This window comes from Ambystoma mexicanum, chromosome 4q, assembly GCF_040938575.1.
Source record: "Ambystoma mexicanum isolate Mex_15411 chromosome 4q, UKY_AmexF1_1, whole genome shotgun sequence".
NCBI lineage: Eukaryota > Metazoa > Chordata > Amphibia > Caudata > Ambystomatidae > Ambystoma > Ambystoma mexicanum.
Window position 1 is genome coordinate 1,294,701,346 of NC_090928.1, and position 144,179 is coordinate 1,294,845,524.

The window sequence follows — 144,179 nt, forward strand, 5'->3', positions numbered from 1 at the left end:
TGAGCCATCCTGAGGGTTGCTATGCAACAAATCAGGAAGGGGCTCACTCTCATCCTCTTCTTGCGCAGAAGCTAGCAAGAGGTATGCGACTTCAGCTCGCGGCTCTAAAATGTAACACAAGGAATACCTACGCGTATTTACAATGAAGACCTATTGCCCCAACCAACATGGCCGACACGTGAGTGTACGTGCGGTCATATTGTTTATTTCACGTTGCTAAGGACAACCACACGAACCACGAGCAGCATACGCTGTTCGCAGTAGACACAGCAGGACGCTGAAGCTGCACTCCAGGTAAACCGTATAGATAGAACAGGCACACGCGATCCAAGATCGCAAGATACTCTAAGTGAATTAGTAAGATTAACAAGAGCAGGAGCTAATACAATTGCTCTCTTCATGCTAGGCAGCGTTCTCTTGAAGATAACAACACGCACACAGACCGCGTGCATTTCGAAACTTGGAAATCAGGTTAGTGACAAAAAGCACATCACTTTAAGCATAGGCAAAAGACTTTTGAATGCATTTAATGTCGTGAAGAATCATTTTTGGCACAATACGGGTGACATTGCGCATGAAAATAAGGTTATACTGCACTCAACTGAATGCAATGGTGCCATGCAGTTATTTATTGAAGCACATATGTGATTACGCAAATTAGAATTTATTTAAGTAAATATGCAATTAATCAAAGTAGAATGTCATGGCCTATAAGGTATAACCATTATCATCTTAAGTAAAGTATGGGTATGCTATGCTATGCCACGAACGCATGTAATGATGGAATCTTTTTCTCTTCTCTTTGTTATCGCATTTTTGTTAAATATCTGTTTGTCATTGTGGGCGCCCTGTTAGATTTGGCATAATTTGTGTTCTCTTGACGTACGGTGCACTGTTGAACTCTAACCTGATAATGTGGCGTGTTCTATTGAATGTTGATATTGCAATAATTACAATGTGTGCAACACAGTAATACCCTGGCTCTGAAGAAGGAAAACTCTGAAATGCATTAGCCATACGGGTTTCACATTTTGCCTCATCTTTCAGCAATAACTTCATTGGTGGAGTTTAAACCAATGAAGTACAAAACTTTCTTTTTTTTTTTTTTTACTTTAAGAAGCTCCAATTTTGAAAATTAAATCAAGAATATTTTTTTGACAAATCATCAAAGTGTGTCTTTCAGCTTATTGTAAATAGACAGAAATTGACTAAATCCCAAGTGGGAAACTGGGGTGTGCGGCCCACACCGAAGGCATACATGCCTAGGTCTTTTCTCTCCATGTAAACCCATTGGTGCCATTCATCCATCAGACCCCATTGGTCTTGTATATATTTGCATTGATAGGATTGTGTTGGTTTGATAGTATTGCTGTGATTCTTCTACTGTGTGTTGAAGTTACAAAGGCCTTGTAATAAATGTGTTTATATTTTTGATAAATATACACAACTGTCATGGAGTGATTAATAAGTGTCCTTTGCTGTGTGTGCTCATTGAGGTCTTTCAGTCACCCTCACCCCTCCTAAAACCTAGTCTTGACCGCCACCTTGGACGGTCTGGCTTGTCCAGAAGGTTACCCTGTTCCAAGAAACTAAGCTGGCCTTCTGAACCTCTGCCCACCAGGTCAGAGTTCAGAAATCCATCTTAACAATAGGCGACTACAGTACTAGGCCTGACAACAATTCTGGTAGAGCCGGAGAAATACACAAGGTGAGGGGGAGTGGAGGAGAAGGGGGAGAGGAACAAAACAAGCAACTATCCTACTAGGCCTGACAATATTTCTGATAGTGCTGCAAGGGGAGTGGGGACAAGTAAGGCGGAGGAAGAAGACAAACAAAAAGATAGAGCAAGTGCATTGAAAAAGTAAGGGAGGGAGAGAGAGAGAGAGAGAAAAGGGGCAGAGGGGAGGAAAATAAACCAGAGAAAAGAGCAGAGAAGCATAGGGGTGAGCGAAAACAGTTGCAGAGGTCAGTGAGGCACAGAATGCTGCAAGGGAACAGAAAAAATGTAGGCAAGGATTCACAAAGACAATGGCCACAGCATGATTCAGGGCCAACCTGAGTGGGAGATCCAGGGAAGGCCCTGCATGAGAGTTGAGTGGGTGAAGCACCAAGAGTCAATGTGTACGAAAAGTCAATCCAAGCATTGGCAAAAGTCATTGATGGGGAACCCTATGTGAATCAAGACACCTCCAGCAATGAAAAAGTGGAGGTGTGGGGGGCACCAGAGAACAGCAGGGGGGCAACAACAGGGGGTGGGGGGCACAAGGCAACAACAGGGGGACTGGAGGGGAGTGTGGGGGCACAAGGCAACAACATGGGGACTGGAGGGGGGCACATCACGGAGGACTGAAGGGGGGTGGGGGCACATGGGAACAACAGGGGGGACTGAAGGGGTGGGGGGGCACAGGGGAACAACACAGGGGAGTGAAGGGGTGGGGGGTACAAGGCAACAACATGGGGAATGGAAGGGGAGGGGGCACAGGGGAATATCATGGGGGACTGGAGGGGAGTGGGGGGCACAACACGTGGGACTGGAGGGGGTATCAAAGTCAGACATCACAGGGAACTGGAGGGGATGTGGGGGGCACAGGGGAACATCACAGGGGACAATCAAACACAATCTGAGGGAATCCCATACTGGCTCCCGACCATCTGCCTGTAAGACAACGTGCGACACTAAGAAACCTGCAACTACTAGAAAACATTGCATTAAGGCACCGCCAAAAGCATATGCCTTCTCTGTCTCCTGGAATACCTAAACCTCAACAAAGAACATCTTCATACATCAACCACAAATCTCACTAAAACACAACCGACCGCTTACAAGTACACAGAGATCAGGATCTGCAACCTCAACACAAAGCAATGCAATCGTGCCTATCCCTCTCCTTCCAACTAACCAAACCCACTCAGCTCGCAGAGGTGCAGGTCCTAAAACATTACATTTTTTATGAAAGAAGCTACACAACAAACTCAACAGTAGAAGAGCTAATACTTTTTTAACTTGAGTATACCACCCCCCAGCCCCCACAATTGGGAGGCCTGAGGGTAGCACCTAGAACTCCCGATGTCAACTGAGATCAGACAAAAAGATGAATATTCTGCACATGAGATGTAGGGTTATCCATAGAAACAGACACAAAACCCTTGGAAGAATATCAAGCTATAAGTCAACAGGCCACCCAGAAGCACTTTCCCCCTGACCCTTTCACAAGGCAACCACCCAAAGCTTCTGAGAGCCGCAAAGAACAAGTGACTCCAGTGTAGTGTGGCCTTAGGTCATGGCCAGTGGTGGCTGAATACCGACACTCCCTAGAAGCATAGTCAGGAGCAGCAAGCCTAGGAGATAATATCAATACTCACACCAAGCCTCCAATCTACCAGAATGGGAGACCAAGAGGACCCTTCTGGACCCAGCACCTAAGCCCCTGATCACCCTTACACCACTAAAATGGGTGTATTCGACCATTAGTCTACTTCACCGCAGACTCCAGCTATAAGGACCCAGAGCATGTAAGGGAGCGTCAAGGCCTCAGCCCCTAGTTCTACACTAGGGAGCCGTGTCAGTAGTTAAGCAAGCTGATCAGTACCAGGTGCAAATACATGGGCAGTAAGAATTCTTGCAACAGGTCTTTCAAATACAACAAAATGGTGAAATGCAGCATGCCAGGGACACTCGTGGATTTGGAAAATGTGTACCACCTGAGAGGAAAAGTGCCCTAAAGAACACAATTTCCACCACCAAACCAAAAAAAGAGGTTATGCAACATCCTGCAGTAACACGGGCAAGGTATCATCATAAGCCCAGGAGCCTTGAGCTAATCTGAACACAGCTATGCATATACCACTGTAGCATCCACTCCAGCAAATGGAGCTTGAAGCCTGCATCATGAGGTTCCCGCTAGTCCAGGTACACAAGAAGGAACCAGAGAAAATATTTAAAGAGGGGTAACCGAATAGGCAGAGCCCCCCTACAGTCAACAGGCAAGGCATGTCTGACTAAACCATTACATATTGACTAAGCCAGGGGTCTGCAACCTTCAGCTCTCCAGATGTTCTGGACTACGACTCCCATAATCCCTCACCATTCACTATGCTGGCAAGTAGTGGTGGAATTTGTAATCCAAAAAATCTGGATAGTCAACTATTGCAGACCTCTGGACTAAGCCATACCCAGGCAATCCGTGATGCCCCTGGGTCTGGAGCGCCTTATAAATAAAATAAACAAACAAACATGTATAAATTAAATTATATAATGTTGATTTAGAAATGCTCAGACCACTGATCGGGAATTGAGAATTAGCACGGCAGCTGATTGAGAAGGGCTTGAGAAACGTTAATCAAGCATTTCTCCTTAGCTATGGACGCAATTGACCAAACAAACTAACAGAAAATGGATGGCATCATAAAAGAAGTCACACCGTACAATGGTGCTGCCAGAACAGGGTCATAATAGGATTCACAGCACACACTGGTGCTGCCAGAGCAGGGTCATAATAGGAGTCAAGGCATATACTGGTGCTGCCAGAGCAACATCAGAATAGGAGTCACATCGAACACTGGTGCAGCCAGAGCAGGAGCATAATAGGAGTCAAACCATACACTGGTACAGCCAGAGCAGGGTCATAATAGGAGCCATAGCGTACAGTGGTGCTGCCAGAGCAGGGCCATAATAGGAGTCCCAGAGTACACCGGAGCTGCCAGTGCAGGATCATAATAGGTATCACAGCGTACACTAGTGCTGCCAGAGCAGGTTTATAAGAGGTGTTACAGCGTACACTGGAGCTGCCAGAGCAGGATCATAATAGGATTCCCCGCGTACACTGGTGTTGCCAGAGCAGGATCATAATATGATTCCCAGCGTACACTGGAGCTGCCAGAGCAGGATCATAATAGGATTCCCCGCGTACACTGGTGCTGCCAGAGCAGGATCATAATATGATTCCCAGCGTACACTGGAGCTGCCAGAGCAGGATCATAATAGGATTGCCAGCGTACACTGGAGCTGCCAGAGCAGGATCATAATAGTGAAGGTAACGGTGAGAGCACTGAAGGAAAAGTGGACCCATGCGCTGATCTTGCTATATATGCTGTTTACGTCCTGCTGCCATTAACTGGGTTCATGCGGGACAATGCAAGAGTCATGTGTTGTAAAGTAGAAAAGGTTGGTAAGAACCCCGTTTTTTGCGGTGCTACACTTTGTATATTATCACCAGTTAAGGTAGTACATTGTGGGCGAGTAAATTATAAGTCTTGCTACTTCAGTTTAGTTGAAGTGTTGCTTTATTGGCATATGGTTGCCAAGGAGGTAGAGCACTTCGGGTGCCTGTTCACATGAAGAGTGCAGACACGTGTTTCGACCAGAAGGTCTTTGTCAAGGCGAGTGATGGTGTTGCTTGGTACAAATTACCCATGTGAATGGATGCTGAATAGCCACTGTAAGGCCAGCGAGGCCTCTGGAAGGAAGATGAGCAGTCGCTGTGATCTTTCGATGTTGCCAGAGCAGCTTTGATTTATTTGGTACTGAAAAATAATAGCAAATGTTCATAGAATACAACTTCATGGTACACAGTGTATCAATCCCCAGAGGACAACCCTATGTACGTCAAGATCCCAGCAGCAGGAGTTTACGTCACTGAGCTCTGATATGATATGGCATTTATAACGCGCCTATACAAAGTGTTTCAAGGCGCGACGAGGCAAGGGAGGGGGAACAGAGGGAAGACAGACAACCATCATACTAGGCCAGGTGTCATTCAGATCGCGCAAGTGCATGGGAAGGGGGAAGGAGGAAAGTGCGGGGGTGAGGAGGGGTTTACAATGCGGTACATGGGATAATAGCATAAATAACAATAGGTAAAGTACAGCCAGCAGGTGGCAAGGGTGAGTACAGACATCAGATGTCAAGTGCTGGTAGTGGGAATGTAGGGGTACAGAACAGTCCCCGAGTGTGAGGGTTGCCAGGAAGGCAGTGCAAGTGTGCGACTGGGTGATGGGGGTGGTGGAGGGGGGTGTCCTGGACCAGAGATCAGAAGGTGGCCAGGTAACCAATACAGTTTCATTATCAGCCAGGAAGTCAGCAGGGGAGAGGAGGAGAAAAAGCAGAAGCAAAGAGGTTTTGAGGTGCTTCCGGAACCAGAGATGATTCTCCTCAAGTTTCAGGGAGGCTGTTCCAGAGGGAGGCACCAGCCGAAGAAAGAGATCTACCACCAACTCTCTGCAGAGGGTTTTGAACATAATCCTCGCAGCCACTGGGAGTCAGTGCAGAGATTTCAGTCCTGGAGAGATATGATCCCTGGGCTTGAGGCCAAGGACAAGTCTCACAGTCATGGTCTGGATGAGTTGGAGGGTGGAGAGTAGAAGCAGGCAGATTTAGAAAGAGGCTGTTGCAATAGTCCAGACTAGAGAGAACCAGAGCTCTGGAGACAGTGAGCTTCTGGGGGAAGGAGAGGAAAGGAAGAATACCTCTGAGGAGGTGCAGTTGGTAGTGTGACTTCTTAGAGACATCAGAGATGTGAGGAGAGAAGGAGAGTGTGGAGTTGAAGATGACCCCAAGGTTTTTAGCCTCACGGGTGGGTGCAGGAAGAGGGCCAAGAGAGGCTGGCCAGTGACGGGAAAGAAGGGAGCAGGTATGCCTATGATGAGAATCTCAGTCTTACTGGCATTAAGGCAGAGATCACTGGTGGCACACCACTCCTGGATGGCGGACAGACAGTCAGAGATGAGAGAGGGAGAAGAGGTGGCTGAGGGTAGCCTGCAAATGAGCCGATGGTCATCCGCATCACACTGGAAGTTGGGGCAGAGCGCGGCAATGCAGTGGGCAAGAATTGCCAGGTACTGGTTAAACAGCCAGGGAGAGAAGTTAGACCCCTGGAATTGGGGCAGAGCACAGCAATGCAGCGGGCATGGTATCTACCCCCCCAATACCACGAGGGCTGAACCCCCCGCCCTTCCTAGGAGTACCAACTTGCTTCACTCCTGCCACCATAGGTGCTGGTATAACCAGGCTCCTCTCTGGGAGTGCCCCGAGGCCAGTCCCTCAATTAGCCACCTGAAGAGAAATACTGCTGAGCTGAAAGAAGCAAGTGCTGCAGAAGCAGATGCCATTTTCCAGGAACTCCGATTGAGGAATCCTTTACCCATGCCCGCTTTCTCCAAGTTCACCAAGAGCAGGCAAAGATGGCACGGCCCAGCTGGGGAGTGGCAAGCCCACAGACAAGGACGGATATTCTTCTGATAATCTGTGGAAGTGTTAAGTGATGACCAATCGCACCTTAGCATGTATGTCACCTATCAGCAACTACACTCAGGGCGCAGGCTAAAAGTCATTAACATACGCCTAACTAGTGACGCCAGAGAAAGTGAACATAACATGCACATTTCATGTAAAAGGCTTCTAATGTTGCTGGCAAAGTATAATGGGTGCTTTCCTCCAACACCAAAAGGCCTGTATTGCAAGAGTGCCCAAAAAGCAAAAGGGTTAACACGACCCATTTGAGTCGACACGAGGTCAACGACCTGGCCTTCTCCGGCAGGATAAGGCGTGCGGCGGTGCGGACGAGCGTGTCCGTCATTCAAATGTCTTAGTCAAAAGGAGCGTGCGCATCTGGTCGTCGAAGGCATGGCGTCAATCGGTCCCCTCTTCTGGGCAACACGCTTCGACGGGCCTCCAGCGTTTATAGAAAACCTGCAAACCCAGTTCGACGACAGTGGACGGAATGTCAGGTGCTTATCTTCGTTCTCCTCGGCGGTCGGCAGCCTGTCGAGGGTCTGGTTCCACAGAGCTTCGGCAAAGGTCAGCAGTGCTTGATGGTCCCACGGAGCATGGGAAGAGGGCGCCTAACCAGGTCCTCTCTTGGATCAGTCTCGACGGCTTTCAGATTTCGGCGAAGGGAGACAGCAGTCAACCTTCTTCTTCAGGCTCGGTTGTCGAGATCAAGCGTCAGTTTCAACTTCAGCTTCTGAACGAATTCTAGCATTGAGAGGCCCCCAGATATACTAGTTGATCTCTCATTCATTCTGCTGGGTCACACTCAGGCAACCAATCACTCAGACGGGTATTCAGCAGTCAGTCAGTCAGTCAGCCAGCCAGCCAGCCAATCAGGCATACAGTGCATTCAGGCCATTCTCCTCCCACTCAGTGCCACGCGCTCCCCTTCTTGGCGTCTATGGAGCGTGTGGAAACTAGGACGCCATTGAATGTTCCGCCATTCTGTCTTTACTTCCTGGTGTGTGGATCTAGTTTATTTCTCCTTACGGCAGCTCTTTCCTTAAAGCCACGCCTCGCGCTTTCATCGGCGCGTTGCAGCCCTACGCTTGTCCCTGGGTTTCTGCGCTGTGCTTCGTTACCCTTCTGCTATCCTGGTTACTCTTTCTTCGGTCTACTTACCGCGGCTCGTATTCTTTCTGTGGCTCCCAAGTGAGTCACTGTAAAGACTGGAGGGGGGTGTCTGTACTCCTGCTCTCTATATGGTAGAGGAGAGGCACAGAGGACCCCAGCAAAGATTCTCTATTATGGTAGCAATGGACGAGCAATCAAGGCCCAGCTTCTCAGGAGGTGATGCAGGCTGGTTCTTAAGTACAGTGTAGTCCCCAAGCACCCACAAAGGAATGTCCACACACTGTATTAGTTAAAACACAGTCTTTAATTAAGGTTCAAGGTTATATACACAATAACTCACTTTGTGCTCAGTTAATCTACAATGGCAAATATATACAGTTCTAAGTGGTACCATACTTATTATCAGATTTCATTAAAGTGCATCAACTGTACTCTGGTCAAATGTCACACAAATCAATTAATAAAAGGTAGCCAACAATAGACATAGGAGGAAAGCAGTTGGTTAGAACAATTGGTAGAATACTGGCCCCTACCACTAGACACAATTCTGTGTAGCGATCCCCCCACCTGGGCAACCTGTAAAATAAAGATACACTTCAAGCCCAGTCCATATATTGTTCAGTAAGTCTTATTTCCTTCTACAATGTTTCTACCACCCCAATGTACCTGGAATAGCAGAGTTCGACGACGAGTCGTCGACGGATCCTTCTTGAGCGGCTCCCTTTAAAGCAGGAACCATGGATCGTCGAGATCCCTAGAAGAAAGTGAACTTGGCGTCGAGGCGGCAGCTTCGGTCCCAGTGGTGCTAGTCGACGACAGAGCAACAACATCCTGCTAGGAAGAGGCATGCGGGGCACCTCGATGTCGATAGATCAGGACCGCAAAGAGTTTGGGAAGAACTGTGGCACAGCAAGGGCGTCAAGTCGTCCGGCGTCTCTACGGTCTTTGGATGGCTGGAATCCCACCGGAGGATGCTCCTTGGCACGTCAACGACCTGGCCTTCTCCGGCAGGATAAGGCGTGCGGCGGTGCGGACGAGCGTGTCCGTCATTCAAATGTCTTAGTCAAAAGGAGCGTGCGCATCTGGTCGTCGAAGGCATGGCGTCAATCGGTCCCCTCTTCTGGGCAACACGCTTCGACGGGCCTCCAGCGTTTATAGAAAACCTGCAAACCCAGTTCGACGACAGTGGACGGAATGTCAGGTGCTTATCTTCGTTCTCCTCGGCGGTCGGCAGCCTGTCGAGGGTCTGGTTCCACAGAGCTTCGGCAAAGGTCAGCAGTGCTTGATGGTCCCACGGAGCATGGGAAGAGGGCGCCTAACCAGGTCCTCTCTTGGATCAGTCTCGACGGCTTTCAGATTTCGGCGAAGGGAGACAGCAGTCAACCTTCTTCTTCAGGCTCGGTTGTCGAGATCAAGCGTCAGTTTCAACTTCAGCTTCTGAACGAATTCTAGCATTGAGAGGCCCCCAGATATACTAGTTGATCTCTCATTCATTCTGCTGGGTCACACTCAGGCAACCAATCACTCAGACGGGTATTCAGCAGTCAGTCAGTCAGTCAGCCAGCCAGCCAATCAGGCATACAGTGCATTCAGGCCATTCTCCTCCCACTCAGTGCCACGCGCTCCCCTTCTTGGCGTCTATGGAGCGTGTGGAAACTAGGACGCCATTGAATGTTCCGCCATTCTGTCTTTACTTCCTGGTGTGTGGATCTAGTTTATTTCTCCTTACGGCAGCTCTTTCCTTAAAGCCACGCCTCGCGCTTTCATCGGCGCGTTGCAGCCCTACGCTTGTCCCTGGGTTTCTGCGCTGTGCTTCGTTACCCTTCTGCTATCCTGGTTACTCTTTCTTCGGTCTACTTACCGCGGCTCGTATTCTTTCTGTGGCTCCCAAGTGAGTCACTGTAAAGACTGGAGGGGGGTGTCTGTACTCCTGCTCTCTATATGGTAGAGGAGAGGCACAGAGGACCCCAGCAAAGATTCTCTATTATGGTAGCAATGGACGAGCAATCAAGGCCCAGCTTCTCAGGAGGTGATGCAGGCTGGTTCTTAAGTACAGTGTAGTCCCCAAGCACCCACAAAGGAATGTCCACACACTGTATTAGTTAAAACACAGTCTTTAATTAAGGTTCAAGGTTATATACACAATAACTCACTTTGTGCTCAGTTAATCTACAATGGCAAATATATACAGTTCTAAGTGGTACCATACTTATTATCAGATTTCATTAAAGTGCATCAACTGTACTCTGGTCAAATGTCACACAAATCAATTAATAAAAGGTAGCCAACAATAGACATAGGAGGAAAGCAGTTGGTTAGAACAATTGGTAGAATACTGGCCCCTACCACTAGACACAATTCTGTGTAGCGATCCCCCCACCTGGGCAACCTGTAAAATAAAGATACACTTCAAGCCCAGTCCATATATTGTTCAGTAAGTCTTATTTCCTTCTACAATGTTTCTACCACCCCAATGTACCTGGAATAGCAGAGTTCGACGACGAGTCGTCGACGGATCCTTCTTGAGCGGCTCCCTTTAAAGCAGGAACCATGGATCGTCGAGATCCCTAGAAGAAAGTGAACTTGGCGTCGAGGCGGCAGCTTCGGTCCCAGTGGTGCTAGTCGACGACAGAGCAACAACATCCTGCTAGGAAGAGGCATGCGGGGCACCTCGATGTCGATAGATCAGGACCGCAAAGAGTTTGGGAAGAACTGTGGCACAGCAAGGGCGTCAAGTCGTCCGGCGTCTCTACGGTCTTTGGATGGCTGGAATCCCACCGGAGGATGCTCCTTGGCACGTCAACGACCTGGCCTTCTCCGGCAGGATAAGGCGTGCGGCGGTGCGGACGAGCGTGTCCGTCATTCAAATGTCTTAGTCAAAAGGAGCGTGCGCATCTGGTCGTCGAAGGCATGGCGTCAATCGGTCCCCTCTTCTGGGCAACACGCTTCGACGGGCCTCCAGCGTTTATAGAAAACCTGCAAACCCAGTTCGACGACAGTGGACGGAATGTCAGGTGCTTATCTTCGTTCTCCTCGGCGGTCGGCAGCCTGTCGAGGGTCTGGTTCCACAGAGCTTCGGCAAAGGTCAGCAGTGCTTGATGGTCCCACGGAGCATGGGAAGAGGGCGCCTAACCAGGTCCTCTCTTGGATCAGTCTCGACGGCTTTCAGATTTCGGCGAAGGGAGACAGCAGTCAACCTTCTTCTTCAGGCTCGGTTGTCGAGATCAAGCGTCAGTTTCAACTTCAGCTTCTGAACGAATTCTAGCATTGAGAGGCCCCCAGATATACTAGTTGATCTCTCATTCATTCTGCTGGGTCACACTCAGGCAACCAATCACTCAGACGGGTATTCAGCAGTCAGTCAGTCAGTCAGCCAGCCAGCCAATCAGGCATACAGTGCATTCAGGCCATTCTCCTCCCACTCAGTGCCACGCGCTCCCCTTCTTGGCGTCTATGGAGCGTGTGGAAACTAGGACGCCATTGAATGTTCCGCCATTCTGTCTTTACTTCCTGGTGTGTGGATCTAGTTTATTTCTCCTTACGGCAGCTCTTTCCTTAAAGCCACGCCTCGCGCTTTCATCGGCGCGTTGCAGCCCTACGCTTGTCCCTGGGTTTCTGCGCTGTGCTTCGTTACCCTTCTGCTATCCTGGTTACTCTTTCTTCGGTCTACTTACCGCGGCTCGTATTCTTTCTGTGGCTCCCAAGTGATCTGCTGTCGCTTCAACGGCCGCAGAGCATTTATTGTTTACCTTTTTGGATTGCGTTCCCTCTTGGTGCCTGCCTCCCCTCTACTTTGGTGTCTCCTGGAACCGGGTCCCCCTGCTCCGGTGATTACCTCTCTCCTATTTCCAGGTCTCTTCCCGTCTCGATTTCTGCTTACCTATTCTCCGTGGCTCTCTTGCCATAGCCTGCGTTCTCCATTCTATCTCTCCACTTTTACCTTATTATCTTCCGTACTTATTCCTGTTACATTCTTTATATTCCTGCGAGATTCCTGCTTATCTGAGGGCTTGACACCCGCCCATTCTCCTCTGGCGCTTTTGGGAAAGCCTCTTACCTCCAGTATACCCCAATGCTCGTCCAGTCATTCATTCCAGTGACAGACGATATTTCAGCTGACTGGTCTCTACCTTTGGAAATGCATCAACAACATACCACGTCATCTCGCATCTTCAACCAGTCAAGTTCTACGATACACCTGAGAGGTTTTTTCTGCCTTGGGTTTTTTCCTCTCATTGGCTCTGGCGGGAAGGGGTCCCCTGCTGGTCTGCTCCAAAGAGACGGCAGGGTGGCGTCTACCCGAGGGAGACCATACCTCTACAAGAAAAAACATCTGATACGAAGGAGGAAGGGGAAACAATACACACTGTCCTCAGAAGATTCAGGTGAGGAGGAGGGAGAGAACAGAGTGTGTGATAATCAAGAGTCTACCAAACCTGCAAAACGAGATTTACTAAACCTACATAGCGTGATACTCAGACACTCACAACAAGGAATGTGTATTGGGACAAGTACCCAGCCATTCAACACTACACACTGCATTCATACCAGTTTCGGGCAGGGCTGTCTCAGTCATTGTGTCAAACACCAGATACCTCCAAAACAAGAAGTGCATATTGGTCACACATTCCATTCACCCAGGTCCCACCCACAGGGTGTACCCACAACATACAGTCACTGGGAAGGCTCCAGCCAGTCTGGCCTGGACTTCACAACAACACCATATATGGAACTTCCACCCAACAGCCAGTCAGGGGGAAGGGACAGAGGAAAACAAGGTAACAGGCAATAGAAAGCAAGAGGCCACAAGGGCTATCTTGTTTCCTATCAGGAATCAACCGATTCCAATGGCAGGGGCTGAGTATCCCAAAATGGAGGATACTCAGAGCACCTGTCAAATTCAGCATGGAGCTGCCATCAGCCCATACCCTGTTCTGTGGGCCACACACAGGTGCCCAAAAACATACACTACGGGCACAGGGTTGTACCCCCACCCATGGGTGCCATAAGGGTATGTCATGGGTCTGTACATCAAACCAAAAACAGGAAGAGCTGCACTGCCAGGAGTCCCACATGGACTCCTGGGCAGAAAACAATACAGAACACAAATGAAAAAGGACTACAGGACAAGGACAGGGAGGCCCTGTCCCTCCAATGCAGTTCCAGCATCACAGTCACTTAATAACGTGTTCATGTGGCCTTGCGGGATAAAGCGCAAGGTTTGATGATGTGACGGCCTGGGCTTGGAACCACAAGCACACACACTCAGCAACTTATGTTTGAGTGAGTCACCCCAGAACTGAAAACATGCAAAAGCGTCGACAGACGAAATGTGCCGTCATTGTTTGCAGCACATATAATAACCTCTAGCTACTAACCTCGCTCGTTTAGAGTCAAAAGTGTTATATGTTCCTATGTTGTGAATGACAATTTCAGTTCTATGTTTTGGTTATTGTTTTGTTTTTAATGTGGATACATTAATAATTTAGAATACATTATTGTGTTTTAACAGCACTCTAATTTGTCAGCTAGATCACAAATGGCTGAGGTAAACATACCCTTGCCGTGGTGGGCCACTAGCACTACCTGTGTTCTAAAGGGAGGGGTAGCCTTGATTAATTTGTTTTGTTTGTTCAATTGATCCAACTCTCAAGAGTCAGGCCCCCTCATCAACAAAAACGTGGGTACCTACCCATTCTTTTAATATCAAAAAAATTTAAATTAAGTAGCCATTGTTTCAGATACAAGTTCTTAGTGTTTCAGTGCTAAAACTGCAAAAGGGCATTTTTATGCTGAAAGCAGGGTGCACAATTTCAAGTTGCAAGCTACTAGCCAGCCATACAAAAGTCACCCGCCACCTCAATCCTACACATACACACAGCACACCATTTCTTACTCGCCAAGCGTCCAATATCACTAGCCAGTGGCAAGTGCAAATTCTGCACCCGGCTGAAAACACAAACCACCAATAAGACACCCAAATAATATGCCTTCTTCCAAGACAATTCAAATAGGTCACATACAATGTTTAAATTGTCTCCCTTATTTTCATGTGCTCTTATTTGATACATAAGCACATGTTCATTTTTTTAAAGGTCACATTTTCCTCACACGATATATGAAGCATGACTTTATGAAAAAGCACATTGTATTTTACTTTGCTGACCTTGTTAACATGTGTAGAGATACATAGGCTCTGCTTCTATAGTGCTATAAGGAAATCTTCCAGTCGAGGCACTATGTGTGGTGTGGCCCCTGGGGCACAATCCCTGCCATTCTTGGGACATGGGGGTCACAGCAGGAGACGTGCACATGTGGCAAACCCTATGGATTTATAATAATCACAGGAATTGCCGGGAAGTTTGTACCTTATGGATTAATAATAATCACAGGCATTGCCGGGAGGTTTGCACCTTTATGGATTTATAATGATAGCAGGCATTGCTGGGAGGTTTGCATTTTATGGATTTATAATAATCACAGGAATTGCCGGGAAGTTTGTACCTTATGGATTAATAATAATCACAGGCATTGCTGGGAGGTTTGCATTTTATGTATTTATAATAATCACATGCATTGCTGGGAGGTTTGCACCTTTATGGATTTATAATGATAGCAGGCATTGCTGGGAGGTTTGCATTTTATGGATTTATAATAATCACAGGAATTGCCGGGAAGTTTGTACCTTATGGATTAATAATAATCACAGGCATTGCTGGGAGGTTTGCACCTTTATGGATTTATAATGATAGCAGGCATTGCTGGGAGGTTTGCACCTTATGTATTTATAATAATCACAGGCATTGCTGGGAGGTTTGCATCTTATGGATTTATAATAATCACAGGCATTGCTGGGAGGTTTGCATTTTATGGATTTATAATAATCAGAGGCATTGTTGGGAGGTTTGCATCTTATGGATTTATAATAATCACGGGCATTGCTGGGAGGTTTGCACCTTATGGATTTATAATAATCACGGGCATTGCTGGGAGGTTTGTACCTTATGGATTTATAATAATCACAGGAATTGCCGGGAAGTTTGTACCTTATGGATTTATAATAATCGCAGGCATTGCTGGGAGGTTTGTATTTTATGGATTAATAATAATCACTGGCATTGCTGCGAGGTTTGCATCTTATGGATTTATAACAATCGCAGGCATTGCTGGGAGGTTTGTACCTTATGGATTTATAATAATCACAGGCATTGGTGGGAGGTTGTATCTTTTGACAGGAAATATAGCCCTCACCTGTAGCTTCTAAATTAAAAGCATGTTGATAGTTTGGACAAAGTGGCCAAATAAATACACTATAAAAATAAAAGCAATCTTGAAAGTGCAGCAAAAGCAGCGCCTCATGGGAATCGCCATCTCAGGGCGCTTTATTCCACCTAAAGTTGCAGAAAGAAGGAAAGGTCTCCAGCAAACAAAGCTCCTCCCCGTCCCCCTGTGATGGGGCATCCACTACTCTGTCCCCCCGCACCCCATCTTTCCAGCAGTGACCCCGATTCTTACCGGGGGTCTCTCGGTCCTCCTCGCTGCTGGGCCCCTGTCCCGGCTCTCGGCACCCTTTTATCCGAGGTGGGGGGGGGTTCGGCGTGCAGCCCTTTCCGGGGGTGGTGGGATTCGGGGTGCAGCCCTGTCCCCCTTTCTTGGCTGGGTTGTTGTGGTTCATCCACTTCCGGCGGCGCCTCCTGGCTGTTGGGCTAGAGGCGGAAACGCACGTGTAGCCCAATGGGGACTGGAAACCCGCCCAATTCTAGCCCAAAGGGGCTCTCCAGTCTCCACAGGGGCCTCAGAGGCGCCGCATGGGGGAGGGACCTCAAGAGCCAGGCAGGGGGCGCTCCACAGCCTTCACCCCCATCCCCTCTGGAATAAGTGGGCGCCGAGAAGCGGGACACACACGTGCCCTCCCCGGGCTCAGCCCACCCGGCAGAGAACAGCCAGGGGGCCCGAGCCACCGGACTCCCACCCCCCCCACCACGGAGCAGCAGCCCCCGGGAGTGGAGCGACCCCCGCAGACCCCCGGGGGGATTTGGACATTTTGCTTTTAATGCAGAAGCTGAGGGGGAGGGGGGCTGCTTCCCTCTCCAAAGAAATGGCCTCCCAGCAGTGTCTAGAGCAAGGTGAGCTACCCCTGCAGCCTGTGACACCCCCTCCCCGGGGTGCAAATGAAAAACATGTAAAGGGGGATGGGTGGAGGAGGCGGGGCTGGCAGTTTGAATCCACTCAAAGGAAATGTTCATAAAGATAGTTTTAAAGTGGAGCCATTTCTTTCATGCTGCTTCTTTCCAGACTCCAATCATTTCAATGGCAGTGCTGCATGAGTACATTAAGGGATCCATAGACCCTCTCTTCCTCAATTCTTCAAGCTGCTGCTGCTGTTGCTGCTGTTGCTGCTGCTACTGCTGCTGCTGCTGCTGCTGATAACCCATAGCTCTCAACCATTTGTGTCACAAAGGCGGGTGAAAACACCCGATTTTAATTTTGGCGGGTGAGAGGCCCATTGAAACGAATGGGCGTGCTGGAGGCTTGGCGGGTGAGTCAGCTCTTTACAAGGCGGGTGACACCCGCCAAAAGCGTGTGAGTTGAGAGCTATGGATAACCCACCACCCGGAGCCCTCCATCTGGCTTCCCCACATAATCCACTGACTAGGTAAGCTCATTGGGGCCAGTGGATCCTTGCGTGCACCATTGCGCATATTTCATTTAAATAACATTTTATGTGCGCATTTCTGCAGCGCTTTACCTAGCTACTCTGTGTGTGTGTTCATGGAGGTTAAGCTGCCTCACGAAAAGGTGTTTGGAAGCCTTTCTCACATCATCGCCCTTTGTGCTGGCCATTTTAAGATGGCCACCTTCGTCCATGCACTAGAGTGCCTTGGGCTCTTCCCTGCTGTGGCCTCTGATTGGCTGTAGCTGTTCTTTTCTCAGCCTATTGCAAGCCGGCAGGCTTGGCCAGCCCTCCTCATAAGGCCCCTGTCTGATCCCTTTCGGCTAACAGGCGCTCCAGGGTGGGACGCCGTACCTCCACTGTAAGCATGATTTCATTTGACTTTTTGACTCTGCTGCCCTGCAACGCGGTGTTAGGCTCCATGTAACTACCTACCATGACTTGTTATGCATTCTTGGTGTAACTCCCCATAACAAGAGGAGAGTTTTACCATGTCTGTATGTACCACCTACCCATGACCTATCTTGCATTCATGTGGTAGCTCCCCGCAGTAAGAGGCGAGCTTTCTCCAAGTTTGTATGTTTTCTTAGCACTTACTGTAACTGTATTCTTAATGTTAATGTTAAAGGACATTTGTACCATGCACTATCACCACCAGAGTGGTCCCGTGATGCTCTGGCAGTTCTGAAAAGGGAAGGGGGGTGAGTTAGTGAGAATAAGTGGGAAAAGTGCAAGAGAGCAGTGATGTGCCGTTGGTAGCCTCATCTTGGTTAACACCGTTCACTGGGCTTGGGGTGTTTTCTGATCGGTAGCCATTGCGTGCTGTTGTGCGAGTCTATGTGTGGTTTGGTTTGTTACTGCGGTGTAGTGAAGTTTGTGCGGTTTGTTGTGCTGTAGGGTTGTGGTTGTGTTTGGTTAGAGTTTGAGAGATGTATGCAGAGGATGAAATTGTTAGTGGATTGGTCATTGGCATTGCTGTCTGGAAGCAGTGTGCTACATTTCCACGTTCTTTCTAGGTGTGGCGTGTGAAGATCTCTGCATTTCTATCTAGATCAGGACCCGGACGATATTCACAATCCCTTACATATATGACGCCCACCAATATTCACAACTCTGTCTAAATTCAGGCCATGCTAATTTTGAAGCCTTTCGAAATGTGAGGCGGCAAGTGTTCACGATTCCATCCAAAATGACCTCGTTAGCATTCCCAGTGTAGACCAGAGGCGGCATCGGTCAGCAACCGCTACTCTATCCAGATTGGCAATGGTCGGCATTCACAATCGTATCCAGCAGCTCACGCCGCTACCGCTCACAACCCCATTCAAGCGTGGCACATGCCAACACTCGCAACTACTTCCAGGAGCGGCACCTGCCATCGTTCACAACTCTGTCTGGGCCCGGCGCATGCCAACGTCCACAACTCCGTCCAAATGTGGCAACTGCCAACATTCACCTTCTTAAGTAGAAGCGCCTAGATTCCTCAGGGTTTTGTGCACTCTATAAATGCCAAAATAAAATAAGGCTACCAGGGTAGCTCCACAGGTTTAGAGACTGTTGCTGAGATGTTTGTGGTATAAAATGTGTTTGGCCAGGGGATGGGTTGGGCTGGTCACTTGCTTATATTCAGGGCGGATGTGGGGGTATTTCTGCCCCTGTAGTGAAAATCAAAAGGTGCCACCCATGAACCCACAGTTTATTTTCCTAGTAACTGCTGTTGGCACAACAGAAGCATTTATTTGTGATTAACCAGTTTGAGAAGCATATACCATCTTTATAAACATAACCTGTAATAAAACACAAAGGAAGGGGCACACAAATTACAGAGTATTTATGTGATAGTTTGTCAACAAAAAACAAGAAATTCAAAGAAAACTAGCGAACTTGTAGCAGCATTTTTGAGTTTGGAATATTTTTTTCCTATGTAAGTGTAAAATGCACATTTGGAAAACAATAGTGTGCCCAGCATGTAGAAAGCCAGCGTTCAACAGTGATGACCCCCCACCCCAGTGATCTTCATGGCCCATTGATGCCCGTTTGTTCCCTTTCAGGCCAGAATAAAGAAAACGGGCTAAGCAAATAGATCCAGAGAATGCGCGAATGACCGATGGGGAAAAGGAGCACGGAACAGATTAGGTCACTGACCCCCCAGCTTCCCTCGGCAAAGCTGAGGGCTCAGGAAAGCCTGTCAGGGCTGAGGCAGGCTAGGTCCCGAGATCGGTATAGCCTGGTCAGGGCTGAGGCAGGCTAGATCCCGAGATCCAGGGAATGCGCGAATGACGGATGGGGAAAAGGAGCACCGAACAGATTAGGTCACTGACCCCCCAGCTTTCCTCGGCAAAGCTGGGGGCTCAGTAAAGCCTGTCAGGGCTGAGGCAGGCTAAGTCCCGAGATCATTATAGCCTGATCAGGGCTGAGGCAGGCTACATCCCGAGATCGGTATAGCCTGGTCAGGGCTGAGGCAGGCTAGATCCCGAGATCCAGGGAATGCGCGAATGACGGATGGGGAAAGGAGCACAGAGCAGATTAGGTCAATGACCCCCCCCACCCCCCCTAGCTTCCCTCGGCAAAGCTGGGGGCTCGGTATAGCCAGGCCGGGTTCAGGCAGGCTAGATTCCGAGATCCGGCCAGACATCTGATGCTAGATCTCAGACCCGGCAAGGGCCGGCCCATTGACCAGCGCTGCCCCCAGTTCCCAAGGGGCCACACCATGCACACAGTGCCTCTAGTGCAGGATTTCTTTATAGTGCTATAGTAGCTGATGGGAAGGGAGTGAGCCACAGCCTGGTAAGGGGACAGCTCTACAACCCCACACCCCTTGCAGAGGGGGCACCAAGAGCCACTGCCATTCCCAGTCCTCCTCACCCCCCAAAAGCTGTGCCCTGCAGTCCTGCAAGGAGTAGACCGGTAAGGGGCATGGTTACTACCACCCGGCTCCCCCCTGCAGAGATGGGGAGCAGCAGCCTATCTTCCCACAACCCTGGCAAATCATCATCACTCACTTGCCCTCCCCTCATAGGACCAGAGAGGTGGAGATGGCGCCAGAGGAAAAGATCCTCTATGGACATTTCAGGGAGTCTGAGAACTGAGAAACGGTGACATGTGGCGGACGCCTCCCCCTTCAGCTCTACTTCCCCTGAGAGGAGGAGATGGCGCCAGAGGAAAAGATCCTCAATGGACATTTCAGAGAGTCTGAGAACTGAGAAACGGTGACATGTGGTGGACGCCTCCCCCTTCAGCTCTACTTCCCCTGAGAGGAGGAGATGGCGCCAGAGGAAAAGATCCGCAATGGCCTGAACATAACCGTGGAGTGGAAACATTTTTGAGAGTAACCACCTATCCACCAGAGCAACTCAGAATACTGAGATACGCAATCCTCCTGCACTGGGTGTTACGTTCCGCCCTGCGTCCCGCTACGCAGTGACGCAGGGCGTTTCTAATAAAAGCCCCACCCCCGCGCTCGGGAGGCAGTTCCGGGGCAGACCATCTACACGTGTGCGTGTGCTTCATTGCCGCTCCCGCTGGAGCTGCGCCACAGGCCGTGCAGCCTAGTCCAGCAACGCCAGCCCCTGCGCGCGCACGCCGAGGGCTGGAACTTAACAACGGCGACGAGGTGGAGCGAAGATTAACACGCGCTCGGCGTTCACGGCGCTTAGATGGCCCGCAGCCATCGCGGCGAAATTTTTGGACACCCGGTGGGGGGGGGGGGGATCGCACACGTGACCCACCCCACCCCAAAAAAAACAATAAAAAATCATTTTTTTTTTTTTTTGCTTCTCATTTTCACTCGCCCTCTACTTGCCGGCTGGGCAGTGTGGAGCCATCTGGCATCTGGCCTCCCACACTAGAGGGCAGCAACACGAACTGGCATCAGAACCACGTGTGAGCACCAGTTCCTGAACTTTCCGTCACAGTGGTTGGAAACCGCAGCACTTCCAGGGAAGGCCCAACTTCACGGCGCTGGTGGTCGCTCAAAGATCTCACGCCAACACCGACCAGGTACACGTCGACATGGCAGCCGGTACGTCCACCCCTGGGCCCACCACGCCGTCCTGAATTGCGGCAAACCTATCGCTGACATCCCCACAGCCTCGCACACAAGGAGGTTCATCGACACTGGTCCAGCCTTTTGACCCCTTTACCGACCCATCAACGAGTGGACCCAGATGGCAGCTGTGGATCCAGAAATTCTAGATGGCGATGGAGTGCAAAGATGTAACGTCGGCCAGGAAGATGAAGGCGCACCTACTACTCAGTGTGGGTGACGAGGTACTGCGCATTTTCAACTCCTTGAATGTTGCCGATGGCCAAGATGCATACCAAAGCGCAAAAGATGCCCTCACGGCTCATTTTCTCCCTCAACTGAACCCAGACTATGAGACTTTCATTTTCTGCACCACCATACAGGCAGCGGACGAAACCCTGGATGCCTACCACACTCAGTGAGAAAATTTGCCATGTCCTGCGAGTTCACAAATGTTGAGAGGGAGATCAGGAGGCAGATTATTAACGGCATACAATCAGAAAAACTTAGACGCCTGATACTCAGCGAGAGAGGTATTCCCCTGCAACGGATCCTTGAACTTGGACGACAAAGGGAACTAGCTCACACCAGAGCAGCCAACATGGAGGCCACGCTACACAGATTGCAACCTGCTCTCAACACAGCCATGGTGGCCCAGATCACCAACAAACAATCCTCGAGGGATGAATACAGTGGGGGCTATGGTCAGAACAGGTGGCAACCGCGCATTCCTGGGCCCACAGAGTGTGGCTGGTGTGGTGGCCCACGACATGGCCGCCGCAACTGTCCTGCACAAGGCACCACATGTGGCGCCTGCGGCAGGAAGGATCATTATGCAAAGGTATGCAGATCATCGGGCACCTCCACGCAGCCCCCACAGAACCTTCCGGAGAAGAACGCGACCAAGAAAAAGAAGCAAGCCAGTGCAAGGAGGGTCGCAGTGGCCAACTCTTCCACGGAGGAAGAAGGGGATGATGTCTCGGCAGGGCAGCAGGATCCCGGTAAGGATAACGAGAGGAAAGGGAGAAAGGTACACCTGGTGTCTGCATTGAGCCAAGGTCAAGAAACACTGTCCGAAGGCGCAAGTGCATGGTCACCGTCCAAAACCAGCGCATTCTCGTGACCATTGACACAGGCGCCTCGGTGAATGTTATGCCCACAAGCATATTCCAGACTCTAATTCCTCAACCAGACCTGAAAAGCACAGACACGCTGTTGTATGCATACGGCAGCCGGAAGCCCCTACCAGTCATTGGCAGGTTCCGCACTACGCTGGAGCACGGCGAAAACAGAAAGTCTATGTCGTGAAGGCAGGAATTGAAAGCCTCCTGAGTGGGGACGCAGCAGAAGATCTGGGAGTGGTCAAATTCATCTGCCATGTCGATGAAGCCGAGGAGGTGGAGAAAATGTTGAGTCAATACCCCAAGTTGCAAGATGGAATAGGCTGCTTGAAGGGCAAAACCATCAGGCTGCACATTGACGAAACAGTACAGCCGAAAGCCGTAAGGCATCGGAGGACACCTTTCCACATGAGAGAACAAGTGGAGCAGGAACTCAAGGCTCTGGAAGAAGCCGGCATCATAGAGGCGGTCACAGGGCCCACACCATGGGTCTCCCCAATGGTTGTCACGCGAAAGCCTAAACAGCCCGGAAAAGTCCGGATTTGTATTGATATGCGTCTCCCTAACACTGCCATCAAATGAGAACGCCACATCACCCCAACAATCGACGAAATCGTGGCGGACCTCACAGGGTCTTGTGTATTCTCGAAAGTTGACTTGAAGGCGGGGTATCACCAACTCAAACTCCACAGAGACTCGCGCTACATCACAACATTCTCGACGCATTTGGGGTTGAGGAGATACAAACGCCTGAGTTTCGGGATTTCGTCCGCTGCTGAGGTATTCCAGCAAACTATCCAAGAGGTCATCAGGGGCATCCCTGGTGTCCTCAACGTGAGCGACGACATTCTGATTCACGCCCCCGACAAGAAGGAGCACATCAAGAGGCTTCATACCCTACTGGGCAGACTACAAGAAGCTGGGCTGACCATACACAGGGAGAAGTGTGAGTTCCTCAGATCGGAAATCACTTTCTTTGGTTACAAGTTTGGCAGCACGGCATCTCCCCTGATCCCCAGAAGGTCGCAGACATTCAGGCGGCAAGCCCACCAATGACCCCCACAGAGGTACGCAGTTTCCTAGGTATGGCTACCTACTGCGGGAGGTTCATCCGAAACCTGGCCACCCTATCTGAGCCACTACGGGAACTGACAAAAGCAAACATCAAGTGGGACTGGGTGCAGAAGTGCCAAGACTCGTTCAAAAGCATCAAAGAATCCCTGTCCGTCGACACCAAAATGGCGTATTACAACACCGAGCTGCCCACAGAACTGTTCGTGGATGCAAGCCCCGTTGGGCTCGGAGCCATCCTAATGCAGGTGACGAAGGAAGGGGAGAAAAGACCGATAGCCTACGCCTCGAGAGCCCTCACGGAAACCGAACAGAGGTACTCCCACATTGAGAAAGAGGCCATCGCCGTGCTGTGTGGGTGCAGGCACAGGCACTTTCATCTCTACTTATATGGGCGGCGGTTCACGGCAGTCACTGACCACAAACCCCTACTACCCATCTTCATGGGAACGTCGTCACACCCTCCGGCATGAATCACCAAATGGCTACTACATCTTCAGCAATACGACTTTGATCTCATCTACCAACCAGGCAGTGGAAACCCCGAGAATTTCTCTCGAGGCATCCGCGAGCGGCAACCCAACAAGAAATCCAAGTGGCCGAAGAGACTGAGGAACATATATGCCAAGTGGTACGCGCAATGAGACCAAAGGCGGTGAGCATCGAGGACATCGAGTCAGAAACTCACAAGGATCCTTGTTGCAACTTAGTGAAAGATGCCATTATCTCAGGGGACTGGAAAACCTTCATGAGACACACACACAACAGAACAGCGGAAGCGAAAGGGTTTCTGTCCGGCATGTTTGCCGTCCGGCAAGACTTGTCGATCACAGAAGGCGGATTGATACTAAGAGGAAACCGCATCGTAATCCCTCTCAGAATACAAGACAGGATAGTGGCCCTAGCGCATGAAGGACACCAAGGACTGGCCAGGACAAAAGCCCGCAAAAGGCACAGGGTATGGTTTCCCCAGATCGAGGAACGGGTCGAGACACTCATTAGCACGTGCCTAGCCTGTCAGATAACGGGGGCCCCGCCAGAACCGGAACCAATTCTATCGGCGGAACGCGGCCGCTCTCGGTGGGAGGCCATCAGCATTGACTTCTACAAGCTACGAGAAGGCCTCCACCTTTTGGTGGCCGTTGATGACCACTCCCGATATCCGGAAGTTGAAATAGTCAAATCCACAGCAGCGGAAGTGGTCATTCCAGCCATAGAGAAAATGTTCGCAACTCACGGACTACCTACCTCCATCAAAAGTGACAATGGGCCACCGTTCACCGGGGAGGAATTCAAAAACTATCTGCAGGGCCTTAATATAAAGTATCATCACATCATGCCGAGATGGCCCCAGGCCAATGGGGACGCAGAACGTTTCATGAGAACCATTAACAAGGTGCTAAGGGTATTCAAGGCGAATGCCAGCCCATGGAAGGTTGACCTCTACCGTTTCCTCCGGAACTATCGGGTCACCCCCCACAGCACAACCGGCATACCGCCGGCGGACCTCATGTTCGGCACCGTCATCAGATCCTCGATTCCGCACCATCCAAGCAGGACCCCGGACGAGGTCAACGAAGGACGCACGGAAATGAGGAGGAGTGCCAACGCCCACATGAGTGGCAAGAGGAGAGCGAGGCCGTCCAATCATCAGGTGGGGGACCAAGTCGTCATGCTACGCAACCCCACCAAGTCGAAACTCGACACCAGATACGAGGAACTGCCATGGACCGTCAGTGATCGGCACGGAACCATGGTGACTGTGACCCGAGGACACCGTCAAGTGACGAGGAACTCGTCGTGGTTCAAGGCGGTGCCTCGCAACCTGTGGACTGACAGTGAGTGCCACCTGGAAGACGAGGACGCTCAGCCCAGCGAAGAAGAGCCTAGGTCCATCCCGGATGAGATAGGAGCGATAGATGGAACTTGGGAACCGCTGGAGGCACCCGGCCTCGAGGACCTGACCAGTGAAGGTGAGCCAGATCAGTAGCCGGGGGGGTGTAGGCCCCGAGAAGGGCGATACGGTCTGAGATCTGCCACGAGACCGCCAGCCAAGTTAAATGACTATGTGTGGTAGTTTGATGCACCCGGACCACGAACATTAATGGCCGGGTAGCTATTGGTTAAAGGCGTGAACAGATGTCGAACTCACAGTTGATGCCAGTTATTGTTATGTTTGTTTGTTTTATAATAAAGGAGGAATGTTACGTTCCGCCCTGCGTCCCGCTACGCGGTGACGCAGGGCGTTCCTAATAAAAGCCCCGCCCCCGCGCTCGGGAGGTAGTTCCGGGGCAGACCATCTACACGTGTGCTTCATTGCCGCTCCCGCTGGAGCTGCGCCACAGGCCCTGCGGCCTAGTCCAGCAACGTCAGCCCCCGCGCGCGCACGCTGAGTGCTGGAACTTAACACTGGGAGACTACACCTTACTCCATGATTCAAGAACAAACAACTTCACATTGTGTCTACAAAACAGTAACTCATGTGCAACCACCACCCTTTTAACATTACCAGTGTGACCGTAACCCAGGGGATAGTTCTTTTGTTTTTTGTGCATTCTGGACTTATCACAGGCTTATCAGATATGTGGCAAAAACCCAATATACTCGGGTTCAATATGCTTATGGCTATCACTGTGCCGGTGCCGACATTGCACCTGGTTATAATCACGCAAATGTAGCGGTCCGGTTTAACCACGTATATGTATTACTGTATGCACCTCTTGCTGTGACGGGCCTTCTAGCCACACAAGTGACAATTGATCTATGCTAACAATTTGTATGTGCTTTATACGTGTCTGTGCTATGTTCTCCAGACACGAACTCTGATGCACACATCGACATGTTTTGTCACGTATTGTCCAGTCAATCTATGCGCCATGAGTGTACCCTCCCATTGTGCCCAGACACGCTCTGATTCAGTCCCATCTACCTTCCCTACGACTGCTCAGACCACTATTGAGTTACAATGAACACCACCCACACACAATAATTCTCACCTCTGATACGGTTCAGTGTAGGTGGGGTACAGGCACTGGACTACAAATCCCATGATGCCTACGACGTTGTGTAGTCCGTAACACCCTAGGTGTTTTCCTTGCTTTTTCAACGAGCCAGCCCGTGCCTGATTGGTTGACCTTACCAGATTGTGGTGATTGGCTGAGGCACTTGCCTCCACAATCAACCAGGCATCCCCATTGGCTCCCTAGCATCCGATGGTCATACTTAGCACCCGGAAGCAGGTCCTCAACCTACAGCAACCACTCCAAGCTGAGGACCCCGCGGTGATGCCCGCACCAGCCAGACTGCGGTAAGTTTCGCTTTGGGGACCGCCGCACAAACGTATTCTCGTGTGCAGCTTGCGTCTCGATTTTTGATGATTTCTTTATGCCCCGTTACCACGCAGCTCCTTGAGATAGGCAATTTGCACTTCTGAGCCATCCTGCCACCCCTTTGAGCCCTCTAGGCACCAGCAAGCCTCGGAGACCAGCCCACTCCAACTATAGGGCTTTTTGCAAACCCAGGTAGCGCCGCACCAACGTGCCTTCTCTCACAGATGCCACACTAACGTGCCAGTAGCACTTGTCTCGGATCAGCTAGTTGTCAACCGATCGACCACTATGTTCAGACTATAAAACACTGTCGGCATTACTACATCAGTGGTCATGCGCCCCCACTCACACCACCTTTGGAGATGGACTACGCACAGCCGAAGCATTCCGCTTCTAGTCGCGCATAGAGCACAGCACCTCCGGATGACTTGTCTTACGTCCGCACCACACGGAGCCTGATCTAGGTTAACTACCTCATCACCAGACTTGGTAAACACCACCCCTTGGGGTTTGCTCACTTCACGTGCCTCCATGGACACCACCACGGGCATTTGGAGCCCATTGAGATGGTGCTTCCCAACACAAGAAGCCTAATCTATGTAAACAACTTCCTCACCAGACCTGGTCAATACCACACTTTGGGGTCTGCTCAATTCACGTGCCTCCATGGACACCACCACGGGCATTTGGAGCCCATCGAGATGTTGCTTCCCAACACACACTACGTCAAGGCACGAGTCCATTTACTACAACAGTCACTAGAATGAGCACTCACCTACCAGTCCGCTCGTCCAATGGTTAAAATGACCCGGGATGGCATTCCTATCCCACCACGGAATCCGTCACCAATAGATCGCACAATCAAATTGGACCGCCATTACACCTCATGGTCCACCTTTGTTTCTCTCAGATTTGGGACCCACAAAGGCCCTTTCCGGCTCGCGGGACCCTGAGAGACTTCGGCCTTCAGGAACCTATGGCCGACTCCAAGTGCATTACGCACCCGCAATCCAGTAAACAATTGAGGATTGTCTACAGCATCCCAATGCTATTGCAGCAGCAGGTAAGCTGTACATAGATACACCACGTGATTTATCATCACGGCACCTCTCAGCCATTATTCAGTAATCTTTTGAATGAGTCAACAATTTCCCCGAGATCCTTACAGCCTTTATCTCACCCACAGATAGCACGGACAACACCGCAATCGGTGTCCATCCTGATGAAGGCCAACACACAGAAAGGCTCCAATCAAGCCCGATTTGGCCGAAACAGACCCGTGTCGATCCCCCGTAACACAACTGTGAAATCCCCCTTTCGTGTATGTTTTGTAGAAACTGTTGTGTACACCCTGTGTTAACCACGCCTTGGACTACTCTCTGTCCCGGGTGCACCCCTTCTAACTGTAGGTCCTTCCTACCTCATATTTGATTGTGCCCCCATGTGGAGTTTTTACCTCAATAGTACAGAGGTTGACACCGACCTCTGTTACCACCGTATATAATCACTTCTGTCCGTTGTCTTTAACTTTCGTGCTTATCGAAAGTACTGTAAAGTAATTGTAAAGTCACCAACAAAGTTCTGTGTTTTAAAAAAAATAAATTTGTATATTCAGAACCACACAACTGCTTATAGGATCTCTCATCCTGATTATTTTGATATTTATATATTATCTTATTAAGGTACTCGCAAGTACAATGGTTCTGAGATGCATTTCCGTGCTTGTTATTGTAAACCGAACAAAAAAATCTACCGGGGACTACAACACTTCCTGTGAAACTTGTAGCTGCCATGCGTTGTAGTCGGCAGCTGCCGAAAGTGGGAGAAAGGTGCATTAGCTGCATACGCCGTGCTCTAAATCTAAACCATCTTTTTACTTCCATAGAAAGGTGCTTTACATTGATACTGCGCCGGGGAGCTCAATAGGGTTTTGGGATGATCCAGGTCTAAATCACTTTTCGCTTCTGTTCAATATTAATCTAATAAGGGGAGTTGACAGTTAAAGCCCAGATAGTATATAAGGGAGGCTTTGGAAGGCAGGGCAGGAGCATAGCTGTGTGCGGACCAGACTGGAGTTTGCAGACGGAAGAGTGGAATGGAGAAGGACTGGGGCCATTAGCCTCTATGCAGAAGGGAGCGGCCAAGTCCCTCAATTTTCCTTGCCTACTTTTTGAGGATATTAAATTGGATTTCTGGCTTTTCTGTGGCATTTGGGTCCCCAAAGGACTCTGACCATTGGCTTTTGAGCAGAACTGTTCATGTTTAACTGAGCTGTATAGGGAATCATTTTACATTTTTCACCCAAGTCAAATCAGCTCACCACCTATGAACAGACCTTATTCACCATGGTTGATCCTAATTGACTTTGACTCTTTCTGAAGCATTGTCCTATTTTTCTGCTTTTGGATAAAGGCCATGGTGATCTGATAGGAGGCTCGATATGTTTTGGCATTTTTCTCGGATTGTACCCCGCTCCAGGCATCCAGTCTTCTCCAGCTCTCCTCTCCCTACATTCTACAGATAGGGAGAATGAGAGGTGTTACCCATCATTGATAACACGTTGAGAAAGGTATTGAGGTATTGAAAGGGCAGGTGCTCCTATGAATATTGCCTAGCAAGACCTGGTGGGGCAGGTAGCTGTTTCATGGGGACTATGATATCTTGGAGAAGGCTGCTCAGTCTTGGCCTTCAGTAGATATACAGGCAATACTGATTACTGCTTATTACGTAATAACTTCTTGCATTTAAGCATGTGTGCATAGTGACAATAATGATAGGAATGCTTCTTTATTACTTATTTCTCATAATTAAAAGATGTACTTTATACATGACGGTGTAAGAAGCATTCATTGAGTGTTCATTACTGAGAGGTTTGTCGGAAGTATTTGAACATGAAAATTAGTTTAGCGACAAGTGTTTGAAGTGCTGTGATTGGATGTGTTATATATGGTGCATGTCTTTAATATACGCATAAAGGGTTACTGGAAAGTATGAGCAGTGGACCATTGATACAAATATATGTGACATTAGTGAGCCCCTCCTGAGCAGATGAAGAGATTAGAGGCCTACTTTCTTTATTGATGCACAGTGACGGGTGTATGCTTTTCTCAATCTCTATTTCTACCACAATCCCTAGTGGGAGGTCTGTCTAGGACACTCCCCTAGGGGTGGACGAAAGTCTCTTGAAATAGAAGTGATAAAAAAAGCTCATCAGCAGGAGGGACTTTTGTGTCAGATGGCCATTACTTGCGAGGTTCTGGAGTCAGTGGGGCTCATCAGGAACACCGCAAAGTCTCACTTACAGCCATCTCAGGACCTCCAGTTTATTGGGACTCGGTTCTGGAAGGCCAGGGGCTTGGTGCTCTTACCGGAGGTCAGAGCGGTCAACATTCGGAGCATGGTACAGGCCTTGGCAAGGTTTTAATATTTGTGGATTCAGAGACATATGGCCTTTGTTGTGTTCTCAGTGGCCTGGGCCAGATTACACATGGCTTGTGGTGTTGCAGGAGTTTGAGAATCTCATCCCGGTCCCGGAGGCCCTGAAGGGTTGGCTCAAGTGGTGGTTGCAGCCTTGTTTCAGTGGGAGAACTCGCACATCGGGAGAAGTGGGGGTTCCAGGAGGCCTTCCACTGATCCACCTGAAGGGAACAGGCAGCTGCGGCCAGGGTCCTGCAGGTGGTTGGGTCAGTTATCCGGGGTAGGGCTGTAGTGTCAGCCATGGCATACATAAACGGACAGGGAGGGAATCCAGGTCAAGAGGTCTGGGACTGTTGGCAACTTCCCTGGGGTAGTGGGCCGAGCAGCACCTGTAGTTGTTGAAGGCTGTGCAGACAGTTTAGACACCTGCTGCTGGGCCTGTTTGCCTGCCCACTCGATGCAAAGGTGGTGACGTTTTGTTCCAGGTTCCCCTGTCCAGAGGCCTGAGGCATTGATGCTTTGAAAATTTCTGCTGTATGCCTTTCTTCCCTTCTCGTCTGTTGCTACCAAAGGTTTTGGTGAAGATCAGGGACTGCAGGGTGGAGGTGATTCTCCTAGTGCCCTTTTGGCTGAGGAGGACTTGGTTCTACTCGGTGGTGGAGATGGCTGTTGCTGCAGTGTTCCTTTTGCCGACGTTCCTATGTCCACTGATTCTGGGGTCGCGGTGTCAGTAGTCAAGGTGCCTCTTTGGGGGCGGGGGGGGGCAGGTGGGAGCTTGGAAAGATTAGGCCTGCATCAGTTGGATCGGACTCTTGCATTTGGCTCAGAGGGTACAGTGTGCAGCGGGTGCACTGTGCACAGCAACCAGCCACGTTGAAAGTGTATGATGGGCACTGGGGTATTTTCTTGTCCGACATCAAATCACACTATTTAAGGAGTAATAGTACATTTACTTGTAGGAAATAGGACTCATCCGTATATTTGAAATTAGATAACCTATGAGTTGTCGTCAAGATTTTGAGTATGAAGTAAGTATTCGTAGCACATGCCGAGTTATTGGGTTTCAGAATGGCAGCCGTGGAACTGATTTTTACAGTGACTGGACGATAGAGTGTATCGTTTGCATAATTCTTATGTGGATAACTTGAACACGAATTTCAATTATTTTTGTGGACTTGGAGGATAGTGTTGTGGACCAAGGTAATCGCACATTAATACGTTTACTATAGGACGATGTTTATATTTTTCTCCTACATTTGGTCTGCCTACACAATTTTATTTCACTACCTATCTTCTACTATGCATAACCAACAATTGGATTGTAGTGATATTACAAGCAACTGTATTTAAATGGTTGGCATTACCTTGATAAAGCCGTGGTAGGGCGAAACCCGTGGCCATGTAGATAGACTGCATGTTTCGTCTATTTGATGTTGTCAGCGTGTATTTGATGATGAATATGGTTGTCACTATAGTATCATATAAGCACATGTTCTTTATGGTATTACGATTTGAATGAACACATTCTGACGTAATATTAATTAATTCGGTGTAAGATTGATAAATGCAGTTTCTAAATGGTTAACCTGTAAGAGTTGATACTTAGTTTTTTCGAAAGAGCTCTTGTATTGGGGTTCTCCCTTTTTGGGGATTTTCTTGATGTAGTGCTCTAGGATGGGGTTGTCTACCCTGCATCTTGCCGTTTTTGAGTCATGGGTTTGATTTGGGTTGCACGGTTTCAACCCTCCAGTCCCAATGGGCGGCAATCAAGGCTGTGCTGGATCCTTGGGAAGGGGAGGGTGAGCATGAGATGCTTGTTCACAGATTGTTGAAGGGGTTCATGAATTTCCAGCCTTGTCTGATGTTTGGTTTGCCCAAATGGGACTTGATATTGGTTTTAAAGGCACTGCAGGACACTCCTTTTGAGCCTTTGCAGGATTTTGACCTGAAGTGTAAGGCTGTGTTCCCGGTGGTGATCGCATCAGCTAGGAGAGTGGATGAAATCGGAGCACTGTTGTGCAGGACCCCTTACTTGGGCATTCAGTCTGATGAATTGTATTTGCGATGTGATCCGACTTTTCAGCCTAAGGTGATCTCTCTGATTCATTTGGCGTAGGAGATTGTTCAGCCCTTTTTCTTCAGGATACGGGTTCGTCTGAGGAGGTTTAATGGCATGCTCTGGATGTGCGAATGGCCCTTCTGGTGTATTTAGACAGAACCGCTTCCAAGCATAGGTCGGGCGGCCTGTTTTTTTACATTTTGGAGGCCCACACCTGGAGATGAAGACTGCGGTTCCAACGATCAGTCGATGAATCCACACCGTGTTTCTGCAAGGGGTCTGGTCAGCCCCTTTCCAAGGGAGTGCAATGCCTTTCCACGAGGGGATGTCAGCGCTCTGGGCAGAGACACAGGGTGTGGACTTTCAGGACATTTGTAGGGCAGCTACGTGGATTGATCCCAACACTTTAACGAGGAACTACTGCGTGAACTTGCTTTTCAACCCTCTACAAGTTCCTGTTTGGTGTCTTGCACATAAGACTCCGCAGATGAAGTTGGAATTCTTATGAATCAGCATTCTGCTGTGTTGGACAGGAAACGAATGGCGTATGCATCTAGTACGAATCAGCCTCCCCCCTGCAGTGTGCTTAGAATATTGTGACAATGCAGCAGGTCTTGTCACTTCTCCCCAGGGTTTAGGCCATTCCTATGCGGCTAGGGAGGTGAGGCTACTACCACTGAATCCTCCTGGGGTGGTAAAATGCGGCAGGACATCATTGGAGGGCACTCCCCTCCTGGGGTTGAGGCTGCTCATCAGGGTTGTGGCCTGGTTGAAGAAGTCCTACCCCAAACACCCCCTAACCCACCTTCACTCCATGAACCTCCCCTTGACCATAAGTATATGTATTGCTGTACCTCTTTAGTGTTACCATCTATAAAAACTACAAAGAAGAAGAGCATGGGAAACATGAAGATTGCACAAAATTCCAAGACTGACATGAGGTGGCTCACAGGAGGAATAAGGAATGCCAGTGAGCCACAGGTCATAACGGTGTCCGGTCAAATGGTCGACAGACAAATGGTCGACAGGACAATTGGTCGACACCATTTGGTCGACAGGTCAAATGGTCGAATCTTTTTTAAATTTATATATATATATTTTTAGGTTTTCGTTTAGGGAAAAAAGGGGTTTTTAGCAAAAAAAAAGGGGGATGGGAGGGAACCCCCCCAAAAAAAAAATTGTGAAAAAACACACTCAAAAAAATTCGACCAATTGACCTGTCGACCTTTTGGTGTCGACCAATTGTCCTGTCGACCATTTATTTTCGACCAAATGACCTAGAACCGGTCATAACATAAGCAGTGTTGCATAGCAATTTACTTTGCAATTCTGTAGGCATGCTAATTACATTGACGCTTGTGTATCAAATCTAGCTAATTTACCCTGTTCAATGTAAGTACATCTCACCCTGTTTATCTCCCTTGTCCTCAGGGTTCTCTCCAACCTCCTTTCTCTGTTCACTGCAAGTGCAAAGGGGCTAATGAAGAGAAGGTGCAGCAGTAATAATCTCTTCCACTCATGTAAAAAGCCTGTGTGGGGGCGCTAGGCAAGAATTAATTGGGATGAGACTTCTATTGAGCTAACTATATTCTGCCTGGGAAAGAACAGTATGTGTTTTTTAAAGCTCAGTGATACAATTCCACTCCTAAAATGTTAAGGTGTTGCATAATTACAGTATTGCTCCTGTAAAACATTGCCTTGTCCCCATGCTTTACAGGAAATTTTAGGTTAGTGCATCTTAATCTCATATTGTCAACTATATTTAATTTTATTTGAGAAGATACATCATATTGCAGCGCAAACAGTTTTGAAAATGTACATGATCACACCGCTGGTAGCAAACATCCGTGCAACTGGTGCGCAATCCATGAGTTGATCCTGTACTCCTTAACATTCTGGCTTATCACCCTGTTGCTTTATACCAGCTACCCTGAAAGGGGGATGGCCGCAAACCACAATATTACACCTAGTTCGCCCTGTTCTTTGCCTGCTGCACCATCCACTAAGTTTAGTCTCTGACTTTATTTCCTCTTGCATAATTAATACACAAAGCTACCTAGATGTTTACGCAAAGTAGTGATGAATAGTTCCATCCAGTCTGTACATCTACAGATCTACTGCACTACCATACACTGTAGTTATCCTCCAGGGCTTGCTTTGCTTTCGGATTATGATTGTATTAACACCTGTGGGAGAGAGCTGGCCAAACTGTTTTCAGAGCCCATATCTCTTTGCGTCCATTCATTCCTCTAACCGTTTTCATTTTACAGGCACTCGGCAGGTCTCGCAAAGTCTATTCGCCCACTCAAGTTTTATGAAGGGTGAGTACCATTTGCAGGGGATGTTTGAAAAACATTTACGTTGTTTGCATTAAATGTCAAATAAGTTTAACTGTGCATGGCTGACTTCAGTGTTGCCATAGTGTGCCAAACATAAAGTGTGGTTGTGGAGACATGCACCATTTTCTAGAAAGTGCATTTGCATTTTATGTCAGTTGCCATGGGTCGAGTGCATTTCTCTTAGGTCGAGTAGGTTAACTAAGTTACTTGAACATCCGGGCTAGCAGAATTTTAACAAATTTGCAAGCCCTGACTCCTCTCGTTAATGTTTTACTTCAGCGGTACACACAACTACTGGATTTATTTATTTAATTTATTTCTAAAATGCTGGACAAGAGCCTGGAGGCATGACGCGCTAAGACAAACAAACAACAGGAAACAGTCATCAATAGAGATCAGAATTCAGTGCACAGGTAAGTCTCTGCACCATACGAAGTGGATCGTTTTCTGTTTATGTTTGAATATGGAGCGCCTAGAGCACAACCTCAAGTCAGCAGGAAGGGCATTCCATAATCGCGGTGTACAGGCTGGAAAACAACCATCCTTTACCCTAGATAAACTTGACTTGGGGATTTGCAGTAGACATGAGCTATTAGATCTTAAACTGCGTCTGTCTGGTAGCAGTGTTAACAGTTCTGAGAGATAAGAGGTACTCTTTCCAAAGAGACACGCATTTTCAATGCAAAGGGTGTGGAAATGACTCTCTTAGCTGTAGGTATTCAATGTAGGGATCTGCGCGGTTCTGATACATGGTCAGTTTTATGTAGCCCTACCACAACTCTCACTGTGTTGTTCTGAAAAACATGCATGCGGTTGAGTTCTCATTTCCATACTCCTTTTAAGATGCTTGAACAGTAATCAAGGCACATTTTATAACTTGGTACAAATAACATCTGGTAACATTAGAAATATTAGTACAACATTGCTAATCAAATGAGTTTCTTTGCTAATCAAGAACGTTTTAATTAGCAAACGCTGCTAATTAATTTTTGTAAACTAATTTATGCCTTACACTGACATCAGATGTGAATGTTACGCCAGGGTGGAGCGCGCCCTATAAAGACAAAAGAGAAGAAGGACTCATGTCAGAGTACCCGGAAATTCGAAGTCGGTACGAATAAGGAAACGGGGACGCTGACAATTGATCAAGGGGGTCCATGTCGGATCCCATGTTGGCAGGATCGAGCCCAGCGGTAAATCGGTGAGGCAGTGGCACGACCTCCAGGAGCAGGTGGACTGCAAGGTCCAATAACTGTGCCAAGACTGCAGAACAGCGAGAGAGTCCACAGCCATGAGAAGGAAGAAGACCAACATCAACCCCGGGAAGAACCGGCATTGTGTGAGCAAGTAACAGAAGGTAAGGGGAAGCACAGGTGAACTGGTAGAGCTGTGAGGAGAAGTCGGAGGGTCTCCGCTTTGGGCCATAAGAACCAGGAACAGTACTGGAGAGGAACCGAGGGTCGGATCCTAAAGCATCTGAGGAACTCTTCCTCGTACCAGTGACAGAGATCAGACCACTGACCTCCAGAGATGGGCCTGGGACCCGAACTAGAATACCACAAGCATCCAAGGAGTCTTTCCGCAAACCAGTGGCAGGGACAAGACCACTGGTCACCAGGTAAGGTCTGGGACCACAACAAAAGTGAAGGTAACTACCAAGGGAAGGAAGCCATTCCCCTGGATATAGGGCATCTCGGAAAGCGAGTCATTCCACTGGATATAGGGCGTCTGGGAAAGGGAGTCATTCCTCTGGATATAGGGCGTCTGGGAAAGGGAGTCATTCGCCTGGATATAGGGCGTCTGGGAAAGGGAGTCATTCCCCTATATATAGGGCGTCTTGGAAAGGGAGTCATTCCCCTGGATATAGGGCGTCTGGGAAAGGGAGTCATTCCCCTGGATATAGGGCGTCTTGGAAAGGGAGTCATTCCCCTGGATATAGGGCGTCTGAGAAAGGGAGTCATTCCCCTGGATATAGGGCGTCTGGGAAAGGGAGTCATTCCCCTGGATATAGGGCGTCTGGGAAAGGGAGTCATTCCCCTGGATATAGGGCGTCTGGGAAAGGGAGTCATTCCCCTGGATATAGGGCGTCTGGGAAAGGGAGTAATTTCCCTGGATATAGGACGTCTGGGAAAGGGAGTCATTTCCCTGGATAGAGGGCGCCTGGGAAAGGGAGTCATTCCCCTGGATATAGGGCGTCTGGGAAAGGGAGTCATTCCCCTGGATATAGGGCGTCTGGGAAAGCAAGTCATTTCCCTGGATATAGGGCGTCTGGGAAAGGGAGTCATTTCCCTGGATATAGGACGTCTGGGAAAGGGAGTCATTTCCCTGGATAGAGGGCGTCTGGGAAAGGGAGTCATTTCCCTGGATAGAGGGCGTCTGGGAAAAGGAGTCACTTCCCTGGATAGAGGGCGTCTGGGAAAGGGAGTCATTTCCCTGGATAGAGGGCGTCTGGGAAAGGGAGTCACTTCCCTGGATAGAGGGCGTCTGGGAAAGGGAGTCATTCCCCTGGATATAGGGCGTCTGGGGAAGGGAGTCATTCCCCTGGATATAGGGCATCTGGGAAAGCGAGTCATTTCCCTGGATATAGGGCGTCTGGGAAAGGGAGTCATTTCCCTGGATATAGGACGTCTTGGAAAGGGAGTCATTTCCCTGGATAGAGGGCGTCTGGGAAAGGGAGTCATTTCCCTGGATAGAGGGCGTCTGGGAAAGGGAGTCACTTCCCAGACCATAAAAGGAACAGTGAAAGATTCATAAAATTTGATGCTTCTTGGAAGGAGTTGAAGGAACTCCTCCTAAGTGAAGGAGTGTCTTGGTGAACTATAAAGCAACCAGGGGAAGGGTGTAATTCCCTCTAGTCCTGTCTTGAAGAGACATTAAGCCAACCAGTCATCCGGGGAAGGGAGCCATAATACTGGTGAAGAAACTTTACTTTGATTAGAGACTCCTGAGTTTTCTGTGTTAGGGATAGGATGGATGACTATGCTTTTGACAGACATTCTGATATTCACCCCTCTCCCTCACTCACCCACCCAGTTTTCATAGGTTGAGGCTGGGAAAATCCCTCATAGAAATGGGGACAGTTGGTTTCCATAGGTTTATTCTTCATTAAAATGTATAATGAAAACCATGACCCCTCCCTGGCAGTCTCATACGTCTATACCCTCCCAATATGTATCTATAGTAGTTCGTGCAGATGGTCTCAGCCATGTAGATACATTTTGCAATCCTTAGCTTAAAGCTCTGCATATGATATTTATCTCTGAGCTGAAGGACCCACTGTATGGCTTAGGTGTGGCCTATGCCAATGTTGTCTTCCATCCCCAAATATGTGAGTAGGATCAGTGGTGCCAGCTAATGAACTTCTCGGATCGTCTGGCACAGTATTATCAGGGGAGGGGTGGCTTTAAGGCACTCTGGACTAGACAGTGGATGCCGGGTTTTGAGAGGGATAATGATTTATGGTGCAGGCAGTGACATGATGGGTTCCCAGCTCTCTGTTATGCTCTTGTCCCATGTGTATGCCTCTTGTGCACATCTCATTCTACTTGGGGAGCTTGAGGGTTCAAAGATTATTCACTAATGCTGTGACACTGCGGGGAACACTTGTCACCGTTGTGTCACAGTTCTTCTCTTTTGGCCAAAAGAGAGGAGAATGACCCTCCTTCCTACGCTCGTGTCGTTGTACATAATATGTTTGCAGCATCATGCTAGGGTGGAGGGGGCGATTCAAGAAGGGGATTTCAGCAACTTGCTCCTCACATCTCTGGGGCTGCAGACCCACGCTTTACATGTCCGTGATATACATAAGTGAAATGCTAGGGGACTCGCTGCAGACCCTTTGTGCAGGCGATTAAGTGCTGGGTGTGGCCTAGAAACCTAGTTATGATTGGTGCACTGATACCAGCCCCCTACTCACTTACCTTCATCAGTTGAACTAAGGTTTAAAGGGCCATCACTAAGAATTCTATTTGTACTTTCCCACATCTGTTTGGGAAGTAGTAATGCAAAGATATACATTGAAATGAAAAGCTTTTGCCAAGCATACATGTTTCTATATGGGGCGTTTAAGATCTCAGGGAGCTGCGCTAATTGTCATCTGCTGTGTTTCCAGTCAGGGTGAACAGACGAAGGGTCCAGAAACTGCCACAGACATTACTACACTCCTCTGTGAAACATGAGTGCACTTGCCTTTTCGGTAGTGCTTCTACCATCGCACCTGCATGTATTTATTTCTGCTGCTAAAGGCCATTGCGTACACATTTACGTTTGGGAATCACTTCACCAACTGTGAACATGCGGAAACAATGCTCACAAAAGAACGTAGAATAGATAAGAAACCAGATTTGACTGGAAGCTGTGCGATTCTTACAATGGGGTGAGTTTGAGGGACATTCTGACCAGGTTGTTGAGGGGAGTACATGGAAGTCACGAGGGTCAATGCATAAGTGGACATAAATAGAAGAAGGACCGCCAGCATTGGACGTTGCGGTATGCCGTGTTGGAGCGTGAGATGGTAGTGCCTCTTTGTCCTGGTGTGGTGTGTTGTGAGGGCAACTGTGCGGTGGAAGCTGTGGATGGCAATGGGTCTTGTGAGCTGCAGAAGGGTGTTGTTGGTACCCCTAAGGAGAGGGATTTTGTGGTTATTGTGGCGAGTGTCGTAGAGGGTCAGGATTTCAGGATGGTCTGCCCAATTGAGATTGCGGAATCTGTACAGAGGTGGGCTCATTTGCCTCGGTTTATCTGTAAGGGGGTAAGCTTTTGGTTTGCTGTAAGACTTTTGAACTACAGGAGAAGGTGGTGCGCTTGCGCAAAGTGATGGGGATTCCTGTGGTGTGTTCGCTATTTGTATTTTATTTATTTATATAGCGCGCCTGGCCCAAAGGCATCTGGGCGCCTATCCTAGGTTACAGTGACATAATATGCATCAAACAGACCAAAAAACTGAAAATACATTCAGATTACTTACAATATATTTACAATGTAGTGTAGTTACATTCCAAGTACTTACAGGGTAATTACAATTTTATTTTATTTTTATTTTTACATTTTTATTGCGCACAAAACAGCCCATGGGTATCGCAGCGCTGTTACTTGCAGGGAGCTTAGTTACAGGGAGGTACAATATAAATAAGGGAGGTACAATATACATATTTTACATAATTTACATTGGTAACACATTAATGCAGTCAGCTAGTTGCAGGTACATTTGCAGGTTCATAGCGAGAGGTGGCGCAAGGTCCTGTAGGGACTGTGGTGTAGATCAGGTGAACAGTGGTTTTCATGGCTTTGCGGAAGGCAAGGAGTGAGGCTTCGGCACAAAGCGTCATAGGAAGGGCTTTCCAGTGTAGGGACGCAAGGTAGGGGAAGCTAGCGCATCCTGCCCTGGCTCTTATTACCCTGGGCGCAGTGAGCATGTTTGCGTTGGGTGTTCTGGTTGGCCTTGCAGATGTGGCGGGTGGATTCTTTGTGATAGGTAAGCTGATGCAGAGAGGCGGATGCATTTATGGGTGAGAGTCAGGGCTTTGAATATAACCCTCTCCTTTATAGGGGGCCAGTGGGTTGATTTTCTGGCAGCCGAGATGTGTTCTCTTTTAGAGATACCTTGGGCTGCAGATTCCAGGTCATTATACAGTGATTAGACAAGGCAGTGTGACCAAGCAACCCACACAATAACATGTTTTTTTTATAGCCGATGAGACAGGTGGAGGCTTTGAGTGTGTTGAGCAATAAGCCACAGTTTAGCTTTACTCTTGAAGGAGTGGAAGGAAGATTCTGATCTAAGTGGGTTGGGAAGCGAGTTCGACAATTTAGTGGCAAGGACTGGGAAACTGGCCCCACCCGCTTTCTGTAGCTTTAACCTAGGTAGAGAGGGACATTGAGCTTGGGCTACTCTCTGAGGACGGCTGGAGGTGTGGGGTGTGAACCGGTTCGGCAGGTAATTAGGATCCTGGTTGGCCAAACATTTGTGTGTGAGAGCCAGAGTTTTGAGGGCGATTCTTTGGGATGCCGAAAGCCAACGTAAGCTACGTCTGGTGTCAGATATGTGCTGGTTTCTGGGAAATTTTAATGCTGCCCTGATAGCATTGTTTTGGGTGACCTGTAGCTTGCTTAGATTCTGTTGACTAGTCCCTAGATAAAGCGCATTACAGTACTCGAGATTCGACATAATAAGAGTTCTGGCCAGGATGGTGCAGTTAGCTGTAGTAATGAATTGTCGGCAAGCTGTAATAATTCTGCACATGCAGGCGGATGCTGAGATTACGGCATTGGTTTGGCTAGAGAGAGATCAAGTTGATGGAGATAAATGCCTATGGGTTTTGTATCATTGGATACCTTGATGGTATTGCCATCGATGATGAAAGATTTGAAGGTGGGATCTAATCTGCTAAGTCGGTGATGGGAACCCAAGATGAGTATCTCTGTCTTATCATCGTTAAGACCGAGCCCATGTTGTGCCATTCAAGCCTGGATTACCTGATAGACATCATTTAAGGCTTTGGTGTCCACTGTGTGGTCGCCGGTGATGGGGATGAGTATCTGGGTGTCATCTGCGTAGTTAGTGTAGGTGACACCCAAATAGTCAAGAATATCGAAGAGCGGTTTCGTGAACATGTTGTAGAGTGTAGGTGAGACGCAGGATCCTTGAGGGACCCCGCACTGGACTGGTGAGGGTTCGGCGGAAGCAGAAGGGGAGAAGACCCTCATGGATCTATTGGCCAGTAATGACGGTGCCGCCTGCACGTGTGGAAATAGGTATGGCGGTGATCTATGGAGTACCGACCAGTACCGACGTGTACCTTTTTGTGGCTGAACTTAAGCATGATAATGTGGTTGGGTCAAAGGAATGGCGAAGGAGTAGTGCTCTTGACTACTGTATTGGTGACGTTTTAGTCTGTAGAGGGGTCCCAGTTTCTGAGGATTGGCTATGAGAGGTTCCTTATAGCAAAGTATGTGCCCCCCTCCTTTGCAGTGTTTCCGTTGTGAGATTTGGTCATGTGGCCGGTGTCTGCAGAGGTGTACAATGTTGTGTGAAGTGTGGAGGTGGCCACAATGTCAAGGTGTGTTTAAGTGAGGCAAGACCTGTGTGTAGTTACTGTGGTGGGGATCACTGTGCTGTGTGTAAGAAGTGCCCTGTGTATGTGTTCGAGGGCAGGTGCAGTCTGTAAGAGTCTTGCAATGTATCTTATGCTGTGGCAGTTGCGCGGATGCCAGTTGCTGGTGCGGTTCATGTTGGGAAGGATTGCCCAGCTGAGAGTGGGCTTTTGCCCCTTCAGTCCCTTCTGAGGAGTGAGTTGTGCAGAAAATTGTGATGCTTTTTTTTAATGATAACTAAGATTAAGTTTTTGCTGTTTATGATTGAGGTTATTAATTCTATGGCATGACAGGAGGCTTCATATTATGCATAACAATCTTTACTTTACGCCATCCTTAAAATAATACAAGAACAGTCCAAAGGATAACTAGCTTATGGATCCGAATACGCTGAACTATCCGGGTCCTGGAACGTCCCTAAACTTGGATCTCCTCAACCCGAAGCTGCAGATAAAAGAACACAGAATAGGGTGGGTGGGCGGCAGCACCAAAGGGATGGAGGGTTATATAATTCTCGCCTCCCGTCTTTAATAGAATCTAATCCCCCTGTCACGTTAGTGAGGGGGGAATATGTATTCTATGGCATGACAGGAGGCTTCATAGTATGCAAGTTCAAAGCCCTTGCATTATAAACATAACCACATGGTCACCATATTATGAAAATTCTAAATGTGCACGCCCTTGACATGCCAGCTGCTCCCCACGATTTGTTCAAAACCCCCTCTCCAAAAAGATTCCTGAGAGGCTTAAGGGCCCACAACCCCCCCCCCCCCTGTTTAGAGGACCTGAAGGAGGGCCCTATTGCTGATATGTGTCGGTAGTAGAGCTTGTTATGCATAATACTCGCCTCCTGTCTTTAATAGAATCTAAACCCCCTGTCACGTTAGTGAGGGGGGATTATGTATTGTTCCTTCCAAAAGCAAAGTAAGGCTGAGAAAATGATAATAGTAGAGGCAGGCAAGATGTTTTTGGGCGTTTGAATGAGGTAGTGAGTAGGGGGGTTGATTGTGTGATGCGTGTGGTAGTTGCATTGCGTCAGCCTCGTGGTAGGGGCGGTTTGCTGTTGCTTTTTTGGGTGGTTTGTCAGTGGTTGCTCTTGTGGGAGGTAGGCGGACTTGGCCTATTCAGATGGACATCGCCGGCTCCTGGTCATTTGGAGGCCCCCCTCAGCCCCCCCCCAGAAGAAGAAGGGTCTCAGGGGCATCGCAGGTCACTGTTGCATCCGCCCTGCGTCCCGCTACGCGGTGATGTAGGGCGTGCCAATAAAAGCCCCGCCCCCGAGCACGGGAGGCAGTTCTGGGGCAGACCTGCATTCTGTGTGCGTGTGTTTATTTGCAGCTCCCGCTGGAGCTGCGACATAAGGGCCTCGCGGCCTAGCCTCACATCCATCCGGTCTCATGGCGCCCAGGGCCGCGGAGACACGGAGTTAACAATGGCGACGAGGGTAACCACATCGTGCTCACGCACTCGACGCTGCTGATGATTCGCGGCCATCGCAAGCAATTTTTGGACACTCCTTTTCCTGCCATTTGCCATCGTGGGGGACTACAATCCCCGGCAACATCAACCTGCCCCAGGCAACACAAGGGCAGTCCTGCAACAAGGGGAAGCACCAAGACTCTTCCTCCACCATCCAGGGGTCTAAATCCACAGACGACATCAGGGGAGGCCCACTGCTGACGTCCATCAAGGAAAGAGGATCACCCAAGAGTCTACACTGCGGTGAGGGTGGTGAACCACGGCAATGGCAACCGGCACAACCACCCCCAGACACGGCACGCCGGCCAGAATGGCAGCAAACCTGTCGACGCCACCACCACAGGCCCACCCGCAAGGGAACCTCTCGGGTATGATCCAGCCATTTGACCCTTTCACCGACCCGTCATCAGTTTGCCCCAGGTGGCAGCTATGGATCCAGGAATTCGAAATGGCGATGGAATGCAAAGACATGACAACTGCCAGGAAGATGAGGTCGCACCTGCTGTTGAATGTGTGGGACGAATTACTGCGCATATTCAACTCGCTAACCATTGATGACGGCCAGGATGTATACCAACAAGCAAAAGATGCCCTGACGGCGCACTTCCTCCCACAATTAAACCCGGACTATGAAACGTTCATCTTCTGCACCACCATTCAGACAGGAGAAGAAACGTTGGACGCCTATCACACACGGCTGAGGAAGTTAGCTGTTTCATGTGAGTTCACCAATGTTGAGAAAGAAATCCGGAGGCAACTTATCAATGGTATCCAGTCAGAAAAACTAAGGCGGATGGTGCTCAGTGAGAAAGGCATCTCCCTCATACGCATCCTCGAATTGGGTCGACAAAGAGAACTGGCACATGCCAGGGCCGCCAACATGGAGGTAACGCTACAAAAACTACAGCCTGCACTCTCCACAGCCATGGTGTCCCACGTCACGAATAAACAATTCACGAGGGATGAGGTTGGTGGCAACTACGCACAAAATAGGTGGCAGCCACGAATTCCGGGTCCCACGGAGTGTGGATGGTGTGGTGGACCGCGACATGGACGGCGAAACTGTCCTGCAGAAGGTACCATCTGCGGGGCATGTGGGAGAAAGGACCACTATGCAAAGGTATGCCGATCAGCGGGCACCCCTATACAGCCCCCGCAAAACTCTACAGAAAAGGGCGGGACCAAGAAGAAGAAGCAGGCGAATGCAAGGCGAGTCGAAACCACTAACTCATCGACCGAGGAAGAAGGAGATGATATAACAGGATCGCCACGTGAATCCGGAAAGGAACATTGGAGAAAAGGGAGGAAGGTCTATTTAGTGTCGGCGTTGGATCAAGGGCAGACAACCCAGAGAAAGAATCCCCGGAGGCGCAAATGCTTGGTCACCCCACAAAATCAGCAAGTATGGATGACCATCGACACGGGAGCCTCCATCAACGTCATGCCCACAAGCGCGTTCCAGACGCTACAACCTCAACCAGAGTTGAAAGACACGGACACACTGCTGTTTGCGTACGGCAGCAGGAAACCCCTACTGGTAGTCGGCCGGTTCCGCACCATCCTCAGCCAGGGCGAAAACAGACTACCGTCCAAAATCTACATCGTAAGGGCGGGGATCGAATGCCTTTTGAGTGGGGACGTGGCTGAAGATCTAGGTTTGGTCAAGTTGGTCTGCCAAGTGGATGAAACGCAAGAAATTGAAAACATTTTGAAACACTACCCTAACCTATAGAAGGGGATAGGGTGCCTCAAAGGAAAGACTATTTTTGATGAGTCGGTGCAGCCCAAGGCAGTGAGACATGGAAGAACACCGTTCCATATGAGAGAACAGGTGGAGAAAGAACTGAAGGCGTTGGAAGAAGCCGGAATAATAGAGGAAGTGACTGGGCCTACGCCATGGGTCTCCCCGATGGTTGTGACAAGAAAGCCAAAACAACCCGGTAAAGTCAGAATTTGCATTGATATGCGTCTTCCAAATACCGCCATCAAGCGGGAGCGCCACATCGCACCCACGATAGACGAAATTGTGGCCGACCTCACAGGGTCGCGAGTGTTCTCCAAAGTCGATCTAAAAGCAGGATACCACCAGCTAAAGCTTCACAGAGACTCTCGCTACATTACGACTTTCTCGACACATCTGGGTTTGCGGAGATATAAACGCCTGAGTTACGGGATATCATCGGCGGCCGAAGTATTCCAGCAAACTATTCAAGAGGTCATCAGAGACATTCCTGGTGTCCTCAATGTGAGCGATTGATATCCTGATCCACGCTCACGACAGGGAAGAACATCTTAAAAGGCTCCAAACACTTCTGGGCAGGCTTGAAGACGTTGGTTTAGCAATACTCAAGGAAAAGTGTGAATTCCTCAAGTCGGAAATCTTGTTTTTTGGGTACAGGTTCAGCAGCACGGGCATTTCCCCCGACCCCCAGAAGGTCGCAGACATTCAAGCTGCAAGCCCGCCAATAACGCCCACGGAAGTGCGCAGTTTCCTGGGCATGGCCACCTACTGTGGTAGGTTCATCCGCAATCTGCCCACTCTTTCGGAGCCCCTACGAGAACTGACCAAACAAAACACCAAATGGGAATTGGGGCAAGAGTGTCAGGAGGCTTTTGAAAACATCAAGGAGTCCCTGTCCGTCGACACAAGAATGGCGTACTACAACACGGAACTTCCGAAGGAGCTGTACGTGGACGCGAGTCCTGTAGGGCTAGGAGCCATCCTCATGCAGGTCACCAAAGAAGGGGAGAAGCGACCCATTGCATATGCATCAAGAGCCCTCACGATGACAGAACAGCGGTACTCCCATATTGAGAAGGAGGCCATTGCCGTACTATGGGGGTGCCGTCACTTTCACTTGTACCTCTACGGATGGAGATTTACGGCGATAACAGATCACAAACCTCTACTACCTATCTTCATGGGTACGTCGTCGCACCCACCTGCAAGAATAACCAAGTGGCTGCTGCATCTCCAGCAGTACAGTTTTGAACTAGTCTACCAGCCGGGCAGCGGAAACCCCGCAGATTTTCTCTCAAGGCCCCCTCGAGAGGCGGCCTCACAGGAAGTCCAAATAGCCGAAGAGACGGAAGAACACATATGCCAGGTGGTGCGAGCCATGAGGCCAAAGGCTGTCAGCATTGAGGACATTGAATCGGAAACCCACAAAGACCCGTGTTGCGACCTAGTGAAGGATGCCATCATCTCAGGCGACTGGAAAACATTCATGAAGAACACCCATAACAAGACCATGGTAGCAAAAGGGTTTCTCTCCGGGATGTTCACTGTGAGACAAGACCTGTCGATCACGGAGGGAGGACTCCTGCTTAGGGGTAATCGGATTGTCATCCCACCGAGCATACAAGACAGAATAGTGGCACTGGCCCAGGAAGGACATCAAGGGATGGCACAAACAAAAGCTCGGATCAGGCACCGGGTGTGGTTCCCACAGATTGATGAGAAAGTTGAGAATCTGATAAACACATGCCTACCCTGTCAGATCACAGGGGCACCACCTGAACCCGAACCCATACAGTCGGCGGAACGTGGCCGTGGCTGGTGGGAGGCAATCAGCATCGACTTCTGCACACTACGGGAAGGCCTCTACCTGCTGGTGGCCATTGACGACCATTCCCGATACACCGAGGTCGAAATAGTGGAATCCACGGCAGCGGAGGTGGTCATCCCTGCCATGGAGAAAATGTTTGCAACACATGGTCTACCCACCACCATCAAAAGTGACAATGGTCCCCCCTTCACGGGGGAGGATTTCAAACAGTACTTGCACGAACTGAACGTAAAGTACCATCACATCATGCCAAGGTGGCCTCAGGCGAACGGCGATGTAGAACGTTTCATGAGGACCCTAAACAAAGTACTAAGAGTGGTAAAGGCGAACACCAGCCCGTGGAAGATTGACCTATACCGGTTTCTGCGGAATTACCGGGTCACCCCCCCACAGCACGACGGGCGTCCCGCCAGCTGACCTCATGTTTGGCACAGTTATAAAATCCTCGATTCCACATCACCCTAGCAGGACCCCGGACGAAGTTGATTAGGAGCGCACAGAGAGGAGGAGAACGAGCGCCAACGCACACATGAGTGCCAAGAGGAGGGCAAGACCGTCTGATCACCGGGTGGGGGACCAAGTGGTCATGCTACGTAACCCCACAAAGTCAAAACTGGACACGAGCTCTCATGGACCGTCAGTGGCAGGCAAGGGACCATGGTGACGGTAACGAGAGGGCACCGCCAGGTGACAAGAAATGCGTCATGGTTCAAGGCGGTGCCACGCAATCTGTGGACTGATGGCGAGGGCCACCATGAAGATGAAGAAGCTCAGTCCAACGAAGAAGAGCCCGCGCCCCTCCAGGATGAGGCAGCAGCGGGTGACAGGACGTGAGGGCAGTGGAGCGAGCCGGACCTGGGGGAGCCGGACAGAGAAGGTGAGCCACCCGATGGGGCAGCGGGGGTCGGTCCCCGAGGAGGGCGATATAGTTTGAAAACTGCCACGAGACCGCCCGCCAGGCTCAAAGACTATGTATGGTAGTCGGCCCCCTGTGGACCGTGAGCACAAAGGGTTCTGGACATGAACTGTTGGTTTGAAGTTAAATTTATAGTATTTGTGTTTATCGTTAGTCTTGTTTGAAATAAAGGAGGAATGTTGCATCCGCCCTGCGTCCCGCTACGCGGTGACGCAGGGCGTGCCAATAAAAGCCCCGCCCCCGAGCACGGGAGACAGTTCCGGGGCAGACCTGCATTCTGTGTGCGTGTGTTTATTTGCAGCTCCCGCTGGAGCTGCGACATAAGGGCCTCGCGGCCTAGCCTCACATCCATGCGGTCTCACGGCGCCCAGGGCCGCGGAGACCCGGAGTTAACAGTCACATCCGGAGAGTGCAGCGAGAGCAGCGATGAAGAATGTTGGCAAGTATGGCACTGTGGGCGCACAAACGTCCCTTTTCGTGTCTGCCAGTGCACGGGAAGTGCCTGGACGCGGAGCAGGAGGCGCTGCGTGAGCGCTTCTTTGCTGCCCTGGAGGGTTCTCCTGCAGAGCCGCATTGGGCTAGGTTTGGGCGGGTTTCCAGTCCCCATTGGGCTACACGCGCGTCTCTGCTTCTAGCCGCCGCCAGAAGTGGACGAGTCACAACAACTCAACCCAGCGAGGGGGACAGGTCTGCACCCCTGAACACCCGCCCCCCGGAAAAAGTGGCGCTGAGAGGCGGGACACGGACCCTGCAGCGCCCAGCGAGGAGGACCGAGAGACCCGCAGACCCCCGGTAAGAATCGGGGTTACTACTGAAAAGATAGGTTGCACGGGGAGGGGGAATTAGAGCGCCGCTGCAGTCCTTCTCGGCGCTGTTTGCTGGAGACCTTTCCTTCTTTCTGCAACTTCAGCTTCAAAACCTCTGCAGGTGGAATAAAGCGCCCAGAGGTGGCGATTCCCATCACAGGAGCGAGGCACTGCTTTTGCAGCACTTTCATGGTTGCTTTTATTTTTATGCTTTTAATTTAGAAGCTGCAGATGAGGGTTGTATTTCCTGTCAAAAGATGCAAACCTCGCAGCAATGCCAGTGATTACTATTAATACATAAAATGCAAACCTCCCAGCAATGCCTGTGATTATTATACATCCATAAGGTACAAACCTCCCAGCAATGCCTGTGATTATTATTAATCCATAAGGTACAAACTTCCCGGCAATTCCTGTGATTATTATAAATCCATAAAATGCAAACCTCCCAGCAATGCCTGCTATCATTATAAATCCATAAAGGTGCAAACCTCCCAGCAATGCCTGTGATTATTATAAATACATAAAATGCAAACCTCCCAGCAATGCCTGTGATTATTATTAATCCATAAGGTACAAACTTCCCGGCAATTCATGTGATTATTATAAATCCATAAAATGCAAACCTCCCAGCAATGCCTGCTATCATTATAAATCCATAAAGGTGCAAACCTCCCGGCAATGCCTGTGATTATTATTAATCCATAAGGTACAAACTTCCCGGCAATTCCTGTGATTATTATAAATCCATAGGGTTTGCCACATGTGCACGTCTCCTGCTGTGACCCCCATGTCCCAAGAATGGCAGGGATTGTGCCCCAGGGGCCACACCACACATAGTGCCTCGACTGGAAGATTTCCTTATAGCACTATAGAAGCAGAGCCTATGTATCTCTACACATGTTAACAAGGTCAGCAAAGTAAAATACAATGTGCTTTTTCATAAAGTCATGCTTCATATATCGTGTGAGGAAAATGTGACCTTTAAAAAAATGAACATGTGCTTATGTATCAAATAAGAGCACATGAAAATAAGGGAGACAATTTAAACATTGTATGTGACCTATTTGAATTGTCTTGGAAGAAGGCATATTATTTGGGTGTCTTATTGGTGGTTTGTGTTTTCAGCCGGGTGCAGAATTTGCACTTGCCACTGGCTAGTGATATTGGACGCTTGGCGAGTAAGAAATGGTGTGCTGTGTGTATGTGTAGGATTGAGGTGGCGGGTGACTTTTGTATGGCTGGCTAGTAGCTTGCAACTTGAAATTGTGCACCCTGCTTTCAGCATAAAAATGCCCTTTTGCAGTTTTAGCACTGAAACACTAAGAACTTGTATCTGAAACAATGGCTACTTAATTTAAATTTTTTTGATATTAAAAGAATGGGTAGGTACCCACGTTTTTGTTGATGAGGGGGCCTGACTCTTGAGAGTTGGATCAATTGAACAAACAAAACAAATTAATCAAGGCTACCCCTCCCTTTAGAACACAGGTAGTGCTAGTGGCCCACCACGGCAAGGGTATGTTTACCTCAGCCATTTGTGATCTAGCTGACAAATTAGAGTGCTGTTAAAACACAATAATGTATTCTAAATTATTAATGTATCCACATTAAAAACAAAACAATAACCAAAACATAGAACTGAAATTGTCATTCACAACATAGGAACATATAACACTTTTGACTCTAAACGAGCGAGGTTAGTAGCTAGAGGTTATTATATGTGCTGCAAACAATGACGGCACATTTCGTCTGTCGACGCTTTTGCATGTTTTCAGTTCGGGGGTGACTCACTCAAACATAAGTTGCTGACTGTGTGTGCTTGTGGTTCCAAGCCCAGGCCGTCACATCATCAAACCTTGCGCTTTATCCCGCAAGGCCACATGAACACGTTATTAAGTGACTGTGATGGGTCCCTTTGGGGACTGTTGCAATACAGGCCTTTCAGTGTTAGAGGCAAGCACTCATTATACTTTGCCAGCAACTTTAGAAGCCTTTTACATGAAATGTGCATGTTATGTTCACTTTCTCTGGCGTCACTAGTTAGGCGTATGTTAATGACTTTTAACCTGCGCCCTGAGTGTAGTTACTGATAGGTGACATACATGCTAAGGTGCGATTGGTCATCACTTAGCACTTCCACAGACCATCAGAAGAATATCCGTCCTTGTCTGTGGGCTTGCCACTCCCCAGCTGGGCCATGCCATCTTTGCCTGCTCTTGGTGAACTTGCAGAAAGCGGGCATGGGTAAAGGATTCCTCAATCGGAGTTCCTGGGAAATGGCATCTGCTTCTGCAGCTCTTGCTTCTTTCAGCTCAGAAGTATTTCTCTTCAGGTGGCTAATTGAGGGACTGGCCTCAAGGGGCACTGCCAGAGAGGAGCCTGGATATACCAGAACCTATGGTGGCAGCAGTGAAGCACGTTGGTACTCCTATGAAGGGCGGGGGTCCAACCCTCGTTGTATTGGGGGGGGGGGTAGGTTCCTTGCCCACCGCATTGCCGCGCTCGGCCCAACTCCAGGGGTCTAACCTCTCTCCCTGGCTGTTTAACCAATACCTGGCACTTCTTTCCCACTGCATTGCCGCTCACTGCCCCAACTTCCAGTGCTATGCGGATGACTCTCAGCTCATTTTCAGGCTACCCTCAGCCACCTCTTCTCCCTCTCTCATCTCTGACTGTCTGTCCGCCATCCAGGAGTGGTGTGCCGCCAATGATCTCTGCCTTAATGCCAGTAAGACTGGGATTCTCCTCATCGGCATACCCACTCTCTCCTTTCCTGTCATTCTCTGGCTGGCCTCTCTTGGCCCCCTTCCTGCGCCCACCTGTGAGGCTAAAAAAATCGGGGTCATCTTCAACTCCACACTCTCCTTCTCTCCTCACATCTCTGACGTCTCTAAGAAGTCACACTATCAGCTGCACCTCCTCAGAGGGATACTTCCTTTCCTCTCCTTCCCCCCGAAGCCCACTGTCTCCAGAGCAATGGTTCTCTCTAGGCTGTACTACTGCAACAGCATCTTTCTAAATCTGCCTGCCTCTACTCTCCACCCTCTGCAACTTATCCAGAACAGGACTGCAAGACTTGTCCTTGGCCTCAAGCCCAGGGATCGTATCTCTCCAGGACGGAAATCTCTGCACTGGCTCCCAGTGGCTGCGAGGATTAAGTTCAAGACAGTCAGAGATGAGAGAAGGAGAAGAGGTGGCTGAGGGTAGCCTGAAAATGAGCAGTGTCGCCCGCACTGTGCAGGGGTTGAAATTGGGATTTGTAGACCAGGAGCAAAAAGCAGCACCTGGCTATCAAGCAGCACCCGTTAGGCAGGAGCTACCTCTGGGGACCAGGAGTCAGCAAATGTAAGATGAGCGCAAGATGGAAACTTTTTGTTGTCCATTTGCATATTATACAATATGCGTTAAATGTTCCTTGGGCATGTCCTTTATTGTCGTAAATGCATTCCCAAAACAACACAATTAATATTGCATAGCCATGCTTGTTTGGAACCACTTGCCCGAGGAGTCAAGTGTAGCTGCTGGTAGCTGTTAGTGTCAAACCAGGCTCCCCATGGCTATAACCAGGAGCTAAATGGCTCCCAGCAATTTCGAACCCTGCTGTTTACCATGAGGTTGTATGCTATGAACATTTGCTATTATATTTCAGTACCAAATAAAACCTGCTCTGGCAGCACCAGTGTACGGTGTGACTCCTATTCTGATCCTGCTCTGGCAGCACCAGTGTAGGCTGTGACTCTCATTCTGATCCTGCTCTGGCAGCTCCAGTGTACAATGTGGCTCCTATTATGACCCTGCTCTGGCAGGACCAGTGTACAGTGTGGCTCCTATTATGTCTGTTATGGACTTGATGGTCGTGCAGAGTATAAATACCTCCGTCCCCAAGTACCACACAGACAACACCAGAAATACTGCCTGTGCGGTCTTTGAGGCCACAGGTGGAAGTCCGTCGAGCCGATTTGGGAACAGCCGGAAGAACCCCTTGAACGCTGTAAAGCAAAAGGTTAGGCAGTTATGCACAGAATAGGAAGGACAACTAAAGACACAGGTAAGTTGGTGCTGCTTACCTATCTGTACAAGAGGAGGCCCAGAGATGTGAGGAAAGGCTGAACCCCGGAGCAGGAGTTGCTGGAGGCTAGGTATACGGATGGATAGGTAAACACCTAGAGTGGAGGCCGGAGGCCAGGTTACCAAACAGACAGACGTGATCCGTAGAGTATCCAGAGACGAAGCCGAAGTCAAGTAACCAAGAGGACCAAAGTTCGAACAGGAGGGTAAGGCAGTAGCAGTCCGTGGAGCAAAGCGTAGGTCGGCAACTGAAGATCCAAAGTTCGGTAGTAGAAGGGTAATGCGAGGCAATCCGTGAAACAAAGCGTGGTCGAGGCAAAAAAACAATCCGTAAGTATCAAAAAGCGTAGAGTAGCGTCACGTGATCCAGGAGGAAAACAGCTGTGAAGCAACGCTCCTAGTTTCCGGAAGTCTCTTATAGCATTTCAGGGGTCACGTGATACGTGACACGGGAGCGTTGCTGCGTGAAGGGCAATCACGTGATCCATGACGCGCGGGTCTCCGTGAGCAACGCTTTGCGTTGTAGCGAGATGTCAATCTCCAGTTCAGCTGCCAAGAACGGGAGGGGCGATAAACGCCGGGTCTGCCATGCAGTGATCTGACAGGATGGTTGAGGGTCAAGGGGTTACGTGGACCCAGGTAAGTGTGTGGGGTAGTGGGAGGCGTAACAATGACCCTGCTCTGGCAGCACCAGTGAACGGTGTGACTCCTATTATGACCCTGCTCTGGCAGCACCAGTGAACGGTGTGACTCCTATTATGACCCATGGAAATGGGGGTAGAGCACTAGAATATGCAGATCACTGAGTTGATCATGAGGTTGGGAGTCGATCCTGCTGCCAGTGAGAGGTTCTTGGGAGATGGTGCTCTTCCGTCTCATTGAGTTATGAGTGGGTTTTTGGCAAGAACAGTGTTCTTACCAAAAACCCACCTATTATGACCCTGCTCTGGCAGAACCAGTGTACAGTGTGTGACTCCTATTCTGATCCTGCTCTGGCAGCACCAGTGTAGGCTGTGACTCTCATTCTGATCCTGCTCTGGCAGCTCCAGTGTACAATGTGGCTCCTATTATGACCCTGCTCTGGCAGGACCAGTGTACAGTGTGGCTCCTATTATGACCCTGCTCTGGCAGGACCAGTGTACAGTGTGGCTCCTATTATGACCCTGCTCTGGCAGCACCAGTGAACAGTGTGACTCCTATTATGACCCTGCTCTGGCAGCACCAGTGAACGGTGTGACTCCTATTATGACCCTGCTCTGGCAGGACCAGTGAACAGTGTGGCTCCTATTATGACCCTGCTCTGGCAGCACCAGTGAACAGTGTGACTCCTATTATGACCCTGCTCTGGCAGCACCAGTGAACAGTGTGACTCCTATTATGACCCTGCTCTGGCAGCACCAGTGAACGGTGTGACTCCTATTATTCCTATTATGATCCCACTCCATTTCTGTTAGTTTGTTTGGTCAATTGCGACACTAGACAAGGAGAAATGCTTGATTAACGTTTCTCAAGCCCTCCTCAAGCGGGTGGCACGCTAATTCTCAATTCCAGATCAGTGATCTAAGCATTTCCAAATCAACATTATATCATTTAATGTATACTTGCCTAGGTATGGCTTAGTCCAGGGGTCTGCAACATTTGGCTCTCCAGATGTTTTGGACTACAAATTCTACCACTCCTAGCCGGCATAGTGAATGGTGAGGGATTATCGAAGTCGTAGTCCAGAACATCTGGAGAGCTACAGGTTGCAGAACCCTGGCTTAGTCAATGCTTAAGGGTTTAGTCAGACGGGCCTTTCCTGTTGGGGGGGGCCCCTGCCTGTTCTGGTTCCTTCTTGTGTACCTGGACTAGCGGGAACCTCATGATGCAGGCTTCAAGCCCCATTTGCTGGAGTGGATGCTACAGTGGTATGTGGATAGCTGTGTTCAGATTAGCTCAAGGCTCCTGGGCTTATGATGTACCTTGCCCGTGTTACTGCAGGATGTTGCAAAACTTCTTTTTTGGTTTGGTGGTGGGAGCTGTTCTTTCAGGCCTCTTCCACTTAGTACACATTTCCCAAAACCACAAGTGTTCCTGGCATGCTGTATTTCACCATGGTGTTATATTATACAGGCCTGGTGTGAGGATCCTTACTTTGCAGAGTGCCTGCCCATTTATTTGCTCCTGGTACTGATCAGCTTGCTTAACACCTGACACGTCTCCCTAGTGTAGAACTAGTGTCTGAGGCCTTTACGCTCCCTAACATGCTCTGGGTCCTTATAAGTGGAGTCTGCAGTGAATAGGGAATGGACCGAGCACCCATTATAGTGGTGTAAGGGTGACCTGGGGCTCACGTGCTGGGTCCTCATAGCTGGAGTCTGCGGTGAAGTAGACTAATGGACCGATGCACCCATTATAGTGGTGTAAGGGTGACCTGGGGCTCACGTGCTGGGTCCTCATAGCTGGAGTCTGTGGTGAAGTAGACTAATGGACCGATGCACCCATTATAGTGGTGTAAGGGTGACCTGGGGCTCACGTGCTGGGTCCTCATAGCTGGAGTCTGTGTGAAGTAGACTAATGGGCCGATGCACCCATTATAGTGGTGTATGGGTGACCTGGGGCTCACATGCTGGGTCCTCAAAGCTGGTGTCTGTGTGAAGTAGACTAATGGGCCGATGCACCCATTATAGTGGTGTAAGGGTGACCTGGGGCTCACGTGCTGGGTCCTCATAGCTGGAGTCTGCGGTGAAGTAGACTAATGGACCGATGCACCCATTATAGTGGTGTAAGGGTGACCTGGGGCTCACGTGCTGGGTCCTCATAGCTGGAGTCTGCGGTGAAGTAGACTAATGGACCGATGCACCCATTATAGTGGTGTAAGGGTGACCTGGGGCTCACGTGCTGGGTCCTCATAGCTGGAGTCTGCGGTGAAGTAGACTAATGGACCGATGCACCCATTATAGTGGTGTAAGGGTGACCTGGGGCTCATGTGCTGGGTCCTCATAGCTGGAGTCTGTGTGAAGTAGACTAATGGGCCGATGCACCCATTATAGTGGTGTATGGGTGACCTGGGGCTCACATGCTGGGTCCTCAAAGCTGGTGTCTGTGTGAAGTAGACTAATGGGCCGATGCACCCATTATAGTGGTGTAAGGGTGACCTGGGGCTCACGTGCTGGGTCCTCATAGCTGGAGTCTGCGGTGAAGTAGACTAATGGACCGATGCACCCATTATAGTGGTGTAAGGGTGACCTGGGGCTCACGTGCTGGGTCCTCATAGCTGGAGTCTGCGGTGAAGTAGACTAATGGACCGATGCACCCATTATAGTGGTGTAAGGGTGACCTGGGGCTCACGTGCTGGGTCCTCATAGCTGGAGTCTGCGGTGAAGTAGACTAATGGACCGATGCACCCATTATAGTGGTGTAAGGGTGACCTGGGGCTCACGTGCTGGGTCCTCATAGCTGGAGTCTGTGTGAAGTAGACTAATGGGCCGATGCACCCATTATAGTGGTGTATGGGTGACCTGGGGCTCACATGCTGGGTCCTCAAAGCTGGTGTCTGTGTGAAGTAGACTAATGGGCCGATGCACCCATTATAGTGGTGTAAGGGTGACCTGGGGCTCACGTGCTGGGTCCTCATAGCTGGAGTCTGCGGTGAAGTAGACTAATGGACCGATGCACCCATTATAGTGGTGTAAGGGTGACCTGGGGCTCACGTGCTGGGTCCTCATAGCTGGAGTCTGCGGTGAAGTAGACTAATGGACCGATGCACCCATTATAGTGGTGTAAGGGTGACCTGGGGCTCACGTGCTGGGTCCTCATAGCTGGAGTCTGCGGTGAAGTAGACTAATGGACCGATGCACCCATTATAGTGGTGTAAGGGTGACCTGGGGCTCACGTGCTGGGTCCTCATAGCTGGAGTCTGTGTGAAGTAGACTAATGGGCCGATGCACCCATTATAGTGGTGTATGGGTGACCTGGGGCTCACATGCTGGGTCCTCAAAGCTGGTGTCTGTGTGAAGTAGACTAATGGGCCGATGCACCCATTATAGTGGTGTAAGGGTGACCTGGGGCTCACGTGCTGGGTCCTCATAGCTGGAGTCTGCGGTGAAGTAGACTAATGGACCGATGCACCCATTATAGTGGTGTAAGGGTGACCTGGGGCTCACGTGCTGGGTCCTCATAGCTGGAGTCTGCGGTGAAGTAGACTAATGGACCGATGCACCCATTATAGTGGTGTAAGGGTGACCTGGGGCTCACGTGCTGGGTCCTCATAGCTGGAGTCTGCGGTGAAGTAGACTAATGGACCGATGCACCCATTATAGTGGTGTAAGGGTGACCTGGGGCTCACGTGCTGGGTCCTCATAGCTGGAGTCTGTGTGAAGTAGACTAATGGGCCGATGCACCCATTATAGTGGTGTATGGGTGACCTGGGGCTCACATGCTGGGTCCTCAAAGCTGGTGTCTGTGTGAAGTAGACTAATGGGCCGATGCACCCATTATAGTGGTGTAAGGGTGACCTGGGGCTCACGTGCTGGGTCCTCATAGCTGGAGTCTGCGGTGAAGTAGACTAATGGACCGATGCACCCATTATAGTGGTGTAAGGGTGACCTGGGGCTCACGTGCTGGGTCCTCATAGCTGGAGTCTGCGGTGAAGTAGACTAATGGACCGATGCACCCATTATAGTGGTGTAAGGGTGACCTGGGGCTCACGTGCTGGGTCCTCATAGCTGGAGTCTGTGTGAAGTAGACTAATGGGCCGATGCACCCATTATAGTGGTGTATGGGTGACCTGGGGCTCACATGCTGGGTCCTCAAAGCTGGTGTCTGTGTGAAGTAGACTAATGGACCGATGCACCCTTTATAGTGGTGTAAGGGTGACCTGGGGCTCACGTGCTGGCTCCTCATAGCTAGAGTCTGTGTGAAGTAGGCTAATCGACCGATGCATCCATTATAGTGGTGTAAGCGTGACCTGGGGTTCACTTGCTGGGTCCTCATAGCTGGAGTCTGTGGTGAAGTAGACTAATGGACCGATGCACCCATTATAGTGGTGTAAGGGTGACCTGGGGCTCACGTGCTGGCTCCTCATAGCTAGAGTCTGTGTGAAGTAGGCTAATGGACTGTTGCACCCATTATAGTGGTGTAAGGGTGACCTGGGGCTCACATGCTGGGTCCTCAAAGCTGGTGTCTGTGTGAAGTAGACTAATGGGCCGATGCACCCATTATAGTGGTGTAAGGGTGACCTGGGGCTCACGTGCTGGGTCCTCATAGCTGGAGTCTGCGGTGAAGTAGACTAATGGACCGATGCACCCATTATAGTGGTGTAAGGGTGACCTGGGGCTCACGTGCTGGGTCCTCATAGCTGGAGTCTGCGGTGAAGTAGACTAATGGACCGATGCACCCATTATAGTGGTGTAAGGGTGACCTGGGGCTCACGTGCTGGGTCCTCATAGCTGGAGTCTGTGTGAAGTAGACTAATGGGCCGATGCACCCATTATAGTGGTGTATGGGTGACCTGGGGCTCACATGCTGGGTCCTCAAAGCTGGTGTCTGTGTGAAGTAGACTAATGGGCCGATGCACCCATTATAGTGGTGTAAGGGTGACCTGGGGCTCACGTGCTGGGTCCTCATAGCTGGAGTCTGCGGTGAAGTAGACTAATGGACCGATGCACCCATTATAGTGGTGTAAGGGTGACCTGGGGCTCACGTGCTGGGTCCTCATAGCTGGAGTCTGCGGTGAAGTAGACTAATGGACCGATGCACCCATTATAGTGGTGTAAGGGTGACCTGGGGCTCACGTGCTGGGTCCTCATAGCTGGAGTCTGCGGTGAAGTAGACTAATGGACCGATGCACCCATTATAGTGGTGTAAGGGTGACCTGGGGCTCACGTGCTGGGTCCTCATAGCTGGAGTCTGTGTGAAGTAGACTAATGGGCCGATGCACCCATTATAGTGGTGTATGGGTGACCTGGGGCTCACATGCTGGGTCCTCAAAGCTGGTGTCTGTGTGAAGTAGACTAATGGGCCGATGCACCCATTATAGTGGTGTAAGGGTGACCTGGGGCTCACGTGCTGGGTCCTCATAGCTGGAGTCTGCGGTGAAGTAGACTAATGGACCGATGCACCCATTATAGTGGTGTAAGGGTGACCTGGGGCTCACGTGCTGGGTCCTCATAGCTGGAGTCTGCGGTGAAGTAGACTAATGGACCGATGCACCCATTATAGTGGTGTAAGGGTGACCTGGGGCTCACGTGCTGGGTCCTCATAGCTGGAGTCTGCGGTGAAGTAGACTAATGGACCGATGCACCCATTATAGTGGTGTAAGGGTGACCTGGGGCTCACGTGCTGGGTCCTCATAGCTGGAGTCTGTGTGAAGTAGACTAATGGGCCGATGCACCCATTATAGTGGTGTATGGGTGACCTGGGGCTCACATGCTGGGTCCTCAAAGCTGGTGTCTGTGTGAAGTAGACTAATGGGCCGATGCACCCATTATAGTGGTGTAAGGGTGACCTGGGGCTCACGTGCTGGGTCCTCATAGCTGGAGTCTGCGGTGAAGTAGACTAATGGACCGATGCACCCATTATAGTGGTGTAAGGGTGACCTGGGGCTCACGTGCTGGGTCCTCATAGCTGGAGTCTGCGGTGAAGTAGACTAATGGACCGATGCACCCATTATAGTGGTGTAAGGGTGACCTGGGGCTCACGTGCTGGGTCCTCATAGCTGGAGTCTGTGTGAAGTAGACTAATGGGCCGATGCACCCATTATAGTGGTGTATGGGTGACCTGGGGCTCACATGCTGGGTCCTCAAAGCTGGTGTCTGTGTGAAGTAGACTAATGGACCGATGCACCCTTTATAGTGGTGTAAGGGTGACCTGGGGCTCACGTGCTGGCTCCTCATAGCTAGAGTCTGTGTGAAGTAGGCTAATCGACCGATGCATCCATTATAGTGGTGTAAGCGTGACCTGGGGTTCACTTGCTGGGTCCTCATAGCTGGAGTCTGTGGTGAAGTAGACTAATGGACCGATGCACCCATTATAGTGGTGTAAGGGTGACCTGGGGCTCACGTGCTGGCTCCTCATAGCTAGAGTCTGTGTGAAGTAGGCTAATGGACTGTTGCACCCATTATAGTGGTGTAAGGGTGACCTGGGGCTCACATGCTGGGTCCTCAAAGCTGGTGTCTGTGTGAAGTAGACTAATGGGCCGATGCACCCATTATAGTGGTGTAAGGGTGACCTGGGGCTCACGTGCTGGGTCCTCATAGCTGGAGTCTGCGGTGAAGTAGACTAATGGACCGATGCACCCATTATAGTGGTGTAAGGGTGACCTGGGGCTCACGTGCTGGGTCCTCATAGCTGGAGTCTGCGGTGAAGTAGACTAATGGACCGATGCACCCATTATAGTGGTGTAAGGGTGACCTGGGGCTCACGTGCTGGGTCTTCATAGCTGGAGTCTGCGGTGAAGTAGACTAATGGACCGATGCACCCATTATAGTGGTGTAAGGGTGACCTGGGGCTCACGTGCTGGGTCCTCATAGCTGGAGTCTGCGGTGAAGTAGACTAATGGACCGATGCACCCATTATAGTGGTGTAAGGGTGACCTGGGGCTCACGTGCTGGGTCCTCATAGCTGGAGTCTGCGGTGAAGTAGACTAATGGACCGATGCACCCATTATAGTGGTGTAAGGGTGACCTGGGGCTCATGTGCTGGGTCCTCATAGCTGGAGTCTGTGTGAAGTAGACTAATGGACCGATGCACCCATTATAGTGGTGTAAGGGTGACCTGGGGCTCACGTGCTGGGTCCTCATAGCTGGAGTCTGCGGTGAAGTAGACTAATGGACCGATGCACCCATTATAGTGGTGTAAGGGTGACCTGGGGCTCACGTGCTGGGTCTTCATAGCTGGAGTCTGCGGTGAAGTAGACTAATGGACCGATGCACCCATTATAGTGGTGTAAGGGTGACCTGGGGCTCACGTGCTGGGTCCTCATAGCTGGAGTCTGTGGTGAAGTAGACTAATGTCATGATGCCTACCACCGGGCATCAGGACCAAGCCCATCAGCTCCGGGAGCAGGCATCCAGAGTCTTATTAAAACCCCAACAGCCCCGGCTGGGGGTTGTTTGTTTTCAGTCCTGGCGCCTTAGACGCCAGTCTCATCCGAGAAATCAGTCCTGGCTCCATAGGCGCCAGGCTCATAGACTTTACTTACCTGATGCAGACCATGCTGCAAATGAGTCCAAGCCAACGTGAGGCCTGGATGGGACTATTTTATTACAGGGACTATTTTTTACTCGGGTGTGGTTCTGGGGAACTTCTTACCTGGAACTACTTTGGAGGCTATTTAAACCACGCCCGAACAGCAGCCCACGCTTCGCGTTATTCTGCATCCAGCAGCGTAACGCTCACCGTGCCTGCAGCCTGCACCCAGTCTTCTGCCACGGCCGCCTCGTATCCAGAGCTCCTAAAACAAAGAAGAAAGAAAAGGACAAGGTTAGAAAACAAACTTATTTCTAATTCCTCACCTGATTCCGGATCCATCTCGTCTCCGGACCTGGAAAGAACATCACTTCTGTACGCGTCTCATCTCCAGCTGCAGCGCCGCGCCTTACTCACCACTCTTCACAGCATCCTTCGTTTCGGCGCTGCTTCCATCATTTCTTCGCCGAACTCCGGCACCTAGGGGACAAAAGAAAACCACAAGGTGAGCCGAGAAAACCAACAAATAAAACTCTTACCACCATAGACTTACCTGATTTACCACCGAAGGCATCATTCTATAACTTTCCACATTTTCACGTGCCGCACCTGTAAAGAGAGAGAAAACAACACGGTAACCACGAGCAGCATTTACCGGACAGCGTCGGGTAATACAGACTCTTACCTGAGCGCCACCAGTTGCCACGAGAGCATCTTCTCACAAACTATCTGCAAGATAAGAAAGGAAGGGGGACAAGAGTCAACAACGGACATTTTGAACTCTATGAACTTAATACTTACTGGTCTTCGGCAAGAACCTCAGAGTCAATATTCTCCGGAACTCTCCCATGCCTTCAAACCAGTGAAGTAACTGGAATCAACGCGCCGCTGCAAATCGACGCAGGATGGAGAGCTCATCTTTCAAGAATATAAGGTGAGATTGCTGAGAGGGCACTTCGGAGGTGATTAGTGGGGAGGACTGTGGGGGTGCCATCACTTAAATCCACGGGTGGGTAAATCCATCCCTCCACTTGCAGGAGAATACTTCTACGGGTCAAGCAGACAAGATTAGGAGGGCCAGTCTAGTCAGTCATCGCTGCACTACGCATCATGTTGGTGGAGACTGCAGCCGTCCGGGTCTGACCGACGCCCCTGTGGGAGCCGGGTGAGCGTAACAACTAATGGACCGATGCACCCATTATAGTGGTGTAAGGGTGACCTGGGGCTCACATGCTGGGTCCTCATAGCTGGAGTCTCTGTGAAGTAGACTAATGGGCTGATGCACCCATTATAGTGGTGTAAGGGTGACCTGGGGCTCACGTGCTGGGTCCTCATAGCTGGAGTCTCTGTGAAGTAGACTAATGGACCGATGCACCCATTATAGTGGTGTAAGGGTGACCTGGGGCTCATGCTCTGGGTCCTCATAGCTGGAGTCTGTATGAAGTAGACTAATGGGCTGATGCACCCATTATAGTGGTGTAAGGGTGACCTGGGGCTCACGTGCTGGATCCTCATAGCTGGAGTCTGCGGTGAAGTAGACTAATGGACTGATGCACCCATTATAGTGGTGTAAGGGTGACTTTGGGCTCACGTGCTGGGTCCTCATAGCTGGAGTCTGTGTGAAGTAGACTAATGGATTGATGCACCCATTATAGTGGTGTAAGGGTGACCTGGGAATCACGTGCTGGATCCTCATAGCTGAAGTCTGTGGAAAGTAGACAAATGGGCCGATGCACCCATTATAGTGGTGTAAGGGTGACCTAGGGCTCACGTGCTGGGTCCTCATAGCTGGAGTCTGCGGTGAAGTAGGCTAATGGACTGTTGCACCTATTATAGTGGTGTAAGGGTGATCTCTGGCTCACGTGCTGGGTCCTCATAGCTGGAGTCTGTGTGAAGTAGACTAATGGGCCGATGCACCCATTATAGTGGTGTAAGGGTGACCTGGGGCTCACGTGCTGGGTCCTCATAGCTGGAGTCTGTGTGAAGTAAACTAATGGACCGATGCACCCATTATAGTGGTATAAGGGTGACCTAGGGCTCACGTGCTGGGTCCTCATAGCTGGAGTCTGTGTTGAAGTAGGCTAATGGACTGCTGCACCCATTATAGTGGTGTAAGGGTGACCTGGGGCTCACGTGCTGGGTCCTCATAGCTGGAGTCTGTGTGAAGTAGACTAATGGACCGATGCACCCATTATAGTGGTGTAAGGGTGACCTAGGGCTCACATGCTGGGTCCTCATAGCTGGAGTCTGTGTGAAGTAGACTAATGGGCCGATGCACCCATTATAGTGGTGTAAGGGTGACCTGGGGCTCACGTGCTGGGTCCTCATAGCTGGAGTCTGTGTGAAGTAGGCTAATGGACTGTTGCACCCATTATAGTGGTGTAAGGGTGATCTCTGGCTCACGTGCTGGGTCCTCATAGCTGGAGTCTGTGTGAAGTAGACTAATGGGCCGATGCACCCATTATAGTGGTGTAAGGGTGATCTCTGGCTCACGTGCTGGGTCCTCATAGCTGGAGTCTGTGTGAAGTAGACTAATGGGCCGATGCACCCATTATAGTGGTGTAAGGGTGACCTGGGGCTCACATGCTGGAGTCTGCGGTGAAGTAGACTAATGGACCGATGCACCCATTATATTGGAGTAAGGGTGACCTGGGGCTCACGTGCTGGGTCATAGCTGGAGTTATCTCCTAGGCTTGATGCTCCTATGTTTCTAGGGAGTGTCAGTACTCAGTCACCACTGGCAACGACATATGTCCATACCACCCTGGAGACACCTGTTTTCTGTGGCTCCCAGAAGCTGTGGATGATTGCCAGTGTTCCAGATAGGATTTTAGAGTGAGAGTATTTTACTCCCAATTTTTAGAATTGGAGAGTTAAAGCAATTTCAAGAGAGTAAAAATGAGTTTCCTCCTTCGCAAAAGAGTAAAACATGCTTGGCAACTATCCAATTTGTGTGTAAAATTAAAACTTTGTTGTAAAACCATTAGTAACAAAACAGCTGTATTGCAAAGTGGTTCTTTATAATTTATTGCACTCATGGAAAACATTTTCCCCACACAAGAACCTTGTAGATGCATACTACCCAGCTTCATTTTCATATTTGGGCACAAACTCTGTTAAGAGTTACTACAGATACCAGCTAGTTACATTAGGTGATTCATAAATCAATTCCCTCACTTTTGCAGCATCACTTCTCTGCCACTCGGGCCTACTGTTGCTGCCTGGCACTACCTGCTTGACAGCCACTCCATGTATTTGCTCCATCTCTCCTTCCCTTTGCTAGTCTGTTTCCCCTATCATTCACTTTCTGACACTCTGCCTTTCACCCTTCAGTGTTGCGATGCCACGTTTTGCGGTCTGTGTCTCTGTCTCTCCCATTTCTGCATTTTATTGTTGCTTTTTCTCTCCTATAACTCAATGTATCAGTTGATAAAACTCCTCTTCCTCTCTCATGTCATTACTCCGGCTATATCTCTTTTTTCATTTTCTCGGTTGTGTTTGCTACTCTTTTGATTATCTTGCTTGCCTGTCTGTTATGTTATTGGCCTGCTCTTCTCTAGTCTTACTGTTCTATTTCCATCTCTTCCCACCTGCTGTTGACCCATGTTTTATTTTACTGTCTCTAAATGTCTTTTTCGAATGGATTGTGTCCTCCAAAGTATTCCACATGTTAGATGTATTTGCCCAGCTTTGGCTGCTTCGGAAATGTTTTCTTGGCAGAGGGTGCTGTGCGTCGATGTTGATTCGAGGTCCCTCGAAGGCCTCCGTCGAGGGTGATGTCATCAGGTATACAAGTAGTATGCACGGTGCCCGTTGGCCTCAGTTCTGTTTTTCCGCAGTACGTGTTGCTTTCGGAGACTCTGCGCGCCTCGATAGTTCTGTGACACAGTTATTGTGAAGATATTAGAGATGCCCTCATCGTCGACCCCGACTACCCCACGTTCGGGGTTCAGGAAATGTAAAACTTGTGGTTCCAAAATGTCGATCAAGGATCCGCACCGAGAATGTCTGTGGTGCCTCGGCGAAAACCACAACACGAAGGCCTGTGCAAAGTGTCAGGCTATGATGGGCAAGGCCTTGCGAGAGAGGAAGGGAAAGCTACAGGTAGGTCGAAAACCCAACCGAAAAGCCTCAAGCGTCGAGTCGAAAACCCATGAGGAGAAATCTCCTCGACGTGAAAGGCAAAAACATAGGTCTAGGTCCCGAAGTGGTTACCACCACTCTTCGTCTTTGACGAAAAAGTCTAAAAAGAGACGCCACTGATCCCCCTTCCACCTCGTCTTCTGACGAATCCCCCAAGAAAATGAAATGCTCCAAAAAACATTCTTCCTCCGAAGAATGGGAAGCATTTAGAATTAAAATGATTGAGGTTTTTGAAAAGGCTAAGCCTTGGTTCGCGCCTTCATTGTAAGCCGACCGAGAGCGCTACCGTTCAGACACTTGTGCGCCCTCGAGCCCGGGTGATCGAAGGAGAAAAGATCGGGAACCCTCCAGGACCCTGAGTGGACAAGCCTTCGAAGAGCGTCTCAACGCCTTCGGAGCCAGCTCTGTCGACTACTGTTATTTCGTCAAACGCTTTTGTCGATGTCAACCCCGAAGCCTTCGGTGCCCATAGTTTCAAATGCTCCAGTTCAGTCAGAAACTGACAAAATAGCAGCAAAAGAAAAAGCTGCAAAGCCTTCAGCCTCCACTGTAACAGCTGCTCCAGAAAAAATGTATAAACCTCTGCCAAGGAAAGAATTTATTAAATCCTTGACTTCAATTTTTGAAGAACAAGAAAGGTCTGAGGAGGAGGGTGTTCCTTTTGGCCTAGAGTATGGCACCCCTAATGCCCCAGAATGTCTAATTTCTGAGGAAAGCAGAATGAGGGATTTAGTGGAAACTTTGCATAACGCAAGTGGAGTTGACACATCACCTGAGACAGAATTTGGCAAACCAGAACCAGGAGAACATGCCAGTCCCTCATATAGACAACTGATGACAAAGGTGGTGGATTATTTAGGATGGGCTAGACCACCAACTCAGTTCATCCAGGATGACCTGACTGACATATTGGATCAGGCCCCCACCGAAGATCCGATTTTACCCTTCCATGTAGCCTTACAAAATAGGGTGGCCAAAAAGTGGGAGACCCCAGACTCAATTCCTCCTGTGAATAAGTCCCTGTCATGTCCACAGGCCCCAGAACACAAAAACCACACCATCTAGTGATGGGGCAATGGGTCACTTGACCACTTATGTCCCTTTGCGCCCCATAAACACAGGGGCCCTGGCTGGACTCAGTCCTGGCGCCTTTGGAGCCAGGCTCATATAGAGATGTGAGCAGAAACACTTTATTTCAGTGCAGGAGTGCTTTTACTTTATTTCAGTGCAGGAGTGCTTTTATTTTACAAGAACTTTCCAGGAGCTGAAAGCCTTTATTCCAGAGAACATCCTCATGTGCTCACTCATCGGGTGTGGCTCCCTAGGCCTGGTCTTCATGTCCTGACTCATCGGGTGTGGCAGGCAGGCTGAACCTGATGGGCATGGCTTCAGAAGCTCAGCTATATAAGCTGCTCCGGTATCCAGTCAAAGTTTCAAATAAATAGTTTCGAAATACAATACTTTCTAAACAATGTTCTAATGCTTTTTTTGTATGTGCATTTTTTTTTGTGTGTTTCATATAGTAAAAATCTTGGGTTTTCCCCAAAAAACAGGGGTTTGGGGCGGATCCCTCTGAAAAGAAAAAAAAAAAAACATGCAGTCAAACTTTTTTGCCCGATCCTTTTGCTTTGAAAGTATTGTAGTCGAAACTTTCACTATAAACCAGCTGCTCCATCCTTAAGGCCGGTGCTTCGTGTTACTGTGCACTCGCATGCAACGTGACGCGCACCGCTGCTTGGACCAGTTTACTTGCCTTTGAAACCAGGCGTTCTCCTGCATACTTGCCTCTATGAAACCGGTGCTTCATCGCTTCATCTGCAGACTCATCTCCTGACATCCAGTGATCTTGATCCCGACGCCGCAGCACCGCATTCCGCATCCACAAACTCGGACCCTGTGAAGAAGAAGAAAGACAAGGTTAGAACATCCGCCATAGGGCGCGCCGCATTTGATCCCCGCGCGCCCCCTAGTTAACAACTTATCAGCTACTGTACCGCTGCAGCTTCGTTCCTCATTCCTTCCGGCTGCCTGCCTCGAGCTCCGCAGCTTCTGCCGGGCCAGCAACATCGCCTGCAAGCGAAGAAAGCAAAAGAGCAAACATCAAAAGTGGAACGGACAGCAATACAAGAGCACAAACTTTCCAATACAACAAAAACAGACGAGGAAAGACAAAGGCAAACAGGAACACTTCCCTGAAGTATAGTTGCTTAGTCGCAGCAGGACTGGACTACCACGTGCAAGGGAACAGTGAAGGACCTCGGTCCAGATCATACAAGCGCCCCTGCCAGAAGCAGCAGGACGGAGTGCTCGCCAAAACTAATCAACAGGTGAGCTTTCCAGGGACAGAGTATCCCACGGGTACCACGGTTTGGGAGAAGGGGTCAGGCGCACAAGCTGACATACTCACGCCCCCTATTCTCCACGCAGGAGCAGTCCTGAGCAGCATCACCTATTACCACCAGTCACCACATAAGTGCAGAGGGTGAAGTTGGACCCGAGCGACCTCACCCGGGAGGGCTGCATCCGTGCCCCAACGCCTCCGCAGAGACCAGGTGAGCGTAACAGACCCTCACGTCAAAATACAGCCCTTCCAGTAGCGACCCCGGCTATCTGTCCAATCACCCCACTCCCGAGAGTCTGGTGGTCCAGGCAGCCACAGCTACATCAAATAAGGTGGCGTACCCTTCCATCCCTCCGGATAGGGACGACATGTGTGTGGCTGGTTGGGCACGCAAGGTAGTTTCAGCTGGGAGTATGGCATTAAAATCTGCCAACTCCACATGTTCCTTGGCAACATTTTCGTACGCTCTGTGGGAGTGCATTGCAATGGTGGCGGCGGCAGAGCACATACCTAAAGGGGAAGAAAGGGAAAGGATTCCTAGCCATCGTTAAAGATGGAAAGGAGGCCATGCAGGAATCCCTTCAGTCTGAATTGGGCACTGCAGATAGTGTGAGCAGGTCCATGGCCACTAACACAGTGATGCGCAGATTTGCGTGGTTGCGAAAGTCGGGTTGAAAGTGCCTTTTGGCGGGTCTCACCTTTTCGGCAACAAGGCTACCGAGAGCCTTGAGAGGTTGCAGACCTCGAAAGCGGCAGCCAAATCTTTAGGAGCTGCTATTAGGCAACCTTAGCCTTTTCGTGCATCAGGACAATATTGGAGGGGACGATCCTATCGTTATTATTCCTCATATGGAAAGGCGAGAGGAATGGCCAATCAAAGAGGCCAGAGAAAAACCACTTGTGGTGGATGAGGTAAACGTGCTAAGTCAGCTCCAGCTGCAGCTTCCTTACCATCAGCAGTCGCAGCATCCGCCACAAAACCACTTTGAGGACTTGCATCACAAGACACCTGTGAGAGGCAGACTGTCCCAGCATCTGCAAAAATGGCGAGCCATTACTTCAGATGTTTGGGCTCTAGAAATAATAGCCCAAGGTTACTGCCTTCCTTTTCTAACGCAGCGTCAAAGCAATCCACCGGGGAGACGCTCTTTGAAGTTTCCAGATCCGCTCCTACAGCAGGAAGTCTACAGCAGGAAGTCTTAACCCTGCTAGAGAAAGGTGCTATAGAAGCAGTACCTGTAGCGGAGAGCAACAAGGGATGGTACTCCCCATATTTCTTGATTCCCAAAAAGGATGGAGGACTGAAACCCATCTTGGACTTAAGAGGCTTGAACAAGCTCCTCAGGAAGGACAAGTTCAAGATGGTCACTCTTTCTCAGATCCTTTAGGCCCTTCAACTTCTGGATTGGTTGGTGTCATTGAATCTTCAGGATGCTTATTTTCATGTGCCAATCCATCTCGAGCACAGAAAATACCATCAGTTTCGAGTCCTACCATTCGGGTTGACCTCCGCCCCGAGGGTCTTCACCAAGTTGATGGTAGTGGTGGCAGCGCACCTCAGGAGAGGGGGGGATTCACGTCTACCCCTACCTGGACGATTGGTTGATCAGGGCGCCTTTTGTCGAGCAAGCCCTGAATCATCTGGAAGTCACCTGCCACTTCCTCCACAGACTGGGCTTCTCCCTCAATTTCAAGAAGTCACAGATGACACCTTCCCAACAGCTCCAGTACATAGGGGCTGTCCTAGACACATCCTTGGGAAAGAGCTCGCCTCCCAAGTCGAGGCTCAAGACATTCTTCAGATGGTTTCCAAATTTCAAAATGCCCAAACTCTCCAGGCCTGCGACTTCTTCAGGTTGCTCGGCCTCATGGCATCCTGCATCTTTCTGGTGCCGGAGGCACGTTTGAGGATGAGATCCCTTCAATGGGCTCTAAAGACTCAATGGTCCCAATTCTCAGGACAAATGACGGATCTCCTTCCCATTCCAGACAAGGTTCGGCAGGATCTTCTGTGGTGGACTTGCACAGAGAACATCCTAAAAGGAGAACAGTTTTGGCAACCATGGCTGGAGATCACAGTAGTGACGGACGCCTCACTCCTGGGGTGGGGAGCTCATGCCAACGATCTGACAATCAGCGGTCGTTGGTCTCCCTCGGAGTCCAAACTACACATCAATCTTTTGGAGCTGAGAGCAATCAGACTAGTCCTGAAGGCTTTTCTGCCATCTGTCGGGGGAGAAAATAAACACAGTGGCCATGCATTACCTAAACAAAAGAGGATGTGTAGGGTCACTACCTCTGTGCAGAGAGGCAATGTGGCTCTGGTATTGGGCAATTCAGGAAGGAATCTCCTTATCGGCAGTTCATCTTGCCGTGGAGGAGAATATGATGGCGGACGCTCTGAGCAAGCAGAGTACTGTGTCCCACGAGTGGGAACTGGCTCAGGAAGTCCTTCAAGAGATCTTCGCCCTTTGGGGAACCCCTCCAGTAGACCTGTTTGCGAATGGAATCATCCGAAAGTGTGAAAGGTATTGCTCAAGGGAATTTCCGCTGAGAGGAGCCCCATGGGACGCGTTCGTGGTAGAGTGGAACTTCCCACTGCTATATGTGTTCCCTGCGATCCCCGTCATTCCTCAAGTCATCAGGAGGTTAAGACGGTACGGAAATCACATGATCCTAATTGACCCGAATTGGGCCAGGAGAACGTGGTACCCGGCCCTTCTAGATATGTCCATCTGCCCTCCGTTACATCTTCATCAGAGAGAGGACCTTCTCTCACAAAAGGAGGGCCAGGTTCTCCATCCAGAGGTCCGGACTCTCAACCTTCATGCTTGGTATCTGATGGGCTGAGATACAAGGATTGGGACCTTCCAGATAACGTCATGGAGGTGTTGCTTTCGGCAAGAAGGCCAGCAACAAAATCTTTGTACCGTTGCCGCTGGAAGAAGTTTTGCAAGGGAAAAGAATGTTGATCCTTTTCTGTGTTCTATCCCAGTAGTATTATCCTTCCTCTTATCATTAGCACATAGAGGTCTCAATTTTGGGACCATAAAGGGCTATCTTGCAGCGCTTTCCATTTTCAAGTGCTCTTCAGAAGAATGTTCCTACTTTAAAATTCCTTTGATAATACAATTCTTAAAGGGACTCACCAATGAGTTCCCTCCTTCTTCATTCCAAGTCCCAGTTTGGGACCTTAATCTGGTTCTAAAGTTTTTGATGTGTGCCCCTTTTGAACCTTTGCACACATGTCCATTAAAATTACTAGCTTTGAAAACCGTTTTCTTGGTTGCTTTAACATCTGCATGAAGAGTGAGTGAGTGAGTTGCAGGCACTGTCTTCTGGGCCACCCTATACTATGTTCCACAAGGACAGGGTTGTATTGAGGGTTAAACCCTCATTCTTACCTAAAGTTGTGTCTGATTTCCATTTGAATCAGAAGATCATTCTGCCCGTGTTCTATCCTCCACCTCATCCCTGCAAGGAGGAGGAAAGATTGCACAGGCTGGACCCGAGAAGAGCTCTAAGCTTTTACATTTCTAGGCTCTCCATGCTTAAAGTGGACGATCAACTTTTCATTGGCTACACTGGAAGGAAGTTGGCTCAATCAGTCCCAAAACAAACCCTATCACGTTGGATTGTGCTTTGCATCTCAGAATTCTACAGATTGGCGGGCAAAGATCCACCAGAAGGCTTGAGGGCCCATTTAACCAGGGGCATGGCCTCTTCGACAGCCCTTCAAAGAGTGTTCCCATCAAATCTATTTGTGAAGCGGCGACTTGGTCTTCGCTGCACACATTTTTTAAATTCTACAATCTGGATCCTTCCCACTCTAAAGAACTTGCTTTTGGTAAAGCAGTGCTGTATTCAGCTATATATATAAAAAAAATAATAATAATATTAAAATTGTACTCCCTCCTCCAAAAAACCTTTACACTGCTTTGGGAGTCCATCTAAGATGAGGAATACGTTGGAGGACACAATCCATTTGAAGAACAAGTTACTTACCACCTGGTAACGTTCTTTCGACTGGATGTTCCTCTAAAGTATTTCTCATCGCCCTCCCATCCTACCCCTCTGTAGATTTTCCGGTGGTATTACCACTTCAACTCTCGCAAGGCTGACACCTGGCTACCTACACTATCTATACAGCAGAACAAGAGGGCCAAAGCAGAACTGAGGCCAACGGGCGCCGCGCATGCTACTTATATACCCGATGACGTCCCCCTCGACGGAGGCCTTCGAGGGACCACGACTCGACGACGCACGGCACCCTCTGCCGAGAAACAATTTCCGAAGCAGTCAAAGCTGGGTGAATGAGGAATATGAATAAGATGAGGAATATGTTGGAGGAACATCCAGTGGAAAGAACGTTACCATTTGATAATTAACTTGTTCTTTGCTCTGACTCTATCCATCACTCCTATTGTGTATTTGTCCTATTATTACCTCTTTGTCCCTTCTCACTTTCTTTGTTGCCCTATTATGTAGCTCATTGCTCTCTCTTCCTGTTGCTCCAATTCCTGTTTTGGATTTTCAAGTATGTTCTCTGTCCCTTCGCCCCCGCCACACAATTGTTTTCCTGTATTGCTTAGGTTCATAGTTGCTCTTCCTCTCCTGTTTTTCTGTTTGTCTTTTACCATAGCACCAATAAAAATATCCAAAAAGCAGAAAATGCCTTTTCTATTTAAAAACCTAGTGCAGCTTTACCATTGGGTGCTCCTTTTTGGATGTGTGCAAACCTTCTTTTCACCATTATGTTGGGAATTATAGAGAAAGAGGTTTGTCTGACCATCTGCAGCACTTGCTTGAATCCAGCTGCTTTACCAACACTGTATGCCATTAGAAGTATAAGAGCCCATACGAGCTCTGTGTTCTGAGCCATTGCAAGTCTAGTGGTCCTCATGGGATGTGCATGTTCTACTTTTGAGCCATTACGGGTATAGCAGCCTCGATAAGGTGTGTATTCTGAGCCATCACAGGTATAGCAGCCCTGAATAGCTGTGTGTTCTGAGCCATTACACGTGTAGCAGCCCTGAAGAGCTGTGTTCTGACCCATCACAGGTATAGCAGCCTCAATAAGGTGTGTATTCTCAGCCATCACAGGTATAGCAGCCCTGAATAGCTGTGTGTTCTGAGCCATAACCGGTACAGCAGCCCTGGTGAGGTGTGTGTTCTGAGCCATCACACATGTAGCAGCCCTGAAGAGCTGTGTTCTGACCTATCACACGTGTAGCAGCCTTGAAGAGCTGTGTGTTCTGAGCCATCACAAGTATAGCAGCCCTGATGTGTTGAATCACTGAACCTTTAGTAGACCTTTTGATAAGTCGAAAGTTAAGTGAACTCTGTTACAATTGAATGTTGCCTGCATATCTCTGATATAGGCTCATGAATTTACCTCTCAACAGGATTTGAACTAACAGGTTACACAATAATCTCTGCAGCAGGGTTGACCCACTGAGCTGACTTTCCAAATGGGCTGTTGACACTGAAAGGCACATAGGGTTAGGGCACTGGCAGTTCCATGTGAGGCTTACCTGACATAAATGACTTGTCAAAAGCTCTAAACCTGTTTGGACTATCCTACATTAGTCAGGAGATTCATAGCCAGGCTTTGAAATGTGCTAGACTTTTGGCAGTGGGACTCAGTAATCGGACGTGGGAGAAGCAGAGGTTTTGAAAAGCGCAAGAGCGAGTAGAAGGGATTTAAGTAAATGACCGCAATGCCATCTTCTCACACTGTCAGAGGTTGCTCGGAAGAGCTTGGACACTGTTCTTGCTCTGTACTTAAGCTCGCTGCAAAAAATGCCAACACATGCTTGTGCTTTAACAGCAGCTCTGTTAAGAAATTCAGGTACGGTCCTAGGAAATGTGGGCATGATGCAATTAGCCCAGCTGTGAATATTTGGCAGTGTGCCATGACATGCGTATAGCAGCTCCGTTGATAAATTAGGCATCTTTGCCTAAATGTACAGCAGTCCTGTTGAGCGGTACCGGTACAATCTGTGCCGCTGAAAATACATACAGCACTGCTTCTACCTGTATCCATTATACCTGCTTGCGGTGGGTGGTCAGAAAGGGAGTTAAAGTTCAGACCACATGCCTAGCTATGCAAATGGTGTGCTTGGTGTGCTTCTGTGATGAAAAGAAAACAGAGTATGAAATGCCCATGCTGCTGCAATGGTACTTTCTCTATCAAAGCGGATTAAGACCGAGGAAAATGAAGAAGAAATGCAGCCCTTGTTTAAGAACATTTAAATTTTTCACATTGCTACCTGTGTCCTAAAGCAAAGTGAAAAGCATGTTCAAGATTCAAGATGCTTCAATAACACTCTAACCTACAAAATGCATGCGGTTGAACAAAGTGAACAAAACACAAATTCCTTTTTACATTACTCAAAGAATTATCTTGATAGAAACATTAACAGAGGAGAGTGTTAAACAAATTAAGCAGACCAGGACTCCTCCCAGTTGCTTCTTTCAAGGAACTGTGGCGATTACTATATTAAAGAGTGGATTTGCAAGCTGCTGCTTCCCAAGCTGTCTCCGTTGAGCTCCATGATTTATGGGGGTGCTGCCATAGATAGCCTGTGTAAGTGGTACGCAGGGAAGAATTAAAAAGACTGTATTGACAAGATTTTTGTGCTTCTGGGTGGGCTGTTGGCTTATAGCTTGATGTTCTGCCCAGGGTTGTGTGCCTGTTCCTCTGGATAACCCTCCATCTCATGTTCCGAATATTCATCTCTTTTTGTCTGATCTTAGTTGACATCGGTTGGGAGTTCTAGGTGCTACCCTCTGGCCTCCTAATAGGGGGGGGTTATGCTGATAAAGTATCTCTTCTACTGTTGCATTTGATGTTATGTAGCTTTTTTTCATAAGAAATGTAATGTTTTGTAATTAAGACCTGCACCTCTGCAAGCTGGGTGGATTTGGTTAGTTGGAAGGAGAGGTAGACGGACAGGCAAGATTGCAGTGCTTTGTGTAGTGGTTACCGATCAAAGTACCCTGAGCTCTGTGTACTTGTGAGCGGTCGGCTGTGTTTTAGTGAGATTTGTGAAGCTGTTCTTTGTTGGATTTAGATATTCCAGGAGACAGAGAAGGCATATGGTTTTGGTGGTGCCTTGATGCAATGTTTTCTAGTAGTTACAGGTTCCTCAGTGTTGTACGTTGTCTTATAGGCAGATGGTCAGGAGCCAGTATGGGGTTCCCTCAGATTGTGCCTGCTTGTAAATCCGACTTTGATGTTGGAGAAGTGATTTTCACACACCAGGTGATGTAAAAACCCCAAGCAGCTTTATTTGTGTCTTGCAAACCAAGGAACCGCGTCCTACATCTAAATGGAACTGACGGCTCTAACCAAATCCGTCCTCTCAACCTGTCACCTTTTATAGGTCACTGCTCACCTGACCGTTTTGAAAACTAAGAAGATTCTCGAAATCTTTACTGTGCCTTCCGACAGACACATCCTATATCCTACCAAACAATAGTCCCTTTCATCATCCTAGGGTTCGAAATTGAAGGGGGCTTTTTAGCTCCTGCTTGTGGCTTAAAAGAACCTGGCTAGCTTAACCCAAAAGCTGCCAGGAGCTAACATTGCCTCACCCAGGCCAACGGATGCCAAACAAACACTGTGACAATCTATAAATAAACACTAGTACACCTTGTGGTAGGTCAGAAGGAGGCGCTAGACCGATATGTGCCATTTTCAAAAGGTTTATTGTAATTATTAGAATTAATAAAGTTAAATGCCTAACGTTCCCTATTCTAAGGGTTTCCCTATCTAACACACCTAAACTAATGAAAAGTCTGCCCTCCATCTGCAACTAGTCTAACTGACCCTATCACTATTACTGCAAACGCAAGAATTGGGAGAATTACTCACTTCGCATGGACTGCTTCTCAGCAAAGTTCGCTTCAATATGGGATTTTTTAATTTATTTTTGTAAAATTTGGTTTTATTGATTTTTGTATACAAAACAATTCTCTCACATTCAAGAGCAAAGAAACAATGAATACTCGTACATGCTCAATTGTGCATCTGAAAAACAAAGAACAACGAAACACAACACAAAAAAAAAAAGAAATATAGAGAAAGCAGAACAAGGGTTGTACCTGATGATACCATAACCTTATTTTGGACCTTCACAGTTCGTTCCCACAGTTGAGTTAAACAAGGCACAACAAGTTACTTCCCTCGTTCCCCTTCTGCTGGTGCCCACCCCCCGGGCTGAGTCCATAGTTCACTGTAGTGACACGGGTCTGTGCGTTCATTCGTAATCTTGTGTGGACGGGTTTTCTCTTGACATTTTGGTTTGTTTGAGGTCTCCTTTATTGGGGGGTACTTCCATGCATTCCATTCAATTTCTTTGATCTTTCTCTGGGTCTACCGGTATGTACTTTTAGGGACGGAGGAGGTGTGACTGCTTTATCGGGGGTGTATGTGTTTTTAAACTAGGCTTGGGTAGTGTCTTCCCCATGCGCTATGTCGGGTGCGTATTTGTTCAGGAAATCTGTCCATAGGATATCCATTGTGTTGATTTACCATGTAGGGATGCCGTTATTTTCTCCATGGTGCACATACTCATTGCTACATTGACCCATTCTTTTTCGGAAGGGGTTGTGGCGGATTTCCATTTTATTGTTAAAAGCGCTCGGGCGGCAAGCAAAAGATGTGGGGCCAAGCCCTGTACTCTTCTCCATTCATTCTCGCATTTTTCAAACCCAAACAAGACAAGGTGAGGATCCACGAGTCTCTGGATGCCATCTATGTCCCTGATCCATCCCAGGACTTCGTCCCAATAAACCTTAATTCGAGGACATTCCCACCACATATGCCAATAGTCTGCGATTTTTCCACATTCACGCCAACAGCGGGGGTCAGCTGTTTGGTACATTCTGGATAGCCTACTTAGGTCATATTGCCACCTGTGTAGAAGCTTGACGGCATGCAATTTGTATTGGGATGATATTGAGGTTTTGAATGTTGCATGGCACGTTTTGTCCCATGTGTCATTGTCAATGTCTGTCCCCAGGTCCTTTTCCCATCTCACTCTGAGATGGTCTGTGTTACCTTTTCCTGCCTCTATTCGTGTTTTGTACATGATTGATATTAGGCCCTTCATGTTTGTTCTGGAATCGAGTAACTTTTCAAAGGGGTAAGTTCCCTGCTCAATTTCTCCTTCCATTCCTGTTTGGTCAACACTCCTTTTATCTGTAGAAAGTGGAATGTGGACAGTACTCCTATTCCTAGCGCCTCTGTCAGTTCTGGTAGTGTTATGAAGGATTCGCTCCACACAAGCTGGCCCACCCTTTCCAGCCCCGCCTCGTACCAGGCCTGAAATCTCTCAACATTGGGGATATGATTGTTTATCCCCGGGGTCCATACGTGGCTTAGTGGTGATGGCCATGTGGTGATCTTTCTCATTCCTGTGCCTTCTTTCCATATTTCCCAAATAGTTGCTAGGATTGGGTGTGCCTTGGACTTAGTCAATATTCTCCTCCTCGGAGCCCATAGCCACTCTGAGACCGTTGCCGGGTGGAAATAATGGTTATCCATTGCGATCTACTGTGGTTCATTCCGGTTACCTAAGTGAGGGATTAGTACCCGTAATTGGGCTGCTGCATAATATCGTTTGAGGTCCGGGAGGCCTACCCCCCCTTTGTCCTTGGGCAGTGTCAGTGTGTCATATGCTATTCTAGCCTTTTTTCCCTGCCACAGGAATTTTAGGATCGCCTTCTTAACCACCAGGAAATAGTCCTTTGGGATTTTGATGGGTAGCATTTGAAAGGGGTACAGAAATCTAGGGAGGCAGACCATTTTTATCGCGTTGAGGCGCCCTAGCCAAGATATCGTCAATCTGTTCCATCAAGCCAGGTCCGCATGGAGATTTTCAAGGAGTTTAGGGAAGTTGGCTTCGTATAAGGTTTCAATGCGCTTTGTAATTTGTATCCCTAGATATTGTAACTTGTCGTGCTCGATGTAGAGGCCAAGGGAGGAATATTTGATCTTGTTTTCCTCTGCGGACCCTTTTAGAGGGAACAAAATTGACTTGATTTAGTTAATCTTAAAACCAGAAATGTGGCCGTACTCCTCAAGGAGGGATATGGCTCTGGGAATCGAGGTTTCTGGATTGGTCACGTGGAGGAGTATCATTGGCATAAAGTGCGACTTTGTATTTGACCTGGCCTAGGTGCATTCCCTATATCTGAGTATCTGTTCTCATCTTTTGTGCCAGTGGCTCAAGTGAGAGAGCAAACAAGATGGCCGACAGGGGGCATCCCTGCTTGGTACTTCTCTTTAGCTCGAACCACCTGGCGTATTCTCCGTTGACCGATACTGAGGCTCTAGATGTCGTGTATACCACCTGGATTTCCTTCCTGAGTTTGGGCCCTATGCCGCTCTTCCGTAGGAGGAACATTAGGAAGTCCCAGTTGACCCTATCAAAGGCCTTTTCTGCATCGATGGAGAGCAAGGCAGGATCTCCGCTCATATTTGAAGAGGCATGTATTAGGTGTAGGGTCTTGCGCATAGTGTCAGCCCCCTGTCGGCCCAATATGAAGCCCACTTGATCAGGGTGGATAAGATGGGGCATATATGATTCAACTCTGGCGGCAAGGACTCTTGTATAGATTTTTGCGTCCACATTTAGTAGTATTATGGAGCGATATGATCCACATTTTTTGGGGTCTTTTCCTTCCTTTGGGATCACTGTAACAAGGGCTCTGACGAAGGAGTCCTGCGGTTTTCCTGTTTCCAGGATTTCGTTAAATAGTTCAACCAAAAGGGGGGTGAGTTGAGTACTGAATGACTTGTAAAAGCCAGCCGTATATCCATCCTCACCTGGGGATTTGCCTAGGTTTAATCTTTTTATCGCGTTTTGTATTTCCTCTCCTGTTATAGGGGTTTCCAGGCAGGCCGACTCAGCTGGGTTATTTTGGGCATTGCAATATTGTCTAGATATGACTCAATGTCGTGCGGGTCTGGGACTGTCTCTGGGGTATATGATGCTTCATAGAAGTCGGCGAAGGCTTCGGGGATAGTGGTTTCACTAATATCTGTATTGGGCCCCCCATCTACTATCTCCTGGACTTTGCGTTCTGCTCGCTGTTCCCTCAACCTGGCCGCCAGTATTGCATCTCCTTTATCCCCTTTCTCATAGAACCTTTGCTTTAGTAATAGGAGTTTACGGGCTTTTTGATCTTGCTCCAGGAGGCGAAGTTCTTCTCTTTTTTTCCTTGCCTCATTTATCTTGACAGGGTCTGGAGTGTCACCTTTTTTGGCTTCTTTATCTAGCCGGTGGTTTTCCTCTCTAATTCTGTTTTCGATCAGGGCTCTCTCTCTCTTTTTTTCTGGCTCCCTCTCTTATAAGAATTCCCCTCCAAGTTGCCTTTCCCACATCCCAGACTCACTGTTTGGAGACCTCCCCTGTATCATTAAGTTTAAAGTATTCAGTAATTTCCATTTCCATTTCCGTCTTAAAGACGGGGTCTTTCCACAGAGTTTCATTACACCTCCATTTCCCGCTTTTACGCAGTAATTGCTCCCATTGGACGTCAGTGATGACCATGTCGTGGTCAGACCATGTGATTGGGGTGATCTCTGAGTGCGTTGATTGGTTATATAATTATTTGGTGAGTTAAATGTAATCAATGCGGATATGGGAGGGGCTGAAAAGAAGGTGTAGGCCCTCTCATTGGGGTGCATTTGTCTCCATACATCATTCATTCCATACAAGTCCATCATCTCCGCAACATTAGTGTGTGCCTCTCTAGTGTTGTCTTATGTTGTAGGATTGGCAGTTTTGCGATCTAGTATGGGGTCAGCCCATATATTGAGGTCCCCTTCTAGGATGGCATGCAGAGGATTCTAGTATGACTTTGGGAATTGTTTTGGAGAGGAATTTCGTCTGATTCACATTGGGGGCGTAGATTGTGGCAATTGTGGTAGTCACAGGTCCAATGAATAATGTCACTAGTAAAGCTCGGCCTTCCATGTCTGACCAGATCATGGTAGTTTTGAAATCAAATCCCTTCCTGATGAGGATTCCCACTCCTCCCTTTCCGAGTGGGCCAGAGCCCCAGAATTCTATTCCGCTTTGTTTCCCCAATATGGGCCTCTCATCCCCCTTCATGTACTTATTCTCTTGTAAAAGAAGAATGTCAATTTTAGCTTGACGAAATTCTCTGTACACCAGCGATCTTTTGGTCGGTGAATTAAGACCCTTGACATTGAGCATTCCCACCCTTATGGAGCCCCTGCTATAGGATTCAGCAGTCGCCATCATTATGTGATCCGAGGTTATGCCCACTATTCATTTGTTTCCGCTGGTTTCTTCTGATTTCAAGTAACCACGTCACGTTTTTGTTCATTCGGTGTTCTGCACTAGCCCATTTTTCGATGTTTCCCCTTGCCCATGTTGCCCCCCTCCCCTACCCCACCCCCCTCATATGGTGGCGTTCGATCGGGTTCAGTTGATGGCACTGCCCCAGTATCGAACCACAAGTGGGGACCGTTACCTCACGGTCCCTGTACAAAAATAAAACAGCAAATTACTAAATGAGCCCCCACTAACCCTTCTTTGGAATCACTATGCGGTTTCAGTTCGAGCATCAGTCACTGAGATCTTACCTCAAGCAATGTCTATGCTCGTTATTATCAGGCAACATATACATTAAAAATACTGTTTCCTCGATCCTTTCACCTTTTTTCGCCTTGGACCTTGGATATGCCATGCCCTCCCCTCCCTTGCAGGTTCTTGTCGCTCTTCTTCCTGATCCTGTGCTCCAAGTAAGTCCGATATGCATGCATTGATGTCTTTCTCTGAGCTCAGTCTAATCCGTCATGTTCAAAGGAGAGGGAGAAGGGGTATCCCCATCTGTAGCGGGTGTCCCGTTTTTTCAGCCACTTTCTGAGGGGTCTACACATTTTCCTGAGGGCTAAAGTCAAGGAGGAGAGATCTTGATATATCGCTAATTGTGCTCCTCCTAGGGTGATGGGGCCTCCACTCCTCACCTTCGCCAACACTCTGGCTTTATCTTGGTATCGGTGGAATCGCGCAAGGACTGTTCTCGGGCCCCCAGGTGGGCCACCCGCTCTGTGGATGCGCTCCATTTTAGGTTCATCAATGGCATCGTCTGCTACGAGAAGTTTGATGATATTGTGAAGCGTCGCCTTGAGGCCCTACTCCGTCTCCCCTTCTTGTTCTGGAATCCCGAAAATGCGCAAGCTGTTTATAAGCTGTTTATAAGTCATCCATCTTAAGTTTGACCTCCTCCTCTCTCTGCTCCAGACTCGTTATTCTGTGAGCCAGTTGCGTTTCTAAGGTGTCTATTGAGGCTTGGTTGTTCTCCACTCCTTCGACCCTGTCTTCTATGTTATCCAGCCGTTGCGTAAGTCTATCAATTTTGCCGCCAATATTGGCACCCATGTTTTTTATTTCTGTCAATAGGGCCGCTATATCACCTTTTGTGGCAGCAGTTTCGCCACTCGGAGTCGGTGTAGATGCCATCCTTGGGGCCAGCGGAGTGGAGAGTTGTTGGGTTATATGCGTTGGTGGCTAGTTTTTGTTGCGCGTTCATGCACCTGATTTGGGCCGTCTGATGTCTTCTTCTAGAATTTTGGATTGAGGTGGCACCACCACTGCGGCAGTATATGTGGAGACACATGCCCCAGGTATAGGGGCCCAACCCTCGGTCTAGATGGTGCGTCTTGTGTTGTTGTCTCCGCGGGGTCTTGCTGTTGTGGGGGGTTCATGGTGGACTGATTGCGTATCTTCCACGCCTTGCCGTATGCTCTATGTGTGACGGTCTTTATGTTAGATTTACGCGCATAGGAGGCGTTGGTTAGGCCAGAAATGCGTGCAACCAGAGCGTGTCTTGTGGTGGTCAGCAGGATACACGCCAGCCTCGCGCCCGGTCCTGCTCGCCCCACGAGGAGGCAGTCTTAACCCCTCAGAGCAGCACAGTCCCAGGGCTCCAGTCTCCCGGTCGTTGCGGCCGCCTCGCCCATGCTGCCACTGCTTGGGAGAAACCGCCCGCGGGACCGGGCGCTAACTCCAGCGATCAGTCCGGTTCAGCGCTGCGCACTTTTCAAGCTAGGAAGGCGAGTGTATTTGGGCGACACCGCTATGTGTTTCGGAGCTTGGTTGGCCTGGGCCACAGTTCGTTTTGGTTCGGTGCTAGGTGCGACTCACCATATTGGTACGCCGCAACGTACGTGTCGTTGGTGGATGGTAATTGTCCCTCTATGCCCAGCACTGGCTCTTCTGATAACGCGATCGATGCTTCACTTCACGCCGTGTCCCAGCTTCACTCCGAGTTGTTCCAGTCTCTCTACTGTGGTTTCGCTGATATTCACGTGTGTTACGCAGCTGGATAGGGGATCTGGGACATCAGGTTTTCTCTGCGATTCCTTGTGTGATTTTCGTCTGGTTTTTTCTCATGTCAGGCTAGACATCATCCCCTTGCATATTCCGTCGAGTATACTTGAGGGGGAGGTCTGAAGTAGGGGCTCAATCCACTTTTCCAGGACCTCAGGTCGGAGCTCACACAGAGGAGTTGTTCATCCGTGCGCCCCCTGGTGGCCAACTCAATATGGGATTTTTAAATAGTATTTTGCTATTTCTCGTAATAGCTTCTTCAGCTCCTTCAAAGGCCTTTCCCAGAACTTGGATATTGTTGTCCTGAATTCTTCAGACTCCTTTCTTGGCTTTCTCTGGTTATTAATTCTCTAAGTGTCAGTTCGACTTTACAATCCTTCCTTCCTTCCTCCTTATTATTCATACACAGGGTTTTGGACCAACACTCTTTCCATTGGGTAAGTTTCTCCTCACTGAGTAAAGTCTCTATTTGACTCTTGTTCCTCTTAGCATCTTGCCATTCACTGGGTTGAGTAGGTTGAACTCCTGAAAAATTGTCCCCCTTCAGATTCTTATACCTTTCACTGGGATGAATTGGTTTTCACCAATAGTTATATTCGGTTTGCTTATAGTGCACAATATCTCTCTCCCTTTTCACATCTACGCCCCATTCCCTGGCCTCGTACTTTCGCCGTTACATGCAATGTAAGGAGTCTGCGTCACCGGGTCGGCGTTCTCTTTTCTCTTCTTCGTACTCGGTCAAAACTTCTCTGCGGCTTTCCTCTGGCCACTCTTGTGACACCATTGTCTGACACTGAAGCGTATCAGCGAGATTCTTAACCTGTTTCTCTTCCAGGTCACCACCTTTCTGCTTCAGTTCTCTACTCAGTTTCTACTTTCATGGACAGATGTCCTTGTGTCTGTCCTTGGCATCTTGACTCTCCGGCACGCCAACATTAGGGCTCCTCTCTGTCCGATGTACCACACACTGCCGGTACTTCTCCTCAGAACATGTTCTCTCGTGTGTGAAACAGCATCTTCCAAGGTCTCCCAGCCTCCTCGATTGGGCCAATTTGACTATCACCGGTCTCACTTACTTGTTCTCCTGGCCATCCTCTTTTTATGATGGTGCTGGGGCTTCTCTAGCTTCTCAGAGAAAGTCCTTTGTTTGTGTTGGGACCATGTTCATCATAACTTCTCTTGGCTTCTTTGTCTCATTATTTGAAAGAAAAGCATTCTTCATTACTCCTACGTTCTTACTCTTCACAGTACTAAGTTGGTAGTTTTCCTCTGTCATTACAACACAACAACACATGCAAGAGGAGTCCAGTGGGCTGTCAGTCAAGGATTTTGTTGTGTTGGGTTTTTGAGAACAAGGGAGTTTGTCTTTGTAAAGGGAGGCCCGATCCCCAAGAGGGAGTCTCTCCCCAGGAGGTTCTGCTTGCCACCATCCCTAATTGGAATGTTGTGTAGCAGAAACCCCTCCTTAGCCTCACGGGAAGGGGCTTTCACCTTTTGCAAAGTGACTGAATCTCTCGATAAGTCACAACCTCTATACTACATAAAAAGCATAAGGGGTCAAATTATGGATAAGATGATACATTATGTGGATGTTGGATTTGTGGAATTCTCTGTAATAGCTTCTCGTTCCCCAGTGATAGCTCTTGCTCACTGGTTCATGCTGGATACTGTGAGGGGTCAGTAATGCGAGACTCACAACTGCGTTTAGTTTTTCTCAAGGTTTGACATTGTATTTTAAACAAAATTTGAAAATAATCCTTAACTAAACATACTCTACCAGGGGGGTCCCTACCCAGTCTAGGATATAAGGGAAAAGCTCCTAGCATACACAACACTAAACAGAAACATTCAAAGTAACATAGAAACAACACCAGAAATAAAAGGTTACCAAACAACCGGCGTCTTGGATGACTTCTACTCGTCCTGGGCAGATCTTGCTCCCCCAGAAATGTCCCAAAGTCAGTTTCTCCCAAGGAAAGAAGTATTACATAAAGTCTTGAAAAGTTCACACCAATAAAAATCCACTGGATTTCCAAGTTCTACAAAACAACAGCACCAATGGTATTCCTGGATAATCTCCTTTCAGGAAAGAATGTGTAAAGTTGAAGACAAAAGTACCACTTCTGCTTAACAATAACTCTTCTTCTTGCAACTGCTGCAGCGTCTTTATATATATTGTCAGGATGCTTCTTCTTAGGGTTTGCTCTCTCTCTCTAGCAACTCCCTTCTGCCAATGATACCGTGAGAGCAGGCTCCCTTGCTGCACAGTTGGCTTCTGCTTCTACTAAATTCAACTGATACAGTTCAGAAAAAAGTATCGACAACCACAGTTCTGCTGCTGCTACTACAACTTGGAATGTTAGGCAACTTACCCAAGAGTCTTCGGCCTCTACAGGTGGGCAAGGAACTGGTCAGCCTCTTTGCCTTTTCTTTTGTCTTGCAGCTGTATTTAGCTCCAGGCTGTTTCTTCTCAACTTAAACAGTTTCCGTTCTACAGATGTCATAAGAAGTACCCCGCTTCATATGTCTTTTGCCTCCAGTAGTTGCCCGATGGCTGTAGTGCCACTGTCTTTCAGCCTTAGACAACCATGCCCCCCTTTTATTGAAGGACCTGGAGGGGTTGTAGGGGGGTTTAACGGCTTCAGCGACCTTTAAAGTATTGATGTTTAGGTTCTTAAATGAGCTGTTTTCACTTGAACAGGGTTTGATCTACTGGCTTGGGTAATACTTGCTCTTAATTCAAATTCAGCCACTGAAGCAACTTCTACAACAATGTTGTGTATATTACTTGTAGCACGTTTCTTAATGGAAACGAAATAAGGTTTATGTGATTTTGTTCTGATGTTGAATTTCCACTTCAAAAGGATAAGCGTTCCCACCTTTTGGTCAGCGTTAAGCTTCCAAGCCAATTGGGAAACGCTGTTTAGTTTAGTTTAGTTTATTATTTATAGGGCACGCCATACCCTGGGGCATCAGGGCGCACAGGACAAGAAAATGCTCGGCTTAGTTACAAGTACATAGTAAGTGGTAACAGTACAAGGTATCATACAATAGTACAGGGTATCATACAATATACAGTATATAGTAGGCATATATATACGCGGCCGGAGCTAGGTCCAGAGTCAGCGCAGTTTTGCAGGTGTGGGTACACTATCAGGAGTATACAATAATATCTACAGTAGTAATATATATACAATATATAGTGTACAATAATATATACAGTAGTAATATACAGGTATCAGGAACATTCTAGTGTAAAAGGGAGTTGATTTAGATAGTCTGGTATAGGGGTGCCAGTGGAGCTTCAGTTAGTATATCAATGGAAACAGTCAGGACAGGGAGGTTAGTTAGTCGTCATTAACTCTCAGCCAATTGATCAAGTTCTGCCTAAATTTCGCAAAGGGCTGGGGTTCTCTGATGCCAAGGGGAAGTGAGTTCCACAGCTGCGCTGCCTTGACTGGGAAGCTCTGTCCTCCTATAGTCGCAAGTTTAAAGCGAGGGACTTGTAGGCAGTTAGCATTTGCTGTTCTTGTGGGTCTGGTCGAGGTTCTAGGGTGTAGCCTATCCTTGAGATATGGTGGTGCTTTGTTATTGAGGCACTTGTGGGTGAGGGAGGCAATTTTAAGTTGAATTTTGTCCTGTGTGGATAGCCATTTATGTTCTCTTCTTACCGAGGATATGTGCTCCTTTCTACTAATGTTGAGAGCTGCTCTCAGGGCATTGTTCTGGAGGACCTGGATTTTATGAATAATCTGTTTATTAGCCCCAATGTATAGTCCATTACAATAATCCAATTTGGAGAGTATGAGGGCTCTGGCAAGCGTGATGCAGCTGTCTGTAGAAAGGAATTGTTTGCTCGCTCTGATTAGTTTGCATGTGTATGCGGTAGCTGAGGCTAGGGAGTTAACTTGTTTAGCAAAGTTCAGGGTGACATCTAGGTAGAAGCCTAGGGTCTTCACTTCCTTCGCTACTTTTATGTTGTTCCCATCAATGATGAAATTGGCATAATCCGGGCTGAGTTTGGTTATGTATGTTTGGGTGCCTAGGATAATGAGTTCAGTTTTGTCATCGTTCAGGCATAAGCCGTGTGTGGCCATCCATGCCTGAACGATGCTGTAGATTTTATTCACTAAAGCCAGATCCCTGACGTAGTCACCTGAAAGCGGGAGGAGGATCTGGGTATCGTCTGCGTAATTGGTGTAGGCAATACCCAGATGATCCATTTCGTCAAAAAGTGGCTTTGTGAATACATTTATAGAGGGTGGGAGACACACAGGATCCCTGAGGTACCCCACATGTTATGGGGATCGGGTCTGCTGAGGCTGAGGGAGAGAAGACTCTCATAGTTCTGTTACTCAAGAAAGACTTGATCCATATTATGGCCTCTTTGGAGAAGTGGGCTGCAGAATCTAGGTGACTGCATAATACTGTGTGGTCGACTAGATCAAAGGCCGCTGAGAGGTCTAGCAATAGGAGAAGGGCTGCTTGGCCATTGTCTCTACATTGATCTATTTGGGCCTTGAGATCGATTAGGGCTGTCTCAGTCCCATGCTGTGGGCGGAATCCAGATTGTCGTGTTCCAAGTAAAAGGTTGGATTCAAGGAAGTTTTGTATTTGCATGTATGCCACTTTGTCTAAGATTTTTAGAAGAAAGGGCACGGTCGTGATAGGCCTAAAGTTAGTAGGGATGGCCGGGTCAAGGGTTTGCTTCTTTAGGAGTGGCAGTACCCAGGACTCTTTTAGGTTATTCGGTACAGTGCCTGTGGTAAAGGATGAGTTGATGAGTTTGGTTATGAATGGCGATAATTCTCTCGCAGCATCCTTGCTGTATAAGGCGCAACCTCTTCTGATGTTGAATATACTTGTATTATTGCCGGAAAGTCAAGTTCGGCTTCATTGGGTCTACCAGCAACGTTCTCCCCTTTAACAAGAGACATGGGACCGCTCAGAAACAGGTTCCATCTAACAATGGGGAAAATCGATGCTTTCTCTACACTTGGGTACTTCAATTTTGGTAATATACGCGCGTGATACAATTCCCTTGTTAAAATGACTGCCCACTTCTGCGAACAACTTTTGCTTGCTTTTATGTGCATGCAAGTATAAAATAAACTGGTTACAGTTACTGGCAAGGTATTGTTGATTATTTGGATTATGGAGCATCCCTTTACCAACTCCACAATCGCAGTGGGCTGTGTCTGCTTTCCGTCTTGGTTTCTTCTAATACTACAGGCACTCTTGGGGCCCACACCCCTCTGCTGCACGGGTGTCTCCGATCCGTCCTTATTAATGGAGAGTCTTCCACTCTGCAGCTTCCCTCGGCTTGCTTCTCATCATCATCATTCCTTTATTCAACCTTATATCTTCAGGTGCATGACAAATACAGTCATGCAAAAATACAATCTGTATATAAATAGGCTTTAAATATTCAAAACGTTAAAGAGAGAATCAGCACCTAGGTACAAAAAATAAAACCGTATTAAAAACTCAGCATCAATAGTACGCCCAGCATTCTAAATGTTTCAATACACAAACTGACAAAGATTGTAACATACACATGCATAGTTAATTCAGTGCCTGTTTTGTCTGCAACCAAGCTCTGTGAATGTAACTAGCAGTGGCAAATACTGCAGGTAAATAAGAAGACTGAATCAAATCATAAAGTGTGCGGGCTAGCATCCTGCAATATAGGACTCGAGTACATAAGCCTCGGCCGAATGATCGAAGGACAGATTAGCAAGAAGTGGGACACATTGGGCATAACTCTGATTCATATCCCCTCCATGAGTGAGTATGAGAAGCCTGCAATTGGGAGAATGTCCAGCCTGGAGCGAGCATACATCGATTTTTCATAGGCAGGGCATATTATGTCTAGGTATAGTTTGAACCCCATCTCCGACCCTGCTTGCTTCTGCACACAGGCCTTGGGTGGATGCAAAACTTAAGCTCTGCATTCACAGCAATTAGGCGCACCTGGAATTACTTCCTGTTTCTTCCAGCCTCTTCCATTGCTGCCACAGCCAAACAGGGTTTGTGAGCACAGGACCAACTCAGAGCCTGCAGGTGAAATCTGCTCTTTCTCTGCTCCGGCGTCCCTTTGTGGTGACACTTCCTCGCCAACCTCGTGCTCTGCTTCTGCTACTGCCGACCTTCCAGCTTCTTTCTATTGCTCCTTCCTGCTGCAGCCTTTTATGCCCCTCAGGTGGGATAGTTGGCTTCAGGTACAGGCCCTTCTGGTTAATTGCCTGACCTTGCCAAAAGCTAATAGGCCTGCCTGCCTGTCCTTGGCTCCTGCATGCCTTCTTCGTCACAGTCCCTAATGGACTCTGGGACATGAAGACCATTTTAGAGAAGTTTATTTTTTCAACTTTAAAATGGCAAAGGACCATCAAAAGAGCGGGGTTATGTGGACAGATAAAAGAGGTTCCTCACAGTCTTCCTGGTCTGATTTTATTATTATTATTATTTTTTATTTTAAATAAAATATTTTCCCTAGCCCCACCTCCACACCCCATGTGATCCTCCTGCAGTATACCCCCCCCAGGGTCAGAATCAGAGAGCGCCTGCCTTCTCGTGGCCACATGAGAAGGGTCCCTGACCAGGTTCCTGGGAGGAATCCCATCGGATTCTCCACAATACCCGGAAGCTGCTTTTAGCTCCTGCTTATCCAATCTTAATTTTGATCCCTGTCAACTTTTTTTTCATTGTGGTCATTTCCAGTTGCTGTGTCAAATCACTACTTCCTGTTCTGGGCTTCCAATAAGGAGCGTACACACCGCTCCCCTATGACCACATCCGCTCCGCAACTATGACCGTGGCACCAGTTTCTGTCAAACAGCATTCTTTTGGTGCTATCGACTGCGCACTGTTCATTATTTTCCACAGAGGGATAATCCGTGGCAAAAGCATAAGGTTTCAGGATGTGCTGCCAGACCTTTATGAAAATAACTTGGTGAAGTTTGGGCAGTGAAGTGACGTTGGGAGTCGCTGCATTTTCTGGCTATGAATTCTGTTCCATCGGTTGCATTTTCTCCAAACTTGAGTACACTTTCTGTCTGTTAAGCATTGAAGGGTCATGTTTTTAGTTTTCCTGAATGTCAGGTGGTCCTGTAGAGTGCAAATTTCCTTTGGTGGCATGTTGCAGTGTTCTGCCACCATAGCAGTATAGGAGGAGACTCTGTGTCTCTCTGCAAAATACTTTGGTTTCTAAAAGTCTGTTATTTTTTTGATCTTTGGTCTCTGGTTGGTTAGTGGAGTGAGATTTTGTTTTGGAAGAATACGGCTTCTTGACCTTTAAGTGTCAATACTGAGGGAGTTGGAACTTGATGCTTTTTAGTTTTGGCTACTTTCCACCTATATGCCGAAACTAATGCAGAGCTCAGCTATGGAGAGATGCCTGAATCACACTTACCTGAGATCACTTTGAACTATCCTTATCAGGCCTTAATTCACACTTTGCACTCAACAGTGCCTGCCAGGGTTTCTTTCAAAGCAGTCTTATTAAAGCTAATGGTTTAATTGGTCCTGTAAATGTCTTAACCAGGGACTATCATATTCCCAGGTACATGCACTCTTTTCCAGCTGCTACAATTAATGGCCAGTTAGGACCATCCTGGTAATGTCCAGGACATTCCTTTTCCATGTCTACATGAAGGCTAATCCTCTTAGAATTGCCAATGCTTGTTTGGGTTTGTAGCCAGTGGAGCGCTCCGAGAGTAGGTGTTGCATTCCCTCCTGCTGAGTCTGAGGATTAGTCTAACTGCTGTGTTTTGTATCCGTTGAAGTTTTTACTGTTAGGTAGTTCCACATAGCTCGTTAGGTGCTGTTTATGCAGTCAATTCTTGAAAGAATCCGGGAGATGACGGCCAGCACTCTGTATGCGAAGGAGAGGAGAGGGGTAGGGCATGTCTGTTGGATAGAGCAGAGGTGGTAGAAGCACTTTTGATTATTGCAGTCACGTAGGGTTCCAGCATGAGTCTGTTGTTGCATTAATGTACCCAGGGTATTGATCATTTGATGGCTTTGGGCAGGTACCCATTTTCAAAGGAAATAGTAGAGGTGTCGCAGCATGCAGTGAGACTATCCTGATTTCTGCTTTGTCTGGCATTCGTTTGCGTCGGGCAGGTGCTGCGGGTGGTGCCGGATTTTCCATTGTCATTTATTTTTTATAGAATTGGTGTGTTTTTTTTCTTTTCTTTTTGGGGTTAGAGGTAACGCTCTGGCTTGAGTGTAATCTTTTCTTTCACAGGTAGTACTATAAGTTGCCCCCCTGCCTTTTGCAGGCCGTTAACTGTGGGGTACTAACGGGTTCCTCTCAAAGCCCTCATTTTCCACTATAACAAAGATCACAAACCAATAGGATTCACTCGGTTCCTAGACATAAAATCGAAATCAATAAAATCGAAAGTCAAAATGTCGAAAAAATAATCTCGAAAAAAAAAAAGTCGAATTTTTTTTTAATACGTTTTTTATTCGAAATGGGGGGGTTCCCCCCCAACCCCCCTTTTTTTCTATTTTTTATTTTACCCCTTTTTTTTTACTTACCAAACCCAAAAAAAATATATAAATAATAAAAAAACAAATTCGACTTTTTTTTTCTCGACATTATTGATTCGACTTTTTTGTCATTCGACTTTATTTTTTCGATATTATGACTGGATACCGATTCACTCTTGTGGGCTGGCCACCTTCATATATGCTCATGATTCCCAGGCAGGTATTCCTGTGACTTGGGCTGGCCACCTTCATATATGCTCATGGTGCCCAGGCAGGTATTCCTGTGACTTGGGCTGGCCACCTTCATATATGCTCGTGATGCCCGGGCAGGTATTCCTGTGACTTGGGCTGGCCAGCTTCATATATGCTCAAGATGCCCGGGCAGGTTTACCTGTGACTTGGGCTGGCCTCCTTCATATATGCTCATTGTGCCCAGGCAGGTATTCCTGGGACTTGGGCTGGCCACCCTCCAATATGCTTATGATGCCCAGGCAGGTATTCCTGTGACTTGGGCTGGCCACCTTCCTATATGCTCACGGTGCCCAGGCAGGTATTCCTGGGACTTGGGCTGGCCACCTTCATATATGCTCACGGTGCCCAGGCAGGTATTCCTGGGACTTGGGCTGGCCACCTTCATATATGCTCATGATGCCCAGGCAGGTATTTTTGTGACTTGGGCTGGCCACCTTCATATATGCTCATGATTCCCAGGCAGGTATTCCCGGGACTTGGGCTGGCCACCTTCATATATGCTCATGATGCCCAGGCAGGTATTCCTGTGACTTGGGCTGGCCACCTTCATATATGCTCATGATGCCCGGGCAGGTATTCCTGGTACTTGGGCTGGCCACCTTCATATATGCTCATGATGCCCAGGCAGGTATTCCTGGGACTTGGGCTGGCCACCTTCATATATGTTCATGATGCCCAGGCAGGTATTCCTGGGACTTGGGCTGGCCACCTTCATATATGCTCATGATGCCCAGGCAGGTATTCCTGGTACTTGGGCTGGCCGCCTTCATATATGCTCATGATGCCCAGGCAGGTATTCCTGTGACTTGGGCTGGCCGCCTTCATATATGCTCATGGTGCCCAGGCAGGTATTCCTGTGACTTGGGCTGGCCACCTTCATATATGCTCATGATGCCCGAGCAGGTATTCCTGTGACTTGGGCTGGCCACCTTCATATATGCTCATGATGCCCGGGCAGGTATTCCTGTGACTTGGGCTGGCCAGCTTCATATATGCTCAAGATGCCCGGGCAGGTTTACCTGTGACTTGGGCTGGCCTCCTTCATATATGCTCATGATGCCCAGGCAGGTATTCCTGGGACCTGGGCTGGCAACCATCATATAGGCTCATGATGCCCAGGCAGGTATTTCTGGGACTTGGGCTGGCCACCTTCATATATGCTCATTGTGCCCAGGCAGGTATTCCTGGGACTTGGGCTGGCCACCCTCCAATATGCTCATGATGCCCAGGCAGGTATTCCTGTGACTTGGGCTGGCCACCTTCCTATATGCTCACGGTGCCCAGGCAGGTATTCCTGTGACTTGGGCTGGCCACCTTCCTATATGCTCACGGTGCCCAGGCAGGTATTCCTGTGACTTGGGCTGGCCACCTTCATATATGCTCACGGTGCCCAGGCAGGTATTCCCGTGACTTGGGCTGGCCTCCTTCATATATGCTCACGGTGCCCAGGCAGGTATTCCCGTGACTTGGGCTGGCCACCTTCATATATGCTCACGGTGCCCAGGCAGGTATTCCCGTGACTTGGGCTGGCCACCTTCATATATGCTCACGGTGCCCAGGCAGGTATTCCTGGGACTTGGGCTGGCCACTTTCATATATGCTCACGATGCCCAGGCAGGTATTCCTGGAACTTGGGCTGGCCACCTTCTCATGGTGCCCAGGCAGGTATTCCTGGGACTTGGGCTGGCCACCTTCATATATGCTAATGGTGCCCAGGCAGGTATTCCTGTGACTTGGGCTGGCCACCTTCATATATGCTCATGATGCCCAGGCAGGTATTCCTGGGACTTGGGCTGGCCACCTTCATATATGCTCATGATGCCCAGGCAGGTATTCCTGGGACCTGGGCTGGCCACCTTCATATATGCTCATTGTGCCCAGGCAGGTATTCCTGGGAATTGGGCTGGCTTCTTTCATATATGCTCATGATGCCCAGGCAGGTATTCCTGTGACTTAGGCTGGCCACCTTCATATATGCTCATGATGCCTAGGCAGGTATTCCTGTGACTTAGGCTGGTCACCTTCATATATGCTCATGATGCCCAGGCAGGTATTCCTGTGACTTAGGCTGGTCACCTTCATATATGCTCATGATGCCCAGGCAGGTATTCCTGGGACTTAGGCTGGTCACCTTCATATATGCTCATGATGCCCAGGTATTCCTGGGACTTGGGCTGGCCACCTTCATATTTGCTCATGATGCCCAGGCAGGTATTTTTGTGACTTGGGCTGGCCACCTTCATATATGCTCATGATACCCTGGCAGGTATTCCCGGGACTTGGGCTGGCCACCTTCATATATGCTCATGAGGCCAGGCAGGTATTCCTGTGACTTGGGCTGGCCACCTTCATATATGCTCATGATGCCCAGGCAGGTATTCCTGGGACTTGGGCTGGCAACCATCATATATGCTCATGATGCCCAGGCAGGTATTCCTGGGACTTGGGCTGGCTGCCTTCATATATGCTCATGATGCCCAGGCAGGTATTCCTGGGACTTGGGCTGGCCTCCTTCATATATGCTCATGGTGCCCAGGCCGGTATTCCTTGGACTTGGCCTGGCCACCTTCATATATGTTCATGATGCCCAGGCAGGTATTCCTGGGACTTGGGCTGGCCACCTTCATATATGCTCATGATGCCCAGGCAGGTATTCCTGTGACTTAGGCTGGCCACCTTCATATATGCTCATGATGCCCAGGCAGGTATTCCTGTGACTTAGGCTGGCTACCTTCATATAGGCTCATGATGCCCAGGCAGGTATTCTTGTGACTTGGGCTGGCCACCTTCATATATGCTCATGGTGCCCAGGCAGGTATTCCTGTGACTTGGGCTGGCCACCTTCATATGTGCTCATGATGCCCAGGCAGGTATTCCTGGGACTTGGGCTGGCCACCTTCGTATATGCTCATGATGCCCAGGCAGGTATTCCTGTGACTTGGGCTGGCCACCTTCATATATGCTCATGATGCCCAGGCAGGTTTACCTGTGACTTGGGCTGGCCTCCTTCATATATGCTCATGATGCCCAGGCAGGTATTCCTGGGACCTGGGCTGGCCACCTTCATATATGCTCATGATGCCCAGGCAGGTATTCCTGTGACTTGGGCTGGCCACCTTCATATATGCACATGATGCCCAGGTATTCCTGGGACTTGGGCTGGCCACCTTCATATTTGCTCATGATGCCCAGGCAGATATTCCTGTGACTTGGGCTGGCCACCTTCATATATGCACATGATGCCCAGGTATTCCTGGGACTTGGGCTGGCCACCTTCATATTTGCTCATGATGCCCAGGCAGATATTCCTGTGACTTGGGCTGGCCACCTTCATATATGCTCATTGTGCCCAGGCAGGTATTCCTGGGACTTGGGCTGGCCACCCTCCAATATGCTCATGATGCCCAGGCAGGTATTCCTGTGACTTGGGCTGGCCACCTTCCTATATGCTCACGGTGCCCAGGCAGGTATTCCTGGGACTTGGGCTGGCCACCTTCATATATGCTCATGGTGCCCAGGCAGGTATTCCTGGGACTTGGGTTCGCCACCTTCATATATGCTCATGGTGCCCAGGTCGGTATTCTCGGGACTTGGGCTCACCACCTTCATATATGCTCATGATTCCCAGGCAGGTATTCCTGGGACTTGGGCTGGCCACCTTCATATATGCTCATGATGCCCAGGCAGGTATTCCTGTGACTTGGGCTGGCCACCTTCATATATGCTCATGATGCCCGGGCAGGTATTCCTGTGACTTGGGCTGGCCAGCTTCATATATGCTCATGATGCCCAGGCAGGTATTTCTGGGACTTGGGCTGGCCACCTTCATATATGCTCATTGTGCCCAGGCAGGTATTCCTGGGACTTGGGCTGGCCACCCTCCAATATGCTCATGATGCCCAGGCAGGTATTCCTGTGACTTGGGCTGGCCACCTTCCTATATGCTCACGGTGCCCAGGCAGGTATTCCTGTGACTTGGGCTGGCCATCTTCCTATATGCTCACGGTGCCCAGGCAGGTATTCCTGTGACTTGAGCTGGCCACCTTCATATATGCTCACGGTGCCCAGGCAGGTATTCCTGTGACTTGGGCTGGCCTCCTTCATATATGCTCACGGTGCCCAGGCAGGTATTCCCGTGACTTGGGCTGGCCACCTTCATATATGCTCACGGTGCCCAGGCAGGTATTCCCGTGACTTGGGCTGGCCACCTTCATATATACTCACGGTGCCCAGGCAGGTATTCCTGGGACTTGGGCTGGCCACTTTCATATATGCTCACGATGCCCAGGCAGGTATTCACCTTCTCATGGTGCCCAGGCAGGTATTCCTGGGACTTGGGCTGGCCTCCTTCATATATGCTCGTGATGCACAGGCAGGTATTCCTGGGACTTGGGCCGGCCACCTTCATATATGCTCATGATGCCCAGGCAGGTATTCCTGGGACCTGGGCTGGCCACCTTCATATATGCTCATTGTGCCCAGGCAGGTATTCCTGTAACTTGGGCTGGCCACCTTCATATATGCTCATTGTGCCCAGGCAGGTATTCCTGTGACTTGGGCCGGCCACCTTCATATATGCTCATGATGCCCAGGCAGGTATTCCTGGGAATTGGGCTGGCTACCTTCATATATGCTCATGATGCCCAGGCAGGTATTCCTGTGACTTGGGCTGGCCACCTTCATATATGCACATGGTGCCCAGGCAGGTATTCCCGGGACTTGGGCTGGCCACCTTCATATATGCACATGATGCCCAGGCAGGTATTCCTGTGACTTAGGCTGGTCACCTTCATATATGCTCATGATGCCCAGGCAGGTATTCCTGTGACTTGGGCTGGCCACCTTCATATATGCTCATGATGCCCAGGCAGGTATTCCTGTGACTTAGGCTGGTCACCTTCATATATGCTCATGATGCCGGACAGGTATTCTTGTGACTTGGGCTGGCCACCTTCATATATGCTCATGATGCCCAGGCAGGTATTCCTGGGACTTGGGCTGGCCACCTTCATATATGCTCATGATGCCCAGGCAGGTATTCCTGGGACTTGGGCTGGCCACCTTCATATATGCTCATGATGCCCAGGCAGGTATTCCTGTGACTTGGGCTGGCCACCTTCCTATATGCTCACGGTGCCCAGGCAGGTATTCCTGGGACTTGGGCTGGCCACCTTCATATATGCTCACGGTGCCCAGGCAGGTATTCCTGGGACTTGGGCTGGCCACCTTCATATATGCTCATGATGCCCAGGCAGGTATTCCTGGGACTTGGGCTGGCCACCTTCATATATGCTCATGATGCCCAGGCAGGTATTCCTGGTACTTGGGCTGGCCACCTTCATATATGCTCATGATGCCCAGGCAGGTATTCCTGGTACTTGGGCTGGCCACCTTCATATATGCTCATGATGCCCAGGCAGGTATTCCTGGGACTTGGGCTGGCTGCCTTCCTATATGCTCATGATGCCCGGGCAGGTTTACCTGTGACTTGGGCTGGCCTCCTTCATATATGCTCATGATGCCCAGGCAGGTATTCCTGTCACTTGGACTGGCCACCTTCATATATGCTCATGATGCCCAGGCAGGTATTCCTGTGACTTGGGCTGGCCACCTTCATATATGCTCATGATGCCCAGGCAGGTATTCCTGTGACTTGGGCTGGCCACCTTCATATATGCTCATGATGCCCAGGCAGGTATTCCTGGGACTTGGGCTGGCCACCTTCGTATTTGCTCATGATGCCCAGGCAGGTATTCTTGTGACTTGGGCTGGCCACCTTACTGTATGCTCATGATGCCCAGGCAGGTATTCCTTGGACTTGGGCTGGCCACCCTCCAATATGCTCATGGTGCCCAGGCAGGTATTCCTGGGACTTGGGCTGGCCACCTTCATATATGCTCATGATGCCCAGGCAGGTATTCCCGGGACTTGGGCTGGCCACCTTCATATATGCTCATGATGCCCAGGCAGGTATTCCCGGGACTTGGGCTGGCCACCTTCATATATGCTCATGATGCCCAGGCAGGTATTCCTGGTACTTGGGCTGGCCACCTTCATATATGCACATGATGCCCAGGTATTCCTGGGACTTGGGCTGGCCACCTTCATATTTGCTCATGATGCCCAGGCAGATATTTCTGTGACTTGGGCTGGCCACCTTCATATATGCACATGATGCCCAGGCGGGTATTCCTGGGACTTGGGCCGGCCGCCTTCATATATGCTCATGATGCCCAGGCAGGTATTCCTGGGACTTGGGCTGGCCGCCTTCGTATTTGCTCATGATGCCCAGGCAGGTATTCCTGTGACTTGGGCTGGCCACCTTCATATTTGCTCATGATGCCCAGGCAGATATTCCTGTGACTTGGGCTGGCCACCTTCATATTTGCTCATGATGCCCAGGCAGATATTCCTGGGACTTGGGCTGGCCACCTTCATATATGCACATGATGCCCAGGCAGGTATTCCTGGGACTTGGGCTGGCCACCTTCATATATGCTCGTGATGCCCGGGCAGGTATTCCTGTGACTTGGGCTGGCCACCTTCCTATATGCTCACGGTGCCCAGGCAGGTATTCCTGGGACTTGGGCTGGCTGCTTTCATATAGGCTCATGATTCTCAGGCAGGTATTCCTGTTACTTGGGCTGGCCACCTTCATATATGCTCATGGTGCCCAGGCAGGTATTCCTGTGACTTGGGCTGGCCACCTTCATATATGCACATGATGCCCAGGTATTCCTGGGACTTGGGCTGCCACCTTCATATTCGCTCAATGCCCAGGCAGATATTACTGTGACTTGGGCTGGGCACCTTCATATATGGTCATGATGCCAGGCAGGTATTCCTGGGACTTGGGCTGGCCTCCTTCATATATGGTCATGATGCCAGGCAGGTATTCCTGGGACTTGGGCTGGCTGCCTTCATATATGGTCATGATCCCAGGCAGGTATTCCTGGGACTTGGGCTGGCCACCTTCATAGATGCTCATGATGCCCAGGCAGGTATTCCTGTCACTTGGACTGGCCACCTTCATATATGCTCATGATGCCCAGGCAGGTATTCCTGGGACTTGGGCTGGCCACCTTCATATATGCTCATGATGCCCGGGCAGGTATTCCTGGGACTTGGGCTGGCCGCCTTCTCATATATGCTTGTGATGCCCAGGCAGGTATTCCTGTGACTTGGGCTGGCCACCTTCATATATGCTCATGATGCCCAGGCAGGTATTCCTGGGACTTGGGCTGGCCACCTTCATATATGCTCATGATGCCCAGGCAGGTATTCCTGGGACTTGTGCTGGCCACCTTCTCATATGCTCATGATACCCAGGCAGGTATTCCCGGGACTTGGGCTGGCCACCTTCATATATGCTCATGATGCCCGGGCAGGTATTCCCGGGACTTGGGCTGGCCACCTTCATATATGCTCATGATGCCCAGGCAGGTATTCCCGGTACTTGGGCTGGCCACCTTCATATATGCTCATGATGCCCGGGCAGGTATTCCTGGGACTTGGGCTGGCCTCCTTCATATATGCTCATGATGCCCAGGCAGGTATTCCTGTGACTTGGGCTGGCCACCTTCATATATGCACATGATGCCCAGGTATTCCTGTGACTTGGGCTGACCACCTTCTTATATGCTCATGATGCCCAGGCAGGTATTCCTGGAACTTGGGCTGGCCACCTTCCTCTATGCTCATGATACCCTGGCAGGTATTCCTGGGACTTGGGCTGGCCACCTTCATGTATGCTCATGATGCCCAGGCAGGTATTCCAGGGACATGGGCTGGCCACCTTCATATATGCTCATGATGCCCAGGCAGGTATTCCTGTGACTTGGGCTGGCCACCTTCATATATGCTCATGGTGCCCAGGCAGGTATTCCTGGTACTTGGGCTGGCCACCCTCATATATGCTCATGGTGCCCAGGCAGGTATTCCTGTGACTTGGGCTGGCCACCTTCATATATGCTCATGATGCCCAGGCAGGTATTCCTTGGACTTGGGCTGGCCACCTTCATATATGCTCATGGTGCCCAGGCAGGTATTCCTGTGACTTGGGCTGGCCACCTTCATATGTGCTCATGATGCTCAGGCAGGTATTCCTGTGACTTGGGCTGGCCACCTTCATATATGCTCATGGTGCCCAGGTCGGTATTCCCGGGACTTGGGCTCACCACCTTCATATATGCTCATGATGGCCAGGCAGGTATTTTTGTGACTTGGGCTGGCCACCTTCATATATGCTCATGATTCCCAGGCAGGTATTCCTGGGACTTGGGCTGGCCACCTTCATATATGCTCATGATGCCCAGGCAGGTATTCCTGTGACTTGGGCTGGCCACCTTCATATATGCTCATGATGCCCAGTCAGGTATTCCTGTGACTTGGGCTGGCCACCTTCATATATGCTCATGGTGCCCAGGCAGGTATTCCTGTGACTTGGGCTGGCCACCTTCATATATGCTCGTGATGCCCGGGCAGGTATTCCTGTGACTTGGGCTGGCCAGCTTCATATATGCTCAAGATGCCCGGGCAGGTTTACCTGTGACTTGGGCTGGCCTCCTTCATATATGCTCATGATGCCCAGGCAGGTATTCCTGGGACCTGGGCTGGCAACCATCATATATGCTCATGATGCCCAGGCAGGTATTTCTGGGACTTGGGCTGGCCACCTTCATATATGCTCATTGTGCCCAGGCAGGTATTCCTGGGACTTGGGCTGGCCACCCTCCAATATGCTCATGATGCCCAGGCAGGTATTCCTGTGACTTGGGCTGGCCACCTTCCTATATGCTCACGGTGCCCAGGCAGGTATTCCTGGGACTTGGGCTGGCCACCTTCATATATGCTCATGGTGCCCAGGCAGGTATTCCTGGGACTTGGGCTGGCCACCTTCATATATGCTCATGGTGCCCAGGTCGGTATTCTCGGGACTTGGGCTCACCACCTTCATATATGCTCATGATGGCCAGGCAGGTATTTTTGTGACTTGGGCTGGCCACCTTCATATATGCTCATGATTCCCAGGCAGGTATTCCTGGGACTTGGGCTGGCCACCTTCATATATGCTCATGATTCCCAGGCAGGTATTCCTGTGACTTGTGCTGGCCACCTTCATATATGCTCATGATGCCCAGGCAGGTATTTCTGGGACTTGGGCTGGCCACCTTCATATATGCTCATTGTGCCCAGGCAGGTATTCCTGGGACTTGGGCTGGCCACCCTCCAATATGCTCATGATGCCCAGGCAGGTATTCCTGTGACTTGGGCTGGCCACCTTCCTATATGCTCACGGTGCCAAGGCAGGTATTCCTGTGACTTGGGCTGGCCACCTTCCTATATGCTCACGGTGCCCAGGCAGGTATTCCTGTGACTTGAGCTGGCCACCTTCATATATGCTCACGGTGCCCAGGCAGGTATTCCTGTGACTTGGGCTGGCCTCCTTCATATATGCTCACGGTGCCCAGGCAGGTATTCCCGTGACTTGGACTGGCCACCTTCATATATGCTCACGGTGCCCAGGCAGGTATTCCCGTGACTTGGGCTGGCCACCTTCATATATGCTCACGGTGCCCAGGCAGGTATTCCTGGGACTTGGGCTGGCCACTTTCATATATGCTCACGATGCCCAGGCAGGTATTCACCTTCTCATGGTGCCCAGGCAGGTATTCCTGGGACTTGGGCTGGCCACCTTCATATATGCTAATGGTGCCCAGGCAGGTATTCCTGTGACTTGGGCTGGCCACCTTCATATATGCTCATGATGCCCAGGCAGGTATTCCTGGGACTTGGGCTGGCCACCTTCATATATGCTCATTGTGCCCAGGCAGGTATTCCTGTGACTTGGGCTGGCCACCTTCATATATGCTCATTGTGCCCAGGCAGGTATTCCTGTGACTTGGGCCGGCCACCTTCATATATGCTCATGATGCCCAGGCAGGTATTCCTGTGACTTGGGCTGGCCACCTTCATATATGCTCATGATGCCCAGGCAGGTATTCCTGTGACTTAGGCTGGTCACCTTCATATATGCTCATGATGCCGGACAGGTATTCTTGTGACTTGGGCTGGCCTCCTTCATATATGCTCATGATGCCCAGGCAGGTATTCCCGGGACTTGGGCTGGCCACCTTCATATATGCTCATGATGCCCAGGCAGGTATTCCTGTGACTTGGGCTGGCCTCCTTCATGTATGCTCATGATGCCCAGGCAGGTATTCCTGTGACTTGGGCTGGCCACCTTCATATATGCTCATGATGCCCAGGCAGGTATTCCTGGGACTTGGGCTGGCCACCTTCCTATATGCTCATGATGCCCGGGCAGGTATTCCTGTGACTTGGGCTGGCCACCTTACTGTATGCTCATGATGCCCAGGCAGGTATTCCTTGGACTTGGGCTGGCCACCTTCATATATGCTCATGGTGCCCAGGCAGGTATTCCTGGGACTTGGGCTGGCCACCTTCATATATGCTCATGATGCCCTGGCAGGTATTCCTGTGACTTGGGCTGGCCACCTTCATATTTGCTCATGATGCCCAGGCAGATATTTCTGTGACTTGGGCTGGCCACCTTCATATATGCACATGATGCCCAGGCAGGTATTCCTGGGACTTGGGCTGGCCACCTTCATATATGCTCATGATGCCCAGGCAGGTATTCCTGGTACTGGTGCCGGCCGCCTTCATATATGCTCATGATGCCCAGGCAGGTATTCCTGGTACTTGGGCTGGCCACCTTCATATATGCACATGATGCCCAGGTATTCCTGGGACTTGGGCTGGCCACCTTCATATTTGCTCATGATGCCCAGGCAGATATTTCTGTGACTTGGGCTGGCCACCTTCATATATGCTCATGATGCCCAGGCAGGTATTCCTGGGACTTGGGCTGGCCACCTTCATATATGCTCATGATGCCCAGGCAGGTATTCCTGTGACTTGGGCTGGCCACCTTCATATTTGCTCATGATGCCCAGGCAGATATTCCTGTGACATGGGCTGGCCACCTTCATATTTGCTCATGATGCCCAGGCAGATATTCCTGGGACTTGGGCTGGCCACCTTCATATATGCACATGATGCCCAGGCAGATATTCCTGGGACTTGGGCTGGCCACCTTCATATATGGTCATGATGCCAGGCAGGTATTCCTGGGACTTGGGCTGGCTGCCTTCATATATGCTCATGATTCTCAGGCAGGTATTCCTGGGACTTGGGCTGGCCACCTTCATATATGCTCATGGTGCCCAGGCAGGTATTCCTGTGACTTGGGCTGGGCACCTTCATATATGCTCATGATGCCCAGGCAGGTATTCCTGTGACTTGGGCTGGCCACCTTCATAGATGCTCATGGTGCCCAGGCAGGTATTCCTGTCACTTGGACTGGCCACCTTCATATATGCTCATGATGCCCAGGCAGGTATTCCTGTGACTTGGGCTGGCCACCTTCATATATGCTCATGATGCCAGGCAGGTATTCCTGGGACTTGGGCTGGCCACCTTCATATATGCTCATGATGCCCAGGCAGGTATTCCTGGGACTTGGGCTGGCCTCCTTCATATATGCACATGATGCCCAGGTATTCCTGTGACTTGGGCTGGCCGCCTTCTCATATATGCTTGTGATGCCCAGGCGGGTATTCCTGGGACGTGGGCTGGCCACCTTCATATATGCTCATGATGCCCAGGCAGGTATTCCTGGGTCTTGTGCTGGCCACCTTCTCATATGCTCATGATGCCCAGGCAGGTATTCCTGTGACTTGGGCTGGCCACCTTCATATATGCTCATGATGCCCAGGCAGGTATTCCTGTGACTTGGGCTGGCCACCTTCATATATGCTCATGGTGCCCAGGCAGGTATTCCTGTGACATGGGCTGGCCACCTTCATATATGCTCATGATGCCCAGGCAGGTATTCCTGGGACTTAGGCTGGCCACCTTCATAGATGCTCATGATGCCCGGGCAGGTATTCCTGTCACTTGGACTGGCCACCTTCATATATGCTCAGGCAGGTATTCCTTGGACTTGGCCTGGCCTCCTTCATATATGGTCATGATGCCAGGCAGGTATTCCTGGGACTTGGGCTGGCCACCTTCATAGATGGCCATGATGCCCAGGCAGGTATTCCTGTCACTTGGACTGGCCACCTTCATATATGGTCATGATGCCAGGCAGGTATTCCTGTGACTTGGGCTGGCCTCCTTCATATATGGTCGTGATGCCCAGGCAGGTATTCCTGGGACTTGGGCTGGCCGCCTTCATATATGCTCGTGATGCCCGGGCAGGTATTCCTGGGACTTGGGCTGGCCACCTTCACATATGCTCATGATTCCCAGGCAGGTATTCCTGGGACTTGGGCTGGCCTCCTTCACATATGCTCATGATGCCCAGGCAGGTATTCCTGGGACTTGGACTGGCCACCTTCACATATGCTCATGATGCCCAGGCAGGTATTCCTGTCACTTGGGCTGGCCTCCTTCACATATGGTCATGATGCCAGGCAGGTATTCCTGGGACTTGGGCTGGCCACCTTCACAGATGCTCATGATGCCCAGGCAGGTATTCCTGTCACTTGGACTGGCCACCTTCATATATGGTCATGATGCCAGGCAGGTATTCCTGTGACTTGGGCTGGCCTCCTTCATATATGGTCATGATGCCAGGCACGTATTCCTGGGACTTGGGCTGGCTGCCTTCATATATGCTCGTGATGCCCAGGCAGGTATTCCTGTGACTTGGGCTGGCCACCTTCATATATGCTCGTGATGCCCAGGCAGGTATTCCTGTGACTTGGGCTGGCCACCTTCGTATATGCTCGTGATGCCCAGGCTGGTATTCCTGGGACTTAGGCTGGCCACCTTTGTATTTGCTCATGATGCCCAGGCAGGTATTCCTGGGACTTGGGCTGGCCACCTTCATATATGCCCATGGTGCCCAGGCAGGTATTCCTGGGACTTGGGCTGGCCACCTTCATATATGCTCATGGTGCCAAGGCCGGTATTCCTGGGACTTGGGCTGGCCACCTTCATATATGCTCATGGTGCCAAGGCAGGTATTCCTGGGACTTGGGCTGGCCACCTTCATATATGCTCATGATGCCCAGGCAGGTATTCCTGTGACTTGGGCTGGCCACCTTCATATATGCTCATGATGCCCAGGCAGGTATTCCCGTGATTTGGGCTGGCCACCTTCCTCTATGCTCATGATACCCTGGCAGGTATTCCCGGGACTTGGGCTGGCCTCCTTCATATATGCTCATGATGCCCGGGCAGGTATTCCTGTGACTTGGGCTGGCCACTTTCATATATGCTCACGATGCCCAGGCAGGTATTCACCTTCTCATGGTGCCCAGGCAGGTATTCCTGGGACTTGGGCTGGCCACCTTCATATATGCTAATGGTGCCCAGGCAGGTATTCCTGTGACTTGGGCTGGCCACCTTCATGTATGGTCATGATGCCAGGCAGGTATTCCTGGGACTTGGGCTGGCCTCCTTCATATATGCTCATGATGCCAGGCAGGTATTCTTGTGACTTGGGCTGGCCACTTTCATATATGCTCACGATGCCCAGGCAGGTATTCACCTTCTCATGGTGCCCAGGCAGGTATTCCTGGTACTTGGGCTGGCCACCTTCATATATGCTAATGGTGCCCAGGCAGGTATTCCTGTGACTTGGGCTGGCCACCTTCATGTATGCTCATGATGCCCGGGCAGGTATTCCTGGGACTGAGGCTGGCCACCTTCATATATGCTCATGATGCCAGGCAGGTATTCCTGGGACTTGGTGGTGACCTGGGATTTATACCCACCTATAAGCAAGGTGTTTCCAGAAAGGTAGCTTCCACAGAAGGACAGGGCCCAGCCAGTAGGGCAAGGAGTCCTCAGTCTCACTAGAATAAGTGGGCTTTCAGTTAGAAAAACACTCCCCAACGGTGATGCTTTAGGGTGACCCCAAACCGTAATGGTTATTTTGGATTTCACCTCTAATATCTTGTGAAAGAGTGGCAAGAACAGATACAGAAAGTGCAAAAGGCAATTTAAGACTATCCTTCTAACAAGAAATCCTGAAGAAACCGAGAGACATTTCCATACCCTCCTCAAGAGGAGGGAGACATCGTCCTGAACCTCTTTGGGTTGGTTAAAATAGTAGCAGCGTCAGGTAGAACTAGTTTTTGGACAGCTGACTTATTCTTTTCAATAGTCGACGAGCACTGTAGTTATTTAAATAGGGAGAAACAACCCATGTTGCGTTGGGGAAATATAGGTGTTATTGTTTAATAAATAAGCAGGAGAAATGTCATCAGTTTCCGGGCCCTCATCTGACACGCCACAGCACCGTATCTGCTACAACTCATTAATAATGTAACAAGATCTAATATGGCTTCTGTGACGAATCAAAGGTATTCGTCCCTTCTCCCCACAGGGGAGCCCCACTCTGAATCCTTTCACGCTAGTGAGCCTGCTCGGCAAGACCCTCACTAGGAGTCAGAGCAAGTAGGGCCTTGCTGGGAGTGACTCCCTCTTAGGGTACAAGGACTCCCATTCTTGAAGAAACTCCTTAAACCACACAGCCTAGTAGCATACGTTAGACTATCTGCGCTGAAGACGAATGTTACATCTACATATTTGGCTGAAGGTAATGCTGGAACCAACCAGCCTGAAGAAGGAAAAGAAAATGTCTCTTTAAGAGAAGACTCATACTTAACTGGGACGAGCTGAGGAACATAGAGAAGCAGAGAGTATCCTACACTGTGGAATCCCCTGATGTGAGCACACCTTGGAGAGGTGGACCTGAGATGAGTCGAGGAGCCAATGACTTTCGAAGAGCTGCAGAACGCAAGAGGGAGGCGCTGGAGGCCCGGCGTACCCAACAATGAGGGAGTCATTGTGAAACAGGAAAGCAGAGTACTGTGTCAAATGGTGACAGGACCACATCTATGTCATGGAGGCCAGGACGTGCGACAAAACACGCCAAGAGGCAAAAGGGGGTGTAGACAGCTGCCCCACGTCAACCTTCGTATACAACAAAAGGGAAGCTGAGTTCGGGAGCATGATGAAATCAAGGATCGAGGAAAAGCTGCATCGAAGAGGATCACCCGAGCAAATGCCATGGTTCACAATGGGCCCAAACATACAGAGAGGTAATGTTGAGAACTGGAGAAGCAGGAAACCACTGGGGTAGCCGTAAATGAGAAGAGAAACTCATCTTAGTAATCATGACTAGTTAATTAATATAAACCTGTGTAATTGCAACTGTGTAAAGCTGATAAGTGGAGATTGAATAACCCTGTGTGGGAAGTCTGTAAAGACTCCGAACACAGACCCGATAAAGGAGATGCATTACTATATGAACTCCAAGATGAAAAGGGGAGAAACTGTGGCATAAAATCTTGAAATAAGACGGGGCTATCAAGTGAAGAAGATAGTTATGAAGAGAGAACCCAGGAAAGGGTAAATACCAAATGGGATGAAACCACGTCCAAGCTGAGAGAGCCTGGATCAATAGATTATGAGAGGTCTAAAACCTCCTACAAGAATGTGAGAAAGTATCACACAGAAAGTTGTCATAAATACCTCACTGAAGAGAGTTCCAAACCCAAGACTGTTCTAAAGGATCTACAAGAGTTAATCCAAGGGATAAAGTGACTATTACCTAAGATTGTGCTCGACAAGCAGCAAAAGGAATAGAGACGTTCATGCAAAGAGACTGTCAGAAGGTATTGGCATACCAGGAGAACCAAGACAATCTCCTGGGCTTGTTTAAGCTGGCTATCTTAGTGGTAGAATTAGATGCAGACTGTGAACATTTATTTCTTTTTGGACTTCATGATGACAAATGACCACCTTTTAGTTCCTTTAGCAGGGTTGGGACAGAGGGGCCTTTTTTCGTATTATTTGAATAAAAGTGAATCAGAATGTCCTAAAAGAGTCAGACTACTCCTTCCGCCCCACCACACACCCAAGTCCTAGTTCTCTGCTGAAATTGTACACGTGTATAAAAAAGGGTGGGGGGGTTCTGAATGCCCACCAATTATTGACCAATTTCACTTCCTGACTTCTCATGAACATTTTTGCTAGGAGTTGTCCTTGGAATACTTGGATTGATAATTCTGCATTGATCATGGACAGACAGGGCTTAGAGAAGGGGCAAGCACTATCGATCAGTGCCTTAGGTTATCTCTTCTGATAAATATGTTACACCAAGGAATGTTAGTCTGTTTGTTGATCTACATACTGCCTTTGATACAGTTCCTCGTGCAATTGTGGGATACCTCACGCTTTATTATCAGCAATCGTACTACTATATAGGGAGAATGAGGCTGTGGGGAGGTGGGGATTGGAGGGGCAACCATAGCACCCATTTAAGTTTTATATGTATTGAGACATGGTTGTGTGCTGGACCCAACCTTGTTTTTACTTTATATCGATGGACTGTTAGATGAAGTAATGTCCATTCCGACAGATGCCCCCCTCTTTCGCAGATGAAAGATCTTGTGCTCTTGTTCGCTGACAAAGCGATCCTTGTATCCCCAACACCGGACTCGCTGAAGAAGCAGCTTAATCTGTTTCAGAAATTTTATATCGCAGGTGAGCTCTCCATCAATGTTAGCAAAACCGAATCCTTGAAGTTTACAAGGAAAAGAAAAAAACATTATACAACCTAACGTTCGATAAAGACCCCATTGAACACGTCTGATTGTACGATTATTTAGGTGTAAGGTTTTCTGATGCATGCAAATGCATTCAGCAATTGATAGAGCTGGGACCTCTCTCAGGGTACTGTGGTGCCATCACCAAATGTTCATATGTGTTTGATGTTGCAATGAGCCCAATGTTGGAGTCCTATAAAGTTCAGGACAGGCAGAGGGCCCCTTTATGGTGTCAAAAGCTTTTTGATACATGAGGAAACTGACCTACCTTACCTGAACCACATTGTGGTACGTAGACCTGTATTCTACTGCCTTACATTCTGGAGCTCCCCAGCACTTTCCAAATCTAGACAGGCTGTTGGGGACCCTTGGACAGTCGCGTAGGCCTTCATTACCATGGTGATTACATATTAAGAACGTTTATACGATATTGGTCACAATGACCTATGGCAAAACTGTGACACCATCTCTGTCAAGGATAAAGAAACTGTTAAGGCGGATTACGGCCTAAAATGTTTACAGGAGCTACATATCGGGATTAAATACACTGAGGTTATATTGGGAGAATAAACTGACCTGGACATATACATCCTATCTAGATATTATGAAGCCTAGATTCCTTCGCTTTCTCTGTATCAAGTGGAGATTTGCATCCCTGCCAGTGGCATAAAGAACAAATGGGTGGGATGCCGGTGGGTCAAATAAGTGTTCTTATTGTCGGGGAGAATTGAAACTGAGGAGCACTTCTTAGCTTGCCTTTTATGTTTGTATTTTAGAAGGATATATTTTGAAACCTAGGTTTGTACTAGTACATTTACCACTACTATTGATACTATGACCCTCTGTGAGATCCAGTGATGGGGGGGGGGGGGTGTATTTGCACAGGTCATGGCTGAAAAGAGCTGAACTATTGAAATCTTTGTACGTAACAATGTGATCTGTTATCTAAATACGTATGGTGTGACCTTATCAGCCTTGAATTGTGCGTTTCTGAACCATGAAATACGAATGTGCCCGGAAACAGTCTGCTGGAGTTTCCTTTTAGGTTATTTTGGGTTTGAAGATTTTATGCATTTGCACTTTAATAATGACATGGTCCACATTAGTATGTATTATGGAACGTTAAATGAGTCAATAGTCCATTAATTTATCTTTCACGGTCGCATGTGTTAAAGGTGTACTGGACGAACCCCTGGTACGCAAGAGTTTCTAGTGTAACTGCTGCTATAATGGAAACATTTTATTTGTGCATTAGGAATTGAATTGTTTCTGTCTTCACTTGTTATGATGATATTGCCGAACATCTCTCATAATGAATTATTGATATGTGTGGATATTGGTGGGATTTTAAACATTATGAAATGTTTCTTATATATATTGTGTAATTAGCTTTATTTTAGTTTTGCCTTGTGCACTTTTATCACGCTCAATATTGCTCGAGGAAAAATATTCGGAGATCATTTCAAATCCTATTAAAAGGGCCTTTCTACATTAGATTTCATTTTGGCTCCTTTCCCCTGGCTGAGCAGGTGGGGAGGTCCAAAGAATCCAACCAAAGGGACTTAGGTTGTGCATGCGAAGCCCTGAGGGAGACAATTACACATTTTGTGTTCTTATGCCCTCTTTATGCGGCCCTTAGGAACAAATGTTTAAAACCTATGCTAAAAACACCAGGATCCGTTCTGTGTATATATGGCTATAGAGTGGGACTGTAGCTCAACTAATGAGGAGGTTGTTTGTAGTAGCCCACTACATTTTGGAAAGCATGGACAACCGGGACAAAATAAGTGTAGACTGGTGCTTGTCTGTTAGAGGCCATTGGGCTTTAAAACGTCTTAACATTTCAATGTGTTAACCGTTATAAGAACATTTTTGTTTGAAACAACAATTTTAGTTGAACAAATAAAAATGTATTGATTTGACCTAGGCTGGTCTAAAGATGTATATCAATTCAATTGGAGACAAACTGCTGACGCACCGCTGACTTGCAAAGGTCATTGTTGCATTATTCTTCAATAATTGCAGCAGTTATTCTCTACCACCCATTGAGATACTTGTCCCAAATAGACGATGACTCAAAGTCCTGCGCTTTGCTACACAAAAGCAACTAATTGGCCCACATCACTAGCACTGAGAGCCAGCCTGCCTGTTAAATGTTATACTTGTGACCATGAATCTGTATTAATTATGTGCATCTCCTTTTAATTCTATAGGTGATTGATGCCCTGGAGAAATGCACCGAAGCGATTGATAATTTATCTGATGGACTAATGCAGTGCAAAGCCTCATTGAGAGTATGTGCACTATTTACATGGATACAAGTCTAGGGGCTACTTGGCCTTTCAAAGTAATGAGGAACTGGGATTGGAGAAATCTACAGAATACCTGACGATTTTCAATCAAATCATATGAACACAGTGCATTATTTCCTGCAAGAAAAAATGCGTGTTTAGCATTTTATTCATGATAGAAGGCATGTAATGTTCTGTGCCCCAGAACTAAACTCTTCAGTAGGAACAAGTCTGGTTTGTCATTAGAGTAGATCTTCCGATTAGAAACTTGATTTTGAGCCCTGAATGCAAAACTGGGTACAGTATGAAAGGTCGTCTTAGTCACCGCCTGAGAACCCATTCAGGTGAGAAACCTCATCAGTGCACTGAATGTGGGAAAGGATTCAATAGGAAGGAGCACCTTATCTACCACCAGAGAACACATTCAGGTGAGAAACCTCATCTGTGCACTGAATGTGGAAAAAGGTTCAGTGTGAAGAGTAATCTCAATCAACACCAGAGAACACATACAGGTAAGAAACATCATCTGTGCACTGAATGTGGGAAAGCATTCAGTACAAGGGATTATCTTATTCGACACCACAGAATACATACAGGTGAGAAACCTTATCAGTGCACTGAATGTGGGAAAGGATTCGTTCATAAGAATGCTCTTGTTGACCACCACAGAACACATACAGGTGAGAAACCTCATCTGTGCACTGAATGTGGGATAGGATTCAGTTCAAAAGGGTCTCTTGTTCGTCATCTGAAAACACATACAGGTGAGAAACCACACCAGTGCACTGAATGTGGAATACGATTCAGTTTAAAAGGGTCTCTTGTTCGTCACCTGAGATCACATACAGGTGAGAAACCTTATCAGTGCACTGAATGTGGGATGGGATTTGTTCAAAAGGGCTCGCTCGTTATCCACCAGAGAACACATACAGGTGTGACACCTTATCAGTGCACAGAATGTGGGATAAGATTCATTCAAAAGGGCTCGCTCGTTAACCACCAGAGAACACATACAGGTGAGACACCTTATCAGTGCACTGAATGTGGGAAAGGATTCAGTGCGAAGAGTAATCTCACTCAACACCAGAGAAGACATACAGGTGAGAAACCTCATCTGTGCACTGACTGTGGGAAAAGATTCAGTGAAAATGGATCTCTCGTTCGTCACAAGAGAAGACATACACGTGAAAAGGCATCTGCACTCACCATTATAAAAAATAAGTGAGGGATTGTTTTATTGACCAAAAGCGTGAATGGCATATCTCCTCAGCTCATCAGTTTTCATTGACCACTAAATCCCTGTGTATTGCAGAGTAAGCCTTTCAGGTAAATTGCTTGATTATAATTGGTGGAAGAACTGGTATTTGAAATTCATCACTCCTGGAATATTGGAACTGAAGAGACTGCCGGTGGTAAGGTACCCAACATAGGAAACTCTGCCTGGATGCCTTAGGCAAATGAATGACCACAGGAAATGTTGAAACTGCCTGAAGACATGGCTGTTAAAACAATCCAAGAACTCTCTTGTCAGCTACTGCCCTGGACCTGTCATACTCATTTATTACCAAGAAGTCACTGTGACTTAGTGGTCACTTGGTGCCAGAGAACGCATAGATGGATGAAACCTCATCAGTGAAGTGAATATGTGAAAAGCTTTCTTTTCCTTTTAGATCTCTGCCGTCTTTGACCATCAGACCCTTCTACATAGAGGCAGGCATCGGGGGCAGCCCAACTCGCGGTTGCAGTTCTTCCTGGTTGATGGAGCATATGTCACTATGATGCCTCCTTTAATTCCATTGCCCCTGCCTACAGGATGTGGCAACCCTCAGAGATGCTTCTTGCTACCTATCCAAGGCACATACACTCATATGGCTCCAGGTTCTACTCCTATGCCAGTTACTCACAGATCCTGTGCTGCTTATTTGGCAGCACAGCACTGGTGTGGCTGAATGTTCAGAGCTGGGAGCCATTAGCAAGAGGATGGAGTCACACTGGCGAACGTTGAACACAGTCTGGGATGTACCCTTCCAAGCTGTGTGGCCACACTGCCTATCTGGGCGTCAAAACGTAGCCCTTTCAGGCGTTGGGATATTTTGACAACTCAGGGGTTCATCAACATCAGTGCCTGTGATCTGATTGTTTAATCGTACTAGTGTTTTTATTTCTTCTTCTTCTTTTTCTGGGTATCCCTCTTCATTTCGCCTGAAGAACTCTTCTACGCTTCTTTCTTCTACATTCACTTTGTGAGACCTTTACTTCTTTTTACCTTTTCTTCGTCTGCATCTTCACATAGTCAAGGTGGCAATGGATCTGGGTCAAGGAGGGGTTAGGGAGAACCCTGTGGGTTAGCAAAGAAGGGGGAGGTACATGAGGTCTCGCCCTGTAATGGCGAAGTGTATGTATTGCAAAGTGAAAGGTATGACGAGGTAAATGTGATGAAGTGAACGTATCGTGAAGTGGCACCCGGGGCAGAGGGAGCTACCAGTTGGGTTCCATGGTCGCGGGCTGAAACTACTGATCCAAGCCTGCATTCCATGGGACCTGATGGCTGTTTTCCCGGCCCCGCAATCTACCCTTGCACCCTCCCTTGCATTTACATTGTTCCGTCTCTCCCACCACCAGCCCCACTTAGCTCCTTTCTTCTGCGGTGCCTGCCGCGCTGTTGCTACTGCTTGGTGGCCGCTATGGAAATGGAAGAAGGGCGGAGCCCCACCTTCCTGATCCATGGTGGCCATCTTAGTAAAATATTCTGATTCAATGAACGGGATGCTGCGAGGCGTCCCATTCATTGAATCAAAATGCAATGCTCTCACCACCTCGGGTTACTGTATTGACAACCCGGGGTGCTAAAAGCAATAACCACCTGTTCACAGGGCTGGAACTGGTGGTAACGGCCCTGGGATCCTCATTAAATGCCCTCGCTATGCCCAAGCCTTTAACTTAGACCCCAGGTGGTTCCTGCTTTAGTTGAATTGAATGCAGAAGTAGGATGACCAGGGAACCCCTTTTTCTGCATGCCAGCCTCCCTGTGCCATATACATTGAACTCCTCAGAAGGCTCATTTATATCTAGTGGTGCAGCTCTTATCTGAAATGCCCTCTCTGAGACTACACATTATCACAGACAGCCTGGACTCCAATTGCTTGCTGGAGACCCCTTTGTTCTTATTTGTCTTGCTTTTTCAGTTCCGCTTATGTATGTATATCCATCTGCTGTTGAAATCAAGAAACCTTGGCTTGAAAAAGAGCTGCTTTACAAAAAAGAAAGGCTTGTAATCCCGCACACTTGCCCCATTACACACTAAAAACAGACATATATTACCAAATGAAAAGCTCCAATGTTCCTGGACAAATAAACGGCAAATCAGCAGGTAGCCTGCCCCCTGCTTCCACCCACAGCGTACTACGGATATGTTCTTGTTAGTGGTACCAGTGCAGAGCCCTTTTTTAAAAAAATGTTTTTATTTTACTTTTCTGTATGTTGGCATTCAATCCAATGTAACTTTTCTGTTACAAGTGCTATCCTGGCCAAATCTGCACCCTTTTCTTCCCACGTGTTGGTGGTCATAACACCAAAAAGGATTTGTGTTTTGTTTTAGTGGGGTGTGAGAAAATAACAAAAAAGTGACACAAGTTTGTGTTTCAGAAAATGCCAATAAAATGATGTACAAATGAGCCTATGCTTTTTTTTCTTTTCTTGTAAGAGCTATGAACAACAGGTTTGCAGTTCTGAACTTGCCATTTTGCAAGCTTTCAAGAACCATTTGAGTGGGAAGAAAATGAATACATTTTTCATTCGTGAACCTTCAGTTTTGTGAAGGAGGCGATTTTTCCACTCTTCTTTTTTTAATAGGACAGGCACAGAATGGAAGTGGAGGGTAGGAAAACTGGATGGGAAAACCGAAAGGTATACATTTCTGGAAAGAAGATAAAATTTCAAGTTCAGGAAGGGGTCATTTGCACAGATCGGGCAAGAATTTCCCATAATTCCTGTTATTTGCCAAAGAATTGCCAAAATGACTGAAAATGAAGTATGTGCTGGACAAGTTTGCACTTGTAAGGTAATGGCTTCCATGAATATTCAGACAAGCAATGCACCGCTGCATTCTCCTGACTCTTCTGGTTAGGAAATCACACATTTTTCATAATGTTTCACAAAACAAGCAATACCACTAGCCAAAACCAAGCCACGGTACACAGGATTGTCATTCCGACGGCCTAAAGTGACCTACTTAGCATTTGAAAATAAAACCTATATGGTGAAGATTGCCACGCATACAGTTTTTGAAAGAGAACAGGCTGACCTTGTGAAGGATGGGTGACTTGCGCAGGCCAAAAATCATGCAGTGCCTAAGGCAGCGACTGAATGCAGGGCAGATTCGGGAAATGAAAAGGTTGTGTAAGAAAGCGCAGTAGGAAATGTATGAAAACTTCATCACAACCAAGAGAAAACAACAAATGTCCTACATTCCCACAGATTTCCTGATAAAAATGGTACCTCACGTGTGGGTCCCCAGGCCTGGCCCGGCCCCGAGGGGAAAGGGCTAAACTGCCAGCATGGAAATGCTCAGTGAAGAGCATATTTGACCTTGTGGCAAGCACATGCACTGACGGCTCTGGTATCACAACCACCAAGGAAAGGTGGGAACCCCATGCAATTTTGAAAAGGAGAAACCCAGGATTGTTCATCGCTGAAGAAATGTTGTATCCAGAATGCATGACAAATGGGAAAAGTTGGAAAAAATCAATACTTTGATGCATTAGACATGTGGAAACCACAGAAAAGGACGGGGAACACACTCGTTTTTCTGTGGCCACATTCCCTCAGGTATCCCATTGAAAATGGTACCTCACTGTGTGGGTGCACTGGCCTAGTCCGAAAGGGAAAGGGCTGAAGTACAGGTATGACAGGTGCTGTGGGAACACCAGATCAACACTGTATTTATCCTTGCAAGGTATGCAGACATCTAGGACTCGGGTGTGTCAGCCACCAAGTAAAATGGGAAACTCTATGCATTTTTGAAAAAAGGACACCCCTGGGAATCCAAGAGGCATCGCTTGCGTAAATCGCGCTAAAATTACTTACCCAGAATGCACAGCATATTTGTAAATGTGACAAAAATACACTATTTTAGCACATTTCCCAATGGGAAAGGACCAAAACGCTTGGAAAACACATGTCCTACCTACCCACGCTCACACAGATGTCCCGATGAAAACGATGCGTGGCTGCACTTACCTCAGTGGAAAAGAAAGAAATCGACCCTCTTAAAGCCCCAGAAGGAAACACTCAATAATGGCCCGGCCAGGCTCTAGGACAGACGGGGGTGCTGCACCTTATGCCTGCATTACATGTGGGTTGACATCCCCAAATCCAGTGGTGGTCCCGGGGAGCCTAAGCAGGGGGGTCCCTGTCCCTCCCCAGAGGTAAAAGCTCTAACCCGACCAGAGTTCCAGGACGGCTGTGGGTGCTGCCCTTGACCTTGCGTGCCTGTGTCTCAAGAACTGCCTGAAGAACTGCTTGCATCCCTGGATTCCAGCTGTCCTCATCTTCTTGATCTCTCCTCTGCCTTTGACATGGTCAACCACTCCATCTTCATACAAAACCTCCACAACACCCTTGGTATCTCGGGGCAGGCACTGGACTGGCTGACCTACTTCTAACTGACCGCTCCTATCAAGTCATTCTGGGCACCTTCTTCTCTCCTACCTCCTTCTCCACCTGTGGGGTCCCCCAGGGCTCTATCCTCTCGCCTTGGCTCTTTACTCCGCTTGCACTCCTCATCTCCTCCTTGTCCCCAAACTTCCAGTGTTATGCAGATGACGCACAACTCCTGCTGACCCTCTGGCACCTTCCATCATCCCAGACTGCCCATCCAGGCCTGGTGTACTTCCAATGATCTCTGCCTCAATGCCAGCCAGCAACACAGAGTTCCCTCCCATTGGGACCTTTGCTCTCGACTTCCTCCATGGGCTCTCCTCCTGCTCCTTCTGAAGCCAGCAATCTTGGAGTCATCTTCGACTCCTCTGTCTCCTACCTCCCTCACACTCAGGACATTGCCAAGAAGTCCCACATTTAGCTCTTCCTTTCTGAAAGGAATCTTACCTTTTCTCACCTCCCAAAAGCTCAATGTTACCCGAGCCCTGGTTCTCTAGGCTTCACTATTGCAATAGCCTCCTCCTGAATCTACTTTCTTCCACTCTTGAGACCCCTCCAGCTAATCCAGAATAGGGCAGCAAGACTTATCCTTGGCCTCAAGCCCAGGGACCGCATCTCTCCTGCCCTAAAAAGTCTTCTGTATGATCCAGGGCGCCAGGGACCACACTATCTGCAACTCTATCTTACAAATATTCCCCCTCTAGACTGCTGTGCTTTTCTGTCACCAACTCTTGGTGTGCAAAGCATATCGCTAAAAAGAGGGAAGGAGGTCGATCGCTTTCCTCAGCTGGCTCCCTTCTTTGGTACAGCCCCCCCTGTCTTCATCTTTAGCAGGATTTTCCTAAATTCCGGAAGCTCCTCAAGACTTTCCTCTTTACCGCCTCCTGCCCTGCCACCTGCCCTCTGCTAATCTCACAGTTGCTTGAGTGTCCAGGGCCCTTATGCATCTTCAGGGTCCTAACCTCCCATACCAAATCCCCCCCCCCCCCAGTTTCTATCTATCCTCAGCAGTTGCCTTTGGCACACCCTCCACCCTGGAGGCTCGCACTTATAGAGCGTAATGGGTGAGGAGAGTGGAAGAGTGCGCAGAGCGGAAGAGTGCGCAGAGCGGAAGAGTACACAGAGCGGAGGAGTGTGTAAGAATGGAGGAGTGTAGAGAGTGGATGATTACGTTTAACAGACTAATGGGTAGAGCCGACGAGTGTATGGAGCAGACGAGTGCGTATGAGTGAATGGGTGCATAAGAGCTTAGGGGTGCGTAAGGGTGAGTGCCTAGAGCGGGTGAGTGCATAGAGCAGGTGAATGCGTAGAGCGGGTGAGTGAGTAGATCAGTTGAATGTGTAGAGCGTGCAAGGGCATAAAGCGGACGTGTGCCTAGAGCCGACGTGTGCCTAGAGAGGACGACTGCCTAGAGCGCATGAGTTGCGTAGAGCAGATGAGTTGCGTAGAGCGGATGAGTTGCGTGGAGCGGATGAGTACGTAGAGCCGCTGAATGCGTAAAGCGGACAGATCGGGTGAAGTATGTGGATGGAATGGGTGACGTATATGGATAGAACAAGTGATGTATGTGAATAGAACAGATGACGAATGTGGAAGGAACGGGTGACGTATGTGGATGAAACGGGTGACGTATGTGGATGGATGACGTATGTGGATGGAAGGTGTGAAATATGTGGATGGAACGGATGAAGTATGTAGATGGTACGGGTGAAATATGTAGATGAAGTGCATAAAACAACTTAGAATACACAGAACGGATCAGAGTAAATAGAACAGATTCGAATGCATGAAACAGATTGGAGGGCGTGGAGTGGCCTGGAGTGCGTGGAGTGGCCTGGAGTGCATGGGGCGGACTGGAGTGTGTGGAGCAGATTGGAGCGCATAGAATTGCGTGACTTACATGGAATGGTTTGGAGTGCATGGAACATTTGAAAGAGCATGTAACCCATCATATCACATCACCACGCTTACTCTCTTCTTCATTCAACTAGAACACAGAGATACTATGACACCATTCGGTATAACTGTTCTCATACCAGCATCTGCCGCATATTCCCCATCACTCTAAGTAAACACTGCTGTTTCCACACCCCCCAGCCAGGTGTTCTCCTCAGGTTTAACGCAGCCACTTTCGGTCTGGATAAATCCTGCCAGAACGAACACATACTCCCGATCTCTCAACCACCACACCTACCGCTAAGAAGCAGCTATTACACGAATGCCACACCAGCTGCACACATATCCGGTGCTCACACGCACTTTTGACTCTCTCTACTGACTTAAACTCCGGTTCCCAAGGGCGTTCAACCTACCAGCGCCTTCAGACCATACCAATGGTACATAAGGCGCTATATAAATGCAAAGTAACATAACATAACATATATTGCACTTCAACTGTTGGCACCCCAGCACCTACCCCATCCCCCCTCCCTTCTGCACTTGCACGTTCTGAACACTTATAAGGCATAGTTTGTTTGTCTACCCTCCCCCACTGCATTTTATATTTTAATTTTGTATGTATTTTAATGTTTCTCATCCTCTTGTCCCCTCCCTGTTGCCCTGTGGGTGCTTTGAAACAGAATTTAATTACTGTATAAGCACCTAACAAGTGAACAATAAATAGATAAAATTTGGGTTGACCGTCCCCAAGCTCAGCGACGGTTCCAGGGAGCCCCGGCGGGTTCCCTGGCCCAACCTGGAAGGAAAAGCTGTAACACGGCACGACCAAAGCTCCAGGATCAACAGATTGTGGAGCCCCTGGCCGCCTTGTCTCACTTGTGGGTCGACTGCCCCCAAGCCTAGCGGCGGTCCCTGGGAGCTCTGACTCAGCCGGGGCAAAGCTCTAGGACAGCTTGGGGTGCTGCAACCAGCTTTTGGCATCTCCCATGCATGTGGCGATCCGAGGGAGCCCTGGTGAGGTCCCCATACCACCCTGTAGAGAAAAGGTCAAACGGCCTAGCTAGAGCTTCAGGAAAGCCAGGGGCATTCAACTCACATGTGGGTTATAGATGTCACGATATTGGTTTTTTGAGGGTATGATCACCTTCATTTGAAATGACGGTATACCGCGGGTATTGCGGTATAGCACGCACGTGTGTGTAACCATTGTCTTGGATATTATTTTGCCAGGCAGTCACATTTTCAACAAGACGCATACCCACACCTCTGGCTCCTTGGTGCAAGTGAAAGATCGTTTGAGGTAGGTTTTTAATTATAAACATATGACAAACCCACACGTAACTCGCTCACAAACAACTTTTGTAGGATACTCATTTGGATAGTGGCGTAGTGCTGCACCAAACTTACCTCTCAGCCACAATGTTAAATCATTGCGGTTGGTAAGCCTGCAAGGGTCTTGCACTCTTGGAAGTTGACACAGGACAACAGGGCCCAATTAAGGAGTGGGGTTGGGGAAATCCCTGGTGGCCTAGGGTTCCTTTGTGCTTCCAAGGGGTGGCAAAATTGGGCCAGACCATCAATTGTGCACACAACAGGTAAGCAACAAGTATATGCACCACCTTTAGGAGGATTTGTGGGCCCACAGGCATTGGGCAGCCCCCAAGTTCACCACTCTACAAGGAGTGGAATGTTTTTTTGCCTTCCTCGGAGGCAACTCGGTGCAAAACAGCACCACTTTGCCCCAAAGAAGGCAAAACATTGTGCCATTTTTGAGGGAAATTTTAGGGTGTAGGGCTGTTTTTTGCATGGGGGGCCTCTCGCCCCTAAAATCATTACAATGGTGGGCTAGTGGGGATTGCTGGTCGAGGATCGAATGATCCTCGACGAGCAATCTCCTTGTGTGAGGGCTCGTTGGAAGGCTGGAGTCTCCCTTTTCCAAAGGAAATCTGATCGCAATTAAGCTGACCATTCTGTAATTTAAACCGTATCTAACAGAGTTCATGAAAATGATATGGACATTCAGCCTCAATCTGTCACTATGTAAAAACAGTAAGACAAGATTGCTTACTGGCGCCTCCGTTGGTGTGCTTTTATCTGTTTCTTTTGTCGGACTTTGTTCAAGGACAAACTGCTCCCTGGTATTGTAGCGCACCATTTGTTTTTATTTGTTATGTGTGATCTGAACAGGCCCCTGATCTTGGTTTGTGTTGGAATGCATGCACTGGTGAACATTTGTATTGGCTATTTTAGTACTAAATTTATTTTCCATTGAATTCTGGTTTAGCCCCCTTTCTTTTCCTGTTTTTTATATACAAATATCTACTTGAGCCCTGATGGCACTTTCCTTTCTTGTGTCTTGCCTTGGGGCAGATCATTTCTAATAAACATTGGATTTCCTCATGGACCCCGAATATTCCTGTGTGCTGGTCAATTCATAATAAACTGTTTATTTTCTTCCTTCTTTCTATTTCGTTATAATATGTAATGCAGATAAATCTCTGTAGTTTGATGGGCTGCTATTGATTCTACCCTAAAGTTTAATATTTTAACATTTGTAGACACCATTTTCATCTAAAATAAATTTTATAGGAAATTGTTCCTTCAGTTGGTGTTTGCCTGAATTTTTCCTTAAAGTCACAGACCCCTGATGACCACAGGAATTTGAGGAAATGTCTAATGTCTTCTTTTGTATTGAGAATTCAGAGTAACTATGATGGAGAACAGCATTATTGCTACAAGTACCTGACATTACTGCATGGTGAAAAAAAATTGAAAACATCCTCTGGAGAAAAACAAACTCAGGGTTGCGAATTAGTCTGGGGTGGAGTGGGAGAGATCACAAACGCAGGCAATTATGAAACACAAAGGAGGGTGATCTCGATACCACCTGTAATGATTTTGAACTTTTGCTTGCTCATTAAGTGGGGATCCTAATATAATTCCCCGATTTAATACATTTTCTGGGAAAGTGTATTTCAGTAAATTAAGGTGGAATCAAGACAAAGTGGGGCCCCCGTTTTATCCAGGGGAAATCACCACATTGTTACACAATCACAGAAGACTTGTCTACAAAAATCACCTGCCTGCATTTATCTAGCTGTTTCTCACAAAATCAATTCTGTATACACATTGAGGTCTGGATAAGAAAACATTTCTATTGTAATGTTGCTGCTCAATGGCCATTGGGTTTAAATGTAGCACACAGCAATCAAAACAGTAGATGAGTCGTAACTGGATTCTTCAAATAATTTAGTTTATCTGACATGCTAACTGCACAGAAAGAGTTTTGCTTCACCAAAATATTACCAACAAAGGCTGTTATTGGGAAACTGTTGCATGGTATTGTGGGTTACTAATGTCTGTGCAGTGAAAAATAAGCTTACAATAACGTATCATTAGCAGTGTACAGGTTTTGGTCAAGGGAAGCATCGTTTTTGATTCAGAACACACAGAATTGTGTTTTCCGACTCCTCATGGGGAAATGATTTTTGGATTTTATTAAACCAGCATAAGTACCCCTGCCCTTTTTATATTTTCAACTGGTACAATATTCTTTTTCTGTACTATGCATTCATTTGCTAGGTAATGCGCTTTGGATTAAGGCGCTATATAAATAACACATCATTATCATTAAACAGAAATTACATAATTGAACTTACTCTAATTTTCAAATGTATTTTAAGTAGCTACAGGCTTCACTCATCTTGATTAGGCTACGGTTCAGGTCCCTCGAACCATGGTCTAATACCGACTATATCTTTGACTGCGCTTAGGGTACTTTTTAAATATCAATTAAATGCTAGACCGACAGCACTGTGTTTCATGTTTTACACAGGGAACAACTCTGAGAAAGCATTTTTTGTATTCATTTAGATTTGATCTCCCTCAGGCTTAAATACATTGAAATTAGGCTTTAACTTGCACTGCAAACTGCAATATCCTGTTCTCTTTCTGTGAATAATATTTTGCCCTTTTTTGCAAACAGGAATGCAATGTTTTTCTATATATTCCTCACCTGTCCTTCATGTAGTGAAAGGCACAATGCATTTCACCACAATTATACTATTTAGAAAGTACTCCCCAAGTGTGTCAATCGCAACCCCAGTTACCTTGCACCCCTTATTCCCTGAGGTTTTTCCCAGAATCAGAATTCCCTTCATATCTGTTCCTGTCTTTTTGAAGTGTCAAATATTCCCATATGTCATACTATTTGATTGGCATAATCCTTCCAATTGCTTGCCTACTGTCAGACACTCCCAGAGAATACATGCCCCCACCCCAATCACCACTGGCTAATCATAATTCTAAAACTTTTGACATGAACAAAGGTTGTGAGATTATTTCACTACTACACGACTGAATGCCATTTAGTTTTTCTTCCAATATTCATGGTGTCAACCTGCTACTGAAAAGAAACATGGATTAGTGATGGCTGTGGCGTTTATGACAAGTCTTTTGCATTAGCTTACAGATGGCCAGTTTTATTGCCAGCCTGAGTTCAAGAGTGTCACATTTTGGATGAATTGGCTGTGCTGTAAATCCCAGCATCTGGTTACTCCTAATGTTAATCTCTCAGGAGGCCACACATTCTATTGATATTTACAAGCATGTTTCTAACATTTTTCCCTTACAAGGAGTTTCCCAAAGAGGGGGCCAGTTTAAGGTTAAATTTGGTTCAACTTAATGTCATAACAGCAGAAGGCTGAATTGAACTTCTAATTAACGTAATTAAAAAAACACTGCTTTTCAACATATTTTCACTATAATACATTATGTAATACCCATCATATTATTGTGAACTTTGTACAATAATCAGTTGTGGAAAGAATAAATGCACTGTTTATGTTTTTGACACATTGAAGCTTTGATGACTTCCATTTTGGGTTCATTTTTCTGGTACAGCAGAGTAACTACATTTGAAAATAAAGAGATCTGATGCGCAGGGCATGTGTCGTGACTTGCATGGAATAATGCAGAATAATTTTGCCTGTATGCCTCCAATACTTGTATTTTATATTTTTCTGTCAGTCATCTTTTCTCTTGCGGGTGGCACAGTTTTCACTTTCCATTGGTAAAAACCCAATGTTTGGGTTGAGTGGCAGAGGGGGGAGAGGGAGGGGAATGACTAACGAGCAGCAAGACAGCAGAGCAGGCAACACAGGTGTATACTGACTCAGCCCTGGATATGGTCATGTTCTGATGTGAAGTGTGATCTAAGTGATGCTCCAAGGTAGGTAAGAAAAAAATCTAAATTGTGTTTCATGTAAAGGTTTAAAAGAGTGAGACTAACTTAAATGTGAAAATGGTGCTCCAGTTCAGAACCTTATCATTTAGGTAGAAAATATACATTGATTGTCAGGTAGCTGCTATCATTTATACCTACATTAATTAACCTATATTACACACTTTAGGTAATAAAGGCCAGATATCTATGCCTAACCCTGGTCAAGCTGCACATATTTACAATGTTGAGGATCTTTACAATGTTATGCTGTTCTGTGCTGCTCTACAGAAGTTCTGATTCCTAGCAGAGCACGCTCATAGTATTGCAACTCCCGACATAAACATTTGATGAGTTTTTTTGAGGCAAGAGAGTACCGATAGCAAAGCTATGTGCTCTTGATCTCAAGCAAACTTTTTTTAAATATAGGTTGTTTTCATACACAATTTTTCCTGACAACCCACTATTCATCATGGCTGCCCATTTGGAGCTCTGGGATGTCAATTAATTGTTGTAGAGTTGGTCAAACAGTAGTTTATAATTAACAGTTCTGTGGAATTAATACACTGTTTGTCTGTACAGTATCTATTGGAATAACAAGTTTGATCATGTGCTCCAGAGTTTTATCTGAAGTGCTTTTGTTGGAGAACCTGCTCCTGCCTGTGCCGTGAAGGACCTGCCTGGCTCTTGAATAACATGCAGATTACCCATGCCATCAGAAGGTGAAGCCTCGTTGTGTTGGGCCGTTCAATATTCGGAAGCTTGTGTCCCTGGTAACCAATGAGTTCTGACTCCCCAAACAATGTGTTTTGTTTTCTTGCAGGTGGCTAGTGTGGGGGTCTTCATGCATTGTGGAAGGGGGGGGCAGGCAGCACAGAAGAAGGCTCATGAGCAACAGTAGTCACTGACTCATGTTCTTTGTGAGACACTTGCCCCAGCCTTCAGTGGCTGCTGCACCTGCCCCATGTTAATGCTCCACTCTCCTTTGCAGGCGCCTCCTGGGGGCCACTTGCAGCTCACGCACACTTTCATGGGATGGTCATGTGCTGTTGCATCATTGGCTGCATGAGTCCGGAAGGAACCCTGTGTTCAATACAGCCATTTTTTGAAAACATCACAGATATGTTGGTGAACAAAATAACTTGTGTGTTCCACTGACAAGAAACTACCACAGAAACAATTGTGGCCCGTGTATCATGGTGCTGGTAAAATATAGTAACATTTGCCTACCACCCATACAGAAAGCACTGTTCAACTTGACAGAGCTGGAAATGTCACTTTCTACATGTTAGAATATGTACGCATTGTTGTATATCAATGGTGGCCACACATTCCCTTGTGCAGCCTCCAAGATGAGATGCAATTGCCTGGACAGATAATGCCATTGCCCCAGAGAACCATGTGGTCCATCTGCTGGTCCCCCAGAGGTATTGCAACAGCAACCCTGAGATCTCCATTTGAGAACGGAGCAGAATGGTGCATGGCTTTGCTATTATCCAGTTCATTGGGAGTCCGAATCATCAGGCTATTGTAACAAACACACTGCATGTGACTGGCACTGTATAGTTCCCCTCCCACATAGGGCCTAGGGCAATATGAGTACATCATCCCCACCGCAGCCCCTGAATGCTGGCCCTATGAAGAATGCTTTGGGCCAGAGGTAGGATAGCAAGAGGTGAGGTATGGCCAACTAGAATACCCCAACGCACAGAAAAGCTGTCTCACTGCCGCAAACTCCACACATGCTCACTGTTTCAGGGCAGTGTTATATACACCTCTGGGATTCCTAAGATCGGCTTGATGTGAAACAATATATACTCGTCCCCGGCGATGTTCCCTGCAGGTGGCCAGGACACAGCCATCGCTTTTGGATCCAGTTCCTGGGGGTGGACCAGTGCAGGAGGATCGCCTGGGTGAGGGGGTCATCAGGGAGTGGGAGTGGGACACCGGATGGTGAGATGCGGTATCCCTGTCACACCTTTAACCCAAACTACCAGGTAGGATACTTAGGAACTCAACCTCCCCCTCGCCCCCCTCACTTTCACAACACAAACACTTTCTCACGGACAGCCGGCTATGAGAGAAAACGGACTAACACCTGAGCAGGGTCAGGCAATTACTGACCATTACACATCCTTGACTTCCATTACACTTCCCCACATGGATAAGAGACAAAGCACATGAAGAAAGTTCCAAGATGGCAGTTTAACACGAGGAAAAAAGACGGCGAAACAGAAGGAGATTGCAAGGCGGGAAGTGTCCTTGACCTTTTCAACAAAGAACCGTTACTTTCACGAAACCTCGAGAATAGAAAGTGAAACACCAGGAAACCAGGCTGAAGAATCCTGCATTGTGTGTCGGACGAACCCTGTGTTGATAATGAAGACGGGAGAATCGTCTGCTGCCGGGGTCCTGTCCTTGGCTCCAACAATATAGCAGCACCAGTAAAATCAACACAGCTGGTGAGTTGGGGAGACCAATACCAGACTGGTTTGTGTTAAAAGTAAGGTTGCAAGCAATAACATTGTATGGTGAGCGCTGAAGCGAACAGTGTATGAAATGCATGTGATAACCAATGTGAGTAAAATTGAACAACAGATGAGTGATTGAACTTTGAAACCAAGATACAACACCTTTGACAGAGCGGTCTGGCACCACGTGCATGTTCGTTCGAAGGTCTCTGTAAGGTATCCAACTGAGAGGCGGCAAAATTGAAAGAGTGGCAAAGGATTGTGAATCGAGGTGGTCCTGCAACGGGTCAAGCAAAATCCCATCCACAATCAAAATTCTTTGATGTTGATACTGCCAAGAAAGTTGATGACACCGTAGATAAAGTTGGCCTGAGCCCAAACGAGGCGATCAATTGAAAGTTTTGCATTAAAGCAAGTTTGTGTCAAAGTGAATTAAATTGTTCTGAGCCTGGTGGAGGGAGACTGATTGAACATTGTGTTCAAACGGATCAGAGTCCGGCTGAGGGGGGTCCCGGGGTGAACCGTGAATCACTTGAGAAATTGAGTATTTATGAAATTGTAAGAGGAAAGGAACTTTTTGTTTGTTGTATCAGGCCCTCCAAAAGAAGAGACTTTGAAAGGCAAAGAGACTTGAAGGCCCTGATGCTCCTCGTGCTAGAGAAGCCAGAGACTGTGCTAAGCTCGCGTGTGCTGCCATGTCCCGTGCTGAAAACATGGGGAAGGGAGGCCAACATCCTGAATAGCCTGACACATAATTTCTTGAGCTCTTCTTTCTTACACAGAACACTGTTCCTCACACTATTTGTATTTAGAGGTAAGGATTGACAATAGTTTTTTTTTAGTATAGGCCCTTTTATTTTTAACAAGACACCACTAGGACAACGTTATTATTTGATGGTCGTAGCTTGCTCCCTGTTAGGAAGAATTCTCAAGAATGTGCCAATTTCCCTTGCCTTTTGAGACCCCCAGCAACTTTGCTGGATTTCTAGGATTTTAATGTTTACCTGGAAAGACTGAGCCCTTTTTTTCCCACTCTTTCATGTATTTTGATGTGTGTCTTACTTTTGTGTTCTTTGGACCAGAATGTGTGCAGGTGGGCCAGCGTGCAGTAAAGTAAGTAAATGAAAGTGGTTATTTTATAAATTATTTATACATTCTGTGCTGTGACGTGTCCATCAATGATGTTTAGTCATTTTAGGCTATGCTGCTGTATGCGCAATGTGTGTCTGCTTGGCTGTGGACGTTAATTAAAGGTATAAAATCACCTGGATGGCTGTGCCTGTGTTAGATTCATTTTGATGGCTACCGGTGTGCCTGTAAATGGTGCTCATCGTTGCTCTTAAAAACTATGATAGCAAAAAGGCCCAGCCGAGCGCCTCTTAAATGGCAATTCCTTGAACTATGACTTGCATAATGTCTATGGACTGACAGATGCACCGACTGAGTGTGTGAGGTCTATAGAGCACTCCCAAAAATTCACAAGTATCAACATCAACCACCAGGAAGGACCATAGTATCTGGTTGTCGGTCAATCCTTGAACCTGTATGTAAATTTGTGGACTAGACCAAAGACTCGGTTACCTCCCAATATCCAGCACACCCTGGAAACAACAACTAGGATGTACTTGTGAAAACTAGCTTCAGTTTTCTGTCTACAAATGTACTTTCTACAGGGCCTAGTGAACATAGGGGGGGCTACTCTTTGAAAGCATGATTTAGATGTGTTCTGTTTAGAGGTCTACCCCGGTAAAATGTATGATTGAACAACTGACTTGCATTTATGTTCATGCGTTAACACACCTTTGTTCACTCATGAATAATCTGGATTGCAGTTCATGCTTGCTTTTTCTGTTCCCTTCCTAATATGTCTGCCAAATATTAGGCAGGGTTTTGCCCTTTAAAAAAAAAACTATTTAATACTATGGGAAATTAAACCCATGTCTATTTGACATCAGCTAAATATTCTTTGTACACAGGTCTTTTTCTTTTGTTCAGACCTCGATTATACAGTTTCTTTGATACTTGGCCTGCCAAATGGTACAATGTCTGTAGTAATGTCCATAAGAATGTGTGTGGCAGGACGCCACCCTCATGTTCCACTACTATAGAGCCCCAAGGCTGTCTCTTCTGCCCACGCCACACCTGATGTCCACGCCAGGAGCAGTGTGGGCACTTCTGCCATGCCCCCGTGTTTAGTTCCCACTTTCCACGCGCACTGTCCTCACTGGTGGTGAGTCATCTCCACACATCCCGACCCCGGCCTGTGGCAAGGGCGGTTCTGTGCAGGCAGCATCAGGGTCCTGGGTGGTGATCGGCCTTCCTTGAAAAAAACAGGCTGCTGGATTGCCTTTTGGTGTGGAGTGCAGGAAAACTTGAAAGTGTGAACTATAGGAGAAGGGCTTTAAACATGTTCTCTATGCAAATAGTGGCAACTATATCGATCACCCTCCCTGACTGCAGGACCAAATGCCAGGGACAAACCCACAAGGCGCTCTTGCCATGGTTTCTCTTTGTGCGCGCGGCCGGAAACCATAACATGAACCCACATTTGAAGCTTGTTAACAAATGTCAGCACATAGGAATTGTTTGAATTGCAAAACTGGTGGCTACATTGATATAATGTCCTTGTCTGGAAAGAGAGAACGGTGCCTTTTCATCTGGCAGCAAGACTCCTTTCATGTTGTCCTGATGGCCGCTTAGTGGAAGCGATGCTAATTGGACGCAGTCAAATTCACTGATGTAACATGGGGTGGTTCCAATCAGACGGCAGCTTTTCTGTGAAGTTAAGGTTCCCAAATCTATGACACCTGCATTAGCAAACACTTTAGATAATTTCGAAGTGCGAGTTAAAAATTGTTCAGCAAATAGTCTAAGAAAAATCCCAACAGTTTGCTTGTTTATTGAACACTAGGAGGGGGCGGGGTCTTCGAGAAGTGACGGGTCGGTTCACAGGTGGTGTGACTGCTTCTGAAAGAAAAGTGGTCATAAGTTCCACACTCCAAGTTTCTCATGCGCATGTCTGATGCTTGTGCTGAATGCACGAATACGAGAATGATGTGTGTAAGTATATTAGGAAGCGTCATGGATGGGCTGGGGCCAGCATCATGACATGTCGGGGAAAATCGGCGCAGCCTTACATTGGATCAGCATACTCTAGGCGCACTTCCTTGTAGGCTTGCAGACGCCCAAGCAATGTGTGTGTACATAGTTTAGCAAGTTTACACAAGTGCAGCAGTTGGTGTTGACTTGCATGCATGTGTGCAGGAAGAGAGAGACACCATTCGGGTAACACATTTTAGGTAGGCCCGAGCCCAGGCCCAGGGTGAGGGTAGGGTGGGGGTAACTGCCCTCTGCTCCCATGGACGATGCGATTGGAGGGTCGCTGGCGACACAGTGTGCAGTACAGCTATTAGTAGGTTATTTAGCTAACCCACCACCACCTGGCTGAAGAGAACGAAGAGCAACACGTGATGGAGCCAAGCTGCCATTTTGCAAAGGCCAGGACATTGGTTTTCGATCAGTGGTCCACAAAGGTCTTATTTTATGTTATGTAACTTGGCATTTATATAGCGCTTTATATTTCATTGGTATGACCTGAAAGCACTGGTAGGTTGAACGCCCTCGGGAACCGTAGTTCAGGTCAGTAGAGAGAGATAGTGTTGTATGGTGCGTGGGCGCACCGGATATGTGTGCAGCTGGTGTGGTTGTTGGATGGTAGCTGCATTCTAGCGATAGGTGTTGTGCAGAGGATATCAGTTGGATGTGTTCAGTCTGGTGGGTGGACACCTAGACTGGGTTCTAGCTGCGTTAGGCCTGAGGAACGCCTATGTGAACAGCTAGCCGGAATGTGCTCAGCTAGCTGCGTTTTATTAGGGTGATGAGGTGTTCATGGGGTCGTATTCATATGTGAACAGCTAGGCCAAATTATCAGCGGTATAGCTGTGTTCTAGTTGAATGATTGGTGTGTAGTAGAGAGTAAATGTAGTGGTGAGATATGGTAGTTATCAGTAAAAGCGCCTTGGACGTTAGGCTTTCATCCACTCCATCCGTTTCTTCTACTCCATTTGTTTCATCCACTCTATCTGTTCCATCCACTCCGCCCGTTCCATCCACGCCTTCTGTTCCATCCACCCTATCTCTTTCATCTACTCCATCCGTTCCGTCGACTCCATCCGTTCAATCGACTCCATCCGTTCCATCCACTCCATCTGTTCCATCCAATTCATTTGTTGCATCCAATCCATCCACTCTGTTTCATCCACCCTATCTCTTTCATCTACTCCATCCGTTCCGTCGCCTCCATCCGTTCTGTCGACTCCATCCGTTCCATCCACTCCATCTGTTCCATCCACTCTGTTTCATCCACCCTATCTCTTTCATCTACTCCATCCGTTCCGTCGCCTCCATCCGTTCTGTCGGCTCCATCCGTTCCATCCACTCCATCTGTTCCATCCACTCTGTTTCATCCACCCTATCTCTTTCGTCCACTTCATTATGTTCGATAAATGCTTCATTAAAATTGAGAGTATTCTGTTCTAGTCTTGCTGCGAGAATTTAAATGATTCGGTGGAATGTGAATATGTCCCTCTGTCTTTCCCTTTGGACAAAAGGGATTTAAGTATTTGAGTGCTCCGTTTGCACCCTCGGAATGGAAACAAGGAAAGCTGTCCCTTGAAATCATAGTGACACAAAAGCGATTGCTGGACATTCTTGAGCCAGTGCTATCCACTGGTATGCCCTGCCCACCTTTAGCATTCCATTGTTGCTGTCTTAGCTTTTAATTTGCCAAACAGGGAGACCCAGGGCAGGGCAGACGTTGGTCCACATTGTGTGGTGAAATGGCGTGTGAGGAGGGCGCAAACCTTGTAGGGGTTGTTTAGGTATTTTCCCACCCAGACTGCCTATGGCCATGCTAAACCTTACGACCAATCCCATCCACTTCCTGGCCCTCCCCGCCCAAAACACATCCTCCTAAGATCTCATTGAGCTAGCTTTATCAAGCCTTACCATCAAAGTTTATGCTCAAAGGGCCTGCCAGTTCATTTCAAAGCAGTAATGACTTAATTGGAGTTGCTACTTGGCAAAGCCAACGGTTTTGGCTTGTGTATAAGTCTTAGGCATTTTGCCAGGCACTGCTGTTATATGCCCAAATACCTACACCATGTTGCAGCTGCTACCATTGAGGGTCACTTAGAACTACGGCAGTGCCTTGCAAATGCATCTCCCATATCTAACAACAAAAGCCCAAGCTGTTGGCTTGTGCCAAGTGCAACCTGTTATGGGCGGACTGGATGCAGAAATGGAAATTCCTACGTGATTGTGGTTGAAGATGACTCTGTTTGTGGCGTGCCAGCCTTAGGTATGTGAGGATGATGATGTTTTAATAAAAAAAGAATGAAAGGAATGTAATCACTTTCTGAAGCGTTTACACAAAACATGACAACATGCAACAAACACCATTAAGCCTCCATAAGAAGCATTTTCTGTAAAGTCGTGAATTGACGTGATTCACGGATGATGGTTTGAGGGCCACTTTTTTTAGGCGAGGGGTGGGCCACTTTTTTTTGGGGTCTCCTGGCCTATTTCTTGTCCCAGTTCAGACCCTGGTCAAAAGCAACTTCTCTTAAAGTGTCGGTTTCACAGTTGATAAAAAAAGGGCCCTGGGCGCGGCGCACACTCTTGCCTAACTCCCTCCTGTACTAAAGGTTGGGTTGTACTCCCTCCTGTACTAAAGGTTGGGTTGTACTCCCTCCTGTACTAAAGGCTGGGTTGTACTCCCTCCTGTACTAAAGGCTGGGTTGTACTCCCTCCTGTACTAAAGGCTGGGTTGTACTCCCTCCTGTACTAAAGGCTGGGTTGTACTCCCTCCTGTACTAAAGGCTGGGTTGTGCACCTGCGCAGAATTGCAGCATTCTCAGCAGCTGGCTAAGAGTACCTTTGTCTTGAAGTGCAGTCCAAAGGATCTTCCTACTCTGTCTTCAAATCGATGAAGAAAGCAAAAAGACATACTTTCCACTGGATGGTAGATTCTTGTGTAATAAGTGAGAGCCTGAGCCGTTGGTGCCTCTTCCTTTTTGGAAGCCTGCCTGCAGGTGTTATTATTCTCTGCACAAACCTACAGGTGCTTCAGCACCACTTTGGCAAACATCTTCCAAGAGGCATCCAGCGGAGATCTGGGGCGATAATTCGCCAGGTTGCCACGACCTCCCTTTTTGTAAAGGGGCACCATCTCTGCCTTAGTCCTGGAGGGAGGCACACGAGCCTCAGAGAAGAAGGCATTAAAAAGGCGAGAGAATATTGGAACTCAGATGTTGTGTTTTTGGCAGTATCGAAGTTATTTTACAGGCTCGTCATTCTAAGGTATCCTCCATTCTAGAACTTCTTGACTAATCGGCTGCCTTGGACACCGAGGACCACTGTGCGCTTATCGATTCTTTATCATCACTTCGGATAACGGATTCTGCTCTTTCCTGGGTCACTACATACCTTTCTCAGCGCTCTTTGTCTGTTTCCTGGAGAGGGGTTTCCTTCTGCTGTCTGAGCATTATCTTCTGGTGTTACCCCAAGGTTCTTTCTGTTCCTGGTCCTTTACATTATATACTATTCCACATGCACTCGTATTCACTCTCCTGTGGGTTTCAAACACACCTTTGCACTAATGATGCACTCATTCTAATTTCTGTTGCCAACTTTTGCAGACACACTTCCTCAGCAATTGTCTTCAGACAGTGGAATCTTGGATGACATCTCGCTAGTTACACTCACATCTGCAGTGGAAACTTGGATGACATCTCACTAGTTACGCTCACATCTGCAGTGGAAACTTGGATGACATCTCGCTAGTTACGCTCACATCTGCAGTGGAAACTTGGATGACATCTCGCTAGTTACGCTCACATCTGCAGTGGAAACTTGGATGACATCTCGCTAGTTACGCTCACATCTGCAGTGGAAACTTGGATAACATCTCACTAGTTACACTCACATCTGCAGTGGAAACTTGGATGACATCTCACTAGTTACTCACATCTGCAGTGGAAAATCTGATGACATATCGCTAGTTATGCTCACATGTGCAGTGGAAACTTGGATGACATCTTGCTAGTTACACTCACATCTGCAGTGGAAACCTGGATGACATCTCGCTAGTTACACTCACATGTGCAGGGGAAACTTGGATGACATCTCGCTAGTTACGGTCGCATCTGCAGTGGAAACTTGGATAACATCTCGCTAGTTACGCTCACATCTGCAGTGGAAAATCTGATGACATATCGCTAGTTATGCTCACATGTGCAGTGGAAACTTGGATGACATCTTGCTAGTTACACTCACATCTGCAGTGGAAACCTGGATGACATCTCGCTAGTTACACTCACATGTGCAGGGGAAACTTGGATGACATCTCGCTAGTTACGGTCGCATCTGCAGTGGAAACTTGGATAACATCTCGCTAGTTACACTCACATCTGCAGTGGAAAATCTGATGACATCTCGCTAGTTACACTCACATGTGCAGTGGAAACTTGGACATCTTACTAGTTATGCTCACATCTGCAGTGGAAACTTTGATGACATCTTGCTAGTTACACTCACATCTGCAGTGGAAACTTGGATGACGTCTTGCTAGTTACACTCACATGTGCAGTGGAAACTTGGATGACATCTCACTAGTTACACTCACGTCTGCAGTGGAAACTTGGATGACATTTCGCTAGTTACACTCACATCTGCAGTGGAAACTTGGATGACATCTCGCTAGTTACACTCACATCTGCAGTGGAAACTTGGATGACATCTCGCTAGTTACTCACATCTGCAGTGGAAACTTGGATAACATCTCGCTAGTTACACTCACATCTGCAGTGGAAACTTGGATGACATCTCGCTAGTTACACTCACATCTGCAGTGGAAACCTGGATGACATATCGCTAGTTACAATCACATCTGCAGTGGAAACTACGATGACATCTCGCTAGTTACGCTCACATCCGCAGTAGAAAGTTGGATGACATCTCGCTAGTTACGCTCACATCTGCAGTGGAAACTTGGATGACATCTCGCTAGTTACACTCACATCTGCAGTGGAAACTTGGATGACATCTCGCTAGTTACTCACATCTGCAGTGGAAACTTGGATAACATCTCGCTAGTTACACTCACATCTGCAGTGGAAACTTGGATGACATCTCGCTAGTTACTCACATCTGCAGTGGAAACTTGGATAACATCTTGCTAGTTACACTCACATCTGCAGTGGAAACTTGGATGACATCTCATTAGTTACACTGACATCTGCAGTGGAAACTTGGATGACATCTTGCTAGTTACACTCACATCTGCAGTGGAAACTTGGATGACATCTCGCTAGTTACTCACATCTGCAGTGGAAACTTGGATAACATCTCGCTAGTTACACTCACATCTGCAGTGGAAACTTGGATGACATCTCGCTAGTTACTCACATCTGCAGTGGAAACTTGGATGACATCTCGCTAGTTACACTCACATCTGCAGTGGAAAATTTGATGACATCTCGCTAGTTACTCACATGTGCAGTGGAAACTTGGACATTTTACTAGTTACGCTCACATCTGCAGTGGAAACTTTGATGACATCTCGCTAGTTACACTAACATCCGCAGTGGAAACGTGGATGACATCTCGCTAGTTACACTCACATGTGCAGTGGAAACCTGGATGATATCTCGCTAGTTACTCACATCCGCAGTGGAAACCTGGATGACATCTCGCTAGTTATGCTTACATGTGCAGTGAAAACTTGGATGACATCTCGCTCGTTACGCTAACATCCGCAGTCGAAACTTTGATGACATCTCGCTAGTTACACTCACATCTGAGTGGAAACTTGGATGACACCTCGCTAGTTACACTCACATGTGCAGTGGAAACCTGGATGACATCTCGCTAGTTACTCACATCCGCAGTTGAAACCTGGATGACATCTCGCTAGTTATGCTCACATGTGCAGTGGAAACTTGGATGACGTCTCACTAGTTACGCTCACATCCACAGTGGAAACCTGGATGACATCTCGCTAGTTACTCATATCCGCAGTGGAAACTTGGATGAGATCTCGCTAGTTACACTCACATGTGCAGTGGAAACTTGGATGACATCTCGCTAGTTACTCACATCCGCAGTGGAAACCTGGATGACATTTCACTAGTTACTCACATCCGCAGTGGAAACCTGGATGACATCTCGCTAGTTACTCACATCTGCAGTGGAAACCTGGATGACATCTCGCTAGTTACTCACATCTGCAGTGGAAACCTGGATGACATCTCGCTAGTTACTCACATCCGCAGTGGAAACTTGGATGACATCTCGCTAGTTACTCACATCCACAGTGGAAACTTGGATGACATCTCGCTAGTTACGCTCACATCCGCTGTGGAAACTTGGATGACATCTCGCTAGTTACAGTCACATCTGCAGTGGAAACTTGGATGACATCTCGCTAGTTACAGTCACATCTGCAGTGGAAACTTGGATGAGATCTCGCTAGTTACAGTCACATCTGTAGTGGAAACTTGGATGACATCTCGCTAGTTACAGTCACATGTGCAGTGGAAACTTGGATGACATCTCGCGCGTTACGCTAACATCCGCAGTGGAAACTTGGATGACATCTCGCTAGTTACAGTCACATCTGCAGTGGAAACTTGGATGACATCTCGCTAGTTACAGTCACATGTGCAGTGGAAACTTGGATGACATCTCGCTCGTTACGCTAACATCCGCAGTGGAAACTTGGATGCCATCTAGTTACGCTCACATCTGCAGTGGAAACTTTCACATCTCACTAGTTACGCTCACATCCGCAGTTGAAACTTGGATGATGTCTTGCTAGTTACACTCACATGTGCAGTGGAAACTTGGATGACATCTCGCTAGTTACACTCACATGTGCAGTGGAAACTTGGATGACATCTCGCTAGTTACGCTCACATCCGCAGTGGAAACTTGGATGACATCTCGCTAGTTACACTCACATCCGCAGTGGAAACTTGGATGACATCTCGCTAGTTACGCTCACATCCGCAGTGGAAACTTGGATGACATCTCGCTAGTTACTCACATCCGCAGTGGAAACTTGGATGACATCTTGCTAGTTACGCTCACATCCGCTGTGGAAACTTGGATGACATCTCGGTAGTTACAGTCACATGTGCAGTGGAAACTTGGATGACATCTTGCTCGTTACGCTAACATCCACAGTGGAAACTTGGATGACATCTCACTAGTTACGCTCACATCCGTAGTGGAAACTTGGATGACATCTCGCTAGTTACGCTAACATCCGCAGTGGAAACTTGGATGACATCTCGCTAGTTACGCTAACATCCGCAGTGGAAACCTGGATGACATCTCGCTAGTTACTCACATCTGCAGTGGAAACCTGGATGACATCTCGCTAGTTACTCACTGCTGCAGTGGAAACTTGGATGACATCTCGCTAGTTACGCTCACATCCGCAGTGGAAACCTGGATGACATCTCGCTAGTTACTCACATCCGCAGTGGAAACCTGGATGACATTTCGCTAGTTACTCACATCCGCAGTGGAAACCTGGATGACATCTCGCTAGTTACTCACATCTGCAGTGGAAACCTGGATGACATCTCGCTAGTTACTCACATCTGCAGTGGAAACCTGGATGACATCTCGCTAGTTACTCACATCCGCAGTGGAAACTTGGATGACATCTCACTAGTTACTCACATTCGCAGTGGAAACCTGGATGACATCTCGCTAGTTACTCACATCCGCAGTGGAAACCTGGATGACATCTCGCTAGTTACTCACATCTGCAGTGGAAACCTGGATGACATCTCGCTAGTTACTCACATCCGCAGTGGAAACTTGGATGACATCTCACTAGTTACTCACATCTGCAGTGGAAACCTGGATGACATCTCGCTAGTTACTCACATCTGCAGTGGAAACCTGGATGACATCTCACTAGTTACTCACATCTGAAGTGGAAACCTGGATGACATCACCCTAGTTACTCACATTCGCAGTGGAAACCTGGATGACATCTCGCTAGTTACTCACATCTGCAGTGGAAACCTGGATGACATCTCACTAGTTACTCACATCTGAAGTGGAAACCTGGATGACATCTCGCTAGTTACTCACATCTGCAGTGGAAACCTGGATGACATCTCACTAGTTACTCACATCTGCAGTGGAAACCTGGATGACATCTCGCTAGTTACTCACATCCACAGTGGAAACCTGGATGACATCTCGCTAGTTACTCACATCTACAGTGGAAACCTAGATGATATCTTGCTAGTTACGCTCACATCCGCAGTGGAAACTTGGATGACATCTCGCTAGTTACACTCAAATCTGCAGTGGAAACTTATCTCGCTAGTTGCACTTAAATCTTCAAAAAACGGATATTCTGTTTTTTAGCTGCTAAAACTTCTGTTTACCCTAGTATTATTTCTTTTTCTTCTGTTATTTTAGAACTCTCCTTCTGCATGTAATCTCGATCTCATTTAGCTAGTTACTATTTTTTGTCGATTTTAACGTACGATATTAGAAGAATGTGCGACTGTTGAACATTCTCTGCAATGAACACTCTGCTTATGGCCTTGGTACTTTCATGTTTAAATGGCTGCTGGTCCTTATGTTGGGCTACCCAAATATTCCATTTCAATATACTTTACATTCTGCAGTCCGGATCTTGTTTATTTAGAATTATACCTCTCACATTTCCTCATCTTTGGCTTGGCTGCATGAGCTCCCTGTTATCTCTGCATTGTATTCATGGACTTGCTCCTACTTATCTTTCTGGGCTTATTTCTTTATATCATCCCACTTCCTTGCTATCTTCCACTCATTTGTGCCTACTTCTCGTCCAGAATCCTCCTTGTGCAACCTTTCGTTTGTGCAACTTATGTTTTGAGATAATTCCAACGCTTTGCTCCTAATCTGTAGAATGAAATGCCTCTTGATATTCGGTTTTCCAGTACACTGACATGATTTAAAATACAGCTGAAAGACCATCTTTTGTCCTTAGCCTTTGTAAAGACTGAAGGGGGGTATCTATATTCCTTCCCCTATAAAGTTGGGGTAAAGGCACAGAGCACCCCAGCCAAGGTTCTATGTGGTAGCTATGATATGGCATTTATAATGCGCCTATACACAAGTGTTTCAAGGCGCGACGAGGCAAGCAAGGGGGAACAAAGGGAAGACAATGATCCTACTAGGCCAGGTGACATTGAGATCGCACAAGTGTCGGGGAGATGGGAGGGGGCAGTTCAGTACATAGTGATAAAAAGACAAATAAATAAGACAATGGGCCTCATTATGAGTAGCACGGTAAAAGCGGGTTCATTACCGGCATGCCAGAATGAGGGGGTCCATGCTCGTATGAACCCGCTAATAGCAGATGATCACGAGTGCGCGAGCACGCACGGTCCCCCATGCCGGTAATGGCAATACCGCCATGCCGCTAAAGGGCCTCCAACACCCCTATACCGGCATCGTGGGACCCGCCCATAGCGGTACCGCCTCATACCAACCCCTAAATACCGACACGGTAATACCGCCATGGTAATACCGTGTTTGCAAAAAACGGACTCGGAAATTACATCATCGCGCCGGAAACCGGAAATGGGCTGGCGGCCATCTTTAAAAACACACTCCATTGCCATCCTCCCCAACCACCAGTCCTTTTGTGTTGTGCTGTGGCAGAAAATAACCAGGATGTCCAAGGCAACCAGGAAGACGACCCCCAGGAAGCGCAAACAGCGTTTTTCAGACGCTGAGCTTAGTATGCTCGCCGACACCCTGGCCCAGCATGCGGACACCATCAGGAGTACTGACATGAAGCATGCAGCCCAGACCAAATAGAAGGAAGTCTGGCAGGAGGTCGCACAGAGGGTGTCGGCAGTGGGAACCACCCCAAGGAGTGTGCGCGACTGTCGCAAGCGGTGGGATGACCTCCGCCTCAGGGTGAGGAATATCCTGGCAGACAACAGGAGGTCCGCCATGGCGACAGGCAGGGGGCCACACTCACCAGTGTAGTTGACGCCATGGGAGGAGACAGCCAGTTCATTCATAGATCCTGAGTCTATACAGGGATTCGGAGAGATGGAGATGGGCGCCACATCATCCCCAGAAGAAGGTGAGTGACCCATCACATCCCTGTAGGGCAAACCATGATGTGGCACAAGTGACGTGGAAGTGATACTAGGCAAGGAAATGCATGTCCCAGGCCCACATCAACATATCCAGTCAAGAATGTGTGCCACACCCTGCCACACACAAATGCATGCTGAGTGCCAATCCCAATCCCAACACATGTGCAACATGACTCAACCGTGCCCATGTAGCTCACCACACAGACACCATACCAATGCCATGCCATCAGCCATGCATCGATTGCCCACATGCCCCCTCAGAACACCAAATGCCACATCCCTTTAATAATTGGATGCATGAATGTATGACCATATCACAGCGCAATAGATTATCGCTGCCATGTGACACCATCACTGATGACCTGCATCTCTTCTATCCCCCAGGCACCAATGAGGAAGATGGCAGGCAGGACAGGGGTGCAAGTGCATCTACTTCACGGCAAGGGACCAGGGCCACCGCCACCCCCCCGCCCCAGAAACTGCCCAGACCAACAGGCAGTGTGCCACACCGGGCAGAAACACAGCAGCAAACACCTGCAGCCAGAGTCCAGCAGCAGCCACCCACAACAGTGGGAGGCGTTTCCATTCCCGCTCCGCCAACCACCGTGGATGTTGTGGACGCTGATGTGGAGAATGAGGGTGACACAGTCATGTCCACCACACCCACCCCAAGCCCCATTACCAGCCTCCCCCCCCCCTACAGAGGCCGAGAGCAGCGACGATCCATGCCTCCACATCTCGGACCTTGGAGAGTCAGACATATGCCTCTTTGAGGAGGACTGTGCCCTGTACGTGGGTACCACGCAAGTGCCATCCACCACCCTGGCTACCACCACCCCGCCCACCAGCACTCCTGCTGCCAACAACTGCTCGCCTGTCAAGGGTTGAGGCACGACAGGAGTCGATGCTTGAACTGATGTTGCAACAAATTGCCGATGGTAATGACTCCATGAGGGCCATTGCCACAGCCATCACTGCCAACACTGCTGCTGTTGAGGCATCCACAACTGCCATGAGGGAGTGTCTGGGGGCACTTACGCAAGCCCAGATGTCAAACCTGCCTCAAATGCAGCGCCCACACCTTGGGGAAGGCATAGGACCGGCCACTGACACCTCCGCTGCCACAACCCCTTCGACCTCTGCCCAATCAAGCACGGCGCTTGGACATGCAACCCCGGATCCCAAAATATTGAAGAAGTAGAGTGGGCAGACAATGCCATTGGACAAATAAACGTTGGTCAAGGGAACAGTGTTTGGTGGACAATTGGGGACATTTGGGGTTTGTAGGATGGGTGAGGGAGTTCACTGGGGTGTTTTTGGGGTTTGTAGGGTGGGTGAGGGAGTTCTCTGGGGTATTTCTGGGGTTTGTAGGGTGGGTGAGGGAGGTCACTGGGATATTTTTGGGGTTAGTAGGGTGGGTGAGGGAGGTCACTGGGGGTTGTGAGGGGAATATGTTTACATTTTCACGTGTTCGGAAAATACACCCGTTGTTTGCAAGGAAATCAGTGGCTGGACATACTTCATTTTGTGCATGTACATTTAATGTGTGATGGTGTACAGCGGCGAACTTCTAACAAAACAAGTGTACATGTCCACATGCAGCCAGTGTGTCACTGGCACATTACTTTCATGGTCCCTGCGTTTCAGAAGTATTTGTCAATTAGTGCTTGGCGTACAGCATGGCCATCCCGTGCATCACGTACTGGCAGAGGGGCTCCTTCGTCTCCGTCTCCATCCCCTTCATCCTCACCCAGCCCATGCATGTCAATGTCAGGTGGCAGTGGTACATTCTTCCGGACGCACAGGTTGTGCAGCATGACACAGGCCATGGTGATCTTTGCCACCTTCTCAGGCCTATATAGGAGTGCCCCACCAGACCTGCTTAGGCAGCGGAACCGTGCCTTCAACAGGCCAAAGGTCTGCTCAATCACAACACGGCTACGAGTGTGCACACGATTGTACTCCTCTTCATGGCTGTTCTGCGGGTTCCACACAGGGCTAAGTAGCCACGGCCTCAAGGGATATCCTCCATCACCTGCAAGCAGATACAAATAGGTGTGTGTCACTCTGAACTGCCAGCCACCTTCAGGGAGCACAGTCATGGCAGCAGCTATTTGGTGTGGGCATGCACATGTCCCTGTACGTATACAAAATAGTCACCTAGATGCAATCTATACTGTCATGAGGTGTGGTAGTCTGGATGGCCTTAAATAGATGATGCAGGGTGTAATCATGCATGCTGAGGCAGATGTGCTGTGGTAGTGCAACAATGTTTAGCCTCCAATTCATGCTGTATATTCTTCACTATGCATGGTCACACTAGCCACATTGCCACAGTTGCCATCCTGTTCAGTCATGCATTGCTTGCCATCACCATGGTGGCCTGGTTGTGCCGCTTACTTTTTGTCATCCATATGCATTATTTGTGATGTGTGGCCCAGTGATGTCATGTTCCGTTTGGCTGGTTCAGGTGAGGAGTGTTTATCTCTGCATGCATTCTCCACTCACTGGCTATTGCCGCCCTGGTGAACTATCCCCCCCTTTGCCACCCAGGTGAACTGTCCCCGCCCTTTCCCACCCTGGTGAACTATTCCCCCCCCTTTCCCACCCAGGTGAACTGTTCCCGCTCCCCTTTCCCACCCTGGTGAACTGTCCCCCCCCCTTTCCCACCCTGGTGAGCTATTCCCCCCCCTTTCCTACCCAGGTGCAGTAGCCCCCCCCCCCTTCTGCATCTGCACACATCAGTACCCCACAGCACAGCCATGGGACAGTTGTGCAACTCACCAAGCAGCCAGGCACGTGGCCCAGCATGTCGCTCCATGTGACGGGGTAGCGTGGAGTTGCGCAGTACCATGGCATCATGTGTGGATCCAGGAAATCGGGCGCAGCAATGGATGATGATCTTGCTGGAGTCACATACCATTTGCACATTGATGGAGTGGTATTGCCTGTGATTGCGGTACACTGCCTCTATGGCATGGGGGACTACCAATTCCACATGGGTGCAGTCGATGGCACCAACACAATTGGGCATGCCTGCCAGTGCATGGAAGCCTACTTTGGTTTCGGCTATCTCCTGGGCAGTCCGTGGTAGGGATATGTGGGTGCTTGCATGCTTCAGGAGGGCATCCAGCACTTGGTTCAGCATGCGTGAAAATAGTGGTTGTGAAATGCCATGCAGCTGGCCCACTGTGTGTTGGTAGGTGCCTGTGGCCAGGAAGTGTAGCACAGACACCACCTTTAGTAGTGGGGAGGATGGCAGTGCGTATTTCTATGTGGCTGGCAATGTCGTTCTGTATCATGTCCACTATGGTGGTGATGGTGTCACGGTCCAACCGGTACAGGGTGTGGATCTGCTCAGGGGTTAGGTTAAATGGGCTGGGTCTGGTGCGAGGGATTGGTGGCTGCCTACGAGGCACTGTTGCCTGCGCTGGTGGTAATTGCTGGGCCTGTCTCACCCTCCTTCTCCTCCTGCGTCTCCTCTGTGCTGCCTGTTGTTGCTGCTGTAGTTGTTGTTGCTGTTGTTCTGTTGTTGCTGTAGCTGTAGCAGTATAGGCATGTCCTCCAGCGCCATGATTGCAACAGCTAGTGGTAGCATTTTGGTGTAGGAAGGGGTGTGGTGTGTAGGTGTGCTCCTTTTTTACTGGGCCAGTCTACATTGCCTCCACCTGTGGGGGGGGGGGGTATTTGGTGTGTGGGTGTGCTCAGTTTATACTGGCCCAGCCTCCATTGACTCCACCTGTGGCGATTGTGTGCAACTGTGGCAGTTGCCTTGTATCCTGATTGCTGTTTGTGGGTGGTCTGTGATGCCTGTATGGCCGGCATCGTGCAGGCCGTGATTACCGGCTTCGCTATGCCGGTATTTGCATGTCTGCGTAGGTTGGAATTTCCCCCTATTACCGGCATGCCAGTATTTGCTCCCTGAAGGGGCGCGTGTACGCGCCTATGCCGCTATTAGCGGCATCGTTATTTAGGGTGCCGCTAATACCGGGTTTGTGGGTCGGAATGCAACGGTACGGTAAACGATGCCGGTATTTCCATACCGGCATCGTTTTTGCCTTACCGGCCAACCTCGTAATGAGGCCTCATATATAATAAAAAATAAAACAATAAATAAAAGTGCGGCCAGCTGGTTGCAAGGGTAAGAGCAGACATCTGGTAGGGGGCTACAGGGATACAGAAACCGCCCCGGAGTGCAAGGGTTGCCAGAGGGCAGTGCAGGTGTGTAACTGGCGGGAGTGACCTGGGCCTGGGATCAGAGGGTACCCAGATACAAGTGCAGTTTAAGCTTCAGTCAGGAGATCAGCAGGGGAGAGGAGGAGAGAAAGCAGAAGCAAAGAGGAACGTTTTGAGCTGCTTCCAGAACCGAAGATGCTTCTCCTCAAGTTTCAGGGAGGCTGTTCCAGAGGGAGGCCCCAGCCAAAGAAAGAGATCTAACACCAACTTGTTGCTTGGAAAAGCGACTGACCCTATTGGAGTTGGAGGCGGATGAGCGAAAAGCTCAAAAAGGAACATATTTAGTAAGAGAGAGTTGGAGGTACTGAGGCCCTAGACCCCAGAAGGCCTTGTGGATAATGCAGAGGGTTTTTAACTTAATCCTTGCCGCCACTGGGAGCCATTGCAGAGACATCAGTCCAGGAGAGATACAATCCCTGGTCTTGAGGCCAAGGACAAGTCTCGCAGTCCTGTTATGGATGAGTTGCAGAGGGCAGAGAGTAGAAGGAGGCAGATTTAGAAAGAGGCTGTTGCAATAGTCCAGCCTAGAGAGGACCAGAGCTCTGGAGACAGTGAGCTTCAGGGGGAAGGAGAAAAAAAGGAAGAATACCTCTGAGGAGGTGCAGCTGGTAGTGTGACTTCTTAGAGACGTCAGAGATGTGAGGAGAGAAGGAGAGTGTGGACTCAAAGATGACCACACGGTTTTTATCCTCGCAAGTGGGAGCAGGAAGAGGGCCCAGAGAGGCCGGCCAGAGAGTAACAGGAAAGGAGGGAGCAGGTGTGCCGATGAGGAGAATCTCGGTCTTAGTGGCGTTAAGGCACAGGTCATTGGCTGCACACCACTCCTGGATAGCAGACAGAAAGTCAGAGATGAGAGAAGGAGAAGAGGTGGTGGAAAGGAGCCTGAAAATGAGTTGAGTGTCAGCCACATAGCACTGAAAGTTAGGGCAGAAAGTGGCAATGCGGTGGGCAAGACGTGCCAAGTATTGGTTGAACAGCCAGGGAGAGAAGTTAGACCCCTGGGGAACACTACAGGTCGAGATAGAGGACAGGAAGGACCCAAGTTGGACCTGGGAGGGTCGATCAGAGAGGAAAGAAGTCAGCCAAGCCAGTGTCTGTTCGGTGATATCCAGGTTATCACAGAGACAGTTGAGCAGGATGGCATGGTTGACCGTGTCAAAGGCAAAAGAGAGATCCAGTAAGATGAGGGCACAGGGGGTGTTGGAATCAAGGTTGGAGACTGGATCCACATGGATGTTCAGGGGAGCAGTTTCTATGCTGCTGGCATCTCTGAAGCCAGACTGATGGACATGGAGACAACCAACCAATTCAGTGTGAGGATTACGCTGAGGAGATGGCCAGCATTTCCAGGGGTTTGCCCAGGAAAGGAGTGATGGAGATTGGGCGATAGTTAGCCGGACAACACGGGTCGGCAGAGGGTAGAGGGTGCACAAGGGAGTGCTTCAGGGGGGAGGGGAAGACTCCAGTGGCAAAGGAGTGGTTGCAGAAGTCAGCCTGAGAAGCAGGAGCCAGGGTGTCCATGTGGTCCTTGATGGTTTTGGAGGAGCAGGAGTGAACCTGTTTTGGCGAGACTTTCATAGATCAGACTTGTCTAGAAACCATGTCAGGGGAGAACGGGGGAAAGGCAGAGAAGGAGGGAGGAGAGGTGGCCACAGAAGGGGTTGGGGGTCACTTTGTACTCAGGCAACACTATCCTAATAATGATAAATATATACACCTCTATTTGGTACCACAATATGTTTTAGATTCAATTTAGAATGCACCAACTGCTGGCAGTTATTAAAAAGCACATGAATCATAAAACATTGGATAGTGGCATAGATATACTGTAGAAAAAGCAGGTAAAATTAGGAACATTGGTAGAGAGGTTCCTTTAAAGTAGAAAGGCAATCCTGTGTGAGGACCCCCTGCCCCACCTGGGCAACCTTTAAGGGAAAAGCTAAGGAGTAATGTATCTTGTCCATTACAGCCCAGTCCAAATATGTTCAATAATGCTCTGCTTCTTTTTCTACAGGACCCACTACCCCAAAGTACCTGGGAAGCCACAGGAGAACCCGGCAGATCCCCGAGGATGGGAGATGCTCTTCCTCGTCACAGTACCTTGCTTATTGTTTGCTTATTAGGCGCTTATACAGCAAGTACATACGGTTTCGAAGCTGCCACAGGTGCCTTGGCAGGCAAAGTGGTGGTGTTTCCTGGCCTGCTTTGATGAGACCCCTTGTGGATGGACCTCTTTTGGAAGGAGTCATCGCTGGGATGTCGATGGTGAGGAGAAAGAAGGAACCAAGCAGTGTCGCAAAGACCAAGGGGACCACGAGTGATCAAAGTGGAGGGTTTCACCTACAAATGCCAATCCCGCCTCTGTCCTGCTTATTGTTGCCACTGTCTGCTGGCACAGATTACTGGCTGCCATGGCTGCTGCGGCATCATAATAGCATTTACAGCTTCTGAAGTGTGTTTATCCCAACGAGTGTTACATACCT

At 48.5% G+C, this 144,179-nt stretch overlaps 1 protein-coding gene across 3 annotated transcripts; it reads left to right on the forward strand.

The window, feature by feature from the left end:
• The first annotated feature begins 16,091 nt into the window (after positions 1–16,091).
• LOC138468391 (zinc finger protein 432-like) lies at positions 16,092–112,698 on the forward strand. 3 transcript variants are annotated; one of them, XM_069608932.1, is made up of 4 exons: positions 16,092–16,467; positions 34,304–34,354; positions 34,709–34,785; positions 108,947–112,698. In XM_069608932.1, exon 4 carries the CDS (start codon positions 109,329–109,331, stop codon positions 110,247–110,249), a length of 921 nt encoding a protein of 306 aa, XP_069465033.1. In that variant the 5' UTR covers positions 16,092–16,467; positions 34,304–34,354; positions 34,709–34,785; positions 108,947–109,328; the 3' UTR covers positions 110,250–112,698. The 3 variants fall into 3 exon arrangements, with proteins under 3 accessions (XP_069465033.1, XP_069465032.1, XP_069465034.1); XM_069608931.1 differs by lacking the exon at positions 34,709–34,785; XM_069608933.1 differs by lacking the exons at positions 16,092–16,467; positions 34,304–34,354; positions 34,709–34,785 and adding an exon at positions 48,084–48,220.
• The last annotated feature ends 31,481 nt before the right edge of the window (positions 112,699–144,179 follow it).

Coding starts and splice junctions, on each gene's coding strand:
- LOC138468391 (XM_069608932.1), top strand. CDS start 109,329: ATGAAAGGTCGTCTTAGTCACCGCCTGAGAACCCATTCAGGTGAGAAA.